Source organism: Lontra canadensis, unplaced genomic scaffold, assembly GCF_010015895.1.
Source record: "Lontra canadensis isolate GAN:19392208 unplaced genomic scaffold, GSC_riverotter_1.0 scaffold21, whole genome shotgun sequence".
In the NCBI taxonomy this organism is placed as follows: Eukaryota; Metazoa; Chordata; class Mammalia; order Carnivora; family Mustelidae; genus Lontra; species Lontra canadensis.
This window is the reverse complement of record NW_022631015.1, coordinates 4033417-4177595: the sequence shown is the minus strand read 5'-3', so window position 1 is coordinate 4177595 and position 144179 is coordinate 4033417. Positions and strand designations below refer to the sequence as shown.

The following is a 144179-nucleotide window of genomic DNA, read 5'->3' as shown; positions in this document are numbered from 1 at the left end:
TCTGTTCCATTGGATTATGTGTCAGTTTCTGTGCTACTACCATACTGTCTTGATGACTACAGCTTTGAAACATAGCTTGGAATCTGATGACTACAGCTTTGAAACATAGCTTGAAATCTGGAATCGTGTTGCCTCCAGTTTTGTTTTTCTTTTCCATGATGGCTTTGGCTATTCGGGGTCTTCTGTGGTTCCATACAAATTTTAGGATTGTTTGTTCTAGCTGTAAAATAATGCTCATGGTATTTTGATAGGGATTACACTACTGTTTAGATCGCTTTGGAGAGCATAGACATTTTAACAATGCTTGTTCTTCCAATCCATGAGCATGGAATGCTTTTTCATTTCTTTGTGTCCTCTTTCAATTTCTTTCACAAGTGTTGTATAGTTTTCAGAGTACAGATATTTTACTTCTGTAGTTAGATTTATTCCTAAGTATAGGAATAAATTCAAATGGGATTGATTCTTTGATTTCTTTTTCTGCTGCTTTGTTAATTGGTATATAGAAATGCAACAGATTTCTGCACATTGATTTTATATCCTGTGACTTTGCTGAATTCATGTATGAGTTCTAGCAATTTTTGGTGGAGTCTTTCCGGTTTCCATAGACTATCATGTCTTCTGCAAATAGTGAAAGTTTGACTTTTTCCTTGTGGGTTTGGATGCTGAGAAAAGTATTTTAGCTGTGAGAAACTATGTGAATACAAGAATTAAGGCCTTTAGAGGTAGGTAACAGTTTGAGTAGCAGAAGCTGTATCCAGAAAGACATGGAAACTAAAACAATGGTTCTCAATGGCAAGTGGGAGAAGAGGACTGTCAGTAAAATGAACTGGAAAGTTTTCTAAAATACAGATGCTACCTCTTCCAACCAAAGCACAACATAAGGAGATGGGTATGGATTTGATTCATTGATTCATTCATTCCCTGGTGATTCTAATATCCCCATCTCCATTCTTATGGGTGAAAGGTCAGTGGTTTTCAAAGTGTGGCCCCCATGCTTCAGCATCACCTGGTAACTTACTGGAAATACAAATGTGCATTGGCCATGTCCAGTGAACTGAGACAGAAACTCAGCAATCTGTGGTTTAACAAGACATCCGAGTGCCTCTAATGCATGGTAAATTCTGAGAACTCTGGGCAGGGGGCCAGTACTTTTTCACCCTGGACACACAGTAGAATCATTTGGGGAGATTTTAACAATTGTCCTGGTGAGGAATCTCAGCATGTATTTTTTTTTTTAAAGATTGTGTTTATTTATTTTAGAGAGAGAGAGAAAGCACAAGTGCATGCAAGTAGAGGAAAGGACAAAAGGAGAGAGAGAATCTAAAACGGGCCCCATGCCCAGCACAGAGTCTGACATGGGGCTCAATGTCACAACTGTGAGATCATGACCGGAGCTGGAATCCAGAGTTGGATTGCTTAACTCACTAAGCTGCTCAGAAGCCTCACTGCATCTATTTTTTTTAAAGTTTCCCATATCATATGCATACAGGATTGAGAACTCCTGAGAAAAATAGTTGAGCCAAATCTACAGTATGGGAAATAATCAAAGTAAATATAATGTCCCCATGTGAACTAAAAATAGGGACTAATTCTCAAACAAATACTTGTACATGAATGTACATAGAAGCACTATTCATAATAACCAAAAGGTGGAAACAGGTCAAATGTCTGTCAGGTGAGTGGATAAACAAACTGTGATATATACACATAATGGAATGTTATTTGGCCTTAAAAGGAAGGAAATATTGATACCTGCTGCAATGTGGATGAACCTTGAAAACATATGCTAAGTGAAGGAAATCACTCACAAAAGACCATATAATGTATGTCCACATTTGTATGAAATACTCAGAATATGTAAATCCATAGAGATCAAAAGCAGATTGGTAGCTGTGTAATGGAGTTTTCTTCCATGGTGATGAAATATTTAGGAACTAGATAGTGGTTTTGGTTACACAACACTGTGAATGCTCTAAATGCTACTGAACTGTACTCTTTAAAATGGTTAATTTTAGGGAGTGCCTGTCTCAGTTGGAAGAGCAGATGACTCTTGATCTCAGGGTTGTGAATTTGAGCACCACATTGGGTGTAGAGCTTACTAAGTAAATAAATAAAATCTTAATTAAAAAAAATTTAAGATTATATTTATTTATTTGTCAGAGACAGAGAGAGAGAGAGAGAGAGAGCGCACGAGCAGTGCGAGGAGCAAAGGGAGAGGGAGACACAGGCTCCCTGCTGAGCAAGGAGCCCAGCTCAGGACTCTGGGATCATGACCTGAGCTGAAGGCAGATGCTTAAGAGACTGAGCAACCCAGGTGTCCCTAAATTCTTTTTTTTTTAAATTTCATTTTTTATAAACATATTATTTTTTCCCCGAGGGGTACAGGTCTGTGAATCGCCAGGTTTACACACTTCACAGCACTCACCATAGCACATACACTCCCCAATGTCCATAACCCCACCCCCCTTCTCCCAACCCCCCTCCCCCCAGCAACCCTCAGTTTGTTTTGTGAGATTAAGAGTCACTTATGGTTTATCTCCCTCCCAATCCCATCTTGCTTCATTTACTCTTCTCCTACCCCATTAACCCCCCATATTGCATCTCCTCTCCCTCATATCAGGGAGATCATATGATAGTTGTCTTTCTCTGATTGACTTATTTCGCTAAGCATGATACCCTCTAGTTCCATCCACGTCGTCGCAAATGGCAAGATTTCATTTCTTTTGATGGCTGCATAGTATTCCATTGTGTATATATACCACATCTTCTTTATCCATTCGTCTGTTGATGGACATCTAGGTTCTTTCCATAGTTTGGCTATTGTAGACATTGCTGCTATAAACATTCGGGTGCACGTGCCCCTTCGGATCACTACATTTGTATCTTTAGGGTAAATACACGGCAGTGCAATTGCTGGGTCATAGGGTAGTTCTATTTTCATCATTTTGAGGAACCTCCATGCTGTTTTCCAGAGTGGTTGCACCAGCTTGCATTCCCACCAACAGTGTAGGAGGGTTCCCCTTTCTCCGCATTCTCGCCAGCATCTGTCATTTCCGGACTTGTTAATTTTAGCCATTCTGACTGGTGTGAGGTGGTATCTCATTGTGGTTTTGATTTGTATTTCCCTGATGCCGAGTGATGTGGAGCACTTTTTCATGTGTCTGTTGGCCATCTGGATGTCTTCTTTGCAGAAATATCTGTTCATGTCTTCTGCCCATTTCTTGATTGGATTATTTGTTCTTTGGGTGTTGAGTTTGCTAAGTTCTTTATAGATTCTGGACACTAGCCCTTTATCTGATATGTCATTTGCAAATATCTTCTCCCATTCTGTCAGTTGTCTTTTGGTTTTGTTAACTGTTTCCTTTGCTGTGCAAAAGCTTTTGATCTTGATAAAATCCCAATAGTTCATTTTTGCCCTTGCTTCCCTTGCCTTTGGCGATGTTCCTAGGAAGATGTTGCTGCGGCTGAGGTCGAAGAGGTTGCTGCCTGTGTTCTCCTCAAGGATGTTGATGGATTCCTTTCTCACATTGAGGTCCTTCATCCATTTTGAGTCTATTTTCGTGTGTGGTGTAAGGAAATGATCCAATTTCATTTTTCTGCATGTGGCTGTCCAATTTTCCCAACACCATTTATTGAAGAGGCTGTCTTTTTTCCATTGGACATTCTTTCCTGCTTTGTCGAAGATTAGTTGACCATAGAGTTGAGGGTCTATTTCTGGGCTCTCTATTCTGTTCCATTGATCTATGTGTCTGTTTTTGTGCCAGTACCATGCTGTCTTGATGATGACAGCTTTGTGGTAGAGCTTGAAGTCCGGAATTGTGATGCCACCAACTTTGGCTTTCTTTTTCAATATTCCTTTGGCTATTTGCGGTCTTTTCTGGTTCCATATAAATTTTAGGATTATTCGTTCCATTTCTTTGAAAAAAATGGATGGTACTTTGATAGGAATTGCATTAAATGTGTAGATTGCTTTAGGTAGCATAGACATTTTCACAATATTTATTCTTCCAATCCAGGAGCATGGAACATTTTTCCATTTCTTTGTGTCTTCCTCAATTTCTTTCATGAGTACTTTATAGTTTTCTGTGTATAGATTCTTAGTCTCTTTGGTTAGGTTTATTCCTAGGTATCTTATAGTTTTGGGTGCAATTGTAAATGGGATGGACTCCTTAATTTCTCTTTCTTCTGTCTTGTTGTTGGTGTAGAGAAATGCAACTGATTTCTGTGCATTGATTTTATATCCTGACACTTTACTGAATTCCTGTACCAGTTCTAGCAGTTTTGGAGTGGAGTCTTTTGGCTTTTCCACATATAGTATCATATCATCTGCGAAGAGTGATAGTTTGACTTCTTCTTTGCCGATTTGGATGCCTTTAATTTCTTTTTGTTCTCTGATTGCTGAGGCTAGGACTTCTAGTACTATGTTGAATAGCAGTGGTGATACCGGACATCCCTGCCGTGTTCCTGACCTTAGCGGAAAAGCTTTCAGTTTTTCTCCATTGAGAATGATATTTGCGATGGGTTTTTCATAGATGGCTTTGATAATATTGAGGTATGTGCCCTCTATCCGTACACTTGGAAGAGTTTTGATCAGGAAGGGATGCTGTACTTTGTCAAATGCTTTTTCAGCATCTATGGAGAGTATCATATGGTTCCTGTTCTTTCTTTTATTAATGTGTTGTATCACGTTGATTGATTTGCGGATGTTGAACCAACCTTGCAGCCCTGGAATAAATCCCACTTGGTCGTGGTGAATAATCCTTTTAATGTACTGTTGAATCCTATTGGCTAGTATTTTGGTGAGAATTTTTGCATCTGTGTTCATCAAGGATATTGGTCTGTAGTTCTCTTTTTTGATGGGATCCTTGTCTGGTTTGGGGATCAAGGTGATGCTGGCCTCATAAAATGAGTTTGGAAGTTTTCATTTCTATTTTTTGGAACAGTCTCAGGAGAATAGGAATTAGTTCTTCTTTAAATGTTTGGTAGAATTCCCCCGGGAAGCCATCTGGCCCTGGGCTTTTGTTTGTTTGGAGATTTTTGATGACTGTTTCAATCTCTTTACTGGTTATGGGTCTGTTCAGGCTTTCTATTTCTTCCTGGTTCAGTTGTGGTAGTTTATATGTCTCTAGGAATGCATCCATTTCTTCCAGATTGTCAAATTTGTTGGCATAGAGTTGCTCATAATATGTTCTTATGATTGTCTGTATTTCTTTGGTGTTAGTTGTGATCTCTCCTCTTTCATTCATGATTTTATTTATTTGGGTCCTTTCTCTTTTCTTTTGGATAAGTCTGGCCAGGGGTTTATCAATCTTATTAATTCTTTCAAAGAACCAGCTCCTAGTTTCATTGATTTGTTCTATTGTTTTTTTTGGTTTCTATTTCATTGATTTCTGCTCTGATCTTTATGATTTCTCTTCTCCTGCTGGGTTTAGGGTTTCTTTCTTGTTCTTTCTCCAGCTCCTTTAGGTGTAGGGCTAGGTTGTGTACTTGAGACCTTTCTTGTTTCTTGAGAAAGGCTTGTACTGCTATATATTTTCCTCTCAGGACTGCCTTTGTTGTGTCCCACAGACTTTGAACCGTTGTATTTTCATTATCATTTGTTTCCATGAATTTTTTCAATTCTTCTTTAATTTCCTGGTTGACCCATTCATTCTTTAGAAGGATGCTGTTTAGTCTCCATGTATTTGGGTTCTTTCCAAATTTCCTCTTGTGATTGAGTTCTAGCTTCAGAGCATTGTGGTCTGAAAATATGCAGGGATTGATCCCAATCTTTTGATACCGGTCGAGACCTGATTTAGTACCAAGGATGTGATCTATTCTGGAGAATGTTCCATGGGCACTAGAGAAGAATGTGTATTCTGTTGCTTTGGGATGAAATGTTCTGAATATATCTGTGATATCCATCTGGTCCAGTGTGTCATTTAAGGCCTTTATTTCCTTGTTGATCTTTTGCTTGGATGATCTGTCCATTTCAGTGAGGGGAGTGTTAAAGTCCCCTACTATTATTGTATTATTGTCGATGTGTTTCTTTGATTTTGTTATTAATTGCTTTATATAGTTGGCTGCTCCCATGTTAGGGGCATAGATATTTAAAATTGTTAGATCTTCTTGTTGGACAGATCCTTTGAGTATGATATAGTGTCCTTCTTCATCTCTTATTATAGTGTTTGGCTTAAAATCTAATTGATCTGATATAAGGATTGCCACTCCTGCTTTCTTCTGATGTCCATTAGCATGGTAAATTCTTTTCCACCCCCTCACTTTAAATCTGAAGGTGTCTTCGGGTTTAAAATGAGTTTCTTGTAGGCAACATATAGATGGGCTTTGTTTTTTGATCCATTCTGATACCCTGTGTCTTTTGATTGGGGCATTTAGCCCATTAACATTCAGGGTAACTATTGAGAGATATGAATTTAGTGCCATTGTTTTGCCTGTAAGGTGACTGTTATTGTATATTGTTTCTGTTCCTTTCTGATCTACTACTTTTAGGCTCTCTCTTTGCTTAGAGGACCTCTTTCAATATTTCCTGTAGAGCTGGTTTGGTGTTTGCAAATTCTTTCAGTTTTTGTTTTTCCTGGAAGCTTTTAATCTCTCCTTCTGTTTTCAATGATAGCCTAGCTGGATATAGTATTCTTGGCTGCATGTTTTTCTCGTTTAGTGCTCTGAATATATCATGCCAGCTCTTTCTGGCCTGCCAGGTCTCTGTGAATAAGTCTGCTGCCAATCTAATATTTTTACCATTGTACGTTACAGACTTCTTCTCCCGGGCTGCTTTCAGGATTTTCTCTTTGTCACTAAGACTTGTAAATTTGACTATTAGGTGATGGGGTGTGGACCTATTCTTATTGATTTTGAGGGGGGTTCTCTGAACCTCCTGGATTTTGATGCTTGTTCCCTTTTCCATATTGGGGAAATTCTCTCCAATAATTCTCTCCAATATACCTTCTGCTCCCCTCTCTCTTTCTTCTTCTTCTGGAATCCCAATTATTCTAATGTCGTTTCGTCTTATGGTGTCACTTATCTCTCGAATTCTGCCCTCATGGTCCAGTAGCTGTTTGTCCCTCTTTTGCTCAGCTTCTTTATTCTCTGTCATTTGGTCTTCTATATCGCTAATTCTTTCTTCTGCCTCATTTATCCTAGCAGTGAGAGCCTCCATTTTTGATTGCACCTCATTAATAGCTTTTTTGATTTCAAGTTGGTTAGATTTTAGTTCTTTTGTTTCTCCAGAAAGGGCTTTTATATCTCCCGAGAGGGTTTCTCTAATATCTTCCATGCCTTTTTTGAGCCCGGCTAGAACCTTGAGAATCATCATTCTGAATTCTAGATCTGACATATTACCAATGTCTGTATTGATTAGGTCCCTAGCCTTCGGTACTGCCTCTTGTTCTTTTTTTTTGTGGTGAATTTTTCCGCCTTGTCATTTTGTCCAGATAAGAGTATATGGAGGAACAAGTAAAATACTAAAAGGGTGGCAACAACCCCAGGAAAATATGCTTTAGCCAAATCAGAAGAGATCCCAAATCGTGAGGGGGGGTAAAGGGATAAAAAGAGGTTCAGAAAGATAAAAGAAAAAAGAAAAAAGAAAAAAGAAACAAATAAAAAAAGAAAACCAATAATGAAAAAATATGAAAAGGAAAAAAATATATATATATTAGATAAACTAGTTAAAAAACGTTAAAAATGAAAAGGGTAAAAGTTTAAAAATTTAGCAGAAGAAGAGAAAAAAAATTGAAAAAGAAAAAAAAATTAACTGCATGGCTAAAGAATCATGGGGAGAAAGCCATGAGTTCCGTGCTTTGCTTTCTCCTCCTCTGGAATTCCGCTGCTCTCCTTGGTATTGAAACTGCACTCCTTGGTAGGTGAACTTGGTCCCGGCTGGGTTTCTTGTTGATCTTCTGGGGGAGGGGCCTGTTGTAGTGATTCTCAACTGTCTTTGCCCCAGGCGGAGTTGCACCGCCCTTACCAGGGGCCGGGCTGAGTAATCCGCTCGGGTTTGCTTTCGGGAGCTTTTGTTCCCTGAGCGCTTTCCGTAGAGTTCCGGAGGACGGGAATGAAGATGGCGGCCTCCCAGTCTCCGGCCTGGAGGAGCCAAGAGCCCGGGGCCCCACTCCTCAGTGCGCCCTCAGAGAACAGCGCCCAATTACACCCATCACCCTGTCTCCGGCCTCGCTCCGAGCTGACTGAGCCTGAGACCGGTTCAAGGTAACCCCGAGCTGAGAGTCACTCCTCGGCTCTGTCTCTGTAGCCGTCTTCCCCATTCTAATACCTGTAAGCTCTGCGACACTCAGACACTCCCGATCCTTCTGTGACCCTGCGAGACCTGAGGCCACACTGACCCCGCGTGGGCTTCACCCCGGTTTAGCCTCTGGAGCAATGTCCCTCAGCGGAACAGACTTTTAAAAGTCCTGATTTTGTGCTCCGTTGCTCCGCCTCTTGCCGGGAGCCGGCCCCTCCCCCCACGGTCTATCTTCCTGTCGCTTTGGATTCACTTCTCCGCCAGTCCTACCTTTCAGAAAGTGGTTGATTTTCTATTTCTAGAATTGCTGTTCTTCTTCTCTTCGATCTCCCATTGGATTTGTAGGTGTTTGCAATCTTTAGATAAGCTATCTAGCTGATCTCCCGCAACCTGAAGTAGTCTCAGCCTGCTACTTCTCCGCCATCTTGACTCCTCCCCTAAATTCTTTTTTTAAAATGAAATGCTTAATGTATTTTGCAAATTTCACCTTCATAAAAAATGGGAAATAAAAAATATATAAAAGTCCTAAATATTTTTAAAAGTCCTAAATAAGAGTGAGAATGAGCTTACATGATTTTATTGTATGATTTTATTGCCAACATTGCACTGCAGTCCTGGGCTGTTGGTTTTCTCCACATGAACCTTTTCCCACTCCCTCATGTCAAGCAGAGAGACTGGCTTTGCCTCTCTTACATCAGATATAAGTTTTTGGTTTAAAGTCAAAGTTCTCTGTAAAAGTTCAAGGACTTTGCAATAGTCATTTCATGGGTTGATGAAGACAGAAAGTATTGAAGAGAAAGTTTGAGGGTGGCTGGAAGCAGGCAATAGATATCTTCTCCCAGGCTAAGTAGAAACAAGGGACTTTGGATCCAAGGGGACAGCCAGACCATATTCCCTGGCAGCCTCTGTGGGAAGATGGCAGACCTCCAAGGCACTGAAAGGTAGTACTACCTCTGCAATAACTACCAAGGACCTTGAACATCATGTAGGCTTGATCAATACAGCTGCCATCAGAAACCATGTTACCCTGTGGATCCAAGGATCCACCCCCATCTTCTCACTATCACATAATGGAGATGGAAGTAGTGTTGAAATTTTTGTATTAGACAGGATGGGAGCTTTGAATGGAATTTAGGTTGAATTTAAGTTGATATTTAAAGATTAAGGAATGTGACTCTTCTTAGAGCACACCCATGTAGACTGCATTAATAGAAACACCCTACAGGGAACAAGGTAGTGGAGCTAATAGTTCATCTGTATTTTGAGCTGTAGGACCACATCTGGAGTGTCATGGGTAGGGACATTGACAAAGGTAGCTAAAAATAGCCCTTGTAATGATTATTATTTGCCATGCACTAGGCACCTTGTTAAGCACTTATGCCATTCCTTCCACTGCTACTTTACATTACACTATCCTTAATGCCATCTTACAAATTTAGAGACCCATTTAATCAACATGGTAAGCGACAGAGCTAAGGGCTTAAGCCTTCTGTCTGATTGCAGAGGCAAAACTTGAGAGCAGCCAAAATCTGATGATACTCAGAAACTCCCAGTTGAGGAAATGACTGGAAAAGAAAGTTTTAGACAAAAGAAGCCATCATCAAATACCAGGAGGACCACTTGCCATATAAGTCAAAATCGAACCAATGATTGAAATTGGTAAGGAGGCAGATTTTGACTCTGGAAAATTGAATTCTCTACTCTCTTCACTAGATGAGAGTCCCAGGGCTCGTGATGAGCAGCAGCACTTGGGACTGCCTAAAAGGCAATCTGCTGTTTTTGTCACCAGTTCAGTGTTGAGTGCTGTAAAGTTTACACATGGTTTCTCTGTTACACGGCATAGTACTTCCACCTAAACCCCAAAACAAGGTCAGTAACACCCTTTTTCCACTCTCCCAAAGCCAACACCAGAGCCTCAGGTGTCTACAGGTTTTGAAAAAGGATATTTTTGGTTTGTGGGGGAGTTTTGGTTGTGTTTCTTAGTTTTATTTCGGCCAAACATGTCTGTTTTTTGTGTGTTTTTTTTTTTAAGGATAAATTGTGTGTGTGTGTGTGTGTGTGTGTGTGTGTGTGTTTACCCTTTAAATGTATATTTTCAATGTAGGCATTGATGTGTTTCCACAGTGAACATCTAATTCAGGCCTCATTCTCTCCCCACTTTCATCCTCCTCTTTTCTCTCTTTTCATACTCTTGTACGGGTCCTAATAAATGGTTGCTTTAAAAAAAAAAAAGTCTAAAAGAGCTTTCTAACATTCATATAGGCACTGGTCAGACATAGAAGAAGTAATCCTGCAGAAGCAGAGTGGGACCCTACTATAATGGCCCTTGGGGGCCAGGCTGAGGAAGAGAAGAGGTAACACTTAACAATGAACTGAGCCCTGTGGGGAGACAATTGATGCCCGTATGTAACCAAAATCCCCTTGATGTCAGTGCTGAGGAAGGGAATGATGTTCCATTCATCAGTGGGTGCCATCTTGGTCCTCTTCTTATCCACCAATTCCCCAGGGCAGGAGGAGGAGAGAAAAAGGAAATACAAGAAAGAAAAAAAGAGGGAGAGGAGGAAGATCAGAAGGAAAAAGGGAAAGGAAGATATTTGGTATCTAATAGACACTATTCCTATATTTCCAAGAGCAAAAAGCAATAATCATAAATTTTCAGTTCCAGGAATACACACACACACACACGCACGCACACATGGATACACACGCGTAGAAATACATATTATAGATACGTATATCTATACATATAACCAACTGGGTGATGAAGGAAAAGAAAAGTCAAGGAACAGTGACCATTCCATTATTATATTAAAGTAATACCTGGCTCACCCTTATAGATCATAAACTCATCTGGGTGGGCAATATGTCTACTTTACTGACCATGGAATTTGCAGGTCTACTCTAGCGCACACACAGAGTAAACTCTCAGGAATAAGTTGTTGAATTATTTTTTAAAGAAAAATAGTAGCTCCAAGCCAGAGCCGAGCATTTTTTGGCATTCTAAGGAATCACTGTTCCAGTAGGAGGACTGCAGAGAGCTTCTGTTTGCCCCACAGTCCTTGATCTCTGCCTCAGGAGGAGGAAGAGGTGATGGGCTCCTCTTTGTGTTGCAGAACTTGATTTACCTGTAGTCACTCTGAGGTCAGATGTTCTTTCTGGAATTTCATGCTCTGGTGTATTCATGTACTGGCATTGATCACAGAGATATGAAGTGAAGCTTCCTTTCTCTGTTGTTTAATTTGCCTATCTTTGTCTATGTTTCTAATCTGAAAGCCTACTGCCTTAATCCACACAGTCTGCTATAACAAAAATACCTTAGAGTGGGAGACTTCAACATTTATTTCTTACAGCACTGTAGGCTGGGACATCTAAGATCAAGGTGCTGGCAGATTCAGTGTCTAGTGAGAAGCTTCTTTCTGATTCCTAGGTAGCCATCTTCTCCCTGTGTCCTCACATGGGAATGAGAAAAGACTGAAGGAGCTCTCTGGAGTCTCTTCCATAAGGACACTAATCCCACTCATGAAGATGCTATTCTCATGAACTATCACCTCCTATAGGCTCCACCTTCAAATACCAATATATTAGAGGTTATGTGAATTATTATGTGAAAAATATGTGAAATATGAATTTGGAGAGGACACCATCGGTCTATAGCACCTACTGAGACGTTAAGAGCTAGACACATTATTTTCTCTTCAGAACCCAGATTACACATTTTCATCCAGATATGAAGTGCAATGATTACAGGGTTAGGTCTCAAATGTTAAGGGGCTTGAAAAAAAATGTATATAGTTTTGCGTGTGTATGTTTTATTTCAAAAATAAGTTGTCTAGCACATGGGCCCAAACCTATTGTGGTCATGTCATTTCTGATTTGTTAGTTCAAATATTAAAGATTATTTTACAAATGTCTACCTCTCTCCTCTTCTCTATCTGCCTCCCTGTCCTGCTCGTCACATACACACTTAGATGCTCACTTTGGTCAGCTGTTCCTGTTTTTTTTTTTTTTAATTTAATTAAGGAAATAAAGTCATTGGCTGAGTGTTCAATCTACCTAATGAGTTCCTGTTTCAGTCGTGGCTGGCTGTGTGTCTCTGCGCAAGGCCCCTCCTCCTCTTCTGGCTCTAAATTTCTTATCTAAAAAAGGACTAAGTGCCCACTTAGATTTCCACTATCACCGTGATGATTTAATGTTCTTACATGTATATGTACATGTACATACAATGACAAAGAACTTATTCAAGGTAAAGTAAATAAGCATTTTAGAAAGAGTGACTTAGAACAAAATTGTGCATTTGAGCTATCATTAATTCTTCTGAACAGGCTAACCAGTTCATGCTGGAAATATAATATCAAGAGTCGAAAGACCTGTGATAGGGCTCTGACTCTACCACATCTGATCCCTGATGCTTCTGGACTTTCCTACCTGATTCTTTATACCATGTGTCTATCTCTAGAAATCATCTTATGAGTGAAAAATAAAAAATGAAATGTCCTGAAACAATTTCCACTGTTCTAACGATAAATCTTATCTCAAATCTGGAGTTTCCATAGTTAAAAACATAATGAAGAAAATTCCTTCTGTCTCATTCACTGTGGCCCGTCATGCTAGACTTATGTGTAAATGCCACTGAGTACAAGTTTTCTCTTATGAAAGATTATGCTGTACATGTTGTCATGAGTCTCAGCTTGGATTAATTCTACTGAAAAGTACTAATGGAAGAGGTCCATCCTGACTAAGGAGGCTGGAGAGAAAGAATTCATCCTAAAGCAAATCTTAGTCCAGTAATAATGCCTCATTAGTCAGGTATAATGTTTTGTCTGTTGCTACATCTTTTTCCAGATCTTCTCATGGCAGAACTGAGCTAAAGGTGATTTCTGAGTGCTATGATTACTATATACAAGACTAATGCAAAGTTTTGTGTTTTACAGTAGAAAAATAAATATTTGGTGTATGTGAGAATACAAGTCATATAAACCAAATTAATTGAGGAAGAAGAATGTTATTAAGCAACATAGTATGGGGAATGCTAAGACCATATTAATTAAGACCAGTCTGGCCCACAAAATGGCCTAAATGTTAGTCTTTTCAGAGGTGCTGATAATTCTGGAACTTGGAATGACAGAGGGTCCCATCAAAATGAGGAGATATGTACCAAAGATGACATAAAAGAATCAAGAGGATAGATGATTTTGAGGAAAATTTGACATCCAAAAGTTACATGCAGGCAACTTGTAAGTCGGCTCCAACTCTCTGGAGCCCAACCTGACAGCACATGATGACTGACTGAGATGTGAACCAGTAACCCAGTGTGTAGCCACACCCAAGCTGACTCTAAGCCAAGGGAGGATAATGACCCAGCGAGACCCAAGAAACAACCCAAAGCCAGCAATGAAGACATGGGCTTGTTGGGGGAACTTATATACAGGGAGTCCAGGAGCAGCAGACTAGACAAAGCACCCATTGCTGGAATCTGCATGCAGTAAGTTTGTATAGTATAGCAACTAGTGCAGCAGCTATCTGTAGCTTTGCCCTTCCTTGGGTGGCCAACATTCCAAAGAGATCAAAGCCTTGACATCCTGCTTTACTAAGGAGATGGCCCAGGTTGGCCACCTCTGGAACCTCTGAACTGGAAAGCTGAACATTTCTACATATCTTGCTTGTGGGAAATGACAGGTAGAGGACAGGATCTATACACTCTCAAGATAATAATTATTAGGGGAATTTGGGGCAAATCAGCCTTTTGGCCCTTACCATACAGTCAGTCTTCCATACCTAGAAATATATTGTATGAAAACAAACTATGCAGTCACAAATATGTGGTTGTTTATAAAAATGAAAACCAAATCTCAGCCCAAAAGTCAAATAGTAGTTTCCTTATTAAATGACTGGTGATAGCACATCAATACAATAAAACATTATTTAGTAATTACAAATAAACAACAAAGGTTTCTTAAATAAATTACAGTTCAGTCATCCAATTAAAAAATGATTTGTGGGAAGATTTATAAGTCTTCTACTTTCAGGCAAGATGGAGTAGAGGAGACCAGATTTACTCTTTCATCTGAAATGACTAGAAAAAATGAACAAAATTCATGCAACAATGGTTTTCAGACAACGGTTTTCAATAGCACAAGCTAGTCATCCCAGAGAGAAGAGAAACAAATAAAATGATGCCTACAGTTACCTCCAACTTACTGCCTGGGAAATATTCCAGACTATGGCACAGAAAGGAGGACTTTGGTCAGAGCCCACTGATCTCTCTGAGTTAAGGAGACAGACAGATGAATCTAGGGAGGTCAAGACAGCTTAAGTTCACAGGACTGAGTATCAAAGGAGAAAGCTGAACAATGAGACAATTCCAGAGACATGCAGATGATCCTCCCCAGGTACATGATCATGAGAAAATTACCCAAGAGCAAGGAGTAAACTACCCAAAAGTATGAGAAGAAACAATCACTAGTGATACACGGGGTCAGGGAACAGTGTGTGACACGGGGTCAGGAACACTGTGTGCTCCCACTAGTCAGAGTGGAGAACATTATAATTCACAGAAAATAGGTCTGATACTCAGAAGGGTTTTGGCTTAATTGTGGGGAAAATCAATGCTAGACTAAACCCTGTTTTGATCATCCCCAACAAAGCCTGGAAACAACACCCAAAAGAAGCAAACTATTTATTTGATAATTTAACCATATTCCAGAACATAGCTCAAGAATATTTATGGAATATAAAAATATCTAGCACCCATTAAGATAAAATTCATGAGGTCTAGCAACCAATTAATAATTACCAGGCATGCAAAGAAGCAAGAAAACATAACTCATTATGAAGAAAAAAAGCAACTCATCCAAAGTGATCCAGAAAAGATACGTACAATGAACTTAGTAGCAAAGATACTAAAACAGTAATTATTACTGTATTCCATATGCTCATGGGACTAGAGAAAAGACTGAACATGGTAAGACCCAAATCAAACTTCTACAAATAAAAATACATGTCTGAGATAAAAGATTCACTGGATGGAACTAACAGCAATTTAGACACTGTAGAAGAAAAGATAAGTGAAATTGAAGGAAAAAATAATATAAACTAACAAAAATAAAACACATAGAGAGGAAAGAACCAGAAGAAACTGTACGGGGTACCAGTAGGTTATCGGACAACTTCAAGAGATTAATGTATATGAAATTGTGGTGCCCAAGGAGAAAAGAGAGGGTGACAGGAAAAATAAAATTCAAAGAAATACTTGAAGGCTTTAAAAAATATGTTGAAAACTATAAATCCATATATCCAAGAAGCTCAATAAACTTGAGCATAAGAAACATGAAGAAAATTATACCACAGTACATCATAGTCAGATTGCCTAATACCAGAGATAAGTCAATATGTTAAAAGTAGCTGAAAAGAAAGACACATTGTATACAGAAGAACAAAGAGGAAGATGTTGGCAGACTTCTCTCCAGAAACAATGTAAGCTAGAAGACAGTGAAATGATACCTTTAAGCTGCTGAAAGGAAAAAATTGCTATCAATCTATAACTTTTTTCTTTTCTTTCTTTTTTCTTAGAGAGAGAGAACATACACACAAGCAAGGGAGGGGGGGCAGAGGGATAAAGAGGGAGAGAGAATCCTAAGCAGCCTCCATGCGCAATACAGAGCCCAACTCAGGACTCAATCTTAACAACCCTAAGATCATGACCTGAGCTGAAATCTAGAGTCAGAGGCTCAACCAACTGAGACACCCAGGTACCCCTCATAATTCTCTCTCTTTTTTTTTTTAATAATTTATTTATTTGACAGAGAGTGAGAGAAGGAGAGAGAGCACAAGCAGGGGAGCAGCAGAGGGAGTGGGGAAAGCAGGCTCCCCGCTCAGCAGGGAGCCCGATGTGGGACTCGATTCCAGGACCCTGAGATCATGACCTGAGCCAAAGGCAGAGGGTTAACCCACTGAGCCACCCAGGTGCCCCACCCCCTCTATAATTCTTTACCCAACAAAAATATTTTTCAAAAATAGTGACCCAAAGTATACACAAGTATACTTTGTATATGGGCAGAAGTCCATACTAATTGTGTCTGTTTCCCATTGGTGTTTTAACAATTACCTTATATTTAGCAGTTAAAATGACAGAAATTCATTATCTTAAAGTTCTGGATGTTGGTAGTCTTTTTCTTTTTTTTAAGATTTTATTTATTTATTTGACAGAAAGAGATCACAAATAAGCAGAGAGAGAGAGGAAGGGAAGCAGGCTCCCTGCTGAGCAGAGAGCCCCATGCGAGGCTCAATCCAAGGACCCTGGGATCATGACCTAAGGCAGAGGTTTTAACCCACTGAGCCACCCAGTCGCCCCATGTTGGTAGTCTTTAAAAACACTCTCACTGAGCTTACATCAAGATGTTGGTAGTGCTGTGTTTCCTCTGGAGAACAGGGGAAAATCCTTGCCTTTGTCAGCTTCTAGAAGATGTCTGTACTACCCCAGTCATAGCTTCCATCATCTCTTTCTCTGACTCTAACCCTTCTGCCTCTCTCTTAAAGGGACTCTTATGATGACATTGGGCCCACCCAGATAATCCAGGATAATCTTTCATTTCAAGGTCCCCAAGTCACATCTGCAAAATCCCTTTTGCCATATAAGGTAACCTAGTTACAAGAGTTAGGGGTTAGGATGTGGACATTTTGGGGAGGCTGCTTTCAGCCTTCACACTGATAGGAATAAATAATGCATAAATTTTTAAGTTGGGGAGAATAGACAAATATGCCTTACTGAAGAATTCCAAACAATTTTAAGTAGATACTCCTTCTCCAGGCTGTGGACCATAACCTCCTATCTTTCTTTCTTTCTTTCTTTCCTTTCAGATTTTATTTATTTATTTGAGAGAGAGAGTGCATGTGAGCTAGCACACGAGCTGGGGGGCGGGGTGTGTGCAGAGGGAGAGGGAGAAATAGACTCCCTACTGAGCAGGAAATCTGACACAGGGCTTTATCTTATGACCCTGAGATCACGACCTGAGCCAACAGCAGACATGCTTAAACAACTGAGCCACCCAGGTGCCAAGATAATCTTCTGCTTTCTTGAATGTGGGCTGGACGTAGTGACTTGCTTCAAAGGATATAGTATGAAAAATGAAAAATAGTAACTTTACAGTCCCGAAATCTGGCAACAAAGACTAATTCGATAGCAACCAGCATTAACATCCCCAGTGAGAATTCATGACAGTAGAATGTACCCTTGATATGGTGTTAAGAAGGGAACTTCCTCTGTTGTATTCTTGGTCTTGTCATGAAGGAAAAAAAAAATTCAGGCAATTTCAAACTGTCACTGACCAGGAAAAACTAAGGATACATGAGGACTAAGTTCTAAGTAGTATCCAGGATGGGGTCCTGGAATAGGAAAAAACTGTTAGTTGGGGGGGAAAAAAAGTGAAATCTGGATAAAATCTCAAGTTTAGTTGTTAGTAATGCATGGACATTAGTTCCTTTGTTTGCCAAGCATACCATGACAATGTAAGATAGGAACATCAGGGGACACTGTAAGGGGTATAAAGGAGTTCTCTCTGCTATTTTTATAACTTTTCTGTAAATCTAAAATTATTCTAAAACTTAAAAATTCAAGTGAAACGAAGACTTTTCAAACGTACAAAAGCTGAGAATACATTGCCAGCAGATATGCACTACAAGAAGTGTTAAAGGACGTCTTTCAGCAAGGAGCAGCTTGATACCACAGGGACACCCCGGGCTACACAGAAGAACTAAAGTACCAGAAATGGTAAGTATGTAAGTAAATATCATTACTCTTTTCCTACTATTTGTATCTCTTTAAGAGGTAATTAAAAATAACAATGTATTGCTGAGTTTGTAGCACATGTAGAAGTAGAAGAGAGAACAACCATAGCACAAAAGTCAGAAGGGGGAAGAGAAATGGAAGGATACAGTTGCAAGGCTCTTTTTTTTTTTTAAAGATTTTATTTATTTAACAGAGAGAGAGCACAAGCAGGGGGAGCAATAGGCAGAGGGAGAGGGAGAAGCAGGCTCCCTGCAGCAGGGAGCGCAATATGGGGCTCTATCCCAGGACCCTGGGATCATGACTTGAGTTGAAGGCAGATGCTTACCCATCTGAGCCACCCAGATGCCCCCTTTAAAAAATATATATATATTTAAAAGAGAGAGTGGGGGGAGGGGCAGAGAGAGAGGGAAACAAGCAGACTCCCTGGCTGAGTGGGGAGCCCAGTGTGGTGCTTGATCCTAGGACCCTGAGATCATGATCTGAGCTGAAAAACCAATTGAGCTACCCAGGGGCCCCTAAAGTTATGGGTTTCTGATGTTATATGTGATGTGGTTCAATATCTATTGAATGTAGAGAATGATAAAAGCTAAAGATGTATACTATCAACTCTAAATCAGGCACTAAAATAACACAACAGAGAAGTTATAGCTGATAAAAGCCAATAAACCAATAAAAGGGAAAATGTAATAAAAGGTGAGATAAAATACAGCCATAACTCCAAAAAGAAGAAAAGAAAAAGAAGAAGAGGGTAAATAGATAATAACAGATGGAAAAAAATAGCTAGGTGAGATATTTATGCCCACACATATCAATAATCACTTTAAGCGGGAGATATTGGATTAAAGATGAATAATGTCCACCTGTACGCTGCTTTCAAGAAACTCACTAAGAGACACAAATAAGTTAGGAGTAAAAGGACAGAAAAAAGATATATTGTACTAACAGTAATCAAAAGAAAACTGGAGTGCGTATATTAACAACAGATGAGGTAGATTTCAGAGCAATGAATATCTTAGGAGATAAAGAGCATCATTGTGATTAAGAGAATATAATGATTAAGAGAATTTAAGAATCCTGAAATTTATGCATGTAAGCAGCAGCTGATAGAACTACAAAGATAAGTAGAAAAATTCCCAGCAATGGCAAGAGATGTCAATATCCTTCTCCCCGTAATGCTAGAACAAATAAACAGAAAATCAGGAAGGCCAGGGAAGACCCAAACAATACTATCAGCCAAATCAACATAACTGAATTCATTTATAGAACACTTCATTCAACAATTGTAAAATACACATTTGTTTTTTCAAGTGTACATATAATATTTGCCAGACAGTCCACATTCTGGGCCATAAAACAGGTCTTGACACATTCTAAAGGATTTAGGTCACACAAAGTACATAGTACATTCTTTGACCACAGTTAAACATCAACAGCAGAAAGATCTCTGAAAATAAAAATCCTCAAATATTTGGAAACTAAATAATATACCTTTATTCCCATTTTTAAAAGATAGCCATAATGGATAACTTGTACCTTATTTCAATCAGTATATTCCCCCAGAGTACCTGGGAAAGCAGCCATCATCAATAATCAATATTTTATTAATCACTGAGGAGCAACTAAAATCATGTTAAAAATGCATGAAGAGTATGCCTGAAAGGAGGTTCCTCACTGTGGAATGGAAAGGGGTTTTTTTCCTCTCAAGAGATTCTTTTCTCACTCAAACCCACATTTAGACCAATCACAAGCATCCCTGTTTGCAGTGGTGCAAAGTGGGGGCCTTTCTTGCCCTACCAAATTGTTCCCATGTCAAAAAGAAATATCATCAGAGTATATAGGGTGGTTCAGCTGTGAACAATTTTTATATAATTACAACAATGACTGACTAACCAAAAATGTGGTAAAACTCCATTGGGAGAATGGAGAAAAAAGAAAAGCAAATGAAGGGAGAGGAGAGAAAAGGGTAAAAACCTTCATTTTCTGCAATACAAATCAATTCGTAATTACTAAATGCAGATATCAAGAAATTTAAAAGTAAGAGTATTATATAGAAAGAAATTAATTAATGGCTCAAGGAATTAAAAGCAGTGCCTTTAAAGCTAGCCTCAGGTCTGATGAGAGATATTATCAGGAGACAGCTGGTCTGGGCTTTGCCATACTATTGACTTTCTAAATTTTGTGCATTACCTTAATAAAAAATATAAATATTTTAAGTAAAAGAAATAAACATTTTGAAAAAGGAAACTGCCCAGTCTTGGCTGATCTCAGCATTTTGTAGACCAGAACTTGGGAAAAGGTCTTCTTCAATAATGCTCTCCTGACTGGAAAGTTTTCACAGTGCCACAGGGATCAGCAATAGCTCTGCTCCCAGGAGTCATCTGGTCCTTGTCTCCACTGCAAACTATGCAAAGTGATATGGAGAACACCAATTTTGTCCACATCATATATTATACCTGGTCAATGCCTGAGAACTACTAAAGTCACCAATAGTTTCTGAGGTTTTAGAAGTATTCTGCAAGATTTCAGCAAGATATCATAGGAGGCCATTATTTGCAGAATCATTACCTAATACATATTCGTAGTAACACAAAATTACGTGTCAAAAAGAAAAAAAAAATTAAAATATTGGTTTGGCCTAGCAGTGAGGTTCACTTTCATGGCATCACTTGTTGGGTTTCAAGTCTGATCTTCCACATTCTTCTGAAGCACTTAAATTTCATCACCCTCCCTCAACTATACCTTGAGTTAGCGATGTTTGCCCATACAACTATGTAGACCACAGTCCAGGATTCCCAATTAGCCGTTCTCTTTTTAGGCTTCCAAACTTTGCTGTACATTAGAATCACCTGGGGAGTTTTAAATGATCCCAATGCCCAGATTTCACACCGTAGCAATTAAATAAGGATGTTGGAGTGTGGGAGCAAGGCATCAGTACATTTTAAAGATCCCAAGGTGATTCCAATGCATAGCAAAATTTGAGAACCATTGCAGTACCATTGGAGTCAATTTTGCAAATGTTAAATGGTGCCAACATACACACAAGCTGCTGTTCTCATTTTCCTTTGAGTGCTTGAGTTTAAGGAAACTTTCTTTTATATGTTATATATAGCTGGTAGAAGACATTCACAACTTCTTTTGGGATAGGTTGCATCACGCATGTTCTATTATGCATGTTGCATTATGCATGGAATTGATCTATTCCACAAAGGGTAGACCTTTATGGAGACCCAACATAATGATAAAGATTTACCCAGCATAAGACTGATGATTCATTGAGAAGTTTCAGAACACTGGGCATAGAGAGGAGACTTAAGCTTTCAGAGAGGTAATCAAGACAAAATAAACAGTACCATATGAAAAGGTCAGTTATCAGAATATCCTTACTTTCTTAATAGTAACACTGATAGCCAGAAGATAATTGAGATGTATACCATCTCAAAATTTACTTTCTATATACAATGTTCTGAAAGCCACTGGATGATATGCTTTACAAAAAAAAGTAAATAAATCAAGAAAGATAATGATGCATAACATAGGAAACAAGATTTCCAACACTAGACAGAGGCAAAGGGAGTATCTACCACAATGGTAAAGGAAGAATTTGGATGACATCTGGCATCAACAGAAGGTAATAGGTCGGGTCTAAAACAGGTAAAAAGTTTGAGAGACTCCTTTTGGAAGAAAAAAATTATAAACTACTTCATGCAGATGAATGTATCGAGAGGAGATTTAGACAAATGGTGAAGAATTTAGGGTTGAGTTAGTAATAAATAAATGGAAAACTTATCAAGTAAACAACCAGAACCTCATAATCTCTAGGAAAAACAAAAAGCTGTCCAGGACAGAAAAGTAATCACAGTTACTACATAGTCTGTCTCATAATAGCAAAAAGAGTCAGAATAATTATATTAATCTAATTAGAATTACAATATGACTATATTAGGATGAAGGGACAGGATAAGTTGGAGGGAGGGCAAGGCAGGGAGGAGGGAGTAAGATAAATCTTCATCTTTAAGAGTAGGAAGTCAATAGGCAAACATCTAAAACTCAAAAATTAAAAGACAAAAATAAGTGTACTATTTAGAAATATGGAAGGCATACCAAAATCAGCTAAAAGAGTTGAAAGTACCCGACATGGCAGGGGAGATATGTTGAAGATTCCTCTTTGCCTTCACAAATCTTATAATTTCAGTGGGCTCTTTAAATCTAATGAATGTGGGGTGCCTGAGTGGCTCAGTGGGTTAATCCATTGCCTTAAGCTCAGGTCATGATCTCAGGGTCCTGGGATTGAGCCCCGCATTGGGCTCTCAGCTAGGCAGGGAGACTGCTTCCACGTCTCTCTATCTGCCTGCCTCTCTGCCTACTTGTGATTTGTCTGTCAAATAAATAAATAAAATCTTTTAAGTAAATAAATAAATAAATGTATGAGTGTAAAACTTGAATAAAAACTTAGAATTTAAAAAGTTCTGAGGATTTATATTATTTGCCTGCTTTATAATGTTAAGGTGAACCTCACCTACCACTCCAAAGAAATGATCAGTATATGTACATTTCTCATGAATATTTGTGGAATAGATTCCTGTGGTGGGATCCTTGCTGCAAGGTTGACACCAGCAAGCTAGCAACTTCCAATGAGAAGCCAACCACGCATGGTTTGCTCTCATTTATATCTTTTACGAGGGTTCAGCTTGAATACAGTTTTTACATATATTAAAATTCCAGCGTGAAGCCTCAATAATTTAGCTAGTCTATGATTTTGAGGGTCTGTGCTGATTAGCTAACTTTCTACACTGCCATATATTGACTAATAGCCTATGTTATTAAGCCATACATAATAGAACTACAGCAATATAAAATATCTTAATCTCACAACATTATCAATTCTTTTATTAGATTTATTAGATATTTCCTATTACATGTTTTCTATTTAAAAACCTTGTTCAGTGGGGCACCTGGGTGGTTTAGTCAGTTAAGTGTCTGCCTTTGGTTCAGGTCATGATCTCAGGGTCCTGGGATGGAGTTCCGCTTCCGGCTCCTTGCTCAGAGGAGAGCCTGCTTCTCCCTCTCCCTCTGCTGCTCCCCCTGCTTGTGCTCTTTCTCTCCCTGTCAAATAAATAAAATCCTTAAAAAAATAAAATAAAAGACTTACTAAACATAAGCCATTAATACCCATTGGGGAATACTCTGGTGGCCAAATTTAAGAATTCACTAACAGGAAAGGGAAGGTGGAGGGGAGAGGAAGAAAGACGTGAAAGTCTGGACAACTTTAACAACAAGCCAGCCCATGCAACTTGTTCATGAAAATCATCAATTTCACATGAAATACTAGCCTTTGTTCTCCTTATAATTTACATCTGCTTATCCCCACTCTTGCTGTTACATTTATAAATCCTGTTTCCATTTTCAGCTTTCACATTTCCCCTATGTTCTGCTCAACCGTAATATTAAAGTCAGTCATATTTCAGTTAAAAATTTACCTCATTCAGCCTCACTCATTCTTCAGAACATTAAATTTTTTTCTCCCCAAATTAATCTCCCTAATTGTTATAATTTGCACACACACCCCTTCAAGAGGAAAAAACCATAATGGCCACTTTCTGTTGCCTGCATTGTGTACCTTTCTTTTTTACTACTTTTCTGGTTCACTGAGCTTCTCTCTCTAAATGTATAGGCTTTTTTCTTCTCAGTTAAAATCAGCAGGAGTATCAGCGATCTGTCCTAGCCTATGATGCAAAGTTATTTACTGAAAGTACACTGTTAACCAGAATTTATCTAATAAGAACAATTTCATAAAGGAGGTTATATAGATATTTACACACACACACACACACACACATGAATAAGAAATGAAGCATTCGAAATTTTCTCCCTAATTCAAGAAAAAAAAAAAAAGATGAATAAATGTTCCAACTAAATCATCAAACTTCTTTTTCTGTGCTAACTTATCACAAAGGGGATCCAAGACCCTGAATTTCACCACGAGTGTAGTTTTACATGGCTTTAGTTATACTCCAACAGACTATGAGAAAAATGAAAAATAGGAACTCAGTAAACAAAAGAGACCAAAGTCCCTATTCCTCACTGTGCTGAATGGTACCCTTAAATCCCGTGAAAAGGGTAGGCCAACTGTACATGTGAATGCATACATTATCTTTGGAAGATGTATCAAAGTCTTAACAATTTTACTAGGTCTTCATTCCATTACTCTACATAGATTGAGAATTACTGGCATTATATAAAAATAATTGCACTGAGCATTAAAACTAATTTAAAATGTAACATTAAGTTAAAATAGTCATCAAAGAGAGGATAGTAAATTGACCACAAAACACAAAACTATTCTTAAAAAATATTTTAATAATGAAAAATTAGTAATAAATATTGGATAGGTTGTACATAAATTTTATGTACTTTTCTGAAATTATGGTATATTTCAACCCCCCAAAAATGCCTTTTAAAAAACCTATACATCCAGACAGAAAGAGAAACCTGTATTTGCAGGCATTGAATATGTTTTAAAAGACTAGAAGTTGAAAAAGAAAGGATTAGAGAAATAAAAGCATGATAAAGGTGTTTCTATGCATGGAGATGACTTTAAAGTGTGGTTTTATTGTTGATTTTTATCAATCAAGAAATGCATGTTTAAGTAAAAATTTAACAAACAAAAATAAACATTTTTGTCGAAACCAGCATGCAAGATGAAAAGACAAAAAACAAAATACAGTGTGCATATAAAAGAGAAGGACAGGAGGAAGGGAGGGAGGGACTGAGGGAAGAGAGAACAAAGGAAAGGAGACAGGCCATGCTGAAACACACACACACACACACACACACACACACACGAAAACAACCACATGGAGATTAAAAGAACTCCCCTCTTGGGACAAAAAGGAATTTAAAATTACTATTTACAAACTACATTCAAAGCATATGGAATACGATCAAAACTGTACTCCAAAGGGAAGTCTTACACTTAATTTTTTTCAATTAGTTTAAAAGGAAGAAAATAAATAATAACTCAAAAAGGCAAGAAAAACAAAAGGAAAACACCAAGAGGATCTTCGAGAAAAGTAAAAGAAAAAAAAAAAAAAACACCAAAAAGGCCAAAGTTGAAGTTAATGAATGAGAAAGCAGAACGTTTGTAGAACTGACCAAAAAAATCTAAGTATGTCCTAGTTATTTGTGTTGTAAGAGGAAAATTTTAAAAAAGCTAAAATGAGGGGAAAATGTGAATAAAAATGTGAATAAAAATAAAAAATTTTTCTGTCACATATTTTTGTTTCTCTTTTCTTTTCTTTTCTTTACTTTCCCTTCTTTTCCTTTCCTTCCCTTCCCTTCCCTTTCCTCTTCCCTTCCTTCCTTCCATCCTTCCTTCCTTCTTTTTTTTTCTTTTCTTTCCTCTCCTTCCTTCCTTCCTTCCTTAAAAAGCCCTTTAAAAATGTAAAAAACCATGCTTAGCTCCAGGACACTACAAACACAGGCCTGCTGGAGTGGGCCAGTAGCAGCAGTTTGCCAACCCCTGGTTTGACCTATAAATTCAAGAGCGGTTGAATATTAAGAATATATTAGTTCTATACAAGGCCTCAGGAAAAAAGAGAATTCTTTCACTAATACCAAGAATATCTTCAATAAAATCCGTCATCCATTTCTGTTGAAAACTCTTCAGAAACTAGATCCAGAATGATAATTCATTAATGTGAGAAAGATTCCCTCTCCTAAACCAAAAGTCAACTTCATACATAAAACCCTCAAGTACAGCCTCTACAACCATTACCATTTTATAATATCTGGAAATGGCAGCAAATACAAAAAGGAAGATGAAATAGAAATAAGAATTATATTAGTAGGAGGGAAAAGAAAACATGTCATGATCTGTGGACAATACAAATATTGTCCACAGACATATATAAAATAATTTATATATAATATATAATTATAAAATAATTTTTATTTTATAAATATAATAATTGTATATATTGTATATAAATATACAACATAAAATAAACTAAAAGTTCATTTTAGAACTTTGTATTTATATTTTATATAATATATTTATATTTATATTTTAAATTTATATTTTTATTTTTTTATCTTTATATTTAACATATTAAATATCATATATTAGATATTTATCTAATATAGTAATGTATTTATATATAATAATATATATTAAATATAAATGTATGAAAAGATACATAAATATCTTTATATTTATATTGAATATAAATAAATATTATATATAAATATACAATATAAAATAAACTAAATGTTTATTTTAGAACTCTGTAGAGTTCTCTTCATTTTTGGAAGCTTCTCCCCTTTTCTGGAAACTGGCCCTGTGCCCTACCATCTTGTCCCTGTGGACATTTAAAGAATGCCCAGGTTAGTACAATGGGACTCCACCATCTGGCAACAGCTGACTGATGGAGGGAAACCCTTACCCTGAGCTGAGCTAAGCAAACTCCTTCCCCCAGTGTTTGGACCAGACCTTGCCTTTGTCTTTCTCTGAACACCTAAACTGTGGTATGTGAAACCCTGAAGTAGGTGGTAGCCATACTTGACTGAGAAGCAGGAAAGAACGGTCTACAGAGAGAAGAACCAAGAAGACACACGAACAGAAGTGAAGACAGAGTATTCTGGTCACCTTCAGTCCCCAGTTCCCAGGCATACCTGAGACTCTCTCCTGTTCTTGGATTCCAGGAAGCATTCTTAAATCCTTATAATACATTTTCCTTTTGTTTATGCTAATTCAAATGCTATTTCTGTTTCCTATTGCATCAGAAAATGTTTTAATTTGTAAACTAGAAAGTTTAAGTGACTCATTTGAAAAACATTTGAAAAATATCATTTCTTTTTTAAATTCTGAAATAATATCAGACTTATAAAAAGGCAGCAAGCACTATGCAAAAAAATTTTTTCCTAAGGCATTTGAGAATAGTCACAGTTATAACACCTCTGAATATGCTGGCAAATATTTCTTATAAACAAGGACATTCCCCAACATAAAAACAATATAACTGCAAAAACCTATCCTTCCCCATTACATAGACATTGACTTTGCTCTACCAACCTAATGGCTTTAGGATAGAATTTTTCAGCAACAGAAGAGTAAGAACTACTAAATATTTGTTAAACATCAGAAAGATATCTGGATACAAGACAAATTGGACTTTCTATTTGAGTTTTTATGGGTAAGGATGTGTGATTTATCATTACGGAATACAATTTTCAAGTATGAATTTCATAGAGATGGCTACCAGAAAAAAAAGTGATGTTGCATGTCAGAAACTTTCTGCTCGGGTGTTTTTCTCACTGAAATAGTTTTATAACATAATTTTTGATGCTTCAAATTTACATAAAAATTAAAACAAGCCACCCAGGTGGCTCAACTGGTTAAGTGTCTAACTCTGGATTTCAGCTCAGGTCATGACCTCTGGTTCTGAGATCAAGCCCTGCATCTGGCTCTGTACTCAGTGTGGAGTCTGCTTGAGATCCTCTCTCTCCCTCTATCTTTTCCCCTCCCCCAACTTGTGCACTCTCTCTCTAAATAAATAAATAAATAAACTCTTAAAAATATATATAAATATATATAAAAACAGGGGTCATTATGCATAAATATTGATGCCTTTCCTAAATACCAGAAACAACCAGAAAACAGCTCTAAGTCAGATCTGATTTTGAACTCCAACCATATTTTTCCAACTCCCTACTTACTATACTAATTTGTATTTCCTACAATCCTTTTATACTTACTACATTCAAAATTAAACTTTTGATATAAAATCCACCAAACATATTTTCCATTCTCTCAGAATGCTCTGACCCAGCCCTTTGTCTTCCTCAGCCCAGAAAAACTTGAAGCCAACCCTAACTCTTCCCCTTTCTTGACTTCCATCAGGAACATTTTACTCCCAAAATATACCCCTAAATCTGCTCTCTTTGCTCCATTCCACTATTCTACTAGCCAGGTGCCACCATCTCCATAAACACCAAATGATGGCCACATTGTCTCTCCACCTCTGTGGATAGAAATACCTCTCCAACCCATCCTCCATACCAGAGTGATTCTTGTAAAACAAGAAGTAAATCAGGGTGTTCTCATTCATTAAATAAATGAAGAAACAGGAAGATTTATGATTTTAAAAAATTGATCAAATGCTACCTTTTTTCCTAGAGAAAATACCTAAAACTCTTGTTTGGGGTGCTTTCTAGAATATCTGAAGGAAGGATTCAGGCTATTTTTGCCACCACACTACCCCTCACCAGACCAGAATGTCTACATGTCGACACCAAAATGCACTGGATTCCAGTCTGCTGCAACCCAAGGGGACTGACAGGTGCCAAGGAAAAATTTAGAGATGTGGTTTATCTGCATGCCATTTATTCATAAGAGGGAAACACAGTCTGTAGTCCGGCCAACAAAGGTCTTTAAAGACAAGATTTACAGGAGAGGGGGTGACACGACAGAGGACAACTGCCGTGGACAAGGTGACTCATGCTTTATGCTCTCCAGTTTCAATAATTAGTTAGAAAATAGTATTCAGCTTGAGTCATCTGTCCTTAAGCAAGTTGACCAGGAGATTTGAAAACAAATGTTAGTTGTCTCTGGGTTTTCCAAAAACTGTAGGCATTGCACTGTGCAGGGTAAGTGACAGACTGCCCGTGTCCTTCCTGAAGACTTCCATCTTGATTAGGTCGATCTCACCCATTCTCTCCACACAACTTCTCTGATAGGATGATGATTTTAAAAGTCACTTTAATATTTTGCAAAGAGCTGATTCAAAGGCTAACGGTTTTGCCCTCAGATTATATTTGCAGTAATAATGTTTTCTTCGAATTCAACCAAGACCATACCATCCTGGATTACACCCTACCCTCCCTCAGCTGGAAGTTTGGTTACCCCTTGACCTCCAGTGCACCTGGTTTTTGTGTGTGTGTGTGTGTGTGAAAGAGGGAACACAAGCAGGGGGAGGGGCAGAAGGAGGGGGAGAAGCAGGCTGCCTGCTGAGCCAGGAGCTGACCCTGGGTTCAGACCAGTCTGCTTAACTCTGATCTGCTCTTGGAGCTTATCAGAACCTGTCCTCGGTTCCAAGGGGATTCTCTGTCTCTTTCCCACTTTCTCCTTGACTGCTCCACAATGACAGCACAAATAACTGCCTGGACCTTAGATAGAAAACAGCTGAGGGGGCGCCTGGGTGACTCAGTGGGGTAAAGCCTCTGCTTTACCAGGGTCCTGGGATCGAGCCCCGCATCGGGCTCTCTGCTCAGCGGGGAGTCTGCTTTCCCCTCTCTCTCTCTCTCTGCCTGCCTCTCTGCCTACTTGTGATCTCTGTCAAATAAATAAATAAAATCTAGAAAAAATTAAACAAAAAAAAGAAAGAAACCCACCTGAGCTCAGAAGGAACCTTAAAACCAGAAAAACTGCTGAGATACAGGTGAGGTCTGAAGCAGCTCGTTCCCTGGCAAAGTCAATGTGAGGGACTCCCTGCCACAGCCCAATCCTGCAGCCCCTGAGACCAAAGTGAGCCACAGCTCTATGTCTTCACGGCAGATCTGGAAAGGAGATGTTACCTCTTTGGCCCATGCCTCCAAGACACGGGGCCTTCAGGGCTGCTTGCTAGTAGTTAAATCTGTGACTACCAAGTTAACTCTCCAAGTGGACTTACCTAGTTGTCTGAATCTCCCAGTAGATGGGAAGCTGCTGAGGGTAGATGTACTGTGTTATTCTCTTTGGTCTCTCTTAGACCCACCCACAAACGGGTGCTCAAGAACAGTGGTTGAATCTAATTACCTTAATTGCAATCTAACACCTCCATTTGGAAATCTAATATGCGTTTTTATAACAGTTGCATCACAGTATATTTTTATATAATCACTACAGTATCTTAAAACACCTGGGTGGCTCAGTCGTTAAGCGTCTGCCTTAGGCCCAGGTCATGATCCCAGGGTCAGTTCCTGGCTCAGCTGGCAGCCTGCTTCTCCCCCTCCTTCTGCCCCTCCCCCTGCTTGTGTTCCCTCTTTCACTGTCTGTCAAATAAATAAATGAAATCTTAAAAAAAAAAAAAGGCACATTATGTGAGACAAAACACTCTTCATTCCCACAGCACTCAACTCTTCCTGTCCTAGGCTTTAGTGTTATCTGACATGTACCACCACAGCAAGCCAAATGTCTAGAATTTACCCATAATTCTTATCTTTCTTTCATCTCCCGTATCCATCCATTCATCTTAAGGCCCTTTAGGCTCTCCATCCAAAACACATGTCAGATGGAACTACTTCTCTTCACCTTTTCTGCTCCATTTGGTTCAGGTTTTTCTCTTATCCAAACTATAACATTGACCCCCTAATTACTCTTTCCCTCCTCGATCCCTTTTCCAACACTACAGCTGGAATGGTCTTTATAAAACATCTTCCCACTTAAAAAGTTTTCCGATGACTTCTCTTGAATTTTAGGGTAAAATCCAAACTCTAAACATAACCCACAAGGTCCTAAATGCTCTGGTCATTTCCTACTCTTCCTTCTTAACTTCATCTGTTCTCCATCACTTGCCAGATTCACACCACATGAGTCTTTGCTCTGTTCCTTGAATTTCCCACGTTTCTTCCTGTCTCAGGGCCTTGTCACTTGTTTCCTCTGCTTGGAACATTCTTCCTCAGATATTCACATGTGTAGCTTCTTGCCAGGGTTTAAACACAAACCTGATCTCCTCTGAGAAGTCTTTTTTGGCAAACTCCTTCCTAGCACCTTTAAAAATCAGTACCTTGTTCGAGGCACCTGGCTAGGTCAGTCAGTTAAACATATGACTCTTGATCTCGGGGTTGTGAGTTTGAGCCCCGTGTTGGGCACAGAGATTATTTAAAAAAATAAAATAAAATCAGCACCCTGTTTTATTTCCTATACAATACCTGGAATTATTTTATTTTTCTGCCTGTTATCATTTGCTTCCCTCCACTAGAATATGAATTCTATGAAAGCAAGACTCTATCTGGTTTACCACCATCTCCATGGTGCCTAGGACAGGCCTGGTACATGATAATTCTTCAATAAGCATCTCTTGAAGGCATAAAGGAATAAACACCAATTTTCAATATTTGTGATTTATCAAAAAAAGTTAACCTATTTCTGTGGAAATCTTCAATAAAAAGGAATTAAATTATCCAGAATATCTGGAATATATCCAGAATATATGTTTTTAAATATGCTTGAGATCAGCAATTAGAAATTAATATGAATTTGGGACACCTGGGTGGCTCAGCCGGTTAAACATCTGCTCAGGTCATGATCCCAAGGTTCTGGAATTGAGCCCCACATTGGGTTCCCTGTTCAGCAGGGAGCCTGCTTCTCCCTCTCCCTCTGCCTGCTGCTCCCCCTGCTCATGCCCTCTCTCTCTCTAAATCAAATGAATAAATAGAACTTTTTCAAAAAAGTATTTAATACGGGGCGCCTGGGTGGTTCAGTCATTAAGCATCTGCCTTCCACTCAGGTCAAGATCCCAGGGTCCTGGGATTTGACCCGCATCAGGCTCCCTGCTTGGCGGGAAGCCTGCTTCTCCCTCTCTCACTCCCCCTCTTGTGTTCCCTCTCTCGCTGTGTCTTTCTCTGTCAAATAAAAAAACAAAATATATTTTTTAAGTATTTAATTTGAATTTAAAAATGTATAGTAGCCAGAGACAAGTTGATCCTGGCTTCTGAAAATTCATAAAGGTGAGTACAAACTGAGAAATCATTGCCTTGAAATCCATAATTAAACAAATTTAAAAGCTACAATTAAAAAGGTTTATCTTTGGTTTATCTGTCATTACTTTAAGAAGCAATTTATTGCCGTTAAATACCCAGCATCAGCAATAGAAAACAGCTATCTTAGTTACTGTTTTTCGTTAAAAATATATCCTTTTACTAAGTGAGTCCTTATTCCTTTGAATATATCACATAATAGAATTCCCTGAAAGATGCTTAACTTTAGAAGTCTCTACCTTCTATGGAGCTTTTAAAGAAGATTGTTTGTATTAAAGAAGATTGTTGTATATCCTACAACAGTGCATACTACTGATCTAAAAGCCTGCATTTGCCATGTAGTGTGGGCTTTGACTCCAACATGAAAGTAGATAAGTCTTCTGAAGAGAGACCATTTTTCCCCAGTTCCTAAGTATCCACATTCCTTCCTCATTCTGAAGGCCTTCCCTGGCCACGCCCACAGGGGCTACTCCACCTCCAACTCTTCTGAGTCTGCCTGTTCAAATCTTAACAGCTTACTGAGCCAACAAACACACTGGGTAAAGAAATATTTACTCAGTTTCATGGTATAACTGGAAAATGGAGCCACCAGAATGAGATTGGAATAAGCACGGTTGTGCAAGAATGGTTAGTGCCAGAGCAAAGAGACAAATACGGGTTTCAATTTCGCAAGCCAGTTGCTGCCTAAACCATGTGTTTATGGGGCTGCATAGGTCCACCTGATTTATCCTTTCTATTTCAAATAAAAGTGTGCCATGTGGATTAATATTGACCTTGATCTTCTTCTTAAGAGAAGAAAAACAAGATTCTTCAAGTCTCCTCACACCTGTAAAACAAGCAGGTATTCTCTCCTCTCAGACCAAACTTTTATTTTTTTCATTGAAAAAGATACGGAAATCACAGGATATCTGTGGTCAGGGACTGGCTCAAAGGGTTTTTACGGTCCCTTCATTCCCAAAAAAAATGCAGTGCTAGGAAAAATTCAGATATTGCCTGAACTGCTCCTTCAGTTGTCTGGATGGTGCTCCTTATTTAACTGAAGGTTGATGACCATGGGAGCCCCATGTTTTCCAGCTGAATGTCTTTACTCTGTTGGGACATCCTCCAAAGCAGGGAGTTACTCATAGTCTTTTGACTTGCTCTGGGGCATAACTTATGGGCTGGTGGTGACCATTATCATTACTCAGTTGGTTCGACCAAACCTCTCTTAACTCAATTGGTTCAACAAAGTATAGTTGCTTTCTAGTCTTATTTTTCTGTAGAAAATGGAAAGCTGACTCATATACTTTATAAACCAAGAGCTTTTTTTCCCCCAAAAATTTGTAGAAATTACCTATTCTCCTCACTTAATACAAATAGAACTTATAGAAAGAGAGTCACAAAATATTTAGAGATCCTTGGTTAAAAATAATCAACAACTGGGTATATACCCAAAAGAATTTAATGCAGAGTACACCTGTGTTCATAACAACATTATTCACAATAGCCAAAAGGTGGAAACAACCCAGGTGTCCACCAACAGAGGAATGAATAACCAAAATGTGGTGTACATACACGATGGACTGTTACTCAGCCTTAAAAAGGAAGGAAGCTCTGACACAGGCTACAACATGGGTGAGCCTTGAAGACATTATGCTGAGTGAATTAATCCTTTTGCAACAAGACAAACACTATATGATTCCACTATATGAGGTCCCTAGAGTAGTCAAAGTTAGAGATGAAAAGTAGAAGAGTGGTTGCCAGGGCAGGGGGAAGAAATGGGAAGTTATTCTTAATGGATATAGAGTTTCAGTTTTGCTGGATGAATAGGGTTTTGGAGATTGGATACACAATAATGTAAATGTACTTAACAATATTGAACTGTACACCCAAAATGGTTAAGATAAATTTTATGTTATATGTTTCACCATAATCTTAAAAAACAATCAATAGCAATTACAATCCATTAATTTCATCTGTTTCCTTTAAGAAAATAAAAATCTGCACATATTAGTGTCAGACGGTCTTAGACCCTTAAATGTATTTTCCCAAGAGTTTTCCTCACACCCTTCTAATCTGTAATCTCTTTCCATTCATATCAATTCATTTATTTAAATTCAATTTAGCATAGATTAAATTCATTGGAATAAATAATAAGGTATTTGATCTTTTTACATAATATTTGTATTTTCTGGCTTTTTAGAAAAGTATTGCTCAGCAGAAACTCTGTATGTTTTCACAATAATCATTTTCTTGCTTCTCTGATCACTGTGGGACTTAGCACCATGGATCAAAGTTCGAGCTTCCGGATCAGAAAGCTGCTTACCGACTCAGATTTGGGGCAAGCTAGTTAGACTCTCTGTGCTTCAAATTCTTTATCTGTAAAATAACAAGAATAATTGTACCTATCCCTAAGGTAATTTCAGATAATACATGTGGTACATTGTGGCTTATTAACATTGTTGAACTTCAGAGTTATTGAACTCTTCTTGATGTTGTTATTGTTGTGATAGCAGATGGGCCCCTGACATTCTTTCTCCCTGGTGTGTGACTTCCTGGATTGTTCTGCGGCAGACTCACTCTCCCTTCTCTGTATCAGCAGAGAGAGTAGAGATCCATCATTACCTAGCTTCTTCTCAACAAACTTGTCACCCCACAGGTAACCAGGGCTCAACATGAAAGCCTCAAACACACTCCAATGGTGTCCTCTGCTACTGCCAGATGCATAATAAATGTCTGCTAAAGGAAGGCTTGAAGAATGAGTGAATGAATGAATCAATCAATCAACTTTCCAGCCTTGCTAAATGCTGCCAATATCTTAATTAAGCAGGTGAGCATGACAGAAGAATGGCAGGTTATGTTAACGGGTGCTTGGTTTGAACTTGCTGTGATTGACAGTGACACTCTAAGACATGAATTCCACCTGGCCTGGGTACCTACGAAGTCTCTGTAAAATATAGAATTAGATTTATGAGGGTTGCCTGCAATTATAATTGGGCAGCAAATGTTGAGAAGTGTGGAATGCGCACTACATTTCTGGTGCATGAAATTCCACAGATATTTGGAATGAAGAGAGTTATTCAAGATAAAAATCACATTGTAATGAAGTATTACACTGACTGGCTTGGACCTGTGGATTTTCTATCAATGAATCCACTCACTTTAATTTAAGTCAAATTGTCCAGCATGATTGAAGACACTCTTGAGGGAAGAACTAACTGTCCTAATCTAATCATCAAAGATCTAATAGCCTAGCTGAGGGCCCAAAACATACTTTTGATGTGGCACCATCAAATACTGGACTGCCCAATGCAGGACTGAGCCATGAGGGTGGAGTTGCCCATCAGACAAGCAGGAGTGGCAAGGTGTCAGAGACTGAGAAAATCTAAGAGGTCAAATGCAAGAGACCAAACCCATAAGGCAGTGTGGAATAAAACCAACAGGAATCAATCATTTAAAACAATCACTGTAACATTCCTCAATGAGGTAAATGTGAACACTTCTAAAATGAGAATAAAGATAGGTGTTGTCAGTAGAGAAAGAGAAACTAGTCAAATGAGCCAAAAAGAAATTTGAGAATGAAAAAATAGAATGTCTGGGGCACCTGGGTGGCTCAGTCATTTGAGAGTCCAACTCTTGGTTTTGGTTCAGGTCATGATCTCAGGGTCCTGGGATAGAGCCCTGCATGGGGTTCTGCACTCATCAGGGAGTCTACCTTCCCTCTCCCGCTCCCCCATCCCCTGCTTATGTACTCTCTCTCAAATAAATAAATAAATCTTGGAAAAAAAGGAAAAAAAATAGAATGTCTGAAAGTAAAAAAACTTACTAGGTAGGCTCAATAACAATGGAAATGACAGAGAGAAGAATCAGAAAATTTGAAAATAGATCAACAGAAACAATCCAGGGACACCTGGGTAGCTCAGTTGGTTCAATGTCTGACTCTTGGTTTTGGCTAAAGTCATGATTTCATGGGTTGTGGGATCAAGCCCCAAGTTGGGCTTCATGTTCAGTGATGAGTTGACCTGAAGATTTTCTCTCTCTCCTCCTGCCCCCATTTGTGTGTGCCATCTCTCTCTCTCTCTCTCCCAAATAAATAAATAAACCTTTTTTTTTTTTTAAATAGAGATGATCAATTTTAAGAATAGACCAAAAAAAAGGATTAAAAAAAAAAGCAGTCACAGGGACCTATGGGATAATATCGATATCACTGGAGTCGTTACGAAGAGAGAGACATCGTGACAGACAACGTATCTGAAGAAATAATGACTAAAAACTCCTCAACTTTGGTAAAGACATAAATTTATAAATTCAAGAAGTTTAGTTAGCCCCAAACAAAAAACTCAAAGAACAACATGCTTATACACATCAAAGCCACGCTGAAAAACAAAGATAAAGAAAAGTCTTAAAAGCAGCCATAACAAAATGATGCATTACATAAAGAGGAACAACAACTCTAACACTACAGTCACTAGAGATCACTAAGGATTCCTCATCAGAAATTATAAAGGCAGTGGAGCAATATCTTGAAAGTGCCAAAAGAAATATCAACTCAAAATTCTATAATCTGTGAAAATGCCCTCCAAGAACGAAAGTAACATAAGGTTATTCTTGATGAAGAAAAACAGAGAATTCATTGCTAATATATCTGCTATCAGAGAAATTGCTAAAGGAATTAAGGCTGAAGGAAAATGTTCCCAGAGGGAAACTTGGAACTTCAGGAATAAAAGAAAAACAATAGAAGTGATAAATGTCTTTAAAAAGTGACATTTTTCTTTTTTAAGTTCCCTAAAGTATGTATAAAGTTTGAAAGCAAAAAATTAGCCTTGTCTGGGAAGGTGTAAATGTGATGCATCTAACAGCCATAAGATGAAGGGGGACAGATAAAGTGGCCTAAATGGTTATAAGTCCTATATTTTATCTGAAGCTATAAAATATGATCTCTACATAGACTGAAAACATGGTTATATATATTTTAATCTGTACAGCAACCACTGGAAAAAAACACAAACAGATATAGCCAAAAAAGCTAGCAAATAAATTAAAATGGAATACCAAAAAATATTCAAAGGAAGACAGGAAGAGGTGACAGAAGAATGATAAACACAGGAGACAAATAGAAAAATAACAAAATGGTAGGGTCAACCGTATTAGTTATCATATTAATTATAAATGATTTTAAATACACCATTAAAAAAAGATTGTCAGATTGGACTTAAATAAAAAACAACTATATTTAAAAAAAAAAAAACAAACCACCAACAACTATGTTCTACTTACAAGAAACCTAGTTTAACTATGATGATATACTTATACTAAAAGGATGAAAATAAACCAGAGACAGCAATCAAAAGAAAGCTGTATTGTTTATACTAATATCAAATTACTTCTTAGGGATAAAAAGGGACAATACATAATGATGGTCAAATAATCAAGGAGACATACAATCATCAATTTGTATGCAACTAACAACAAAACATGAAGCAAAAACTGATAGGACTAAGCGGACAAACAGATAAGTTCACAAATGTACTTTGTTACATCAACATTCCTTTCTTAGTAATCTACAGAACAAATAGACAGAAAATCAGTGTCCTTTAAAGAATATCTACCAGAAAACAGTAGAATACGCACTCTTTTCTAAGAACTGTGAAACATTCACCAAGATAGACTATATGTTGGGCCTTAAGACAAATTTATTTAAAATGAATTTAGAAAAATTGAATTCATACAAAGCATGAACTTGGACCATAATGGAATTAAACTCCACAGTATGTGTTCTTCATTGGCTCTCCGAGTGCCTGGGTTGAGTTTCAGCTGCCCACAGAAGTCATTTGCTTTATTAACTCACCCTTTATTGGTTGCTTTTGCTTTTCTGTCTCACTTCCCTAACCCCATACCAACGTTTTCTGGGATCATTTCCAAATTCACTCTTTCTGGAGGTCTGCTTCTGGAAGCCCAAGCTAACACAGCTGCATATACAGTCAACTCTCATTATTTGTGGAAGTGAGCATTTCTAAATTTACTGCAAACAATGAATTAGTGAATACTGAGCAGTATTGCTCCAAGGGAAAATACAGTTAGGTTCCTGTGAGCCTCTGGTCATGACATTTTCATCAACTAATCAATATATAACCTTGTTTTATACATGTTTCTGTTTAAAGACAACTTATTTTTTTAAGATGAGAACTTTTTTTTTAAAGATTTTGCTTATTTATTTGATGAGCAGAGATCACAAGTAGGCAGAGAGGCAGGCAGAGAGAGAGAGGAGGAAGCAGGCTCCCCGTGGAGCAGAGAGCCCGATGTGGGGCTCAATCCCAGGACTCTGGGATCATGACCTGAGCCGAAGGCAGAGGCTTTAATCCACTGAGCCACCCAGGTGCCCTTAAGACAACTTATTTAATATACACGGAAAATTTCTTCAAGATGGAATTCAAGTCAGCAGCACTATTACTCATGTTTCAATGAAGCTTATCTAGCACCAAATTCCCCAAAAGACACATCACAGTCTTCTTGCACTTAGATACGCTAGACAGCACTTCAACACACTACGCTTGGAGGCCATTTTAAACGGCAAATCAACATCACCACCACCAATAATACACACACACACACACACACACACACACACACGTGGAAAACATGACACTAAATAGACCATGAAAAGGACACTTGTTTACAGACACTTGTTTATATTATGAGACCTGGAAGAAGAAGGCAGAGCATCACCTTATTCCCCTCAGCTGGGAACATGCGTGTAGGGCAACTCCAATATTTTGGGGCTCTGCACAGATCTGTGAATAACTTGAAAGGCCCAGGAGTATTGATTTTGAGGTTACAGATAAATTTTAGCAAGTGAATTCTCAAGTACAGAGTCTGAGAATAATAAGGATTGACCGTGTTTTCTTAAAGCCTCAATTTGGTGGTTTATGGATAGAACTTTTAATTTACTCCTTTCTTACACAGAAAAGAGAGGCCAGATCAACATCTGCTAGTCTATAAGGATGTCACCTTTTTCCCCAACCAGGGATGCCTTTCTCTGACCTCTTTCTGAGCCCTGGAATCAACATAAATTATTTAACGTTGTGCTGAATACATCGCTGATGATTCTTTTTGTGACTCCCCTTGGTTCATTTTTTATTATAGCCATTGTTCTTGCTCTTTTCTATGCATCTGGACAGGTTGTAAGTTAAACTTTGGTGTGAACAAGAAAAGCTGGGAATTACTCCGGAAACAGCAGCCATTTCCTACATGCTAATATCTATCAGTCCCAATCATTCTCAGAGCAGAATTCCTGAGGGAGATTTCTTTGTGTGAGAAAAGGGGTTGAAAGGTAATCAGCACAAGACTGGTTTGATGTTTGTGCAACACGCACACATACGATGTGGGTAAAATAGATGTGGGTGAATGAACAAATTATTCAGGCATAGGGAACTCAGGCAGAGGTGTTACGGTAAGTCAAATGTTTACTTCTGAAATGTCTTTCTTCTCTAAATTGTAATAATTGAAAAAGACAAATAATGTGCAAAAGCATAGAAGATCCCAGAATACTATTTTTAACATCATTTTTATCATATCTTTTAATAACATAGAAGACTGTATAAGAGGATGATACAAAGCCTACACAGAAAAAAGGAGGATTAATTTGGTAACATAATAGTTACCATCAATATGAAAACATAATAGAGGTTTAATGGATCACAAGCAATGTCGCAGAACTCAAGCAAGAAATAGTTATGATATGGAGCACAGAATGTGGACTAATGATCTTTAATGACTAATTGAAGAAAATGTATTTCTGTGCCTCCCTCCTAACAGAAATTTAGAGATTTAAATAATACCATAGTTTCCTTGATCCCATATTTTCTAGTTTGTTTTAATGCAGGAACCTGGCAATAGTCAAATTTCCTCTCCTCACTGAAATAGTTCAAAGCACAAAAACATTGATATTAATTCCTTCTGACAACTTAATAAAAACACTGAAATTTACTCACAACTTATTATCAAAGGTGGAAAAACATGGCCTAGAGAGACATTTTCAATAACTCATCCATCATTCAACACGCAATTTACAGACTATGTTGTATCAAGCAACGTGTCAGAAAACAGGATCTGGGGTTTAATGTATGTGGAATTCTTCTTAGTGTGAGCCATTGGGTGACTAACGAGACAAATTACTAACCAGACACACAGGTGCTATGAGAAAGAGAAGTAGGGGCGTTATAGGCACTCAGAAGGACAGAATATACCCAGGGGAGGGTCAGAGGCAACTTTCCTGGATAGGATGGTGATATGAAGATTCAGAGAAACAGGGCATTCCAAGTTCATCTGCAATGGAAGTTTCAAGTGTGGGGTCGGTGGGAGATAAACTGGACTGGGAGGCCAGGTCCAAATCTTGAGGGCCTTTAGATCAGGCAAAGAAGTTTGAATTTTTTCAGAAGACCAAGGTGACCCACCACAAGACATGTAATTATGAGGGGAGGTTGGGGAGAATTACGAGTGTAGTGTCAGGTTTATCATTTAGGGAGACCAGGGAGGGTGCAGATTGGCAATGGGCTGCCGATGTGGTGCTGAAGTCAGCAAAACTGGTAAGTGGCTGTGATGGTAACTTTAGCAATGATAATCCAAATAATGGCAATCCAAACACATGAGGACCTGAGTTAAGACACAGATAGCGGTGAAAGGAAAGAAGTGAAGAAATATGGAAGAGTCACAGTCACTGGAGCTTGGTAACTGGAGAAGTGAGGTGTCAGTGGGACAGAGGGATTCTGGGATGTGTCCAGGTCCCTAACGTGCAGTTAATGGGACAATGGTACCAAAAATCATTCCTCATGACTGAATGTGACAGCCTTGTTGTATGTCATCACAGTACCTGATGTCCTCAAAATCAGAAATAAAAATAATAATTATGACTGACAGAAGACTCACAAACAGTAGATTGCACTCTGTGATCTCAAAAAAACAAACATGTTTAAGATAAAAATGCCCCATCACTGAGCACAACACTGGGCAGTGGACATCTTGGCTCCTAAATCTCATTATAGAAGGACATGGATGTCCTCCTGGGCACCTGTGACCTCCAGGGGAGCTAGGGGTTCTCTGTACACAGAACAGCACCAAATTCCCTTCTCAGCAGACTCCCTCACCTGCAATCAATGCTCTAAAATCAGATCTGATCAGATAGGACATTCCCCTTCCAAGGCCTTCTTCATAAGCACTAGGAGAACCTGATCATATAACACAGTGGAAATTAAAACTTTGGATGAAGTCTTGACGGGGCTCTGCATTTCTTACTCTTATCTAGAAACATTATACCCTGAGCCTAGAGTGGGAATATTTGATTGTACTAAGAACTAGATAACCACACATAGCAGTTATAACTTCAATGGCTTGCCCCTGTTCGGAACACAAATCCAGACAAGTTGGTGTGTATATAGTGATCTTCACGCTCAGATGGAGCATCTAAGCAATGGTTCCCTTTAGCTGAGAACTGTTCTCTTGACCCACGGGGCCATCGTCATCATGTTTAGATGGCATGGCCTGAACTTCTGGTAACAATTTAATAGACCAAAGGTGCCAAGATGAACTCTCTGTCAGGAATGTCCATCTCCTCAATCATCTCCCCTCACTCATTCACTGGCATTTAATGGTCTTTAGTAAATACAACCAGCAGAGATGCCAATAATTTGTCTAATAGAAAAAAAAATCACCCTAGGGTTTATGGTTTTATTGCTCTGTAGACATTAACGAATTTTGTATATAACCTTGCAATCTATTCCAGCATTCTTTTCTCATACAGACTATATAAACTTGCTTTTCAATTTTTTTTTTGAAATTTGAACTGTTGCTTTTTGAACTTTGAACTGTTGGTTCCCTAATGAATGAGTTAAGTGAACCTTGGACAAATGTTCCTTCTACTTTGCTTAAGTTACACTTTGGCAAAGATAGCTAATTTCCCAACTCCACTGTTCTGTGTGAAATGTAGCAGACGTAAGCATGAGAAGAGTTCACCTGTATTGTGAAATGTTTCCCAACCCAAATATGCTCAGCATTAAGGGACTTCTTAAAAATACTAATATTTCTTTGAGAGGTGTTTCATCTTCTGGAGTCCAGAGAATTGCCCAGTATTTCTACAATTTCTGACTAGTGTATTTCCATCACCTTTGAGGGTCACCTAACTCAGCCCAGGACAGGACCCAGGTCTTTAAGAGACAGCTCAACCTACCAGTCACTACCTTGTACTACCTTAAGTTTTAGAACAATTCTAAATTGTTCTACTCTGGCCTTCCATCTTGCCCCCACCTGCACTATTACCCAGATCTGCCTGATGAGGCACAAATAGTAAATGGGCCATCAGCATGAAATAATAAAATTACTAGGGACTTCAACTCTGAGCTCTGAGTTGAAACAGGGTTCTGACCACTTCCAAGTCTCTGGTCTGTGTGCAAGCCACCTAATTAATCTTTCTTGACCTCCGTTTCCAAAATAGCAAAATGGGACAACACCATTTTTCCTACAGGATTACGGAAAGAAATACAGTTAGCCTGGCCCATAAGTATTCCAGTGTCAGTTTCAAAATCTGACTGGCCCCAGGCCTACTTGGATATTGCACCCTGAGCACTGTAAATCACAAAAATTTAAACTGGGTAAATTTGAAGAGCTAACTGACTTTTTTAAATGACCCATGAATCAGGTAGCAAGTCATCTAACATGTTGGGTTGCAGAAAAGGAAATGTTTTTAAAGGGAGAAGCGGAAGGGAGGAAATTATTAGCAAAGAACTCATTGGTTTTTGGCAAGGTCACCCTTCTAAGAGAACAGAAGGGGTTTATCCATAAATTTCCTGTTGACTGGTTAAAGGTTTTCATGGGTGGGGTGGATGGATATGAAACCGAAGTTTGTTTAGGTATTAAGTCTTAGTTTGCTAACCCTGCAGCCTTACCATAAGGTACTCTATTTTGCACCTGTGGTTTTCTTTTCAGCCCAGTTTTAAAGCAGTGATTTTTCTTGTTCTTGAACTGGGGGCGGTGACAGCCAAAGACCCTTCCAACTGTTAAGGATTCTTTCCCAAAGAAAATACTTTCTTGAATGCTTTGTCCGAACTCGAAAATATCCACAGTTATTGACATGAAAAGACGGGTTTAAAACTACTGGGCAGACCATTTCTGATCCCCAGGTGCTCTACCGGCTCTGTAAACCTTTCATCTTCGGCAGCGGTAAATTAGGTGGGGTGTGTGCGCGCGCGTGTGTGTTTTAAACACACCTTTACTGTTTTCCCCCCTTAACGCACAACCCCTTCTTGGTGGCTGGGGGCTGAAGGGACGTCGAGGTGCGTAGGGAAGCGATCGCCCCAGAGCTGGCAGTTCCTGTGTCCCCAAGACACACCTTCGCTCTTCCGAACGCACCCCAAGCTATGTTTTTCCGGTTCCGGCCCCGGAGGGGGCGCGCGTCCACACAGCCCATCTTAATCCCCGCGACGCGACCCGCTTGGTCTCCCGCTCCTCCTACCCCTTCCTCTTCGCCTCCCCCTCCCTACCCCACCCTCTCCCTGTCCCACCCTCTCCCTGTCCCGTCTTCACCCCGGGCCCTGGAACCGCCCCCCCTGGCCCCGCCCCCTGCCCTGACCTATCGGGTCCCGCTCCACTCCCCGCCCCTTTGCCTCCGGACCATCCAGGTTTTAGATACCATCCCAGAATTCCGCCCACGCCCCACCTTTCCGGGTAGCCATGGCTGGGGTAACCGGTCGGCTGATTCGGTGCTGGTGTCGGAGAGCGGTCGGGGGGTAAGTGCTGAGTCAGGGATCTAGGGTCGCCCGTGGGATCCCGGCGAGCAGAGGCGGTCGCCGCGCGCGGGAGCTGCTCTGTCTCTTATCTTGTCCGGGTAGCCACAGGGTTATGCTTTTATGGTTTTTCCAGGGAGGGAGTGATGGCAGGTGTCCTTAAACGCGCCCCCTCTCTTCGGCTGGGCGCGAGATGGTCTCGGTGGACGCGCGGGGAGGCCTGAGCTGCCACTTCTCCCCAGGCGTTCGCGCTCAGCTCTCCACTCGGGCCGCACAGCCCTCCACCCGGGCTGCTGCTAGGTTGCCAACCTAATTCGCTAAAACGGGGTAGAACATCTCAGCACGCTTGGCTTTCCTGCTGAATGCTGTAGAAACGCAGGCCGTTCTCCGTGTGGGGTCAGACTGCTTCCTGGGGAACACTTCTGTAGTGTTAACCCGCGGGGAGCACAAACTATGTAAAAACTGAGGTGGTGGGATTATAAATGATTTTCTCGATTTTATGTATTAAACGGTAGTGCTTCGTAATTTTTTAAAGCTCACTTTCAAATAAGTGAGTTTGTGCGTATTTTGTGAGAGCTTGCACGTTTAGGCTTTGTGATAGACATTTTGTTCTTTCGTTTTCTATTTGGAGCTTAACATACATCACGTAGGATGCAGTGTTTTTCCCTTTTTGGAGAGAAACTAATTCAGTTATTTAATGTAAAAATTATTGAAGACTTTACTGAATTACTAATTTCAGTTAGAAATTGCAAAATTACTAATTTACTGAATTACTAGTATTTCAGAGTTTGAACCTAGGGGTTCTTTATGCTCTGAAAGTCGTATTATTGCAGAGGAAGTAATCCATTGGGTGTGGGCATTATTAAAACTGTATTATTTTAATCATCCTGGATCCCACTGACTTTAACTTTATATGCCAGGGTCTTCATTGGGAACATCAATTTTTTGCTTGTGGCCTCAATACTGTGCACCGAAATTTTCTCTTCCTCTGCCTACTAAACACTCTGCCTGGTTGTGCTCGCTGTTTCTGCTCTGCTCCTAGCTCGCTGGTTAACCTTCTCAGGGTGAGTCATTATGTGTTATCAGCGCAGCTTCACAGACTAGCTTCCACAGCAGTTAGATTTCCTCTAGATAAGTCCCCCAGCTACTAAGAAGTGGCTCTTTGTCTGGAATGCCAACTACAGCTCATCTGTCTTTTTGAACCCTTCTTGTATCTTTTTTTTTTTTAAATTTTATTTTTTATAAACATATATTTTTTTCCCCAGGGGTACAGGTCTGTGAATCGCCAGGTTTACACACTTCCCCGCAATCATCATAGCACATACCCTCCCCAATGTCCATAATAACCCCATCCCCCCCAACCCCCCTCCCCCCAGCAACCCTCTGTTTTGTGAGATTAAGAGTCACTTATGGTTTATCTCCCTCCCAATCCCATCTTGCTTCAGAACCCTTCTTGTATCTTAACCCAGTCTCTCCTCCTTCTGATGTGGGAAACAAAAGCAAAAGAAAAATTAAATTTCCTTACTACTTAACAGCCCATTGACGAGTCCTTGAAACAGACAAAGCGACATTCCTCTGGGAACTCAGTTGCCTTAGTGTTAATACTTTGCTAAGGGCAAAAAGCAATCTTAAGCCCAGCCCCCAGGCTCCTGTAAGTCCACATTAACATATAAAAATTCCTTTATCTCTACCCCAAGATACATCTTGACAATCATCCCCCAAGCTTATGACCCACAGATAAACATCTGAAGGGTCTCATGACTAAGGTTTCATTAGACAGTAATAAATGACCTTTTCCTAACAATAGTTGGTCCTTGGAGGTCCTGGAAACCTTGCTTCCAAAATTCGCTGGAGACTTGGGCTATCCCTAACCCCTTTCCAACTTGAAAGAGTGTGATGAAATACATTATATGTTTATGAAAAAAAAAAAAATCTAAAAAAGAAAGAAAGTGTGTGATGGGCCACTCCTCATGACCCTGGTGCAGCTCTTTCTGCCCCCGGTCCTGTCCCTGTGCTTTAATAAAATCACCATTTTTGCACCAAAGACGTCTCAAGAATTCTTTCTTGGCCGTTAGCTCAGAACCCCAGCATCTTTCCAACATCACTTCCACCTACAGGCTGGGACACACATTTTGCTGAACAGAAAGAATTGACCTGTTAATAATTTTATACTTTGGTAATCAGCGAGGGTGATGGGTCCGTAATCAAAGGAGCAAGGGCAGACAGGATTTCTGGCTGTTAGGACACAAAAGACCAAATTCTGTGCACTTGACCTCTCAGTCTCAGTCTCCTGCTCACTTACATCTTACAGTGCCTTTCATTTACTTTCTTGCCTGTGGCAGAATTTACATGGCCATTCTCCATCCCTTGGCTTTTATCAGTATCTAATTAGAATTGCTCTAATTGCTGTGCTGGATTGTAGCTTCCTTTTCCTTTAAGATTGCTACAGTTAGCTTCTGTATTTCTTTTTTTAGGGATCATTTTGAAAACCACTGTTGGGAAGGAAGAAATTTATTCTGCCCTTTGTCCTTCCAGCCGGATTAGGAATCAAATTGACAAGAGACAGATTAATGGGAGAAAATCAAATTTCGTTTCATACCCACATGGAATCCACATAAACGTGAAATTCCAAAGATGGGCTGCATGAGGCTTACATGACTTATATTTTGAAGCTTATATTCTGAGCTAAGGAGAAGGGTTAGGAGTCTGAGGATACAAAACAGAGGAAGACCATTAGCAGGAAGGTGAGAGGAGATCTTGAGAAAACAAAGATTGTCCCATTACACAGATAAGTTTCTTAGATAAAGAGGAATCTCTGTTCATGGGTCTCTTCATGGTACAGGCTCTTCTTTCCAATGTAAACTTGGGCAGTAGATGGGGAGTCAGAGAGCTTTTCCTGTTTCTGCTGGGCTTTGCTTGCTTTTAACTCAAAATATTGCTCATGCCCAAGGGGCCCATCTTGGGACGGCCTGCCCGTGGCCCTTACACCACTAACCATGACCCTTACACCACTAACTGTTTGCAGCCATCTTGTTGTACAGGGTCAGGTACAGGGAACGTATTTCAGGAGAAACAGAGCGTTTTGGTATGTACGGATTGGCAGCCATTAGAAATCAGTCTGCCTGTCTGCAGCTCCCTGAAGGTCCCGGCACTTCAGCTGCATGTGAGCAAAACAGCAATGGGAGCCAGTCAGGAGGATTTTGAGAATGCGATGAATCAGGTGAAACTGTTGAAGGAGGACCCAGGAAATGAAGTGAAGCTCAAACTCTATGGACTCTATAAGCAGGTAAATGCCTAATGTCTGACGTAACCAAGAGACATTTTGAACCCATGGCTACTCAGATAGATCTGCCATGTGTTCTACTGAAATGCAGCTTTCATATTATGAAGGTTTGTATTGCTTCCTTTCCTCTAAAATGTGTCTACATGGGAGTTTTTGTATACTTGTCTTTGCAGTACTGTTTACAGTAAAAAGGAACCCACCAGGATCACTCTGGAGTCAGAGAGACTTAAAGAAATAACCACTGAAGGTGTAGACCTTATTTGGCTTCTGACTAGAAAAAAATCAACTGAAACACTGTTTTGAGACCACTGGGGTAATTTGTGGACTGAGTATTAGGTGATACCTAGGAGTTATTATTAAAGACACCATGGTTATATAAGAAAATGTTGATGTTCTTGAGGAATGCACACTAACTATGTAGGGCTGAAATAGAATGGCACTTTGAGAGTCACTAAAATGCGAGAAAGGAAGGAAGGAGGAAGGAAGGAAAGAAAGAAACAAAGAAAGAGAGGAAGGAAAGAAAGAAAAGGATGGACAAAGCAATTATGGCCAGAAATTGATGGTTATTGAGTTAGGTTGAGTATTTGGAATGCGTTATAATACTCTTCTATATGTTTGAAAATTTGTATAACAAATATTTCAAACTAAAATTTTTAAGTTGTGTTGTCTAAGGACAACCTTGGGAAGTCCGCTGGTTTTGGGCTCCTGTGTGTGATCTGTGTTCCTCTTCCCATGATCGGTATGAGCCTCTCTTAGTGTCCTAGAATTTGACTTTGCTCAGAAAGAGGCCAGGACTTTGTGCTTAACTTCTGGGAAGTAATCCCTAAGCCTGGAAAGGTCAGGCCTGCTAAGGAGTGTCTCTGTTGGCCTGAGTCTCACAGTGTGATTTAGAGTGAGGGCTCCTAGCTACGTAGTCAGCCATGCCTACGCCATGGAGCCCCAAATGAAAACTCTGACCACCAGAGCTTAAGTGAATTTCCCTGGTGGGCAGTACTCCCTGTGTGTTACCACACATCTGTTGTGGGGGAAGTACTGTTTCCTGACTCCAGGCTGGGTGCAGGGAGGGGGACTTGCATACCGTGTTGCCTCTCCCTCTCCAGATATCTCTTTCTTGCAGGGTGACCCTTGCCTCTTTGTCTTTGGAAAATCTATGCCTCCTCCACTGCCTTTGTTTCTCAAAGCCTCTTTCTTTTTTCCTCTTTCAGCTAATGGTGGAATTTAAAGTTTTTACAGGTGGCTACGTAAATTCATCTCAAAACATTCAGTCCACCTACTCTCAAACAAGTAAAATTTAGTTGTTTTCTATGGTTCCTCTTTGCATAGCCTTCATTTAAGTTTCTATAGGGCCAGTGGCTCTGGCACTCTCCCATCCCTGCTACCCCAGGTTCAACTCTTCTCAGTTGGCAGAAATCCACCACTGAATTCGTGGAATTTTTTTGTGCCTTTGAGTGGGTTTCAGAATATATGGTAGGTTTCCAAATGTTTGTTGCCTGATTACGTTTGAAGATAGTTTGCTTGAATATTTTGACTGTGTGTGAAAAATGGGATCATTGATACAAAACTAACTATTGGGAGTTTTTAAAAAGTACTTTGCCAAACCCCTTGTCTGACTTTGTTTTCATATTCAGGCATTTATGACTTATTTTAGGGACCGGTAGCTGATGGCACATTTTGTCTCTCTGGTCTTTTTTCTGTTGTATATTTTTAGCAGCAGCATCAAAGACAGTGCAAGGGGGAAGTTAAGATGAATTTATGTATCTTCTAAAAGTGTTTGGGAGGGGAAGGCGCATTCATGCTAGTTGTACATTTTAAATCTTAAATATTTGACCCTCTAATGTGCATGGACATGTAACTGATAATTGCCCCTCTCCTTTTCCCAGGCCACTGAAGGACCTTGTAATACACCCAAACCAGGTGTGTTTGACTTGATCAATAAGGCCAAATGGGAGGCATGGAATGCTCTTGGCAATCTGCCCAAGGTACATTTACTTTCTACTTTGCTTTTATTTTACTTGCTATATTCCTGGAGGAAGATGGGTGCTTCTCATTATTAAACCATTGTAGGTAGAACCTGCGAGATCTGGTTGGATTCTGTTGAATCAGACCTCTCTTCTTTCTTCATTGCAAGGTGCTGTTTCTTAGCGCGGTTAAGTTTCTCACAGTGCTTACTTACCGACCGAGGATTGAGGTTATTTGTCGTCTTCTCCTCAGGAAACTGCTAGGCAGAGCTATGTGGATTTGGTGTCTGGTTTGAGTTCTTCGTCTGACTCCTCTAGCCAAGCGAAGCCTGAAGCAGACAGGAAACAAGCTGGATACGAAACAGTGGTGATGACCTCTGAAGACGGCATCACAAAGATCATGTTGAACCGGCCTGCCAAAAAGAATGCATTGACCGAACAGGTAATGTGACTTGCCCTGGGAGTATGTCCTACTTTTCTTTCCTCCCTCTGTCTGTTTCACTCAACAACTAGAATGTTTCAGCATCATTGCTATTGTTGTGATCTCTTGTTTGATTTGTGTAGGAAGATTAGTAATGGTGGCTACTTCTTCATACAACCGAGTTGGGCATTTGTTATTTAGAATTTGTTGGCTTTGGGTAGGTTCTTTGTGTCCAAAAAAGCCCTGCAACTCTCCTAATGATAGAAACACAAATAAATTAAATTAATAGAAATGAAACATACATTGATATAAGAGAGTAGGTGTAGAGGTTCTCTAAGGTTGACACAGACTGTCCCCAGACTTTGCTCCTTTCATTTAGACTTGTGACTACTATTCAAGTTGCATGGGCCTTTATTTATACAAGTAGAGGGAGAAAGGAAAGAAGACCTTCATTTTAAATATAGCATAACCCAACTCTGCTTCAGATGAGCTGCTCACAAGAGCTCCTTTGATCTTTGAGTCTTTCATCAAACTACAATGATAATAAAAATAACCACTTCTACCCCTTCCCCTTGAAAAATATGTAGGTAATTAATTGGATGCTTGGTGCTGAACTGCAAGTAAAATTTGCGTGGCTATAATCCTTTTCATTGGGTTTGTCATCTATATTATAGCAGAAGGAGTCTGCTCACTTAAAATAGTGTTAAGAATTCCATGAAGTTGGATATGTGCCATTGACTTGGTAAAACATTTGATCCTCAACTTCATTGCCATTGCCTCATTTCTGTGTGATCATGATGAAGATGGTGATGATGGTGGTGATGATGGTATTGATGGTGATAATGATGATGGTGTTGATGGTGAATGATGGGGATGATGGTGGTGATGAAGATGGTAGTGATGGTGATGGTGGTAATGATAGTGATGATGATGATGGTGATATGAATGATGGTAGTGGTGATAATGGTGATGGTCGTGATCATGGTGGTGGTGATGGTGATGATGGTGATGATAGTGATGATGGTGGTGATAATAATAGCAGCTGCTCTTTGCAGAGTGCCTAGTGTGTGTCAGCACTTTCCACACAGAGATTTCCTTAATTCCCACAAGGGTCCTTCTAATACTATTTAACAATAAAATAAGTAGGAATGTGCTCAAGTTCCCATAACTAATAAGCTGGAAAACCTAAATTAAAACCCTAATATATCCATGTCATAATTCTAGCTCTGGCCAGTTACCCAGTCATGCTGTGTCATCATAACCATAATAATAATAATGGAGTTATTTCCTCATTTCCTCCCTCAGTGAATACAACTTCACCTTTACTTGTCTATTATGTCAAGTCCGTATTTTCTTTTCACTATCTGTGTATCCATAAATACCAACCCTCTTCATCATTCTCTCCTACACCGATGTCTTATCTGAGGTAGAAATGACACCAGTGCATTAAAAACTGTAACAACAGCACCTCCCAAGATTTTCACAGACATTGCTAATTTAAAATATTGGACCCATTGTCTTCAGCTACCATTACATGTCTTGAAATCCCAGCCTTTAACACTTTCCAGACTGCCTGGGACATGCATGCTCTTTTTTGAGGTCAAAGCTGACAAACTGCTTCATGGAAATCTTCCCCTGGCCGCCTCCCATCCCACCCACGCTGGATATCAGTGCTTCCTCCAAGCTGTCTGCCATGATGTACTTTCCACCCAGTTTAGAGTTCCCCCTCTCTATTAATTCCAAAAGCTCAAGGACTAGGTCTTATCTGTTCACTTTTGGGGAAAGGTGGATATATCCCCCAGTGTCCACAAGAGCACATGGTATGTAACACACCAAGTAATTGTAAAAGGATTGAAAATCCTTTCAACTGTATTGGGCTGCCTTTTTAGTTATGTAAATACAACCAGCATCACAGTTGGCGCTTTGCAGAGGACAGGCTTACAGACTGACTTAGTGAATCCCACACGATGGTTGTCATTTTCAGAGTTCCTTTCTTTTTCTTGTCTCCCCCTTTCACAGATGTATCAAGAAATCATACTTGCACTTGAAGCCGCAAGCAAGGATGACTCTACCATAACTGTTTTAACAGGTAAGACATTTTCTTGAATTTCTTAATAATTAAATTTACTTTGGAGGATTTCTAACCAGATAGGAAACTGAGCAAATAGCTCTGAGGTCTTTTCCAGTACTGAGATTTTTTTTTTTTTAAGTTTTTATTTATTTATTTGACACAGAGAGATCACAAGTAGTTAGAGAGGCAGGCAGAGAGAGGGGGGGGAAGCAGGCTTCCTGCTGAGCAGAGAGCCTGATGCGGGGCTTCATCCCAGGACCCTGAGATCATGACCTGAGCCGAAGGCAGAGGCTTAACCCACTGAGCCACCCAGGCACCCTGAGATACTCTCTCCTTTTTAAAGTTGGTTTGTTTTTTTTTTTTAGTTTTTAATTTCTTCTAAGCATTCTTGCAACAAACCCAATAAAGTTAGGCCCTATGATTACTTATTTTATAGGTGAGAACACTGAAAACTTAAGTTTTAATAAATAGTGCCTTTATTATTGTTATTTTCTATATATTCTCCACTTTTGGTTTCTATTTCCTCTTTGATCCAAGCATTACATAATAATGTTAATTTCTTAGAGTTCCAGAAAGGCTTTTTTGTTGTTGTTGTTGTTGTTTATTTTGTTGGTTGGTTTTTGGTTTTCCATTTCTGTTATTGATTCCTGGTTTCACTTAATTATAATCAGATGATCAGTTTTACGAGATTTACTATCTCTCTATCTATCTATCTATTTATTTATTTATTTTGGAATGGAGGAGTAGGCAGGGGAGGGAGGGAAAGACCAAATCTTAAACAGGTCCCATACACAGTACAGAGCTTGACACTGGGCTCAATCTCATGACCCTGAGAACCGAGCTGAAATCAAGAGTTGGACACATCTGACTGAGCCACCCAGGTGCCCCACTAGATTTACTTTTTAAAAATCTATTAAGCGTGGGGCGCCTGGGTGGCTCAGGTTAAAGCCTCTGCCTTCGGCTCAGGTCATGATCTCAGGGTCCTGGGATGGAGCCCCGCATCAGGCTCTCTGCTCAGCAGGGAGCCTGCTTCCCCCTCTCTCTCTACCTGCCTCTCTGCCTACTTGTGATCTCTGTCTGTCAAATAAATAAATATAATCTTAAAAAAAAAATCTATTAAGTTTTGTGTATATAGCTCCATATTGAACTCTCTACCTTGAAGATAAAGAACTGGAAAATGGCCAACTTTTTATATCATCCAGGAACTATTCAAAAATAAGTTCATTCTTTGAAGATACAGAGTTAAAAATATATGTTAGACTGACCTTTTCAATTTATGTTAGATTCCCCATTTCTGGTTTTGTCTTCTAATTAATCTTAGACTGAAAAAAGTGAAGGCATTTATTGCTATTATGTTTCTTTCACTTTCTCCTTCATGTCAAAAAAATTGCTTTAAAGCAAGTTTTTATCTTATTGACACTAAAAGACTTGTGAATAGTTATCCTTTATTATAAAATGGTCATCTTTTGTCTCACTTAAGGCTTCCTGCCTTGAAATCAACCTCGTTGAATATTAATGCCTTGATACTATTTGCACTTGCCTGGCAAAATTTTACCCATCCGTTTAGCTTTCTGTCTTTCTGAATTACTTTTTTACAGTCTGCGTCTCATAGAACACATTGTTGGATTTTTTTCCCTCGTTGATCCAGTCTGAATTTAATTTTTTTTTTTTTTTTTTTTTTTTTTTTGGTAAAGGCCCCTTTACCTGTTTTGATTTATGTATATGACAGATCTGTTAGTTTTTAGTTCTGCATCTTACATATACTTATTACTTACGTTTCCTTTGACTGTTATTTTTTACTTCGTGATCTGGTTTGGACTTGGTGTTTGCTTTACTTCTCATGGTTTGAAAGGTTTTTTTCCTGCTTTTAGTAATTGCTGTTACAGCGTTGCATGGTACCCATCAATATCTCTAGCTCGTCTGACTCCCCTTGGACAGTGTCTCTTGGTTGCCCCTATGAGAGGCGAGGAAGGGAGCACGCATTTCCCAGTGCTCCTCAGACCTCTCTTCTAAGTATGTGTTCTGCTAAGTAGTGTTCCATTATCTTCTTGCATAGAATGTTGCCCTGGAGAAGTTTGAGGCTACCATTAATTTTGTTTTTATAAGATCTTTTTATTCCCCCTAGAAGACCAGGGGGTACTTTCCCATTCTTTATCACTTTTTCATAGAACATATGTATCCTGTGAAAACTCATTAGTAAGGCCTTGTTTTAAGTTTTCTTTGATAGTATCTCTGAATGTTTTTGTTTTAGTTGATCTGTTCTTTTTGAAAGAAATTCTAGTTATAGAAAAAATGTCTTGGTCTGCTGGGACTCTTATCTTTTATTGTCTCTGAATTCTTAACTCTTGTCTTCTGTTGCTTTGCTCACTATTCTCAATCCTGTACTCTGATCGCATTTTAGCAATGCCTGTCCTTTTTATGGCCTCTGATGCCATCATTCTTTAGTGGTTGTGATTTTCTATCTTTCTTCCTGAATGCTCCCAGGCATTTTTCTTTTCTTTCTCTCATCCGTCACTTCTGTTTTGAGTCCAAAGAAAAGTTCAGCTGTTAATTTTTTATATATATGTTGGAGACCAGCATAACAATGTGTTTGGAAAAAAAGCTTTATTACTCATAAAATTATTGAAAATATTATTAATGACACCATTTGTTCCTGATAGTAATGCAAGAAAAAGAACGAATTTATTAGATAAAAATACTGCCAATAACAAATATAGCTCTTTGTTTCTCAGTTCCCCAGATATAACTGAAGCCCTACTACAAAACAAATATGTCTTCTGAATTTTTCTTTTGAAACTTGCCCTTGAGCCCATTCTAGTGTGTCTCTACCTTTTGCTTAGATTCCCACTCTGACCTTTGTATCATTAAATCCAGGGCCATTTTTCAGCCTTCATCTGTCTTCTCCCCCTTCTTAAACCTCTGTCTTCCCTAGGCTTCCCTAGGTCTGCCCTCCAGTCTGCTGTCTCTGATCTGCTGTCTCTGATCTCCTTTGCAGGTTCATCCTCTATGTGGTCATCAGAAGGGAGGGTTCCTGAAAGCTTAGTTCTAGGCACTGTTCTCTTCTCACTTCTTGTTCTCCCTGGACCCTGCATCCATGCCCTCTCTCCAACAAAAATCCATACGCTGGTGCTTCCCCGCTTGGTATCTCTTGCGTCAAGACACTCCCCAGGGCTCCCATCCAGTATATCCAACTGGCATTTCTTCATAGGTGTTACCCCCCACGTCTTTTCTCTCTGGAGCTTTCTCAGTATTCCAAATCACAGTGGGTGGCTCCACATTTGCCCTGTTACATGGACCAGAATCCTAACATTCATGATTGACCTTGTCCCTCTCTCACCTCCTATGTCCAATCTAATCCTATTTCCTGTCATCAGTAGCCCATTGTTCTCTGTCCTCTGCACTAGTCCAAGCTACCATGGACTCTTACCTGAACTGAAACAGTCCCTATCTCATCTTTCTGATTGCCTTTTGTCCTCCTCTCTCCCTTGCCTTGTCCAGTCTCAGAGATCCAATAGAATCTTTTTCCAAATAAAAATCTTATTCCTCACCCAGTTAAAAATTGTTACCAAGACAATTCAGTGGAAAGAGAAAAATCTTTTGACAAATGATGCCAGAGCAACTAAATACCCATATGGGGGAAAATGAACTTCAACCCCATCTTACACCCTATACAAAATCTAATTTAAAAGTTATGTAAGCATAAAACCCAGAAACTTAAAGCTTCTAGAAGAAAACAATCTCTTTGTGACCTTGAGGTAGGCAGAGATTTCTTGGACAGGATGCAAAAAGCATTAGCTATAAAAGAAACTATTTACAACTTGGACTTCATCAGAATTTAAAATATTTGCTTATCAAAGATAATAGTAAGAAAATGAATATACAGGTACTACAGGCTGGGGTAGGGGACTGTTTGTTCTATATAAATTGGATTAAGGATTATTACCCAGAATATATAAAGAACTTGTTAGAAATTAACAGTTAACAACCAGATTTAAAAATGAGATAAAGGACTTGGACACCTCATAAAAGAAGATAACACAGATTGCCAATAAATACATGAAAAGGTGCTCAATATCATTAGCCTTCAGAGAAATGGAAATTAAAGTCAGTGAGATATTTCACCCAGTAGAATGACTAAAATCTAAAAGATAGACAAACATGAAATGTTGGTGATGATTCCGAGCAACTGGGACCTCTCCACATTTCTCAGATGAGATTGCTTCAGAAAACTGGCAGCTTTTTATGGAATAAAACCTCTGCCAGCTCATTGACATATCAGTCCACTCCTAAGCAATTAGTTCAGCTAAATTGAGCAGGTATTCACTGAATGATTTGTAATCTAGTTCACAGGAGCCAAAAACAACTCGTGTCCACCAGCAGACGAATGAACAAAGTCTTGACATATGGTGGACTACTACGCAGCAATATAAAGGAATGGAGAACTGATTCGAGAACATAGGTGAATCTTTAAGACACAGTTCAGCAAAGAGAACACAGACACAAGAGTCCATATAGAATTCCTCGTATAAAATTTCTAAAATAGGCAAAAGTATTCTACGGTGATTGAAGTCAGAAAGTGGTTGTGTCAGGGCAGGGTGGGGTGGGATGGCTGGAAAGGAGCTTAAGGGAACTTTCTGGGATGGTAGAAAGGTCTTATATCTTGTTTCAGATGGTGATCACGCAGGTATTTGCCATCATCAAAAATCTTTGAACTGAATGTTTAAAATTGGTGTTCTTGTCTGTAAATTATGCTTTAACACAAAACACCTTCAGTGGTGTCAAAAAGTCTTAATGGATCAGCAAAGCCCTGAATGGTCCATACTGCCTGTCCTCCTCCTACACCAGCTTCCCCTCTGGCTTTTTCTGCTCTGGCACAGTGGCCAGAATTAGCCCTTTTCACAGGATCTTTGCACATGCTGTTCCCTCTGCATGAATTCTTCCTACCCTTCTTCTTCTAGCTAACCTTGCCTGTCCTTCAGATCTCAGTTCAGTTTTTCCTTCCTTAGAAACACCCCTCTTTAAACCTTCAGGTTAAAACAGATCCTCTGTTAGACTCTGTCATATCATCATTGAGTACTTCTCCTTTGTATCAGAGTTGTATTATCTACATTTGTTTGTATGTTTCTAGATCAATGTCCAGCTTACTCACCTGTCTGTAAATTAGGACAAGAGCCATGTCTGGTTCACAAGTGTATTTGCAGTGCTTGCTATAGAGCCCGGCACATGGCAGATACTCAGTAATTACAGAATGAATGAATGGTGAATCTGTTGATTTCATTTACAGGAAACGGAGATTATTACTCTAGTGGAAATGACCTGACCAATTTCACTAATATTCCTCCTGATGGTGTAGAGGCGAAAGCTAAAAATAGTGCCATTTTACTGAGGTAAGAGTGACATTTGTCTGATCCCAGCAGACTTGTTCATATTCATCAAAGTGGCATTTAGTCCAGCAGAAGTTGATAAATGCCTCTTTGTGTCAGTGTCATTAATGCGACTTGGACAAGCGCATTTCTCCAGACCGCCTCTATCAGTTGTGGGCACTTATTCTATCACTTTAACTGCTGTTTCCCATTCATCCTGCTGCTCTACGTGAGGTTCAATTAGAAAGCATAAAAGTTAACTACAGTTGTAAAAAAAAGTTCTCTCATACTGAAGCAGGGAGATTTAGCAAATTCTCATCCAGCTAGAAAAATGCATGATTTCCATGTTTGCTGGTAATGGGACATGTGAAGTACTCTCAGCACAGAGGACATGAAGGCCTCTCTCTCCTTAACTCATGTATCCCTTCCGGGTTCCTGATTCCCATGAGCTATAATATTGCAACATATGCTCAGCCAGCCATCCCAATCTCCCAAGTCTGCAGCTGACCTACAGCCCTGACTGGCTGAGGTTGAACCAAGGTCAAGCATAGAGGACTCAGTCTATGAGTTTCCATCAAATGCCATCTACATGGGTGTCCAGGCTGGCCAGAGTTCATTTCAGACTCATGCTATCTTCCTTACTGTACTTCAGTCATGCTGTGTTGGGACATTGTTTATTATCATTACTGTGTTCAATTAGCCAGCATATAGTAAGTACATCATTAGTTTTTGATGTAGTGTTTAACAATTCATTAGTTGCATATAACACCTAGTGCTCATCGCCAAATGTGCCCTCCTTAGTACCCATCACCTGGTTACCTCAACCTCCCACCCCCTCCCTTCTGTTGTAACCCTCAGTTTGGTTCCCAGGGTCCAGAGTCTCTCATGGTTTGTCTCCCTCTCTGATTTCTTCCCATTCAGTTTTCCCTCCCTTCCCCTATGGTCCTCTGCTCTATTCTTTATGTTCTACATATGAGTGAAACCATATGATAATTGTTCTTCGTTGCTCGACTTATTTCACTTAGCATAATCTCCTCCAGCTCATTTAACTATGCTTTTGTATTTCCATTTCTGTAGGGATTTTGTAGGCTCTTTCATAGATTTTCCTAAGCCTCTGGTTGCCGTGGTCAACGGTCCAGCTGTGGGAATCTCCGTCACCGTTCTCGGGCTATTTGATCTTGTGTACGCGACCGACAGGGTGAGCGAGCTCCCAGCAACATAGAAAGTCATGGAGTAAAAATGAGGTCCTCTGAATTCTCTTTTATTGTTGGCTGTTAGTAAATGTATCGCACGATTTATAGTAGAATGGACTAAATTTTGCTTTTTCCCAAAGAATTACTCTTAGTTTAATTTGAAATTGTTTTATTTATTCTTCATTACTAACTTTGGTTTTCCTAAACACCAGTATTGTTGTGAACACTGTTCCAACTATTTTGGTTCTATATTCTAATCAGATTATGTAACAGTTCCTCAACTTTTGATTTTCCAATTAATTTAAAATAGGAGATTCCTGAAAGCTGGCTATTGGTGGGGTGGGGGGGGAAACAGTATTTTTGCATGTTCTGCAAGTGCATAGTTTGATACCTTTTTCCTTGTAAACAAATTCCAGAGTTTCGAATTTTAGAATATTAGAATTTTTTAATAAGAAGGGGTTTTAAAGGACTATCTACCCTCACTCCCTTTGCAGATAAATGAAAGCTCAAGTTACTTACCTAAACGGTTTAGTGTTGTGTTCACCATTGAATTGCATTGATTTTAGTTTCTGTTCTTACTATAGTATTAATGTATATCATAGTAGAAGATAAAATTTTGAAAAATCTGGAAAAGCACGAAGGGCTAAGTTAAAAATCACTTCTTAGCTTACCATTTAGACATAACCAGTCCCTGACTGCTGAACCCTAGGCTCTCTCCAATTCTGTCATTATAAACAAAGATGTGATGACCATGTATCTTAGAACTTTTACTGTAGAACTAATAATCGCTTTTAGGGTTATCGATTCTTAGAGTACTTTTTGCTTATGCAGTGGTACAGTTTCCTGCTCTACGACCTTATGGGAAACATTTGATTTTTACCACTGAAGAGATACCTAGTTTTGTCTGAAGGTGTTTTCTCTGATAGACATGACCATATTTTAAGATCTTTATCTCTTGAGTTCATCTTTTTTTTTTTTTTAACTGGTTTCAGTTTGATTGGATTGGGCATCTTGTCAGACCTAATTGTTTTTAATAATAATTGTCCCATGAAAATAACAAGTGAGATTCTAGGTGCCAGGCTGCCTAACCTTCATAGGTAGAAGCTTTTGCTGAAAGGCAGAAATCAATAGCCTGAGGTCACATCATGTATGTTAGAGGACTGATTGATCACCTGGTCTTGTCCAGGGGTGGGGTCAGGAGGTCCTGACCTGAACTTAAGGATCTCATTCTTCAGCACTTAGAAGGCAGATACATCATCCTATTTGAATATTCTCCAGATTCTCCCTCAGAATTTAAAATGACTGTCACATCCATCATCTTTTCAAGATATCTAGGACTTCGGTCCTATGATACAAAATGGAACTGAAATAGAAAGAAAACATATGTAGATATTTTCAGTGCTAAAACATTTGGCCCAGAGTAAAATATTTGACAAATAGTGACCACTGCTGACCAACTGAATTAAAAGAAGGTTCAATTTAAAATCAGAGATACAGAAGAACCAACCTGTGGAGAGGAATGTATTTTACAGGATTTACCATTATTGGCTTCTTAAACAAATACCATATTAAATGTGGGTTTAATACTCTTACAACCAGATTATTCTTTATTATGGGCAAGATGCAAGAGTTAACAATGCCCATTAGCTTCTTTGTTGGCAAATCATACATTTCCCCTATGAGGTAATAAAAGGGTAGAAATCATAAAAATACTATTTGAGTGCCCACCACATCCTGGGCCCTCTGTTGATGCACATGATGTGTACTCACTTACGCACACAGCACCCTATGAGATAGGTACTTCGTCTCCATTTTATAAAGGAGTCTACTGTGGCACGAAGAGGCTAAGAAGCTTCTAGAGTCACCAAGCAGTCAGATGCCAGAGCCTGACCCTTAATTACATTTACTGCTCTATTTCTGAAAAGAAGTTAAATGCTGCTTACTGTCAGTTCTGCACATACCTGTTTGTGGCCCTTTAGCTACAGTTGACGTTTTCTTTCACTTTCCTCTTACACTCCTTAGGCTGTGACTTCTCAGTACATCTTCTTGAATAAGCTTGCTTTTGGGGGGAGGGAGTGATAAGTGACATTAGTAACTTTTTATTTGATATTTTCATTTTTACTTATATGCTGTGTATATTATATATTTATGTTTTCTAACAATATTCATTAAGAAAGAGCACCATATCTGATTATGGATGTGAGGTCTAAATGTTCTGCATACATATTGTCAATTATAAATTGATTTCCTTTCATAAGTACTTCTCATTCATCAAGAAATACACAAAAATATTTCTTAAATAAAAAAAAGGAGCAGGGGGCATCTAGGTGGTGCAGTTGGTTGAGTTTCTGACTCTTGGTTTCAGCTTAGGTTATGATCTCCGGGATATGAGATCCATCCCTGTGTCAGGCTCCGCACTCACAGGGGGTCTGCTTGAGAGTCTCTCTCCCTCTGCGCCTCCCCCTCCCCAAATAGGTGAATAAATCTTTAAAAAAAGAAAAACAAGGGGCGCCTGGGTAGCTCAGTTAGCTAATTATCCAACTCTTGATCTCAGCTTAGGTCTTAATCTCAGGGTTACGAGTTCAGGCCCCTCACTGGGCTTCATGCTGGGCTTGCAATCTACTTTAAAACAAAAACAAAAACTCAAGATGACTCTATGGTCTAAATAACCAGCATTGAAATAGATTCTTGTGTTTAAAGCAGTTCAATAAAACCTCTCTGAGGTAAAATCAAGACAGATGACAGCTGAGGAAACAATTTTCCAGGTGATATTATCAAAGGTAATTTCTCTAATATATATATATGTATATATATATATTTTTTTTTTTGTACAGGGTTTTTTTTTTTTTTTTTTATTATTTTTAATTTTTTTTTTTTTTTTTTCCCTTTTTTTTTTTTTTTTTAATTTTATTTTTTATAAACATATTTTTTTTTCCCCAGGGGTACAGGTCTGTAAATCCCCAGGTTTACACACTTCACCGCACTCACCATAGCACATACCCTCCCCATTGTCCATAATAACCCCCCCCCCCCAACCCCCCTCCCCCCAGCAACCCTCAGTTTGTTTTGTGAGATTAAGAGTCACTTATGGTTTATCTCCCTCCCAATCCCATCTTGCTTCATTTACTCTTCTCCTATCCCCTTAACCCCCATGTTGCATCTCTTCTCCCTCATATCAGGGAGATCATATGATAGTTGTCTTTCTCCGATTGACTTATTTCGCTAAGCATGATACCCTCTAGTTCCATCCACGTCATCGCAAATGGCAAGATTTCATTTCTTTTGATGGCTGCATAGTATTCCATTGTGTATATATACCACATCTTCTTTATCCATTCGTCTGTTGATGGACATCTAGGTTCTTTCCATAGTTTGGCTATTGTAGACATTGCTGCTATAAACATTCGGGTGCATGTGCCCCTTCGGATCACTACGTTTGTATCTTTAGGGTAAATACCCAGCAGTGCAATTGCTGGGTCATAGGGTAGTTCTATTTTCAACATTTTGAGGATGTCCTTCAGCGGAACAGACTTTTAAAAGTCCTGATTTTGTGCTCCGTTGCTCCGCCGCTTGCCGGGAGCCGGCCCCTCCCCCCACGGTCTATCTTCTCGTCGCTTTGGATTCACTTCTCCGCCAGTCCTACCTTTCAGAAAGTGGTTGATTTTCTGTTTCTAGAATTGCTGTTCTTCTTCTCTTCGATCTCCCGTTGGATTTGTAGGTGTTTGCAATCTTCAGATAAGTCTCAGCCTGCTACTTCTCCGCCATCTTGACTCCTCCCCTCTCTAATATATTTTTTAAAAATACATTTTATGAAGTGATAGATCAACAACTTGATGTAAAAATGGGCAATGGAGAGGGATACATAGCTCACAAAAAATAAAGTATAAATGGCTCCTTAAAACATAGGAAAAAGACCCTATTAAGAACCTATTACAATCAGAATATGTAAAGAACCACAAGTCAGTAATAGAAAGACAACTTACTAACTTAAAAATAGTGGGCAAAGTATTATAAGGGTTACTTCACCAAAGAAGATAGAAAAAGAGCTAACAAGGGGCGCCTGGGTGGCTCAGTGGGTAAAGCCTCTGCCTTCGACTCAGGTCATGATCCCAGGATTCAGGGATCAAGCCCCGCATCAGGCTCTCTGCTCAGCAGGGAGCCTGCTTCCCTTCCTCTCTGCCTGCTGCTCTGCCTACTTGTGATCTCTTGTCTGTCAAATAAATAAATAAAATCTTTAAAAAAAAAAAAAAAGAAAGAGCTAATAAGCACATGAAAAGATGCTCACCATCATTAGTCATTACAGAAATGTAATTTAAAACCACAAGCCACTATTACACACCTACCAGGGCAGTTCAGGTTAAGACAACTGACAATAACAAGGTTTAGCCAGGATGTGGAGCAACTGGAATCATTCACTGCTGGGGGGAGTGTTACATGATACACCATGCTGGAAATTCTTTTGTTGGTCTTAGACCACAGTTTACCACACATCCCAGCAGTTCCACCCCTACGTATTTACCCAGGAGAACTGAAAACACGCTCATGCAGAGACCTGTGTACAAGTTTTTATTCATCATAGCCAAAATACTAGAAGTAACATCAGTGGCTTCAACTGGTGAGTGGATACAGGAACTGCGCTGTCCATACGATGGAATTCTACTCAGAAATGACAAGGAACGAGCCACCAGTACAGTAGCGTGGTGATTCTCAAAAAGTCATGCTAAGAACCAACGGCTACAGAATGCATGATTCCATTTATATTACATTCTAGAGAAGGCAAAACAAGGGACAGAAAACAGATGGCAGTGGTGGTTTGAGGGTGTCAGGCATGGATTGACTCCAGAGGACACAAGAAGCCCTTTGGGGAGATGGAGATAATTCTACATCTTGACATGGTGGTGGCTACGTCACCATGTACCTTCCTTAGAACTCACCAAGCTGCATATCTAAGAGTGAACTTTGTGTTCGATAATACCACAGCAACCCTAATTTAAACAAAACAAAAACAAAACTTCCTCAATTTAGTATCATGAGGATATATACAAATAGTGATTTTTTAAAATCACATAAAAAAAATTGTCTTTCTTTTCTTTTTTTCTCCAAATAGGCAACATTTCACACTCCTTTTAGTCACCTTGGCCAAACTCCAGAAGGTTGTTCCTCTTACACTTTTCCGAAGATAATGGGCACAGCCAAGGTAACTCTTGGAAACATTCAAAATAAGTTGTAATAAGTAACCTCTGAGGGCGCCTGGGTGGTTCGGTTGGTTAAGCATCTGACTCTTGATTTTGGCTTGGGTCATAATCTCAGGGTCCTGGGATCAAGTACCGTGTCAGGATCCGCACTCAGCAGGCACCTGCTTGAGGATTCTCTCTCTCCCTCTGCCCCAACCCCACTTAAACTCTCTCTCTCTCAAATAAATAAATCTTTTAAAAAAGTAACCTCTGTTCAAAAAGTAATTCTATACTCTTTTCTTTCCCTTGATAATCTAGACAGAAGAAAAGTGAGTTATTTGCTCCTCAACTCTAAAAGTTTCAAATCTAGAAGAGCTAGGCTATGGGAAATGTCTGATATGAGGGAAAATTAGAAACTCTCCCTGACTCCCAGAACTAGGATCTGCTTTTGCCCCTGGGTGCCCGGTGCCTCGTCCCTCACTGCTGTGTGGCATCAGTCGTTAGAGGACCAGGGCTGTGCCAGCTCGGGGTCACACTAAATATCTGTGTAGATGAGCAGCGTCCCCTGGAAGCCGTCCTCATGGGGGTTTACGCCTTCCAGAGCTGCTCCCAGTCATAGCAGCCTCCATGTCAGTATGTTTAGCTATGTGTTCAGGCTCCCAGAAGCATTCCATGGCTGTGCAGGTCTGTCCCCGAGTCTCTGGAAGCCCAGGTGCCAGGGTCTGTGCATGATGAGACTCAACAGCAAAGAGCCAAGGATAGGGAAGGCTTAGCCAATTCTTGAAGCTCTGAATGGGGTGGGGTTGGAATGGAACCTGTTTTCATTGACTGCCAGGTTTTCGCTGCAAATATATAGTTTTCTAAAGCTCATTATTCCATCACATGTCCTGAGTCCTTATGACAGATTTTAACTTTGAAAAGTTGGGCAGAGCCAACTCCAAGGCTTAGGGCATTTGACTATGAAATAATATTTTTCCGAAAGCACTCCTGGAAATACAGAGGATATCCTCTTGGTGACCTCTGTTTTGTTAGAAACTGAGTATTAGTCCTTCTTCCCTTTTCTTTGGTCAGGTGAACTAATCCGTAGTACCTGTGCAGGTAAAGAAAAGTGTCAGAGCTGGACCACTGCGTAGAAATTCCAAGGAAGGGAATTTTGAAAGTTTGGGTGTCTCAAGTTTGGTTGGCATTCACTGTGACCTGGATTTTCCTTTTTTTTTTTTTTTTAAGTTCTTTTTTCTTTTATAATTGTAGTGTATAAAGCGGAAAATTCTAGCTGTGTGGGTTAAAGGATTAGCATCTACTTCAGGTCCTTTCTGCCCTGGGCTCCCTGATCTTGCCTTCTCAGCACAGATACATACAGAAGCAAAAATACTTGCAAACCTTCCAGAGAGCCTGAGAGCCTGTGCTCTCAGCACAGTTTGTCAAGCATTGCCTATCAAGGTCTTCAGTTTCCCCCTTAACAAGAAATACTGGCAGCCTCGAAAGACTATAAAGGAACTGCCATCTGTCTCCTCAAAGTGGTTAGTTCAGAGGTTAGTTCTGAGGTTAACTGACCTGTGTTTCATTAAGTTAATGTCTTAATCTTGCTTTTGTTTCAGGCAGCAGAGATGCTCATTTTTGGGAAAAAGTTAACTGCTAGAGAAGCCTGTGCTCAAGGACTTGTTACTGAAGTTTTTCCTGATAGCACCTTTCAGAAAGAAGTTTGGACCAGGCTGAAAGCATATTCAAAGCTCCCCCAGAATGTTAGTGTTGTCTTTCGGTTTTTCGTTTTTTCTCCTAGTAGAAACCGTGGAAATAGTTTATTTGCCTTAAGGGAATAAGCATTTTAAAAAACAAGATATACCTTGGTTGGCTTTAAGCACATCTAAATTTGAGATTAAAAATAACCATAATAATGTTAGAAATGCTGATTTTTAAAAAAAACTTCTCAAGGAGGCATTTTAGTGTGATGATATGTATGAAGGCAGAGGGACAGTTCTTTCTGGGGAAAACTTCGAGGAGGATGATAAGTGGTATTTGCCGAGCACTTTTATTCTTGAATCCAGTTGCGAATCCATATCAGGTTGACTTTTAGGAGATTCTTCCTGTGTAGCACTTTGGTTTTTATATGTGATGACTCGTGACTGACTGCTCTTATATTCATTCTGCTGAAAATGTGGTCCTGGAATCAGAAGCTTTAGTGTCTCTCTCAGGCTTTTTAGAAATGTGTGATCCCAGGTCCTCTCCCACGTCTACCAAGACGGTTCACACACACATTACAGTTTGAGAAGCACTGTCCTATGTTACACATACATCTGAAGGCGGGACGGGATTCTGTGAACCATGGAGAAACAAAATTCAGCACTCTAGAATAAACCCCACTCCCTCTAGAATGCCCCTTAGCCTTACTGTTGGTTTTGTGTTTTCAGGCCATGCGTATTTCGAAACAGATCATCAGAAGTCAGGAGAAAGAAAAGCTGCACGCTATTAACGCCAAAGAAAGCAGCATCCTTCAGGAAAGATGGCTGTCAAGTGAATGCATGAATGCCATCATGAACTTCTTCTCCCAAAAAGCCAAGCTGTGATGCCTGTTACAGCAGTGTTATGCATTTCAAATGAAGGGATGTGCTGTCATTTCTGATTTTCAATACTTGACCTAATAAACTGTGCCTTTTCTCAGCGCTAACATATCATTTATGATTATCATAGTTCACTAGAGCCCTGATGACAAACCAGTTACGTACCACATGCTTTAAGAATTTATGTAAGATTTGGGTCATAGGGAGTCTTACATCTTTCGACATGAATCTGTGTTGCCAGGAGCACTGAAACATGGTGCCTGGGGTCCTGCTTTGAAAAGCATTCACAGCATTGCAAGCTGAAGTCATGTCTTTGAACACCACGATAGCGCTTTGCCGACCACAGAGGGTGACGGACGTAATTGGCCCAAACACCAACAGCCTCTGGATCACTGACTGAAGGTCTTCCGTGGGTTGCATGTTCTTCTTCAACCACCTAGCAAGGGAGCAAATGGAGCAGTAGTAGTATTAGAAAAGAAACACACAAAAAAGAAAAGAAATGACAATCTTAGTTCCATGTTTTTCCCCATAATTTAATAAAAAGGCAAGAAGGGAAGATGGGGCTATCACTGGAAATAAAAGCAGTGATCTGGATCAGCTATTATGTAATTATGTATGATATAGTTCTTGTCCAATGTGGTATATTATGAAAGACATACCTGCAAACTCCCTTAACCATCCTTGTAACTTCCTGTTTCGATTAGTGCCATATCTATTGAGAAGGACGAGGGCATAATTCCGGTGGCTGCCAAACTGGCATGAAATATTTTGCTCTCCTAAATACCCTCATTTCTCTACAGAAACCAAATAAACTACAGAAGCCATACATCTACAGCAAACCAGTGGTTGTCCAACAAAGAAAATATACATTGAAAATTGTAGGACACTGTGTGGTGTTCTTAGTTGCCCTTACCCCACCGCTACCCTGCATGGTGTGGTTGGAAGAAATGCACCTAAGTCCTAGCTCCCTGCCTTGGAATGGAATGAACAGAGTGAACTTTGTTTGCAACCTTCTGGGCTGTGTGTGGGCTGCCTGAGGGACTGGTTGCTGTCTTGCCTGACTCACAGTAAAGGAGGAAAAGGTTGGCGTAGTCTGGATGGGAGTCAAGAAACCACGAGAAGCAGTGGCATACAATGAAACATGAAAGGTACAAGCTGACTGCAGACCCTCCAATGCGGGGAGGGAGATCACAGAAAAGGAATCATATAGAGCACTTAAGGCCCTGACAAGAAGCTGCGGACTCTAGACATTGAAAGCAGCTGAGGAAAAATTAAAAACAAATAAAAACCCCAAAGCAAACAAACATACAGGCCTAGACAGGAAGCATGCCCAGAAAATACCTGAGAAGTCCTGGGCTAATCTGAAGACTCACAGGCCCACTCATGAGAGAAGGTCTACCCATCAGTGAAAGAGGAACTTGTTTTTGCAAAAATGCCCAGTTTTCAACAAAGGATTATAAGGTGTGCAAAGGTGTACAAAAACAACCCACAGAAGCAGGAAAAATTCTGGAAATATTCCCCCCCCCCAAAAAAAAAAGTGATCAGGTTTACCAGATAAGGACTTCAAAACAAATGTCGAATACCTCAAAAGAGCTAAAGGCAACCATGGACAAAGAACTAAAGGACATCGGGAAAGCAGCACGTAAAGAAAATACAAGTATCGACAAAGGAGGTGCACGTTATTATTTTTTTAAACCAAATCCTGGGCTGGAAATTATAATTACTGAATGGAAGAATTCACTAGAGGGGGTTCAACATCAAACTCAAACAAGTAGAAGAAAAATCAGCAAACTTAAAGAGAAGTCGTTTGAAATGATCAAGTTCGAGGAGCTAAAAGAAGAAAGAATGAAGAAAAGTGGATAGGGTCTAAAAGGCTTATGGGACAGACTCCACCAAGCCAACCAATGTACACACAATGGGAGTCCTAGGCAGAGAAGGAGTGAGGTGGGAAAGGAGGAGAGAAAGGGCCAGGGTGGTTATTTGAAAAAAAGATGGCCGAAAAAAAAAAAAAGAATGGCTAAATTTGAGGAAAGATGTGAATATACTAATCTAAGAAGTACAATGAACTTTAAGTAGGATCCACACAAAGAGACCTACAGTAAGACATGTTATAATCAAATCTGTCCAAGACAAAGAGTGGATCTTGAAAGCAGCAAGAGAAAAGCAACTCATCACATAAAGTGATCTTCAAAAAGATTATTAGATTTCTCACCAGAAACCTTACGGTTCAGAAGGCAGTTAGGATGACATATTTAAAATGGTGAGATAACCTACATCTTGCAAACTGTACATCTTCAGAGATAAGAAATTTAAGACATTCCTGCACAAAAACTGGGGATGTTCATTACCACTAGATCTGCCCCCACCAGAAATACTAAATGACGTCCAAGTTGAAATGAGAGGATAGTAACTCAAAGCCACATGAATATATAAAGTTCTCCAGTGAAGGTAAATACATGCACAAATATAAAAATAGTATTTTTATAATTTTGGTTTGCAAATCTACTTTTTCTATAGGATTTAGAAGACAAATGCATAAGATGTAATTTATTTATATCAATGGGTATGCAAAGTATAAAAGTACCATGTAACAAATAACATAATTCGAGGGGTGAAGCAGCAATTTAGTCCAGTTGGTAACAAAGATACATTGTTATAGATCGTTACAACTACATATAAGATACAGTTAATAATCTGTAATACAGATTGTTATAACTTTAGGATGTTATTATGTAATGCCCATGGTAACCGCCCCCCCCCAACAAATACCCATAGAAGACACACAGAAATGAAAAGAGAATCAAAATGTGTCAGTATAAGAAATTAACTAAACACAAGGGGAAGCAGTAATGCAGGGAATGAGGGAACTATGTAAAACATAACAGAAAACAACATGGCAAAAGTAAGTGCTTCCCTATGAATAATTAACTTCAAATGTAAATGGATTGAACTCTCCAAAAACCATAGACTGATAGAATGGATAATAAAACCAGTCAGGATTCAGTTAATATACTGCCTATAAGAGTCTCACTTTATTTATTTTTAAAAATTTTTTTAAAGATTTTATTTGATACAGAGATCACAAGTAGGCAAAGAGGCAGGCAGCGGGGGTGGGAGGGAGCAGGTTCAATCCCAGGACCCTGAGACCACGACCTGAGCTGAAGCAGAGGCTTAACCCATTGAGCAACCCAGGTGCCCTAAGTCTCACTTTAGATTTAGGGACATGCATGGTTTAGAAATGAAAGAATGAAAAAAATATTCCTTACAAATAGTAAGCAAAGGATAATAGGGATGGTTATACTAATATCAGACAAAGGAGTCTAAAAAACTTATAAATAAGAGATAAAGACATGATAGTAAAAGGGTTAATACAGCAAGAAGATATAACAATCATAAACATTTACATGTCAAATATTGGACCTCCAATATGGAATAATAATATATAACAATTGTATATATATAATTATATATACACACACACACACACAATGTGTGGCATGGCATAAGGACAGACCTATAAACAATGGACTAGAATAGAGAATCAGAATAAATCTTTGCATATGTGATCAAATGTTGGTTTATTTTTTTATTTTTTTTCACATGTTGTTTTTGATGATCAAATGATTTGACAAGGGTGCCAAGACCATTCAACAGGGAAAGGATGACATTTTCAGTAAATGGTGGGGGTTTTTTGTTTGGATAAAACAATGTTATATACAGACAATGGAATATTCAGCCTTTAGAAGGAAAACTTCTGACATAGGCTTCAATATGGATGAACGTTGAAAACATGCAAGTGAAATAAGCCAGACACAAAAGGACAAATGCTGTATGGTTTTACTTATTGAGGGGTCTAGATTAGGCAAATGCATAGAGACAAAAAGTAAAATAATGTTTGCCAGATGCTGGAGGGATGAGAGAATAGGGAGTGAGTGTTCAATGGGGACAGAGTTTCACTCTGGGAAGATGAAAAATTTCTGGAAATGGACAATGATGGTTTACACAACAATGTGCATGTACTTAATGCCACTGAACTGTACACATTTAAAAAATGGGGAAAATAGGAAATTTTATGTTGTGTATATTCTTCCGTGATAATAATATTTTTAAAAACAATACAATTCACCATATTAATAGTAAAGATAAATACTTTCAACTTGATGGATAGAGAGAAAGCATTTGTATCCATTATGATAAAAACTAAGCAAACCAGCCACAATCACGAACTTCTTCAAACTGATAAAAGTAATCTGCAAAAACCAACAGCCAACAAAATACTTAATTATTTTCCCCTAATGTGAAGAACAAGTAAAGATGCCTGCTTTTATGAGTCCTAACTTTTTTAAGGACAGCCAATGAATGTTCATAGGAGAAAAGGTGAATAAATATGTCATTTCTTATGTTCTAACAATTGAGCTATCTTTTCAGAAACCAAACAAACTAGGATGTAAATAAAATATATTAGTTCATGTCAAGACATTATGGCCTGAAATTGAGATGTATAAACTTCCCACAATTGTGAAATTGCTTTTTTCTCTTTTATAGGCCTCCAAAGTATGGTTAAATAATCTTAAGTCATCAGGAATCATCACTTAAAATAACTTATACCCTTAATCTAGATACAAATTTAGTTCTTTGTATTGTCCAAGGAGAAAATAACACTGTTCTAATTATTTTATAACGTATCTTTGCCTTCTTTGAAGGTGGATTTTTTTTTTAAAGATTTTATTTATTTATTTATTTGACCGAGAGAGAGCGATCACAAGTAGGCAGAGAGGGAGGAGGAAGCAGGCTCCCTGCTGAGCAGAGAGCCCGATGTGGGGCTTGATCCCAGGACCCTGAGATCATGACCTGAGCTGAAGGCAGAGGCTTAACCCGCTGAGCCACCCAGGTGCCCCTGAAGGTGGATTTTTAAGTCAAATTGTCAAGTTATGCCACTGAGGATACTGGGGTAAAAAAGTAGACAAGGAAATTATTTCCATAGAACAATGACCACAGTAGAAGTGTCTACTACAGGCAAATTCATGAGCTGGATGTCTCTGCCTGGGTCTGTCAACCTCAAAGCAGAGAGAACTCTGTCTTTATAGCAAATTATATATTTTTCCTGTCAGCCTAGCAACATGTTTTGAATACCCACTAAGTACTAACTAGAAATCCTTTATTAGGTATTGTACAGCAATACTAAAGAAACAAATATGGAGACATCATCTGTCTGGCATAATTAGGGAAGGAAGCAGACCAACAAAGATAATTTGCCAAGGAACCAAAGCTTATAACTTGCTTTTTTCTTTTTTTTTCTTTTTAGAGAGAGAGTGCATGTGCAGGAACCAGGGGGAGGCAGAGGGAGAGGGAGAGCGAGAATCCCAAGCAGACTCCACAGCCAGCACAGAGCCAGGCATGGGGCTCGTTCCCAGGGCCCCGAGACCATGAGCCCGGCCAGACTCAAGAGTCAGATGCTGAACGTTGGTTCAGCCACCCAGGTGCCCCAAAGCTTATAACTTCAAGTGTCAGAATCCAGGCAATTCCACATCCCCACTGTTACCACCTGGTCTGATGCTCACCACCCCTCGTCTGCTACCACCCTCGCTCCCCAACAGGCCAGGGAGGTTTCAGATCAGATCCCATTACCCCTCTCTTGAAGACCCTGAAATGGCTCCCATTTCTGTCCATGTAAAATCCGGCAGAGGACAGATCAAGCCAAGCTATTAAAACTATTGGATCCTGGGCCCTTGGTCATGCTGGGGATGAGCTGCTCCTTCCTGACTTCATGCAGCATAAAAGGGCCATAGCTCAGTGTGGGGTCCCTCTCCAAGAATCCCATTCCAGCCCTGCTAGATCTCTGCTCACCAACCTGCAATGCAATGGCTCTTGGGGGACACACACCCACTCTTGTGTCCCTGAGTTTTCTCTGATTGAGGACTCCTCCAGCACTTGGGTGTGTGAAAATGGGGCTTATGTGCTTTAACAGCCATACTTGTTCTCAAGCCTATCATGTATCTCAAAGACCACATTAAGTCATTTTTTTAGCTCAGGCATAAATAGAGTCTGTGGTCATCCTGCATATCTCTAAATATGTTGGCAGCAGACAAAAATTAGACACCTACCTGACAGCTATGGTTGACATTGGAGGCACCTCCAAGTTTTTATTCCACAAGTAGCATTTCTTCCACCCACGATTCGAGTTGTTGATGGATTTCCTTTTCCACAGGGGCATGCTACTTGGTTTCGGGGTCGCATTAATATCTTTTGGGAACTGGTGTCTTGCTAAGATCCTTTCTAAGCCAGAGAATTCAGAATTCTGACCTAGTAATAGAAGAAATATTTATGGTGATTCAGCATGCCTTTCCATGTTTGCATAGCAAGAGCAACATGGCACTCATTTGAGAGAGTATTTATGCTACTTCATAATTACTATTGAACTGCCATGCCTTCACTGCAAAAACATTACTGAGCTCCACTTAGACCCGAGCCTGGTCCTGGACATCTAATAGACTGCAGAGCAAATGAATGAGTGAATGAACATACAAACCAACGTGCTGGCACCAGCACGAATACTGACATCTATTTAAACAAGTTGTGCCTGATTCTCAAATTAATGACAATTGACTGCACAATTATTTCTATCTTCAGAGATGTTAACCACACTCCGCATTTACATCACATGCATGGCTTCATGTTGACCTCATTTGACCCTAACAAAATGCTCCTCTCATGGGACCAAGAGCTTGTGCCAGAATGTGATTCAATACCCTGCATCCTTCATCAAGACAGCCCTGCTACCAAAAGGAAGGGAAGGGAAAGGAGTCAGTAGAACTACACTATGAATTTAGTGACATAACTGACTTACACTGTAGTGTAAGCTTTTTCTTTGCCAACTGGTAATGATCAGAGGATCAACAGTCAGTGTTCAGGCTGCTTTGTGCATGGCTCTGCAATCCATCTGGGTGTATGAGAAACTAAGACACTGTCATCAACCTAATGCAGGAAGAGGAGTTGAGCCCCAGGGATTCAGGAAACACTGAATGCATTTTCAATGATAAAATTGCATATTAATTACAATAGAAATTATATCAGAACTCGTCCAGCCTCCCTTGTCTCTCAGACTGAACCACTGATGGTCTCTACTGGACAGGGTAATTGGCACAGACACCAACGAAACAAGAATTGAACCAAGGGGCCATAGCTCGGCAATCTGACTAAATGATGTCATGATTAGTAGATTGACCCTTAGAGGCCTGAAAATCCTTCCAAGTGAGTCAAAAACAGGGCTGGAATCTGAGGCTCCTGCCCAGTGGTCTCAGGCCTGGCCCAGACAGCTTCTACCTATTGTTCTTAGAAGCAGTGTATTACCTCAGGATCCCTCAGCGGGGCACGCAGAAGCTCTCCCAGGCACTGGAATCATAGGAAGAGCATATGTTCTGCTTTGGTTGTCAGAATTTCAAAGCTGAAGTTAATATTAAACTGAACTAATTAACCCAGTTCAGGTATTTGAAGCTCAAGAAATTATTGGAGGAGGTGGCTCAGTCAGAAGACCATGGTCTCCGGGTCGAAAGTTTGAGCCCTGTGTTGGGTGTAGAGATCACTTAAATAAATAAAACTTAATTTAAAAAGAAATTATTGGAAGTATAATAATATTGAATATCAATTTATAGGTGACATTTTAGGTATATTGGATTGTGAGCCACTTGGATGGTTTTGTATTTCTTATTTTAATGTGTGGAGGGCAATACATGTGAGATGGGCAGATGGATGACAGAAGAATGGGTGGAGGAATTAGTAATCACAAGACAAATCAGCATAGATCAGGTACACAAGTACCTGAGCCAAGTACACAAGCCAGTGTGTGTGTGTGCGCGTGTGTGTGTTTACCAGAGGCAGTAAAAATAGGTAACTTAGAACTTCAGGCTTTAAAATGATTTGTTGCTTTCACACATCATAATTGTCTTCTCCAGTCTACACACAGAAGTCATGGATTTGGTGGCCATCGGTGGCCGGCCAGACTGTGAACAGCACACACACACACACACACACACACACGCACACGCACACGCACACGCTGCTTCGAGAGCTGCCCCACTGGTCTCCTTCCCCAGCCCACTCACTCTTTTGGAAACCACTCTTTCTGCCTGCCTTGTCCTTCCTTGTATCCAGTTAAGCAGCCTCCTGAAGTATCTAGGATCGGGGGTGTGGAGAGCAGTGAATTAACCAAGAGAGTCATCTTCTTAAGCATTAAAAACAACATACAAAAGCCTTAAACTTCTGCCCACTTTCTAGTTTTTGATTTGGTGCCAGTCATTGAAACACTGGCTTGGACAGTCTTTAAAAAACATCATAGAACCAATACTAACATGATCTCAGGATAGCTCCTTACACTGCTGTGCTGGGACATGGGGTAGAGGAGGAAGAGGGTCACTCACAGAGGCTTGTGATGTTTGGGGGCCAGTTATCTGGGCACGGTAGACCTAAATACATATAGTATAATGGATACTCATTCCTCGTTTTATGTTTTTCGTATGATTTAACTTCCTATTATTTAAAATCCAGAAAAAAAAAAAAGGACCCCGTGTTTCTAACTATAAATTTTTAGTTCTTTCTTTTTTTTATTCTGATGGCTCTGGGTAATAAATACAGTCTAATGCAGGCAAAGCTCCCTGGCGGGTGCAGATGGGGCTGGCGTGAGAAGAAATAAAACCCATTTTAAGGCCAGGTGAAATTTCGACTAGACAGAGGCTTTAGACATGTAGCAGGGAGCCACTGGTATCCATTATTGAATTCATGATCTGACAGATGAAAGTGTGAGAAATGGGGTCATCTCTTGCAGATCAAGGCAATCACTGGAAATGGCATTCTGGAACTGAAACAGCCTTTGAGTGAAGAATTCAAGGTCTCAGAGGCTAATGTCCCCTCAATGACTGGATTCTGCCTCAGGCCAGGGTCCTTCAAGGCACAGACACAGGACTCTGAGGAAACATTTCTGCCTGAGAACGCCGTTCACCTCAGCTACGTCACTCACTTTCAGCTGACTTCCGACCACAGTGAGGAGTCCTGCAGCCCAACCCCTCTGAAACAAAGTGATCTCAGTGCTCATGAATGGCAGTTTTACCTGGCAGGAACACTCCCAGGGGCTAAAGGTGTATCAATACCTATCAGTGTCTCCATTGGCAGGCTAAGGGAACAAAACTGAAATCAACATATAACTGAAATATCACAAGAGAGTCAAAACCTGATTCTGCTACCTCACATAAACGCTGAATGCATATTCAATGGTAAAACTGCATTTTAATTGCAAAAGTACAGGATAAATTTCCATCGGAATAAAGTCAGACAACTTGAAGTAGTATACATAGTTAAAGGAAACATGTCATTCCTCTTTCTCCAGAGGTAGCCAAGGGCTGGAATACGTCTCCTTCCAGAACTCTTTCCTCTGCGTGTACACACATGTTTGTACGTACAGGTATACAGTCTTCCTTCGGTATAAATGGAATCAGTGTTTCTTATTTTGCAGCTTATTAATGTTCTACAATGTGTTTTGTAAATATTTAAACATCAGCTTCCTTTTTAATAGTATTGCTCAATACGGATGCATCCATTATTTTATCATTCTGCCATTGAATGACATGAAGCTATTTATAATCTGTCACCATGATAAACAATGCTTGAGCACACACACTCCTTCCTGCATCTGTGTGCACAGGTGCAAGAATTTCTCTAGGACACTAACTGGAAGGGGAACTGCTAAGTCAAAGGGCATAGGTATGTAATGGGAGGTTAAAATGTGAGTTTTTCTGTTGTCTCAGTTTTGTCCTAAGGCCACACAGTCTGAGGAAAATCTGGTAGATGGGAGTTTTTTACCTATGTACAGCATACCTATTTATAAAAAAAAAAAAAAAGCTAAACATGGGATGCCTGGGTGGCTCAGTCAGGTAAGTGCCTTCGGCTCAGATCATGATCCCAAGGTCCTAGGATTGAGTCACACATTGGGCTCCTTGCTTAGCTGGGAGCTGCTTCTCCCTCTGCCTGCTGCTCCCCCTGCTTGTGCTGTCTCTCTGACAAATAAATATAATCTTAAAAAAACAAACAAACAAACAAGAAAAAGCTAAACATTCTTTAAGGCATGTGAGGATTTCTTTAGGCTGAGTTGTTGTAATGTTGTGCACTGTAGCACCTCTCCTCCCCCTGGCAGATGAAGGTACTTTAAGAGAACGACCTGCGACCCACAACTCTACAGTCAACTAATCTTTGGCAAAGCAGGAAAGAATATCCAATGGAAAAGACAGTCTCTTCAACAAGTGGTGTTGGGAAAATTGGACAGCCACATGCAGAAGAATGAAACTGGACCACTCTTAACACCATACACAAAATAAATTCAAAATGGATGAAAGGCCTAACTGTGAGACAGGAACCCCTCAAAATCCTAGAGGTGAAAAAGAAGCAGCAACCTCTTTGACCTTGGCCATAGCAACTTTTTACTAGACATATCACTGGAAGCAAGGGAAATAAAAGCAAAAATGAACTATTGGGACTTCATCAAGATAAAAGGCTTTTGCACAGTGAAGGAAACAATCAATAAAACCAAAATGCAACCTATGGAATGAAAGAAGATATTTGCAAATGGTAAGTTGAATATAGGACTAGTAACCATAATCTATAAAGAATTCATAAAAATCACCACCCAAAAAACAAAAATCCAGTCAAGAAATGGGCAGAAGACATGAATAGACATTTCTCCAAAGTAGACACACAAATGGCCAACAGATACATGAAGTAAAGCTCCACATCACTTGGCATCAGAGAAATACAAATCAAAAGCACCATGAGATACCCCCTTATGCCAGTTAGAATGGCTAAAATTAACAAGACAGGGAACAACAAATGTTAGCGAGGCTGTGGAGAAAAGTTTAGTGGGAATGCAAACTGGTACAGCCACTCTGGAAAACAGTATGGCCTTTCCTCAAAAAGTTACAAATAGAACTACTCTACAAGTCAGCAGTTGCACTACTAGACAGTTACTCAGAGGATACAAAAGTGCTGATTTGAAGGGGCACCTGCACCCTAATGTCTACAGCAGCACTACCGACAGTGGATAAAGAAGGTGTGGCATACATATACAATGGAAAAAGAATGAAATCGTGCCATTTGCAACAATGTGGATGGATCTAGAGGGTATTATGCTAAACGAAATAAGTCTTTCAGAGAAAGACGAAAATCATACGATTTCACGCATATGTGGAATTTCAGAAACAAAACAGAAGAACATAGGGGAAGGGAAGGAAAAAATAGAATAAGATAAAAACAGAGAGGAAGGGGTGCCTGGGTGGCTCAGTTGGTTGACCATTGGACTCTTGATTTTAGCTCAGATCAGGATCTCAGGGTCTCCAGATTAAGCCTCGTGTCAAGCTCCCTACTCAGCACTGAGTCTGCTTGTCCCTGTTCCTCCCTCTTTGCCCCTCTGCTCACTTGCTTATTCTCAATCTCTCTCTATAGAATAAATAAATAAAATCTTCAAAAAAAAAAAGGGGGGGAGGCAAAACATAAGAGACCATAGTTAAGAAGGTTGCTAAAGGGGAGGTGGAGGGGGGTGGGCTAGATGGGGGATGGGCATTAAAGAAGACGCTTGCGTTGAGCACTGGGTGTTACATGTAAATGATGATTCACTAAATTCTACTCCCAAAACCAATCTTACAATATTTGTGACCTAACTTTAAATTTAAAAAATAATAATAAATAAGCAAACAAGTAAATAAGTAAAAGAACCTGTTGGGGAGCTGGGCTTTGTTCCCTAATGCCTGATGTGTTCATTTCCTAGGACTGCCATAATGAAGTGCCACAATCTGGATTGCTTAAAACCAAAGATGTATTCGCTCCCACTTCTGGAGCCCGTAAGTCCGAAACCAAGCCCTGTTCCCTCTGAAACCTCTAGGAGAGAATTCTTCCTTGCCTCTTCCTAGGTTTTAGTATTTGCTGCAATTCCTGGTGTTATCCTGACTTGCAGAAGCATCAGTCCAGTCTTTGCCTCTGTTGCCATAGGGCCATCTCCTCCCTCTGTATCTCTGTCCTCTTACAAGGAGAGTTGTGTTGGACTAGGAACTTAACCCACTTCCATCTGATCTCATCTTAATTACATCTGCACCTCTCTCAAGACCCTGTTTCCAAATAAATTCACACCCTGGGATATTGGGGGGTTAAGACTTCAACATATCATTTTGGGGGATGCAGTTCAACCCTAACACTTCAGAGTATAAGACAATTGGCTAGGAGCACAGCTGCCTGTGGCCACAGAGACAAAAGATCAGTGTTGGGAGCCGGTTGCATTTTCACCAGCTGGGTGAAGGTGTGAAGGACAAGGGGGTCAAGTTTTCTACATGTTATATGCAAACCCCCTCAAAATGGGTTAGTTTTGAGTCATCTTGAATAGGCTTTCAAGAGGGCTTCTGTCAACCGGTGAGGCAATCTCCACTGAAATATGTTGGGAGCACAGTCTACAGAAGCTGGGGCAGGGGTGGGGATGAGAGAAGGGAAATGTCAGCAGGAGGCTGAGTGAATGAGAGATCTCCAGCAAGGGAACCCACCAAACAGCCTGGAAAAAAGAAGCCAGCTTTGGAAAGCTGCCATCCCTAGAAGTTATGAATGACTGGTGACAATTTGATATTTCACAGTCAAGGAAGTTTTTTCAGTTCTTCCTACCCTCACCCTTGTTGACCCAATATCAGCCAGGGAGCAAGGAAGGAGCAATAGAGAAAAAGAAAAAAAAAAAACCACCACGTCACGGGATTGGGGAGCAGGGAAGTTTTTACTCTGGTCGAGGTGTTTGGAATTTGGACACTAGAATGGACTTTTTGTTATCTGAATGAACATGACCAGGAAAGCTGTAAGGTCTGCTCATAATTTCACCCAAAGGTGATGAGTGAAGAGCAAGAGAATGGGCCAAAGGGAGAAGTTGTGAGAAAAATGAAAATTATTTTCTACTTACTCTTTGCCAAGTTCAACTCATTTAATAAGTCAGTAACATACATTTTAAATTTTGACAAAGACTTTCAAATTATCTTCAAAAAATGTCTGAATCAATAAGCATGCTAATACTGATTGTGAGGGTATTAATTTCCCCACATGTTCATCACAATTGATCGTTCAAGATTTGAGCAGTATGATGGCCTAAAAAATACCACGTTGATTTTTTTCTACTTCCTCCATTACCAGAGTGTTTGAACATTTTTTGTGCTTATCGATAATTTGCATTTCATCTTGTGAATTGCCTATCTATGACATGTATCACTTCTAGTAGGTTCCTTATATTTTCCTTGATTATTTTTATGTAATTGTTAGTGTAATCTAGATGTTGGGGTCAATTCATAAAACTGTGTTTTCAGGGACCAAGGACTAACCAGAATACAAATGGACAAATTTGCCATCAAACCTTCCTACCCATGACTTGTGTCTTAATCACTGTGGCAGCTGCTCCTTTGCTTTCTAAAGTCCATGGGCACAAGTGGCTACCAGCTACCTTTGCCCTTCATTGAAACATGACAATTCAGGAGCCAAGCTCCACTCAATTCTGCAAATCAGTCCAGTTATCAACTGTCCTGACGGAATTCCAGCAGTGGTGGGCCACTCCAAACTCAAGAAACAGAAGGTCATTTGTAAGCCTCGTGGGGTGGGAGGAATATCCGGCTTCTCTCTGGAGAGGTACAAATGGAGGAAGAAGCAGCAGGAAAGAGAGCAAAGGCCTGACCTTCAACTTGAAGTTCTCTCACTCATCTCAAAATCACATCTATACCTTAAATTTTGTGGTTATTTCCCACTTAGTCCACTTTCCACCATTCCATAGGTAAGCTTTGCTGAGAAGAGTTACAGACTTAACCCCGATCATAGAAGACCAGTGAAAGAAAAGGAATGGGAAGGAGTGATGGTGGAGTCCATCACTGGGCAGGCTACACATGGGGCCAAGGGTCTCCAGGATGGACCACACCCACCTTGTAGAGAGTCAGTTCTTGGGGCACCTTGGTGGCTGTCGGTTGAGCATCCAACTTTTGATTTCAGCTCAGGTCATGATCTCAAGCTTGTGAGATCGAGTCCCCTGCGGGGCTTGGCGCTCTGCGGGGAGGGTGCTTGGGGTTCTCTTTTTCTCCCTCTGCCCCACCCCCTGCTCTGTCTCTCTTTCTCTTTCTCTCTCTCAAAACAAAACAATAACAAAACAGTTCTTGTGGCTAAAAGAAGCAGGAGTTTGTGCCAGTGTAAGGTGTGTGCTTGTTAAAAGAGCTCACAGCACCCTCTACCCACGTACAGTTTTGTTTGTCCTCTTCACTCTTGTAGGAATAAAGTTTCTCCATCAGATGGTTAGGCAGCAATCTGTGAAGGCTGGACAGAGTCTCGAAGGTGTGACACAGAACCTCGGGCTGCGCGTAGTTTTTCGGGGTCTTGGGTTTGTCTAGGAGAGGAAGTTTCAGTGGGAAGTGGTTGTTCTTGGCTGTCCCCATGATGACCCACTGAGTTTGAGACAAGAACAAACAGAAAATTGAAAAGGTGGGACCCCTTGTCGTTGTTCCTTCTCCACACTTTTCTCCATCTCTGAGGAGATGCTATGGAATCCCTTTTCTGGTCTCTGATCGCTTAGCGTTCTGAGAGTCACAATGGCCTGCACCTTGGCCTGGAACCCTGAGTGCTCCTCCTATCTTCAAACCAGAGGAAATCAGCCAGTCAAAAACACCTTGCCACGTCTTACAGGGATTTCAGGCAGAAACTCCGGTTTCCTGTCTGACCATGAGCAATACCTGAGGAAAACAGCGTGCTTTCCCGAAGGGATGAGGGGAGGCCAGGGTGCATGCCTCCAGTGCCGTTTCTCCAGCTGGGGCTCCGCCTGGGCCATGCTGCCTGGGTGTGCCTAATTACGACTCCACAGACAGACGGGCCCTGAGGGAGAGCGCTGACATCAACACAGTTCCCGGGCAGAACTGAGGAACGAGCTCCATCGTCCCAAACTGAGGAAATGTCCAGATTAACACAGGTAAGGAGCCCACCTGCCGCTTATTCTCTTCTCCAAACTGAACAGAGGAAACCAAATGCTCAATTCTAGCTTGACTGGCAGAAGCCATGCTTCACTGTGGACCCTGGACAGAAGTACTAAATCATCTTAAGCTCCCACACTCGATGGCACAGCCCAGAGCAAGACAGAAGGTGCCACGGGCTCCTCCCAGATTTGGGGCAAACATGCAAATACTAAGGGTGGTTCTAGCTACTACTTGATCTCAGCACGCTCCACCCAGGGGGCCGGGTTCACTGTCATTGCTCTGTCCCATGAACTGGCTGGGAATTGCAAAGTGATCAGAAACGGGGAAAGCCATGGGGGTCAGGCATGCAGAGGGCAAGAGCTGGGAGAGTTGGCCAGCTTTTTACCAAACGTAAAACCCCTTGGCCAAGACTGTAAAAACTCTAGGATTATATCGTAGGATATGTTAATGCCCAGAGCAGAAGATACCAACTTTCACTTCTTAACGTTCGGGTTCATTTTCCATTTGCAAACTTAAAAATTAAGACTTTTAAACATACACAAAAAGGTGTATTTTAAATATACTTAAAATATGTTATAGAATCAGAACCGCTTGAATGGAATGTGATTCTCATGATCTCATGGGTGTTTTTGGGAAGAGAAGGGAACGGGTGGAAGTGAGGAGGGGTAGAATATTTTGATAGATGGAGACTTCTTTCTTCGAAGCAAACTTGAGTGTATTACTCTAAGTATTTATAAACCGAAAAGAACAGACCATGTTTTAAGCCATTCAACAGGCCAAAGAAGTGATATATTAAAATTGATTCTTTATACTGCATGTAAATTTATATATATGTATTTATATATAAACTGATATATCAATATAAAGTAATTGATACACATATATAATGCTATTATACATAATGCTATATATAAATTTATATATCAATATAAATTAATCGATGAAAATGTATTTATATAATGCGATGTCAATACCATTGACTGTATTCCCTATACTGTACCCTTCATCCCCATCATATGTTCTTAATCATGGCTTTACATAGCAACTGATGGAGTGTTTCTAGCTATCTGGTTTAATGACTGAAATCAGAAGTAGGCCATAATTATGATATTTTATTTTTAAGTAAACTATCTGATGGACACATGTCTTTTGCAACGGATAAGACATCTCCTTCGGTTTTCTGTAATTGTGCCGCAGTGGAGAGAAGACTGTTCGGGACCCCAGTTCTCCCCTGCTGCTAACTAGTTCTGTAATTTTAACCCCAGCCAGCCAGGTCTCAGCCTACAGAAGGAATGTGCTCTGATGAAACAGACCCTTCTATTTTGTAACTTGTTTGGATTTTGGCTTATTTCCAATGCCATTCTTCCATGATCGATACATTTCCATTTCCACAGCCACAGTGGTACCATATAATTATTTTCTCAAAGAAAAGATGAGAGAGAATTCTCCTAAGCCAGTCCCTCCCTTTCTATGGCGACCGCGAGTTGCTAGGAAGGGCCAGCCGCGCCGCTCAGGTAGAGCAACAGTTGTGTTATTAACTAAATTGATCCCACAGCATATCACCTGCAGGACACGGGGTTGTTTTTCGAGTTAGGCTGATCTCTTATTCATGACTTTTAGGTAAACGGCAATTCCTTTTTTTGTTCCAAAGAGGGCTGTTGTGTCTCCTGAACACCTTCCCCTTCCCCTCTGCCACGGCGGATGTGACAAGATCAGCTGGCTTCCAGAAGGCAAAGTGTTCAGTAATGTCCAAAGGGAAAAGATCATCTCCAAGTTTCTTAAAGAAAGCGTTCTAAAGAGAGTGTTCCGATCAAAGCAGATGAGGTGGGAGGGTTCCAGCCGCCAGAAGGAGGACCCAGGCTACACCTTTCCTGGCACCAGAAAGTAAGTCCTGACCCTGAAACTTAAAGCTTCCAAGTGTATTGGTGATGTAAGGCTAAGAAAACACGACTGCAAAGCATAGACATGTCTGAAGGACAGAAGCCATAAAGCTATTCCAACAGCAGGCATCAAGTCCTGCAGAAAAATCTAAAATAGAGCTGGACATATACAATGGAGAATTTATTCGAAAGTCCTGGCTGCAAATTCTGCAGGGGTAGAATTTGCCTGTGGGTCTGTTTGTCTTTTGGAAAGATGTTCCTGGCAGCTCTATCACATTCATTCTATGAATAAATAGATTTTAAACAAGATTCGTTACACTTTTGCAACAAAATGGTGGTCTCCCAGACAAGGAAGCAAAGTGTTCAAGGTGAATTTTTAAGAGAGAAAAACAACACCTAACTAAAAAAATATTTTTATACGTATTTCCTATAAAGGAATTGTACACACCCAAGAAAGTTAGGACATTTCAGGTAAATGCTCACAGAAATGGAGTCCTCAGTCGGGGATAAATCTGATTGTCTATGAGTGAAAGAGAAAGCAGAAGCTGGAAACAGGGGAAGCACAGGACTGGTTACTTAACCACACACGAAATACAAGTCGCCCAGCATTGAACTGCAGTGATTCCCACTGCATAGCCTCATATGTACCTGAGAACAAAAATGCGTGTCATTAATCAGAAAATATGGTCTTGACTTCCTAAAAACATTTACATAATTACACCGAACAAGATTCCATGGCAGTAAATAGCCAGCCGTGACACTGACAATGCAGCAGGGGCAAATAAAGGGAGGTGAAGGCAAACATGCGGGTTACCTAAAAATACGAAAGGTTTTGAAAGAGGTGGACTGAAGAGGAAGGATTTCCCCACAGGATAATTAGAGGCTAAGTAGTGTCGTCACTGACATTTCTTTGCCTCACCCTGGGCTACAAAAAGGAATGTCTTATCAAAGTGCTTTCTGAAAGAGTCTTCTTTGGGCCCAAACTGTCACCTCTCTCAGAGTAGGGGAAACTGAGGTGAGCAGCAACGCATGCTTACCGACCAAGGGATGGGCCCAAGGCTTCCCTTCTTTCCACCAATTCAGACCACCTCCATATTCATGAATGTAAGAGCTTGTACAGTGCCACGAGACAGAACATCACCTCATCTTTCCTCACTGGGTTAGCTAAAGAGGTACAGTTTTAAAGTAAGGCAAGCCTTGATGCTACCTCTAAGAGCTGAATTCCCAGAGGGGTCTTAGGGAGGCCTCAAAGGAAGGTGTGTTCTGTTGGGCTAAGGACTGATGTTAGAGCTGCCCCCGATCTGGAGACCAGTCCACTGTCTAATGACTTCCTTCAAGGCTGGATGACAGCCAACCCAGACTCAAAGTCTCGGAGTGGGTATGATTCTTGTTGTCGTTGCCCTTATATTTCCCATGACCACAGTGTCTCACGCTTACTTTCCCTCTTTCTCAGCCATCTCTCCTCACCACCCTGACTGCGTGCTCTCCTGTAGGACTCTCTACAGGGACGAGGCTGTCACTATCGTTTTAAAATTTTATGATTTTTATGCTGACGTCAAAGCATTCAAAAAGTCTCCGGAGAAAGGAAGCAGAGTCGAATTGATAAAGGTTTTTAGGAATATGTTCTGTCAAGAAAAAAAAAGAGAGAGAGAGAGAGAGAGAGAGACTTAGAGGATGTATTTACGGATGACGAATCTCAGAGGGACTTTAAGGGATCAGTTCATGTTCTGAAACCAAAGGAAAATGCAGAAACCAACATAAAACAAGGACGGTGGGAGGTGTGGAAGTTAAATAAATGACATGCGTGCACGAATACAGATATGCACACATCGCTTTCATCTCCTGTCTGGAGAACAGAAAAAAAATCTTTTTCCCAGCTAGATTTATTTGTAGAATGTGTTAGCTGGGAGTACATGGACCCCAATATTTACCCAATTCAAGTAACTGTAATTTGGGAAAAACAGTATCTTGAAGGCTCAGGTTGCTCATTTGTAAAATAGGAATAACTAGTGGGACCAATTTCATTGTGTTGTTAAAAGTATAATATTGGTTAATCTACATAAAATGTTCAGCATTATGCCTGCCCCATGGTAACCAAATTTTATTTCTTGCAAATGTTATTTTTTGGAGTAATTAAATTAATTCCAACATTTATTGAGTACCTACTATATGCCAGGTACCAGGCCAGATAGAATAAGGCCAGGTCTTGCCTTTAAGGCGTTGGAAAAGATAGCGAGTGAGATATTGTAAATGAATAATTATAATGTAACTGTGAGAAGGGAATTGTAAGCAAATAAATCATAATAATGTGAATGAAGGGTCTTGGAAGAGGTAGCAATTTATTCTTCCCTGAGGGATTAGGGAAGATGATTTGTGAACTAGATTTATATGGATAGGACTTAACTAGGTGGGTAAAAGGAGGGAGGAGGGAAAAAAGAAGGAGCTATTATTGGGGGGGGTGTATGTCCTGGAGGAGATAGAGTGTTTAGAAAAAATGCAAAATATCTGAGGTGTTTGTATATATGTAGGCACTGGAAGTGATAAGCAGACACTAAAGCCTGGCTTATTCTTTGGGATTTAGGAGGGCATTAGAGCAGATCAGTGCTTTTTATCAGCAGAATGGAAAATAGTCTGGAGAAGAGAGCACCTAGGAGGGAGGTCTCCAAAGAGGCCTATGCTAATCTTATATTCATTCTCCTATATTTACTTAGCTCCTACTATGTGCCTAGCACAGTTTTTAAAAAAGACTTTATGTATTTGTCAGAGAGAGAACAAGTAGAGAGAGCTGCAGGCAGAGGGAAAAGCAGACTCCCCACTGAACAGGGAGTGAAATGCAGGACTCCATCCCAAGACCCTGGGATCATGACCTGAGCAGAAGGCAGACACTTAACTGACTGAGCCACCAGGCATCCCACGCCTAGCAAAGTTTTAAAGTGACGGGGTGTATCAATGAACTAGACAGGCAAGGCCTCTGCCATCATAGTTTTATACTCTATTGGGAAGATACAGGCAATAGAAAACCACAAATGATTAACAAGACTGTGAAGAGTACAGAGAAAAAATTAGAACAGTCTGTTACGAATTAGAGTCATGTGGATGGGAAGGTGTCTTTGAAGTTGGGTCAGAGCTGGCCTTACTAAAGGAAAACAGATGTGCAGAAGAAGGAGACGGACCCCTCTGGGTAGGAGGTAGAGGAGGGAGATCCAAGAGCTGACAAACCCTTGAAATTATGTTGGACATTTGGTTTTCTATGTGCATTTTTCTGGGAAGACTCTCAGAAGAGCATGGCATCGCTTCCCCCCAAATGTTAAGAACCAGTGCATTTAGATGCATAATGAAGCATTTTGGGGCTTGAATCCACAGTTGGGTGGGTGTTCAACCCAACAGAATGCAATAGTATCATCAGCAAAGGATTGCAAAAATGTTTTCCTCAAATGTCAGTGCCTCATTATAAAAAATATATCTGACATTCTTAGTAAACATTTTAGTAAACATTTCGTTTACTTACTTACACCCACATATCAATCATAAATATGTAAGTATTCACATATATATATATATATACTTACGTTATATACATATGTACAAAATAATGTGTATATATCCATATTATATTCGTGTATATATCCATAATATATCCATATATATGATATTCACATATATATCCATATATATCTATAATATATCCATTTATATATGTGTGTGAGTATATATATATATAAACATTCCTCCCTCTGCCACCCCACACACTTATTTCAGTGAACTGAAGTAAGAGATAGGCATTTCGAGGGCAAAATTGGCCTTGTATCATCTACATGTAAACCAGGTAGAAAAAAAAAATCAGCTTTTGTTCTTTCTGTTGTAAGACCAACGACTGATCGGGAACGACCAGCGGTGGGCTTGCTCTTAGCTGGGATACCTTCCTTCTTCCAACTTCATTATTTAAAAATCATATACTATAAGCCCAGACAGGACCGTACATTACCGGTGCAAATACATAGAGCGAGCTTGGTCTAACGCACTACACCCCGGAGCTGCTGGCTTTATTCGAACCGGCGCCAGGGACCCACCGGGCGCCACGCAGAGCTCTCAGGTCAGGGTCAGGTCAGGGCCTGAGAAGGCCTGGGAAGGCCTCGGCGGCCGTGACCTCCGCCCGTGCGCAGCCCGAGGGCGGCCCCTCCACGCGCGATGGCCGAGCGGGCCGGGCTGCCGCTGGGGAGGCGCGGAGGGGCGCAGGGGCCCGGGCTCCGGCTCGGCGCCCTCCCCCGGTGGCGCCGCCCGTGCCGCGGGCCTGGCGGCCTGGTGACCCCCGAATACCGGTGGCCCCGGTGGAACGCAGAGCCGTCGGGGGCGCCCGCGCTCCATGGTAGTTTCCGGGCGACCCGGCCGCGGGGGAGGCCCGCGGAGCCGCCGCCCTGGCCCAGGCTGGCCTCGCTGGGCCCGGCCCGGGTCCCGGCGGTCCGCAGGCCGTCCAGCGCCGAGGGGGCCGTGCTCCCGGCCGGCCGCCGCCCGCTGCCCTCCCTGTCCTCCCGCCGCAGGAAGGCCGAGTCCGAGGGGGCGCCCGTCAAGCCGTTCGCCCCGCACACGGAGGTGCCCGGGCCTCGGGGCGGCAGCGCCCTCGGAGACGACGCCGAGGACGACACGTGGGCCTGCGGCGCGGTGGGGTAAGAGGCCGGGTCCGGGGCGCGCCCGCGAGCCCCACCTGCTGCCCCCTGCTCCGCTCTCGCGGCCCGGCCTGGGGGAGGCGGGGGGTGGGTTGGTACGAGAGGGAGGGGTTGCTCGCCCGCGGGCTTTGGGCCGCCCACCTGCACCTCCCTGCCCTCCTGCCCCAAGGCTCCTTTCCTGATCACGAAGGCCCCGTGTCCTCGGGCCCCGCCTCCAGACGCCTGGCGCCCTCCTCCGTGGCACACACGTGGGTGTCCCCACGTAGCGCCACCTGTTCAGCCAACTCCCTCCTCTTCATTGTCGCATCCCAGGGCCTAGCATGGAGCAGGGGGAGCAATACTTACTGTATTCTCTGTTTCTTCAGGATACACCTTTCCCTCTAGGAGACAATAAATTGTAAACAATTCGCAAATACACTGATTACTGCGGTGCCTTTAATTTGTGATTCTTTCCGGATAGTCCTACCTTAACCCAGTGGTTGTTCTACCTGTTATCTGGTAGTTCTCGGATCCTTCTACCTTAAACAGTAGTGGGCTTACATGCCGCGGTAGTGGGGCTTGGAGAGTGGTGCTTGGCCCTGTGGGCCTCTTAGTGACCCCGATACCCACACGGGGTGCCTGTCCTGCCTGTAAGGTTAATCCTGCTTTCAAACGTAGCACCTGTTTTGAATAATTAAAAACAGAGTTCATGGCCCTGCTTTATAAGTTCCAGATAATTCATCATGTTCTTTATAATTTGTATTTTATCTTTCTGTCTGATAATGTCTCTGTTCTCACCTAAGACCTTAATTTCCTGATCTTCCATCAGTTAGATCTTACAATTTGCTTTTCTTGGTGCCTTTTTTCTTCTTCTTCTTTCTTTCTTTTTCTTTTCTCTCTCTCTTTTTTTTTTTTTTTTTTTGGACTGGCTTGCCCCTTGTTTCTGGCTGATTTCGTACTGTTAGCCCTCCTGCACCCTCATAGTCCCGTTCTGCACTTGAAGCATTGTTGGACCTCCTTTAGACTGGAACCAAAGCTCAAGGTTTTAAAACAAGCGTTGTGTACCTTACCCATAAATGTGCCTGTCCCACAACCTGTATAGGATTTTAAGGAAACAGAGGAGCAAAATGGGGAGAAGAAATGGTGAGAACAGTGGTACCAACCCGTGTGCAACCAACATCTCCCATGAGGTAAGGCTAATGGTGTTAACCTGAGCATTTGGGCCCTTCCCCTGCTCAAGACCTCACTCCCACTGAATCTGACTGCCTACATCCCTGCAGCTTTCTCTCTCTGTGAGCATTTTGCACTGAGTTGTCCTCTTGGCACTTTTTGGAATATCAAATGGGATTTTTTTTTCTTTCTTTTAATAAAGGAAAAATTAACCAGCTTCTCTCCGAATTTCAAAACGGTTCTTATTGCACTGGTTTTCCTGAAAGATGCTACCTTGCTTCCTCAGGCTGTGCTCACCTTTTTTTATTCTCTCATAGGTATTCTGTAAGAAATGTTGGTAAGGCAGGGGGGATGTCAGAAAGCGTTATCAATTCCCAACCTGTAAGAAGTTTGCAATCCAGCAGACCTCGTGTGTAGTTGATAGCCTCCCTTACCAGTTGACAGATTGGGTTATATTTATCTTATTATATGATCTGATAAAAACTGATTATATATCTGCAGTTTTTATCAGCTTCCCTTTCCTTGTCACTGTAAGGGTATTTCTGCCACATGTTATTTTGTACATTAGTGAACCAGAATCAGAGAGCTGAAAGAAGTCTAATAATCTGTCAGGATGCTTTTAAAAAAATAAATAATTGAGACTTACCTTCATCCTACTGAGTCAGACCTTACAGCAATTTTTTTCAAGTAGTATCATTTTTTAATGATGTATTTATTTTAGAGAGAGTGCAAGCGAGGTGAGGGGCAGAGAGAGAGCGAGAGCAAGAGAGAGAGAGAATGAATCTCAAGCAGACTCCCCGCTGCATGCAGAGCCCAACTTGGGTTTGATCCCATGACCCTGAGATCATGACCTGAGCTGAAATCAAGAGTAAGATGCTTAACCAACTGAGCCACCCAGGCACCCCTCAAGTATCATTTTTAAAATGCTCCCCAGATGATTTCCACAGAGACTAGACCTAATTACGTATCATCTTGGGGAACAGGGAATTAATCTCCAAAGATAATCTGCAGCCTACCTTCCAATGTTCAGCTACCTTTCCAGCAGGACATAATTTTCTTGTGGGTCAATTAAATCCTCATATTGTATTTAAGCTGATTCTCCTTGTTCCTGCTTTAGTTTGGGAGTGATACCTAACATTTTATTTGTGTGTTGCTGAATTTAATTTACAAAGGATTTTCTCCATTGAGTTAGAAAACAACTGAGTTTGTTCTTAAAAAATTACTTAAAAAAAAAATAAACTCCTCACCTCTTCACTTTCCCTATTCCGGGATAAATTGTCATAATCCTCTCCTGCACACACCCCACATTTTCCCCCCACAGCATTCAGCACAATGTCTGGAACATAAATACTGGTACATATTAGTACCATTCCCTATTCATTTTTTCGCTTGCTTTTGAATATTTCCTGAGTGTGTTTCAATGTCTGGAATCTAGAATGAGTAGCAGGCTGGTCAGTGTTGAGTACAATTTGAAGATTAGAGAATTTTCTTTGGTGGACGGAAAGGTTTTATACATCTAGTGTTCAGATACAGGAAATTGGGTGAATGTGCCATTGTGTACCAGGGACACACTGAACTAGGTATTTTATTATATTTTTAAAATATAAAATTTTTAAACTTTTAAAAATTTTAAATGAATTTTGAAAACCTGTGTGTCATTATTTTTAACAAAATGAGAATGAAACCATAAATTATTGTAAAAGCCTATCTCCTAATAGGTGTTATCAAGCTGATAATAATTTGAGAAGAGAACGCCGCATGCTTCTCAAAAATACTGGTAGTGTTCTTATATAAAGGAGAATGGGTCACAAAACTTTATGCCTTTCTCGTGTTTTAGCCACAGACATGAAAAATTATGTACTTGAGCTTTTAAAGTGTTCTTAATATTAAGTTTATCCTAAAACAAATATTGTTTTAGAACTTGTCTCATTGGAATTTGGATTCAGAAGTACCTGCTCCTGAAAATAAAAATCTCCCACCTGGAAAGGATAGTGCAGCAGGTGGTAAGAAATCCTAGATGTGTGTATTTATTAATACTGCAAATTTATGTTCATTCATATTTATAATATATGAATAACCACTCATATTAAAGGGGGTTTGTTTTTCATACAACCAGTTTTATGTAACTATTAATTGTCATCTTTTCCATATACATTCTTTCAGGCAAAATTAACAAGGTAAGGATAAATGTTTGGCTTTAAATAATTCACAAAACACTTTTGAAATTATATGTATGTTCATTAAAAAAATTTCTTGAAAAATTTCAATTTCATTTCTGTAGAGTTCTTCAAACAAGTCAAAGCCTTTTCTGTTCTACAGAAAAAGGGCGGCAAACTGGTCATTAAGTTAATATTTTATTATATATTTTTTCAATATAGTAATGTCAGAAATGGAAATTAACATTGTAGTGACTATAGTGTTTCGTAGTCATTGCCAAAAGAAAAGTAGTCTCAGCTCTTAAGATATGATGAGGCAGTTAAAATGATTAATGTTTTGTTTTGAAGTGATAAGGCAATTAATCTTTCATCTACTTTTTTTTGAGCAAAATATAAAACACTTAACGGTTAGTAAAATAAAGATAATCTTAATGATATTCGAGGCTCATTAGTTCACACTGTTGGTATTTGTAACAGATTATGCTGATTCCTGCTGAAGTCAGTAAAAACAAGTGATATCTGCATGTATAAAAAGGAGTATTATATGACCTTACTATATATTTCTTGGTTAGAACAAGAACTATACATTCTTAGAACAATAACAGGGAATAGAGATATATTGTGTTTAAAAGTCTTCTGCTGCTTTATAGAACCATTTGGAAATTCCAATAGAGCAACTGGTGCTAGACCTAAATTTGTCAGAACATGCTCCCAAAAGAACACAGGTGAGATTTATTCATCATACTCAAAGTATTTTTCTTTCAACACGTGCAGTTACTAAAATGTCCATGTTGTTCTGTTATCAGAATAGTAAACAAGGGATATTTCAGTTGTGGAGTTATCCTTTTAACGAAGGAAGTACCATGGAGAACAGGTGAGAGAATATTTATTTCCATAAGCCTCTAAATTAGTGAGATACATTTAAATACGAATAAGTTAACTAGTCCTCCGATAGACAAGGAGAAAAAACAACCGGAAGAAAAAGTATTGTGTGCCACTTGTGGGAAATTATGGAAACTCACCGTAAAATAGGAAGTGGCTGGCATATACCACAGAGATTGCCTGTATATGAAGAATTCAGAGGTCCCTGTGCCCTTATAATGAGAGCTCCCATGGATAGAGTTAGGGCTTCTCATCGAAGGGAAGAGGAACTGTAATAAAAAAATAATAGTCCACAGGGCAGGAATGATTTCTGTCCCTTGTATATCTTAATTCATTTAACTGTCGCAACAACCCTGTAAGGCACTGCTGTCAGCATCCCTATTTTACAGGTGAGGACACTGAGTCAGGGTGATGAGGTACATAACTTGCCCAAAGTCATACAATGAAGGAGTGGTAGAACCAGATTCATGCTCTTGTGTGCTACAGTATATTGCTTCTCACACCTTACCTGGGTTTGAATTCTTATTTTTTGGTTCTTTTTTTTTTTTTTTAAATTTTATTTTTTATAAACATATATTTTTTTTCCCCAGGGGTACAGGTCTGTGATTCGCCAGGTTTACACACTTCACCGCACTCACCATAGCACATACCCTCCCCAATGTCCATAACCCCACCCCCCCAACCCCCCTCCCCCCAGCAGCCCTCAGTTTTTTTTGTGAGATTAAGAGTCACTTATGGTTTATCTCCCTCCCAATCCCATCTTGCTTCATTTACTCTTCTCCTATACCCTTAACCCCCATGTTGCATCTCCTCCCCCTCATATCAGGGAGATCATATGATAGTTGTCTTTCTCCGATTGACTTATTTCGCTAAGCATGATACCCTCTAGTTCCATCCACGTCGTCACAAATGGCAAGATTTCATTTCTTTTGATGGCTGCATAGTATTCCATTGTGTATATATACCACATCTTCTTTATCCATTCGTCTGTTGATGGACATCTAGGTTCTTTCCATAGTTTGGTTATTGTGGACATTGCTGCTATAAACATTCGGGTGCATGTGCCCTTTCGGATTATTTTTTGGTTCTTAAACTTGAGTGGGTGTTGGAACTAGCTGGAGCGTGTCTCACAGACACAGGTCACTAACATGTGGCTATTCCGTTTATTGAACACAGGGTCACTTTAACATACAGTGTGTTGTTTAATGGAGAGCCCAAGTTCTGGATCAGAATTAGAATTAGTTCCTCAGTTTTGTCCCTGCTTTTGAGGAGCAGTCTCCCAGAGGACTTTCCTTCCGGGAGGCTCAGGACAAAACTTAGCGTCATGCTGAAATTCGAGGTGTGAATCCAAGAAGTGCTAAAGGGACCGCAGTGACTCATATCCTAAGGGAACGTCAGTGTGAGGGGCATAGGAAAGGCTACTTTGACTAGAACGAACTCTGCTGGGAACAGGGTTTCAAGGTCAGAGGTCAAATGAAACGAATTGAATGTTATCCTGCTAACACACAGCGAACGTAAACGGAGTCAGTGGAGGGCAGTGGCTAGGATTACCAGCATGGGGCACCGCCACTCGGGTTTAAATCCCACCTCCACCCCTTACCACACTGTGCCTCAGTTCCCTTCCCCATAAAAGAAAATAAAAGTGCTTATCTTGTGGGGTTGTTGTGAGGACTAAACAGAATCCGGTGTTTGTTAGGTATTTGTTATTAATCCTGGGGAAGCCTGAGTATGTTGTTGAGTTGGAAGTCCTGTATCAGTGAAATATTCCATTACCAAAATGTTTCTCCTCAGTATGCCATCAATAATAAAATACCTTTTATTTAGCATTTAACGTTTTTGCAAAGTATGTTCATGTAATTGTTTTGCTTCTCAGACCACCCCAAGTTTGGTACTATCATTACCTCTGGTGGCAAAGGGTTTCACACCTAGGTCCTCACCCCCAGATTCCATGCTCTTTTCACTAAACCACATGGATCCTGTCTCTTCTCAATTATAGATTTAAAGTGACTTTTCTGTTGCTTTACAAAGGCACGTGAGTTTAACTAATATTTACCTGAATCAATAATTTTTTAGTATTTTCTATAGAAATAAAAGTGTTTTTCAAAATAGCTCAAGAATACTTTGCTGTCTTTATTGTAAACTGGCATTAAAGAAAGCGAGAAGAGAGTGAGACTATATATGTCAATTAATGCTTCAGCTCTTCCAATGTCGGTATTTCTAATAAGCTTTAAAAAAAAGAACTTTAAACTCAATATTCTATGGCATCTCTCTTTCGCAGTTTCATTCTAATAAACTACCTAGAAGCATTACTCATAAAAGAGTACCATCTAATGAAAATTACTATGGGATAATTTTTTAATTGTGTAGTTAGTTTCTTTTTTCTCTCTTTCTCTCTCTTCCTCTCTTTCTCCCTCCTTTTCCTCCTCCCTCCCTCCCTCCCTCCCTCCCTTCCTCCCTCTCTCCCTTCCATTCTTCCTACCTTCATTCCTTTTTCTACTAAGGCATAATTTTTGGTAAACATTGTTTTGCTTCCTTTTATGTTAGCATAATTTTTTAAAACCACAGTGGCTAAAGTAGACTTTATTGAGTAACTTAATTACATTCTTTGAGTTTCCTTTCATCTAATCCCAGGTCCCTGAACGTTTCACTATAATTTCAGTTTGAGTTGGAGAGCCCCGTTTTCAGACATCATCACTGCATGTACAGTATATTCATAGGCAAATAGATATAATTACCATTTTTAACCTAGTGGGCATTCATACAAGCAGCTAGCCATTTGTGGGTAGAATGATCTAGTCACCTGGACATGTACAGAGGGTTGTCTAGTTAATATTCTGATCTATACTTTAAAAAATGTATGCAGTTTTATATAATTGAGCATATTTGGAAATGAATATATCTCTCTTACAGATAGATACATATAGGCCATTAGAAACCAAACATTACCCAGTCTTTGATGATTTTGCTTATTGATTATCATTTTAACAGCATTTTAATTCTAGTCAACAAACCATTCACTATTTAAATCATTTTTTAAAGGGATTTTAAGAAGTCTGCTGTGGAACCTGGCTTTAACGTAACCAATAACCCCATGAGGCTCTTCACACTGAACCACTCACTGACAACTGCTTCAGTTGATAAGCAAGTTGGTTCTTACCCTGGCCTACAGGTGCCATCGGGCCTCTGCTGGCCCTATGCTGATGGAGACTTTTTAAAGGACAGAAATGAGCCTTATATTAATTTATGTTCAGCTATGGAAAACAATAATGGTGAAACTTTATCTGCCCCAAATTGGAATTTGAAATACGGAAACAGCAGTATGGAGGAAAACTTAACAGATGAAAGTGATTTATCAGAAAGTGAAAAAGCAAATGATAGTTTGCTCAGCTATTTTAAAAAGATGGATCTGAACTTAAAGCCAGAAACAATAGAAAACGTTGAGGAATCTTTCACAGAGGAACCAAGTGAAGTATTTCCATATCCTGATTTTCTCCCTTCTCCTTTCAATAGTCTGGACTTGCACAAATTAGCCCTCTCAAAATCTGAAAATTGGAAAGCGACAGTGGAACCTCCAGAAAGCTCTATTGAACGTTTGATAACCCGTTTACTGGAAATGGAAAGATTACAACACACGACTATACAAAAAGAAAGGCCCAGACTACAAACTACCTTCTGTGCTCCAGCAGCTACTGAACGACCCTTTTCCTCCAAAGCTATCCCCAAAATGAGACAGCCAAAACTTTCGGAATCTTTGAGTCTTCAGACAACTTGTGTAGATAAAAGTCGCGAAAAAAGAAAAAGCAGTTCTGGGTCTTGCAAACTTGAACAAAATGCTTCAAAATGGAATTGGAGCAATGCTGGCAACATACACAAATGGACTTCTAGACCACCACCTCTAAAAAGTTCATCCACCACCAAACAGTTGATTGCAACTTGTGATGACATTAGGAATCTCAAAAGCTCCATTTTAAACCCATGCCAAGAACTCTCAGCCAAGCCCACTAGTTCCCAAACAACTCAATCGTTGGTTAAAATGGTCTCAACAAGATGTCTGCCACCAAGGTCTCCAATACCACTTTCGCCTATACCTCTGTCTTTTCCCGAAAATCAGAGAGAAGACAATAAGGCACCAAGGACCAAAAAGAAACCTTATCAGAAAAACATAGAATTGAACAAACCATTCTATATTCAGAAGTTAAACTGTTTATCGCCTTCCTTTGTAGGTAAGGACAAGTGTTCACCCATTGATCAAAAGTAACTTTTCTCTCCTATATCTCAATATGAGCAAATCTATTGCCAAGAAACTTGGCTAAAATATGGTTCATCATGCCGAGATACAGGTATTACACACGTGAAGAACTTGCTGTGCTGTGGAGTGGAACTTGTGAAAAGCTGAGGTGTCTATATATAAATCCAAGAGCTTCCATCCTGACATATTTGACAATCTTTTGCATGTCATGTTTCAAAGGAATGTTTGCCTTAGTAAACTATTCAAAAGATTATTCTTTTGTTGTGTTTCCCAGTAGAATTCCATCATCAGTAAATGCTGTAATCGACTGGTTGCTGGTGTATTTCATTTTCTATTATAGCTTTAAGAGTAAATTACCTCTTAGCGAATTTATTTTTTTAGTTCTTCCCACTCTGATACCTTTTTTTCCTCTCCTTTACTATCTCTAAAAATCTCCTTTGTCTATCATCTTGACCTATCTTTTGGTATTTGCTTGGCCATTAAAAGCTAAACTACTTGTGATTTTGTTGAATTAATATTCAAGGTCCTCTAGATCCTCCAGTGTATCTTAAAAAATGTTCCTTTCCCAGGTCTTCTGCCACATACATGAAAGCGAAATCCGTTATCTTGGGGCCAAATGATGTTGTAGGCATGAAACAAACCTTCTGGAATGTCAAAGGAAAAATGAGAAAAGGTTGATGTACACAGAGCAGCCGAAATGTCACGTTAATGGAACTTTTCCCAAAATTCTTTGTTCTTGCAAGTCTTAACTGCCCCACCCCCTGTTGAAACGCAAGCAGGGAAAGCAACTTAACTTGTTCAAAAGAAAAGTGTGTGGGTGTAGGGGAGACCATGCGACTGACACACCTTACTGCACCTAATCAGGGAAACAAAAAAAATTGAGTCTGGGGTTCTCTCACAGCCCCAAGGATGTGGAATCCAGGAGTGGGGCTGGGGGACCTGCACTGTAAACAAACATCCCAGGTGATTTTAATGCAGGTGGTTCTTGGATCACACTTCAAAAAACATCTTAAAGGAAAAAGTTGATGTAAAATGGATGTTTGGGGGTGGGTGTAGTGTGCTTTGGTTTCAGTGGATGTTTGGTGAATTCGAATGAGTTTGTTTTGTGAGGAAAGAAATAGTTTTATTAACTGAGACAGAGAAAGCTCTCAGGAGTGAGAGGGGTCCCATTAGGGTTGCCCTCAAATGAGTTTTTGGTAAACATTAAAAATAACACGATGAAAACTTCAAGCATTGCCCAAAGGAAAATGAGAAGTAAAAAGTTCTCCCTACTCCCAGCCCACTGCCAAGGCATGGTCAATATTGTGTATCATCTTTGCTGCACCGCACCCCCCCCCAAAAAAAAAGCAAGATGAAATATTCAAGATTGGGATAGGGGAGATGAACTAAAAGACACTTCAAATACATGTTGAAGAAAGCGACTGTGGTTTCACTTTCCTCTATTCTATTTTTAGTAAAAGAATAAGGTTCAAAGAATTTTCTTAGAAGCAGAGGTCAAAGAGAGTAGGTTTAGTTTTTAGATTAATTTCAAAGAACTTTCTAGAACTGTATCAATACGACAATAGAAAAATAAACTGTTCAGGATAACTTACCATAGAACAGTATTTTACCTAAATCCCATACAGTTGGTGTCATTATCCCAAGTGGTAGAACATCCCTTTCCCAGAACAGCATGTAAAAATGGACTCGTGCTTTCACACCAACCCAGCTTCCCCACTCAACCACCTTTCCTTTCATTCTTACAGTTCTAACTTGAGTCCCGAGGCTTAATTGGCAGCCTTCGTACCCATTCTCATTTTTACCTTCTTTACCCTGCTTGGATCTTATCCCTTCACTTTTAGGGTCATAATGATGTTAATTTTTATCTGTAAAAGCTTCTGGAAGGGGACATCCCTGTTCTGTTCACCACTCTATCCCAGTCATTGCCTGGTATGTAGATACCCTGGGTTAGGTAAAGGACTCTGCCCAGCCTCGAGGACAGTCATGTGAGAGCAGTCACAAGGGCCTTCTCCACAGCCAGGCTCTGCCACGTGACAGATCTGCACCTCAGGCAAGTTCCTTAACCTCAGTTCTTCACTTTCCTGATGTGTCAGGTAGGTAGCGGATCTTTTAGTGCATATAATCATGTGAGGATTGAATCAAGTGCCTGGCAAATTAAAAAGCAGATCAGAGGAAAGACAAATGACACAGGAGGGCAGACTGGATGAAATGGGCCGCCTCAGGACTAAATTAACTGTCACTGGAGTAACAACTCAGATTATTCACGTCCTGCTTCTTACATGACATGTGTCCACCATCAGGAATATGCTGTGGAGTGAAGACACAAGCCCTTGTTTCCAGGAAGACCAAGAGCTGGAGTGGACATGGGAGACAGGAAACAGGAGGTAGGGAGGAGTACTTCAGAGGTAGGGGTAATGGAAGATCACTGTGTCCGCAGTTCCAAGAACTAGATTTCTGCACTGAAGGATTGCTTTGGTGGGGTCGGAGGCTTTGATGTCTTAGAGACAGGCAGGGCAAATCTTACTGGAAACCGAGCTACTTTATTTAGGATGCCATTAGACCTAAAAAAGGAGCTAGTTACTGAAACACATCAGAGTTTCCTATTAGACCCAAATTGTTTTAAATTTAACGATGTAAAAAATGCATTAGCAGCAATGCTGATTTCAATTATAAGGCACAGGTACTTATTTTAATATGATTAGTAAAAATAGTGGAATTTTTTAAGCGGAGTCCCTAAAATGAGGTCAGAAAAGGCACATACACGAGAGTAGATGTAGCCATCCTAAATTCATCTTGTCAAATGATGGGAGTAAAACAGGCAATATTTGGCTAAGAGAAGAACTTACCATTGGGGGTTGGGAGTACTGTAGTTACCAACAAACTTGGAAGACTTAGCAATTTTTCAAACCTGTTGGAAGCCAACTTCCACCACTATTTTTGAAGAAACACTTGGCATCTTCTAACAGACACCTATAAATTAAAGTGATTCTTGTTTAGGAAACTTCAGTTGAATTTGGCTTTCTGGCTTGCTTAAAAATTCCCCATACTTTGGCTGTCCAGTACTGACACCTTTTCTTGGCTCCTTTTCGGATCTTACCTGAGGCAGATTCTTTTCTCATCAATGAAAGCACAGGGAGAAAAGTCTCTTCAAAGTTTGCCATAACCCCCCACCACCAGCCCCCACCAAACCCAATGCACCCTGCATACTACCTTCCCTAATAAAAAGCAGGATCTCATGATCCTTGTCAGTTGCTTTAGACAGAATATGTAGTTCTTCATCCTCTGCCAGCCCAAGCAGAACACTACAGCTGGGGCCTTTGCAAGGCGGCTGTCCAGAGCCACTGCCACTCTGGCCCATTTCTTAGAAAAACTAGGACTCGACCACTAGGTAGAGAAGATGGCACCTGCTAGATGGGAGTACCCAACACAGCCAGACACTCTGGCCCTGCCTCCTCCAGTCCTGCTTTATGTTGAAGATTCGACTCCCTGTCCCTCTTTTAGGTATTTTACAGTTTTTTGTTTTAAGCTGAGGACATTTCTTTAGAAGAAGATGAGAAGTGGATAGACTAAGGATATGGTCCACATTTGTCAGGCTTCCCCATGTACAATGAACCAACTGATTTAAATCATTACAGAAAAGGGAGTTACCTCCTTATGCTGTTTCTATTTGGCATGTGTTCTGCACTTAGCTGCTAGAAGTATTTTGATGTTTGTAAGGAAGATACTAAATTGGATGTTTCCATGCAGCAGGTTCTGCCAAGTGGTTTGGTAAACTTCTCTCTACACCGTTCTCCTTCACTGAGGTTCACAATGCATTATCAGATATCTACTGAGAAGTTTTAACATAAATATTTAAATTTAATCTGACAGTTGCTAATCATTTTTGGGCAGAGAATACCTTTCAAAGCACATCTATGAACACCAGTGAAATAGAATATCAGAAACCTTAAGAGAGGGAATGCTGTTTTAATTTAAAACTAAACGTAAAATAGCAAACCCCAGCAAAGGAAAAATCAGGAAACAGTATGGTAACAAGAGGCATATTTTATTAAGTTTTCCAATAATGGAAACATGGCTGCTAAAATGCAAGTTACAATTCACATGATACCACAGTAACTGGGATACATATTATTTTCAGAGACCAGCTTCCATATCTTGATCATTAAACGGAAAGATTCTTCAGAAGAACAGTCCCTTACCCTACATACAGAAGGAGAAAAAAAAAAATTAAAGATGCCATGATGATATCTATCAAGTAACTGGAAAACATTTTTAAAGTCAATTTAGTGTACATTATTGACATGTAAAAAAAACACAAATGAATTTGTAGTGAACATTTCCATAAGAAAGACATCCCATCTAGGAGGATGATAAAACTCATGTTGAATATATGCTTGAACTAGGGTATGAAAAGGAAAGAAACACTTTTTATGAAGCCCAATTTCCAATGATGTCATCATAATTAATGAAAGGAAATTACTTATTTGAGTATCCATTTCTTTCCTACCTCCAACATTTAAAAGGGCATTCTTTAACTATTTGGCTTAAATTTGAAGATATTTGATTCCCCTGTTTCATTCCAGAGATCTTATTTCTACGTAACCAGCTAGCATTACAAAATGATGACAAAGAACAAGTAGAGCATAGTAGGAGGCATGCAAATATCAAATAGATCTGAGAATATTACATTTCTCTGCCTCTACCACATACCACAAAACATACATTTTTTGTATTGTAGAAATGTCCTGAGTATGTGTTTTGGAGAAAAAAAAGGTGGTTACTATAATGAAAAAAAAAATTAGAGTATCTTAAAAAACTTATTTTGAAAGTAGTAGAGTGGAATGAGTTCTACATTGGGGAATAATAAGGATGCAACTAATAAGGACTAAGAGGTGAACAGGAATACTGGGAAGGTCTTTAAAATTTATGACAAGATACTCCCTTGCTTCAAAACCTCGATGCTCCCACCAGATGTCTGATACCTTTGAGAAGGTGGTCCATATAGAGAACGGGGACTATAGAATATCTGGTTTCTGGATCTCACTTACCCCCTGACTACAGAAAGAACTATGACCTTTTCAAGGATTATGTCCTAAGACTTTGCAACCCTGACGTCTGACAACCATGTGATATTTTGCTGTGAGGTCTAAAAAAACCCAAATGCTTTATCAGAGATTAACTTATTTAAAAACTATATAGCTACTTTGAAACATGAATGCAGGCTAAAGATAATTCACTAAATTATGACCACCATCTAATAGAGGTCTTACAAAGTTCCAAATCTCTGCCTCAGCAAAATTACTAATTCTAATAAAATCATGTATATGTATATGAAGAATGTTTGCAGGGTTCCTTTAGAGTAGACAAACCTAGGAATGCTAAATTTGGGAACAAAGATCTACTTCTCTCACTTAATTAGAAAAACTGACAGTGTTTCTAAATATTTTATCTATCTTAAGACCATGACTGAAGTACTTGCAGAAAGAGTTACTAAAAGAGAAAGTCAGGGAATAGAGTATTAAAGGAGTTGGGCAACAGCGTTCTTAACTTTCTATTCTTTTGCATCTGCCAAGAAGAAACCTAAAGCTAAAAACTACTTTTTGATGTATGTGATTGTGGTGGTTTCTATTTTTCTAATAACCCCTAGGAACCAATTTTGATGGCCATGTATTATGTGGAATCTCACCATTCAAGAGCCTTTCATAATATTACTACATTTGACCACTGTTTTTATTGGGAGGGAGGGAGGGAAGCAGAAATTATGATAAAACAAGCACTTTACAGATGAACACCACAATAGCACTACTACTCTAAGTGCCAAACATTAATGAAACCCAAATCATAATGCTGAAAACTAAAAAAATTAGACAAAAATTAAATGGAGAATTCCTTTTTTTCTTTCTTTCTTTTTTTTTTTTTTTAAATCTTTTATAGGACAGAAACCTTAGCTCATGTCTTCTGGCTGTCATCATCTTCCACTGAACTGCACCTAAAACACAAAGAACAAGTAACAAGCAACTTTGTTTTTTAAGGAATAGGTAATAGTTTTGAAGGCATAAGATGAACTGTTTCTAGTGGAAGTTAACTTACTTATTAAATAATTATATAAAATGAAGCCATGAAAATCACCAGAAGCATCAAAATGTCTACTACTTTTGAGTGAAAATAACTACAAAAGACTTGAATATGCAGCATATTATCACCAAAATAAAGTAAGTCATGGTGGGAAAATCACTACCCATTTTGGTAAGGTAGACAAGCTGCACCCGTGAGGCCTTATTTAAAAGGCTTCACTCTACCTGAAGATGGAAACCACCTTTTATTTATTTTTAGTAAGTCTAAACCATGAAGAGACGGGGTGTAGATTCAAAGTTGGCTTATTATATCATCTATCACCTTCCTGGCTGTAGTTCATGTCTTTAAATGGAGCAAAACCCACCAGAAGAATGCTGCTATTCTGATTTTCCATTCTTGAATGCACCAAAATGTGCATGCTTGTTGTAATTAGGTGCCTGGGTGAATAAAAAAATCCCATTTACAATTTAAAAATATTATTTAAACCCCCAAAATCTGGTTATTTTCCACAATGCTCAGGAAGACAAGCATTAATTTTACCACCCAAACAGAAAAGATGTACATACATTTCTGAAAATTCTCTCCTACCATGTTAAAAATACAAATTCCTTTGTGTTGCAAAACCAAGCTGATTTACATGATTTGGTTTTAAATTGTTGCTAAATGTTTATCTACACATGCTGTCAGAAATAACCTTGTTAAGAAGGTGAAGCTGGTGTCTCAGCAAATCAGACCCCTTGGAGAAGGCGGTGAGTGGCCTGTGCCCCGTTTTCCTTTTCTCTTTCCGCACCATCAAAAGGAAAAGTGAGAAAATAGCAGAAACATTAGTTAAATCCTGAATTACACCCCGTAACCTACAGGAATTATCTCACTACACTGAAAGCTGACAATATTTGTAGGATTTTTTTTTTTGATGAAATAGTTAGGATCCTGATTATTAATAAAACAATCAACTTGTGGCTAAGCTTACATCTTTAACAAAAAAATCGTTTAAAGACTTAAAGGAAGAAATGAAAGGTTGCTTTTTAACTATTTATGGTTTACCTGACTTACCAGCACTGAAGACAAAAACTTTTAAAAATGGCTACAAATGCCTTGTTCACAAAAGACTTTATTATCTAGTGATGCATACTGAGAACATACAGAAATCTGCATGGTCCACTTCACATGCAGGAGAACAATCTTCACTTTACAATAAGTGAGTGTCAACTGTTTTATGCAATAGACAACACTTTAAAGTCACATTCTTAAAGAAAAGCTTCATTTACAAAAGAAATAAAAGGTAAAGAAGCAATTACCGCTTTTAAAAAGCAGCTGCTTTGTTCAAGAGTGGAAGGTTTATGCCTGTATTGAAAGACAACATGATCACAAATAATGAAAACAATGAACAAATGAAAAACACTTTTACCATAAAGCAGTACACTTTCAAAATGACATACAAATAGTTAAAAATTTCATTATGTTGTCTAACTTTTAAATATGAGGACTTTCAGAATTAGGCCTCAACATGTGTCATTAGTAAAGGAAAATGATGCCTTGTCTCTACGTCACTACGAACTGTATCTAACAAAATGTATATAAAGTCTATAGCAAGTTGGTCTAAAAAACTGAAAGTCAGTAAGAAACAGTACACTGAAGGCGCTGTGTCCATCAAGCGCACACTCTTCCGATTTTAAATGCGATGAACAGAAAGGAAACTGTAACTACGCCACAGTTGCAATGCCAAAAATAACACAACATCAGCTATCACACATGCAGGGAATTCCGCCACAAAGCTAATATCCCTCATTGTCAACTGTTCCAATAAAATAACATCGTAAAACACCAGTGATGTTGATGGTTTAGCTTACCTTCAGTGTACTGAATGTTGTACACAACCTGCTTTAAAAGAGGAGACCATCCCTGCAGGCAGGCTCAAGAAGGAACAGACCCCTTTCGGCACTGACTACACCAAGGGCATGCTGCTGTGGCCTGCACACACACACCTAGGAAAACGTGAATATAAACAGCATTTATGCTGGCCATTTTATCTGAAGACCAATATGAAGCCAAGTTTGCTAAAAATAAATCAACCACCCAGTATTACTACTCATTTTATAACAGATGCTTTTGTCTTTTATGTGAACTGCAACCATGTACATTAGCACTGTAATTTTGTGCAGTCTTGGCAATTAAAACAGTTCTACAGTGAAATTTCACATAAGACACAAAACAGATTAACTAACATTTCTAAAAGAAATATCACCCTTGGTGTTAATTCAAATATATCATGCTTCCTCAAATTTGCTGGAGAAATATTTATAAGTTTATATACATTAATAAACTGCTGTGAAATTTCTTCAGTCTTTGTATTTAATTACTCAAACCCTTGGAGCTTCTTCATCTCATTTAAATTTTTTCCTGGATGAACGCATGCTGTAGGGCCTGGTTGATGCTTATTCGTTTAGCTGGGTCCAACATTAGGATCTGGTCCAACAAGTCCTTTAGCTGGTGTACTTTTTTTCGTTGGTCTTCAGGAAGTCGCTGGCACCCAATCAAGTCAGCCAACAGGTCCTTGGTTGGATTAATGGTGCTCATGACAGTAACTTTCTCCTAAAAATAATTTTTAAAGATGTGTATGTCTACTTTTAAAGAGTTACTGAGCAGATGTATCTTAAATCAGACTGATTGGTCGATCAGAAATTTTAATATATGTACATATATATATCATATATACATATATATAGATGATGATATATTTATCATCTGTTCATTTAAAACTTCATTTTGACAGACCGCGAGAAAGGGAACATAAGCAGGGGGAGTGGGAAAGGGAGAGAAGCAGGCTTCCTGCTGAGCAGGGTGCCCGACGTGGGGCTGGATCCAAAGACCAATGGGTCATGACCCAAGCCGAAGGCAGATGCTTAACAGCTGAACCACCCAGATGCCCCTATTCTCTATATCTTTGTAAGAACCAACTGAAAAAATTGAATGAAAAAAAAAAACCCCAACCACCCCCCCCAACCAGAAAAGAAAAAAACCAACCCCAAGTTAGCTATGAAGGTTTTTAAAAAACATACTGTAAGTTTGTAAGAAGATCAAACTGCCAACAGGAAGTCTATGAAAATCCCCAAAGTTACATAATTAATAATAATTATATGATTAATAGCAATAATAGTAATTAGTAATAACAACAGTAAACGCTTCCTGTTTCAACTCTCCTCTCCCTGCCCTGAAGTGGTGACAGACAGACATGGAACTGTGTGCCTGTTAAGTGCTCTGACAAAGTTAGGAACAGACAATATAATGGGGCAGAAAAGGGGAAAAGTCCCTACTTTAACCTAGAGGATTTGGAAAGGCTCATATAGAGCATGTATTTCCCCTGAGGCTTGAAGTTGGAGAAGTTATTTTTAGGGGATGAGGAGGGAGAGGAGGCAAGTAAGGTCAGGATGGTCTGTGAACAAAGGCAGAGAGAGACATGACATGGCATGCCCTTCAGCAGACTGCCAAGTGTGGAATGGGGGAGGTTACAGAGACCCTGAGGGGGAGGGCAAACTGCTCAAGACCGCAGAGTTCATCAGAGAGGAACCCAACAAAAGGATAAGGATTTTAAGCACCGAGAATAACATGATCAGATTTGTTTTCAAAAAGATCACTCTAGTAAGCAGTCCAGAAGGTGGATGGGAGGGCAGACAAAGAAAATGCTCCCAAGAACAGAGGAAGAGGGCCTAAATACGACCTATCATAAAAATAGATTCATTATACTAGACAAACATTTTTAATTCCCTTCCTCTTTCTCATAAGTTCATTGTGTTTTATTCAGGAATTGGCCACCCGCAAAAAAGAGATTATTTTTAGTGTTTTAAATATTCACAGCTCCTAGTACCACCCAGTATTCAGCTTGTTTACAAAAAGACAATCATTTAAGGTAGCACAGTTAAAAGGGACTTACCCTCTCTGTTACTTTATCAACTTCTATATACATGAAGTTGAGGTTTTGATCAAAATGTTGGTCTTTGAATACGCCTTTCCGAATCATCTGGCAATAAAGCAAAATAAAACTTGGGTTTTGAACTATTACGAAACAGTCTGGCCTACCAACAATTTAATACATAACAAGTCACAAATAAGACTTATTCAGTCTCTCTGGATTTCTCTTCTCATTTAAGGAATCTCTTAGATTCCTTGCTCTGGAGGGTTTAACATATTCGAAAAAGCTAATATAAATGCTGTGCCTGAAACTACTTAATAACCTGAAATTATATTTTCCCAGGCAATGACTTAAACCAATTATAATATCACATTATGCTTTCACTACTCAAAACTGAGACTCAAATATGAAATCATTTGTTCTTAGGAAAAATATAACACATTTGGGGCCTTTTCTCTTGGCAGCTTAAGAAACCTGATGACGTTTTACAAATTATGTCCCAAGAGCCCTGAAATGATACAGGTCAGACCTTATTAAAACAAATACCAACATAACTAATTTCTGTATAACTTATTCTAAACAAGTCCAACATGAGAGAATTTGGACTGTACCTAAAAAACATAATGGCTTCTGACTTATATGGGGCAAAATCTGTACTCGCTCAGAAATTCAGCAAATAAGCTAAAATTATCAAAGTTTAAGATACGGCCCTGAGACAGGTTTATAAATGCCTGAAATTTCTGCTTCATTTCTGAAACTAATTATTGTACCTGAAGCATTAAGGGTGAGTTTTATGTTAGAGAGAGGTCAATTTTAAGTGAGTTTTTCTTGGTACCTTTCCCAAATAACTTTCGATCTTTAATAAACTGATTGCCGTCAAGTTCCTTTTCCAATATTCACCCCATCATTCTCTGACAACTGAGCCCTTCTTCACATCTGAACTAACCTGACCTGCATCTTTTTTCATTCCACCTCTCAAGCATGTTTGGTGCTGTTACCAATAACGGTGTGCTCCCAAGGCTGCTTCTCTGCCCATCATTAAAGGATAATAAATGGAACAAGGGAAGAACAAAGATATGAAACAGTCATATATATACATGTATGGTGCTTAACAAATTTATGCTCATCAATCTCTCTTCCTCAACTACACTTCTACTCTAAACTGTAGGACCCTACCCTCCTGCTTAACAGAGTAAAGAAAAGCAAAGAGACATTAGAGGTGAACAGGAAAATGGAGTTCTCTTAATCACTTCTGATAGCTCTTGGATGATTAGAACCACTATTTTTAAATAGCAGAAATGAAAAAGAGCTAAGCAAGTACATTCACAGTAACCATACACCTGCCTTTCTGAAATGGTTTTATAGCCATTAGTGATGAGTAAAGTGTCAGCAATCCACTGGTCTACAGTAAACTCTTGCTAAGACCTTGAAAAACAACCAAAAACAGCTCATGTTAATGTCCTACCTTATTTGGCATCTTTCCTTTGAGATCCATGGCGAGCTTCAACATATGGTTATTGGTTTTGCCAGGAAATAAAATTTTTCCAGTGTAGAGTTCATATAAGGTACAACCTACAGACCACATATCTATACCATAATCATAGCTTTTACCTATAACTGAAAACAAAACTGAAGTTTAATACACAATGACAGAAACAATCAACCATTTTCGTTAATAGGGGGTTACCTTAGCTTGGCCTACATAACTGCAATCTTAATACCTCACTTTGGCATTAGCTTCATGTTTTTTCCCCACTAATTCTTAACAGACTCTTAAAAAATGAGGGAATGAGGAAGGAATTGAAAGGGCGGGGGGGCAGAAGGAAGTGAATATTTCTTTTCTCATTTCACCTTTGGTGGAGGTGCTAACCAGCCTCAACCAAGGCAACAGGAAGAGCAAAAAACAAAGGTCCCATACAATCCATAAATTTGATAATCAGACCTTGAGTAATCAAGAGCAGTCTTCTAAAGCCGAGGATTTTCCACAACTGTTTTGCTACTCTTGCCAGACATGATCAAGACTCCTGTCACAACTACCACCATTCCACCTGAGGAGGATGAACTTGCTACGGTTCCCTTCCTCATCAATGACCTCGTGCAGCTGCTGAAGTGCGATGGAAAACAGTACTTAGACATTAAATATGCTGTTTCCACTGTGTATGATGGCCCAGGTCAAAAAACATTTGAAGAAACTTACTGATTTCAGGAGCACGATAAAATCTACTGACAAGATAAGGTGTTATGTCATTATCCGCAACATGTGAAGCCGACCCAAAATCGCAGAGCTTTAAAATCGTTTTTGATTCATTAACCTGCAAAACATTTTATCATGGAAGTTTAATTCATGCCAGAAATAATTAATGCAAGTAATCAGATAAAAATAATTGGCTTTGAGAAGTTACTTCCAATACTGAAAACAAAGTTACCCATTTTAAAATTCCTTTTCTAATTATCTTATAATTCAATTTCCTAATTATAAAAAATTAAGAGCTATCAAATATTTGAATATAATTAGTAAAAGAACTTTTTTCAGTAACGAAATACGGGATAATACCAAGTACATTCAATTTTAACCAATGTTACTTTGAAAAGGGGGGTAGTAAGAGAAAAATCTCATTGAAGCAAAGCATCTTCTAAAAATCCCCAGAATACCTGAATAAAGTTGAGTTGCTATTTAAAGGAACATGAAGATAATTCATTAATAAGCAATCAGACTTAGATGAACTTTCAACTGACTGAAGTTAACTTTCAGTTGCCAGAAAATTATGATAGCAATGAAAGCAGAGGATGATTCAGATTAAATCTGGACAAAAACAGAATAAAAACATTCTTCATCCGTAGCTGCTAGACCATCCCAAATTTAGCAATCACTTCAAGTCTAAAAAAATATTAAATCCCTTAAATATAAAGGAGGTATTAGTCAAGAAAATGTTAAATACATTTGGCACAACTGATAAATATGAACTCTATATTAGTTTATTGGTTTCTTTTTTCCTTTGTAAATACTTCAACATACACAGTAACAGTGACATCTGCTGAGAAAGGCTGGAGTTGCTCCCATGGCTGCTGCCACTCATGAGTCAGAAGCATGTTCAGGATTAACAAGTGAAGATAATTCATATTCCAGAGTCCCTTCCCCCCTTCAAAAGAGACACACACAAATTCCGAGTTGGGACTTGAACTTGGCCTATCGTTCCCACCCCAAAGAAACATAACACTTTAAATAAATAGCCTTAGGCACTTTCTACTGGGATATCATAAAGTTTGGTCAGTGTTACAGATTGGCCCATTACAGATGATATCCACGGAATTAAGCTATTAATGGAAATGATTATTTCTCACTGCCATATCCATAACCATTCTCTTCTCCTGGCGGACCAGGAAAATTGGTATCTTCAAATGCAGAAGTACTTTTGAAGCTTTTTGAGGTATAAACTGCATTCAGCTACTTAAGGATGCAGTTTAAAACCCAGAGAAATCCTGGGACAATTTTAAAATTAGAACCTATCAGTAGGACTCTTGGGCTAGCTAAAATGCCTGTAACAATTGCTGGGTATGCACACTTCCACGCACTCCACCAGTTTGGCTAGACAACATCTATCCTCCCTGAGGAACATGGTACTCCTTACCACACTGATGGTTGATTCTGGGCTAAAAGCTTTGGATTTTCATTCACAAACAGCTCCCTCTAGTTTCTGATGTCTACTTTCCCCCTTTCTCAGGAAGGAGACAACATTCAGTGTCTGAAGCCCAGGTGTAAACCTATACTAGCATAGCATTAACTTAAGGAAAACAAAGTTTTAAAAACAAGAGCTCCTAAGATTCTAGCAAATGTCTTATTCTTTAACTTCTATGGTGGTTTACACAGATGTTCACCTTTAAATTTTACATACTGTATACATGCTTTGATATAGATGATATACTTCACAATTTAAAAGAGAAATAAAATTGAGGTAAAAATGAACTAAGAAGCTGACTAGACAAATCTACAATTCATTTGTAACATGAAGTCTACAATTCATTTATTTCACTGTAATTATTTAGCTCCTCTACACCCAAGTTATATTAGATGTGTAACAGACTGTGAAGTCAAATAAAATCTATCATTACAACAGCATGTTTCATAACTAACGTGGTCGTCTGGAAGGAAATATTTTAAGGTATTAAAAAAGAAGAAAAATCTGATTAAGAGCTAATTGATTAATTAATTAATAATTAATTGATGAGGTGTCCTTAATGAACTTTAATGGGATCATAATCTTTTAAAAGGGTAGAATATGGGGTACCTGGGTGGCTCAAGGCAGTTAAGCATCTGCCTTCGGCTCAGGTCATGATCTCAAGGTCCTGGGATCGAGCCCCGCATCGGGCTCCTTGCTCAGTGGAAGAGTCTGCTTCTCCCTCTCCTGCTGCCCCTCCCCGCCGTTTGTACTCTCTGTCTTAAAATAAATAAAATCTTAAAAAAAAAAAAAAAAAGTTTAGGGGCGCCAGGGTGGCTCAGAGGCTTAAATATCTGCCTTCGGCTCGGGTCATGATCTCAGGATGCTGGGATCGAGCCCCGCATCGGGCTCTCTGCTCGGCAGGGAGCCTGCTTCCTCCTCTCTCTCTGCCTGCCTCTCTGCCTCCTTGTGATCTGTCAAATGAATAAAAAAAACTTAAAAAAAAAAAAAAAAAAGGTGTAGAATGTTATCAGCAGACAAGCTAGGAATTCCCCAAGTTGTGAACATACCCCCAATTCTGAATACCTCAGAACAGGGTTAAAGAAATGGGGCCAGGGAAGGAAGTGGTATGTATGCATTGTGTGCATTCATCATTCCCCTATGAAAATGTATTATTTATAAATTTAAGAAATACGAACCCTGTGAAAGTTGCATATTACCACTCCAGAAATCTTTAGTTAAGAGGTGAAGAATGTGAAAGGAACACCTTTCAACTTAACACCTAATCACAACTGAGCTCTTCTGTCTTTGGGCCCTTCCTGGGTACCTATAAAAACACTACTCTATACAACTATTTAAGAGATAATTCCTTTAAATGTCTCTGTGAGACCACAAATCAGAGAACAAAGAACTGTGAACACTATTTCAAATCAGCAAGATGTGCATTTTTTGTATTTAGGTACCAGAGGAAGCCCATCATTACTGTATTAAGGCCCTCTTGGGATTTGTGTGTACTCTAAATCCATCAATCTAAAAGGATAAAACTGAGACAATAGCCTATTTCCTCTTTCTTTGTACTTTACTATAAAATTTCAGGGACTGATTTCTAAAAAAGTAAACACTGGCTAAGTCCTTTGTAATGGGTAATATGCTGAGTTATTCTTTTAAGACATCATTTCTAGAATAATACAGTGGTTATCAATCACATTATCGTAACCTATATGGATGTACAAGGCAGCCTGATTGTTTAACTTACCAGGATATTGTCTGGCTTGATATCTGCATGTAGGATATTGCATCTTTTAAGGAGTTTTAATGCCAAGAACAACTGCTGACTGTAGGATCTTACAGCTTTAATATGAAGACCAACATCCTTACCATATTTTTTTAACACCTCTCGTAAATTCATACTTTTAGGAGAGAAAAAAAAAAAAAACCCACAAAATTAGGGGTTAAAATGCAAAATGGAAATAAAAAAGGTAAAAACATGTTCAAGCATAAAGTAAAATCAAATTCAAAATATTAATTAAAATGAAAGTATCTGTTCATGAGCCCTCTCAGATGTTTAACAAATTATTCTACATTGAAATGAAAGCACATGAACCTGTGTGTATGTAAGACAATTTTCCAATAAAACTCAATTTTCAAAATAAATGGAAGGGGAGACATACAGTGGTAAAGTTCCGATTGATTTTAGAATGGGTTTACATTTCAAAGTCCAAAACTGAAGCCATACTTTTCAAGATCAAAACTGTATTTCTACTTCACTACTCCCATTTCTTTTTATTACATTGTAATCCTTCCTTGAAGTATTTAACTTTCAGAGAATCTCTTGTTGAGCGGAAGGCTACATGAGGTTAGCGTCTGACACACGGCATATGGTCAATTACTGTCTACATAAATGACTGTCACAGAACTAGTTCTTAATCAAAAGTAAACAACAAAACCAGAGCTAACTAGTAAAAATAAACACACAGAAATTGCTCATGCTGTTTATCTAAATTTTTAGTAATGTACAGGGTTGACAGTGTACCTTAGAGGCTCAAATACGAGACAGAGATGCTGTTTGTGATAAAAGTGTCTGAAAAGTCGCAAACAATGAAATTTGTCATCAGGATCAGCATCATTAAGTTTTTTCAGGAATTCTAGTTCTTTTAAGCCAGTTTTTTGCCTGAAAAGAAAAAGGGAATTAGTTCAAAACTGAATACAGAAGAAAACCAAATAACATTTACTAGTTCCAGTTTGATGTATCTATCATAGATGGTAAGTAGCTCGGATTTTTTAAGTACTAATAGTAAATCTGTTGAGGAATGACAATTTTGTAGGTCACTCACACAATATTTTATACTTAGTCAAATACTGTTCTCCTGGAGCTTATTTCCACAATAATTAACAGAAAGAAATACTGCAGGAATAAACCCACCTTGCCTGAAGGGTTTCAGTCTTATACATTTTTTTTTTTTTTTCTTTCCTTCCAGAGAGAGGGGAGGGGCAGAGGGAGAATCCTAAGCAGGTTCCACACCCAGCTTGGAGCCAGACATGGGGCTTGATCTCACAACCCTGAGGTCATGACCTGAGCTGAAATCCAGAGTCCGATGCTTTAATGACTAAGCCACGCAGGTGCCCCAAATCTTACCCATTTTTATTTCAAAGACATCTTGATGTAAATGCTATTTTAACAAAAATGGAACCACACTATATAAAAGTCTAAGAACAGATGTCTTACCAGATATTAGCATTTGGTTTTCCTCTAGAATTTTAGTTATCATTTGTCAAATAGGCCATATTTTTAAAAAGGCTGTAAAAATATTTTCTAAGCCTATGGTAGTGAAGATGTTAATATGTATCTATAACATAACAGTTCTTTTCAGTGTTTTAAAGCTGATGGCAAGTAGACTTTAACATCAGCTCAGTGTGTGGTACAGACTGTGCTTATTAAAACCTATGGGTTTGGCAATTACCTCTATTATACAAAAGAAAAAAAGGCAACAAATTCACTACCAGCCTTCTATCATTTTAAAACTGCAATATTTTTACAGATTGGAATATTTTACAGAGGAAAACCAAATACTACAGAACATTTTTAAAAATGTTCACTTGTGAATACCTGTGTTTTTAGGTTTTATTACATAGGTCTTCTGAACTTACATGAGCTCATTGTTTCTGATGATTTTTACAGCCACTTCTTGGTTGGCTCTTGCGTTATCTCTGGCTCGTACAACATTACTGAAGACACCCTGGCCAGTGTAGCCATACACATTGTAACGCTTATCTAGGACTTCACCTATGTTCACACCTAAAAAAGTAAATTAAAAAATGGGAATTTTGACCATAATAAATACTTAACAAAACTTGAGATATACATAATAAAGCACAAAGAAACATAGTGCAGTCACTTAAAAAAAAAAAAAAGTGTCAAATCTCTACTGTGTGCCTGGTTTCCTAGACACCACAGAGAATCAAAGATGAGCCGCCATCAGTCACTCTTTCATAATGTGGTTCAAGCTGCATGCCCACTTCCTATTAACTGCTGAGGATTTTAACATTGAGTAGGGAAGAAATGTGCTCACTGAAGTGTTTCCAACTGTAGTCCTGAATGACAAATACTGCATGACTGGCATCCCAAGTTCCTTGTGTGTCGTTTTTCTTGGTTTCAGATCAAGACGAGGAAGTGACGTTCCCCCTTCCTCCTGGAGGATTATCTCATGGCTGAAAACAACTTTGAATAGATTTAGGTTGCACATCAAGTCTTTACCTCACTTCTATGCATGAAGCTCCTGAGCTGCTTACTGGAATACAGCATGGATTCACGCAGCTATTAGATGTGCCGTCCATTTTAAGTGATGGCACTGTGATGTGACTTTCAGAGTTCTTCAACGTGTGACTGCATCAAGCAACATACTTCTAAAAAATGTTGTTAACAAACGTAAAATTAATCAGAACTGTGAACTTACGGTAATAGCCTTCTGCATCTGTCCAGTTATCCCTGAGGTTGGGATTCTCTTTGAAATCCTTTCCAATGCCAGCAGCCCGAAGACGAGCACTCTGAAATGAAGGAGGCAACAAAAGCTATTTACCTACTAATCAGGCAGACATTTAAAGCACTTCCTTTAAAACCAAGATGGGGAAAACCAGCTATAATTTAATAAAAACATTTTAGCCAAATTAACTCAACTCTTACCATCACCCACGTAAATGCAATGTAGCTGGAAACAAAATTAGCAAAGTCTCACATCACAATGATGCTCAGGAAAAAAATTAACAAAGTTATCTTCAAAAACTCTTTAGGAATATGACTAGGGGATTATAAATGAAAATAAAAACTCAAAAACCAGATCTGGTTTTCTACAGCTATTAACAGACAAAGGAGGACAAAAATTACAGATGGGCATTCAGTTAACAATATTCGACTCTCCTACCAATTTTCACATTTCTTTTACTGCCTCGTCCATGAACACCCCCTGATTTCTCTTCACATATATGCTGCACTAACAGTTCGTGTGGGAAATTAAAGAGTATCTGCACTTCTGAAGAGTATGATGCACCATCTTCCATGATACCCGGAAGACCCTTCCAGGTCCAAGCAAATGATGTGCATGGATACTTTCACTGGCTTAATCATTTCATTCTCTCTTAACCTAAGCTTCCTTTTGACGTTCCTGCTGCAAAGTACAGATATATTACTTAAGCCAATGACCAATGTCTTCAGGGTCCTGGACACAGACTGCTTAATCTTACTCTATTTTTAATTTCTCTATTTTACGTCCACTTTCCCTTGCTAAAGCTTCCCTATTTCTCACGTTCTCTTGAATTTATAATGAAAATGGTCTCATACTTTTAAAATATGTTTTTAAGACTTTTTCAAGAAAAGTCACTAATAGCTAAAAAAAAAACAAAATTTCTTAATCACTTCCTTGTAATAACATTCCCAACTCTTCAGTGAATGTACTAGGATCCAAATCCTAAGTTCTCAATCATCCAGAGTATCGAAGTCCAAAGGAGACTCTGTTCTAATACAGGCCTGGAAATTACTGACATCATCTTGTTTCAGCTAACTATGTACCACAACCCTCCTCCCAACCCCAGTTTGTAAAACGAAAAAAAGTTGTTTCAAAAAAATACACGTTTAAGTCATCTGGTGTTTAACTTTCCTGAAGCTCTTTGAATTGCTCTGCCATACTTGTTTTTAAAATCTTGACCTAATTTTAGACTTAAGAGAAATGTTGCAACACTAGTACAAAGAGTTTCCAGATACCCTTCACTCAGATTGTCCAAATATTAACATTTATTAATTTGCTTTATCCTTTTTTCTCTTTTTGTACAACACAAACATATACTTATTATACATATATGTATATATGTATGTTTTTCTTAAAATAAAGATTTATTTGACACAGAGAGAGAAGGAGAAAGCAAGCACAAGCAGGGGACCCAGCAGGCAAGGGAGAAGCAGGCTCCCCACTGAGCAAGGAGCCTGCTGTGGGGCTTGATTCCAGGACCCAGGGATCATTGACCTGAGCCAAAGGCAGCCGCTTAATCAACTAAGCCACCCAGGTGCCCCTATATATATTTTGTTTAAGAGTAATGTTTTTAAGATTTAAAATTACTTACATCAAAATAGGCGGCAAACATATCATCAGATTCTGTAAACATATCAGGTGCCAAGAGCTTTTTCTGAGATGAACCTTAATGGAAATTGACAGTAATAATTTGAAAAAAGAAGAGATACAAATTGAAACACAAATAAGTCATCAATGTAATATCACTAGCAATTCAAACTTGTACATGTTTTTCATTAATACACAACTTAAAGTCACTTTGTAACACTTAAGATGTATGAAGTTATGCATTTTTTACTAAAAAGATGCATTTCAGAAAGTTGAAAGGCTTAATGATAGTACTTTCTCCACTGTTTTTCTCCAGTATTTAAATTAATATGCTAATAACTAAATGATGATTATGTATTAAAATCAAAGTTCCTCTTAAAAAAATTCTATTTCCAAATTGCAACTTGAATCTCAAAAGGTTAATAACCCCACTACAGATCTAGATCTCTATGCATCCCCTAAAAAGTCCAATAACCCTGAGAAAAACTGGGCAAAATAAAAGAACTCCTTAAAAAAAGGAATGTAATGGCTTTAAGTATATGAACATACATCCAATCTCACTTACAGTAAGGGAAATGCAAATTAAAATTACAACAAAATACGCTTTCTCTTTTGAGATGGGCTAAAAAACCCAAAACGTAGGACAATATCCTGGTAACAAGGCCCTGATAAGCAAGTACTCAGACATTACTTGCAGGGGGCAAAAACTGTGCAAGCCTTACAGAGTAAGAAAACACAGCACAATTACACTCTTTTGACCCAGTAACCTCACTTCTAGGAAATCACTTCAAAGACACAGTGGTAAGCATTAAAAAAATTAGCGCAATGACACTATATTTAATGTTCCAATGAATAATCAACAACTGGATACAACCCAAACATCCACCATTAGAAGACACAGTTCAAATAAACCTTGGCACATTCATCACACTGGAATAGCACATAACTGTAAAAAGGAAGGAAGATCTTTTCATACCAGTAAGTGTGCATATTTCTGTGTGTGCTTGTGTAGGCGAAATATGCACACATGTGAAAGACATTTTAATAATCAAACAGAAGATACTAAAAATCAAAAGCAAATAAAGTTAACCTAAATCTATCAAATGTGTGGTATAAGCATACAGAAGTATTTCAAATGACTTTACACCTTAGAATGTACCCCAAGGATAAAAAGAATCATTAAATTTTCAATTTGCATTCACTACATTCAATATTGGTGATCATACTGATAACTATGTAAAAAAAAGGTTCAAAATAACCTACATAATCATGTTATTAAGGATCACATTTTTCACTATAAAAAAAATAAAAAATCAATGTTACAACCCCTATAATCTCAAGTTTGACATGGCAATTTTTCAGTATGAACCGCCCCTTTCCAAAAATGTATGTATGTCCTAGCTTTGTCCACTGAAAAATCCCATGAATAATGAACGCTCCTAAGTGCTTTGTGAAGTCTAAATGGCATTGGCTGTTAAATGGAAGCACGGTTTCCTTGGAGCAACAGCAGTTTCTGTTCTGGAACATGATAATGTGCAAGGGGATCCTGTGATACCTTCCAATGCAGTAGAAGGGGAGTTTGCAAACTACAGAGTGGGGCAAATCTGGAACCCTGCTCGTTTTCATATGGCCCATGTTTACATTTTTAAAGGTTTTTAGGGTAAAATAAGAGAACACTTTGTGACATGTGAAAATTATATCAAATTTTAAATTTTGGTGTTCACACAGTTTTCCTGGGAACACAGCCGCTTCTGCATTACAAGAGCAGAGGTTCAGCAGTTGGAACACACAAAAAAAACGCATAAATTACAAAAGCCTAAATACTACCTGACCTTAGTTGCTAACCAGTCCTAGAAAGAAACACATTAATAAATATATTAATACCAATATATCCTGTAGGGTTTGGATCAAAAAGACACTGGAAACCAACTTAAAAAGGCTTCTTGCCTCCCCATCTCAGTTGGAGAGAGAATTTAAGTACATGATACCAAATAATAAAAAGCTGACAAAAACAACCCCAATCTCACGGTCATCTCCAGAGGTTGTTAATGTACCAACTCTATTCTATGGTAAGTATTAGTCAATAAAAGAAAACAACCAAGCATTTATCCCGACTTTCCTGTACAAACTGTATTTCCTGGGTAACCAAAGAATGGAAATCTCTTCTTTTACGGAATTACAGCTAATAACTCAAAAAGAATTATGGAAAGTAAAGAATCACCACTTCGGAGTGTGCCCACGTGCCCTCAACCTCCATGAAAAACAGTGGATCTGAGGAATGATCAGCAACGGCTGCTCAAACTGCCAGGTGAACAGCTGAAGGGCAGCTTCATGTCGGACAGATGGGATTATTTTACCTCAACACACAATCGCAATCAAAACAGGACAAGCACACACCACATACGCCACCTGATGCAATGCAAGTACACACCATTACTTAGGCAATGTTCTTGCCCCCCAAAACTAACTTAAATCTACTCAGGTCTCTAACACTTCTATTAGTTTTCAAGAAACACAGAGGATAGAGGAAACAAGATAAATGAAACAAGAGCGTGGCAAAATGAGATTGGAAAGAAAAAGTTTATAGGACACATGCCCTCAGTATCATCACAAGAAAATGGAAAGCGGGGGAGGGAACGATGAGAATAACTATTAAAGACTGAGAGATTAAGAGATATGTGCATTTGGGGTGCCTGGGTGGCTCAGTGGGTTAAAGCCTCTGCATCTGGATCAGGTCATGATCCCAGGGTCCTGCGATCGAGCCCCCTATCGGGCTCTCTGCTAAGCAGGGAGCCTGCTTTCCCGCCCCCACCCTCTGCCTACTTGTGATCTCTGTCAATAAATAAATAAAATCTTAAAAGAGATATGTGGATCTTACTTGGATTTTGATTCAAACCAACCAACTGTAATTAGAAAGACTTAAAAATGACCAATTCTTTAGATATAATGTTTTTTATTTTTATTTTTTAAAGATTTTCTTTACTTAGAAAGCACGAGCAGGGGGAGGCAGAGAGGAAGAAAGAGAAGCTTCAAATAGACTCCATGCTGAGCATGGAGCCTGAAATGGGGCTCAGTCCCAGGACCCTGAGATGACTTGAGCCAAAATCAAGAGCTGGACAGTTAAGAGACTGAGCCACCCAGGTGCCCAAGTAATGCTTTTTTTTTCTTTTTTTTTTTTTTAAAAGTCCTTACCTATAAGAGATACACAATGAAGTATTTACAGATGAAATCAATCAAATCATGGCTGGGATTTGCTTTAAATTACTCTAGCAAGCAAAACAGAAGGAAATGACATTTTCTTTTCTTTTTTTTTTTTTTAAGTGTGCTCTACGGGGGTGCCTGGGTGGCTCAGTGGGTTAAGCCTCTGCCTTCGGCTCAGGTCATGATCTCAGGGTCCTGGGATCGAGCCACATCAGGCTCTCTGCTCAGCAGGGAGCCTGCTTCCTCCTCTCTCTCTCTCTCTCTCTCTGCCTACTGGTAATCTCTGTCAAATAAATGAATAAAAAAATCTTAAAAAAAAAAAAAAAGTATTTAAAGTGAGCTCTATGCCCAACACTGGGCTTGAACTCAAAAACCTGAGATCAAGTCACATGCTCTATTGACTGAACCAGCCAGGTGCCCCAAACAGAAGGTAATGAATACATGAGATTCACTATAATACCGTTTAGGCTACGCAAACTAACTGAAAACATTTATAAAGGACATTCACTGGGACACATTTAATACTGTATTACTCTAAGAGTTAGCCGGGGCAAAATTTCTAATCCCTTTCACTTTTACCCATCCCCAATCTCTTTCATTATTTACAGAACTAAAAATTCAGTGAAAAACATACCAAAACAAAAATCTAACTTACCATTATTCTGTTCAACGGTCATTAGGTTATGCTTGGCTTTTACTGAGGCCTCGAATGTATCAACATTTTCCCGTTCATACTCTTTCACATCAGCAGCTACCCTTTCCAGAATGTCATCTGGAGAAGGTGACCGTGTACAGGTACTACTCTGGGGGCTGCTTGGTTCAGATGGCACAGACATATTGCTATCTTCAGCAAGATATTTATATTTCTGTAACAACAATACAACATATTATTTTCATAAAATCGGATGCATATCTGCCAAGAAGTATTGCACTGAAAAGACAGTCAATGTTAAAAATTTTTAAAAGGTATTAATGTCTTGACTGAATCAGATCCACAATCCCTTACATTTATTTCCAAAATCCAAAAAATTCTGAAAAAGTTCTTCTATGTTTGGTGCACATTCATTAGGTGACAAAACCTCACCTGAACAGATGTGATACTATTTGTAGTCTTATTTTTATCTCCCCCAGTGTGAACAGGGTATGTCTCACTGTTGAAATACTAATGTGTTTGATAGTGGGGTGCTGTTCTAAACCCCACTGATGGGGCTAAGTAATATACACAGATGCACCGTATTACCTTTCTAAAATTCAAATAGTTCTGAGTTCTGAAGCACATCTGGCCCCAAGGGCTGGAGATAAGGGATTGTGGACCTGGGCAAGAACAAAAAAAGATTCAACCAAGTCTCTAGGGATATCAGTTTAGTAACAACAATTTCATCAGTGCCCCAGAAAAGTTTCTCCTGGAATTCCAGTTTTGCCTTACATCCTCTGGTGATTCAAGTTCTCCTTTGCTCTGACCCACCAGTGCCTGATTTATGATTTGCTATGTATGTGCAGGTAAGCTGGCACAAACTATTCTTTCCTTTTGCCTGTTGTCTTCCTTATAGCATCTAAACATTTTTCACTTTTTCCAGAATGTGTTCTCAACTTTATCACTCACCTTCCCATTATCAGAAGGTGTTACACTTCACAGGGACAGCCATCCACAAAAGATCTAGTGGCCATGGCTCTATCTCAGGATGCCTGAGACATAATGGACAATCTTCCAAGGCAGGTAATCTTATTATTAAATGACCACACAAAGACCTATGTACAATACCCTCTCCCCACCCCATTTTCTAAATCACTTACTTCTAAACTACATTTAAAATTATTTTTGAGATGTTCCATTTAAGCAATCACATTTACACAAGAATCTGTATACGTTTGTTTTTTTAGACATTAAAAGTGTTTTTCTCCCCTCCACAAAGAAATAAGTATAAGTACATAATTTTTTGCTACATGAAATTCCTCCAATTTATTCTATACTCATTTATGAGGGTTTTCTTAAAAAAAAAAAAAACAAAACTTCAAATTTTGTCTTAATAAAAGGCTTATATCTTAATCCTATATATAACAAAAAAGGACACCATTTAAACTTAAGAAACTATCTTTTCAAATCTCATAAAGATAATTTCACATATACACTCCTTTAAGACTTCCTCAATTGCTACTACCACTGATTCTTTATTAAAGAAAAACCCTTTTACTTGGAGAGTAATTATTTAAAAAGGATTACTCAACACTTTACTAATATCACATACCTGAACTATTGCCTGCCTCTGTATTCTTCTCTGTTCTATTAGGGCTTCTTCATCTTCTTCTTCTACATCAAAGTCTTCAAGGCTTAAAAAAAAAAACCAAAAAACACACATATATACACATAATTAATTCCAAGCATCCCTAATTAGAAAGTCATAACTGTTACATAGTATTAAAATAAAAACTAGAAAACATAGGTTATCCACAAGTTCCAGCAAAAGTTTTAAGCCATCTTACTCTCTTTATTCTCTTTATAAACTCTCTCAGTTGCCTGGTTTAGAATCCTGGCAAGTAATTTAACCCTCTGTATCTCGTTTTTTCTCCTCACTTGTTTCATGGCACCGAACTAGGGAACAAAAGAAAGATCCTTAAGTTCAAAAAAGTGACCCCTGGCTCTACCATGACCTTGCTATTACTAAAGTCATTTCACCTAGCCAGGCTCAGTTTTAACCCCTAACAGAACAAAAGTGAGACACATAAAACTAGTACCTTCTCTGAGTCATAGAAAGCTATAGATCCTTGGAAAGCTATGGATCCTTTTCCTATCAAAAATGCAGATGTAAATATTTGCATACAATCTGACAGAGAATGTGGCTCTACCTCCAGACACTGGCCCTGACTGGTCCCAATTTCCTCCCGAAGACGTCCAAATCTTTACAATCCCTCCCCACACAGCCTCTTTTATGATCTGCGAATGTTCACTAAAAACCAGTAAGCAAACTGTACTCAAAGGTATCAGGACCTATGTTCAAAATCCTTCACTTAACTTGCATATCACATAGCTCTGACTAGGCTTTCAGGACTTTAGTGCTACTGACATTTTGACAATTCTTCGTTACAGGAGAGGGTGCTACCCTGTGCACCGGCAGATGCTGAACAGTATCTCTGGTCTCTAGGCACAAGATGGCAACCAGAAATACCTTTAGATATTGCTGAAATGTCCTCAGAAAGGCAAATTACTCCCAGCTGAGGATCACTGCTCTAAATTATCTTATTTTTTGAGATGTTCCAACCAGACAACTAAATTCACATTAAAAAATTTTCTCACTAGACACTGAAATGTTTCTGTATTTTCCACACTGTAATAGGCATTCCTAACAACAGACAGCCTCAACTGCAAAGTAGGTTACCATTTTCACAAACTGAAAAGTTTAAAAATTACTATATCCCTCCACCCCCAACCACTGCAAAACTTCTAATCAAGGTTGGTAGGGCTACCTAACAGATCTGTTGTCTCTAGTAAAAAATGAAAAAGGGAAGGCTCATATATACTCCAGCCAAAATTGAAACCTCTAAATTCAGAAAACCATGATCTCTGCCACATTACCTATAAAATATGCACAAAAAAATAAACTTTTAGGGTGCTTGGATAGCTCAGTGGGTTAAGCCTCTGCCTTCGACTCAGGTCATGATCTCAGGGTCCTGGGATTGAGGCCTGCATCAGGCTCTCTGCTTAGCAGGAAGTCTGCTCCTCCCTGCCACCCGCCCCACCTGCCTGCCTGCCTACTTGTGATCTCTCTCTCTCTCTGTCAAATAAATAAGTAAAATTAAAAAAATAAACTTTTAAATTCAGGACCTAATTAATAGATTCACTTATAATATCCAGGTGGAAATTAAAAGATTTCCAGATCCAATAGTACTTGTCTAAATTGGAAAAAGGAAATTATGGGAAATTCCATTCTTACTTATCATCCGATGAAGATTCTTGTTCAACTTTCATTCCTTCAGAAAGACTTCCTTTAAATTTATCTTCCTTTACTTTGCTTCTGCTCCTACGTCTACGACCACCCCGTGATCGAGACCGCCTTCTCAAGCGTGACCGGCTCCTCCGACCTCTGTCCCTATTTTGGGGGGGAGGGAGGGAATTATACATACACACATTTTAAAGATCAATTAAAGGTAGAGAATCTATGGGTGTGTTGGGGGCAGTAGTATATACGAACTTATACTTTTCAAAAGCTCAGGTTTGCTGTGAACTTAAAACTACTCTAAAAATGCAATCTTTTAAAAAGAGATTAATTAAAAATTTAAAGTTAAGTAACATATCAGAAAGATCAGGGGTAATCAGCTTCACTGAAGATAACTAAAACACAGCTATTGTTCTTACTGGACTGTAAAGGGTCACGAAAGAACTTTGGGGGCAATGGAAATGTTCTTGATTATGATGATTACGTGTTTGTCAAAACTCACATAACTTTACACCAAAAAGGATGATTTTATGTGAATGTTTAAATAAAACCGAATTTAAAAAGAGATCACTGGTAATAAGGTATAGAAAAGATAAATGTGACAAAAATTCCAAATCTAATTAATATAGCCTTCAGATGTTTTTCTAAGTGCATAAAGGTCTTGCCTCATGTCTAACAAAAACTGGTATCATGGCTCAAGCATTAAAGGTGAAGTTTATGTTGGAAAGATGCTATGGAACTCCAAAGAGAAAAGGTTGCTAAGTCTACAAAGAATTGGCAAACTCCCAGTTAATGTCACATCTGACTACCAAGCTTTGTCACATTTCTCAAGAAACCTTACTAAAATAACATGAAAAGAACAACTGAAAAGAAAATCCTCAGGCAAAGAGAATGCGAAGATCTATGACAACAGAAATATCAACAAAATCTTGATGTGTGAACTGGATAGAATAGTAACAAATCAAATTTAAATATTAGTCCAATAGGACTAATAAAGTAAGAAAGAAACCAGTAAATGCATGCCACAAAACCCAAGAAAGCCTCAGGAATTGGAGACAACATATTCTGTTGGATGCAGTGTGAGGTAAAAACTAAAAGAACTGGTTGAAAGCCTTAGGAAAAGCTTGCCTCTGTACAGTCCCATTCCTTACTCAGCAGAAAATGCCAAACATTCTTCACGTTCTGGCATAATACTTAAAATTTTTTAGAGAGGTGTAGGTTGTTATAAAAACTGACCCAAGGTAGCAGGGAGGCACAGTACTGAACGTTAAATGATTAAGGGGAGGTCTACATTATGAAGAACCACAACTCTCCCAGCAGCCATGTCAATATTCTCCAGCAGATGAGAGAATTCTGGAAAACTGGTAGCCCAAAAGAATAGGGCTACAGTCAGATATGCTAAAGAGATTTAGTTACACTGAAGTGATACCCACGAATACACATATTCTACATTCTTAGAATGGAAGAAAGCTTCCATTCAGCTTTCACAGTGGCTAAGTTTTAAATGAGAATAGGCAACAAGAAGGATCTGGCTGTTTATGAGTAAAGTGCTCAAATGAAAAAGGTAAAGGAACAAAAGAAATAGGGAAGAAACAAAGCATAGGTATGAAAACTATTAAGAACAAAAATTCCATAAAATAAACTCATTATCACCTTTGACCCAAGAGATGTTACTTCTATAAAACATGAGTAAAATGGCATAAAAAAATTAAGCAGCCAGCAAGTCTTAGAAATAAAAAATAAATATACATGAACACAGGGGGGAAAAAAAAGAATCAATAGAAAGGTAAGAAGGGTGAATGGGAAAATCTCCTAGACTGAAAGTGGAACAAAAGGACAAACAGGAAAGAGGACTGTGTGTGGGGGGAAATCAATGGAACAATAAAGTAGGTCCAGTGAAGGAGGGGGGGTGCAAACGGGCAAGAAAGCAAACCAAAACCAAAACCAAAGAAATAAAATTTCCCAGAATAGGCAGCCATAATATCCTGGCTTTAAAGGGCCTATGTAGTGCCCAACAAAATTAATGGAAAGAAAAGAGCCATGCACCAAGGAACATTATAGTGGAATTCAAGAACACAGAACAGTTATTTATAAAGAGAGGGAGAGAAAAAACCAAGTCCTTTAAGAAATGCCCAAGCATCAGAATAGGACTTCTCACTAGCAGTATTGGAAACTAGAAATCAGTGGAGTAACAATTTCAAAATTCTTAAGAAAAAATTATTTCAACTTGCAATTCTACTCCTTGACAAATCAAATCAGCAATGGGGATTTAAAAAAGGGGGGGGAGGCTTCTGAGAAACAAAGGTCCCCCAAAATATCCTTTTCATAGAAAGCTACTGGAGATGCATTAACAAAGCAAGGAAGTAAAACCTGATGATGCTGGACACAGGAAAGGGAATCACAAAATAAGACAGAAAGGAATATCTGGAAGACAGAAAACGGAAAACAAATTCTACAGTAATTGTATAAGCAGGCCCATTAGTCAGCTTGGAGCCAGAAGGTCAGAAGCATTAGGAGTAAGGTCTTTCCTTGCCCCCTTCCCCTGAGTACTTGGCTCAACAATGAGCAATACGCACAAGAGCATAATGACTGTAACAGCAACATAGAAAAATGTTATACAATTAGGTAGAAGAGAAAGTGTGATGGGTGGAATTAAAAAAAAAAAAAGGAGATGCTGGGGTGCCTGGGTGGCTCAGTCTGTTAAGTGCCCAACTCGGAATCAGCTCAGGTGTTAATCTCAGGTGGGGTTTTGAGTTTAAAACCCCACACTGGGCTCCACAATGACCATGGAGTCCACTTAAAAAGAAAAAAGAAAAGAAACATACATAACTGCCCAAAGTAAGAAATCAATAGATAATATGGCAGTAACTTCAAAAATTTAAACATATACAACCTCCGACGAAGCACTTCTGCTTCAAGAAATCTAGTATACAAAAATACTCAGAGATTATGCAATGATGTATCCACCAACTGGAATATAAGCCTTTGGTGTGCTGTCTTTTTAAACTACATTAATGTATTAGTTCAATTAAAAACGTTAAAAAAATTGGCAAATCAAAGTCCACTTACGTCTGAGTTAAAATGTTTAAACACAGGACTGTCTGAGTGGCTTAGCTGGTTAAGGTTAAGTGGTGGACTTTTGTTTTGGCTCAGGTCCTGATCTCAGGGTTGTGAGATGGAGCCTGAGGCTGGCTCTGTACTCAGTGGGAAGTCTGTGGGAGATTCTTTCCCTCTGCCCTCCCACAACTTGCATGCTTTCCCTAAAATAGATACACCTTTAAAACAAATTTAATGCATATATTTTAAAATGATTCCTGCTTTACAAACCAACATTTTGATTAACCAACTCACTACGTTTGCTTCACAAAAAATGGTTTCTACTACTGTTGAGTTAAACAATTGTTTGCCCAAGAGTTTCACAATCATGTTAGATCTTAGATCATCTTAGATCATGTTCTAAGAGGACCAAATACAAGTTAATAGAAAAATGGAGAGCCGCAATTACATAAAGACTGGAAACTGGGCTACTTATTTATTACCTTATGATCCATCCTGCTTAAAACAAAACAAAACAAACCTGTAAGCATAGCTCATGTAGGATTTATCTTTCTCAAGAAGTAGGAAAAAAGTGTCTCCCTTTCAAAAGATTGTTTTTAATGAACCACTGATTTAAATTTGAAAAAAAGATAAAGGAAAATCAGTGTGTGTGAAATATCACAAGGTGGAAAAAAGGAAACCATATGGTACTGCAGCTACAATTTTTCACAGAGAAAAATGGTCTTTAAGAAAACCTACCGCATGAGCTAATATGAACCCACCAAATGAGCTAATATGAGAAGCATACAGAATTTAAAGAATTAAAAAGGTCAATATACGTAACATATCTCTACCTCCTCCGAGGGGACCTGCTTCTTCTCCTGGGTGACCTACTACGTCTGAGTGGGGAACGAGACCGTCTTCTAATGGGAGATCTACTTGCTCTTCTTCGGGTTGGAGACCACCTATTGATTGGGCTGGCATCTTTTGATCTTTCACGTCTACTGAGGATATCATCTCGAGGTCGTGTTCTTAAAGGGACCAAATACAGGTTAATAGAAAAATATATTAATGAATTTGTTTGGCACATAAAAGACATCTTAAGAAAGGCACACTAACCTGAAGACAGTGCACAGAGATTAATATGTTTTGCAACAAAACTTGAATTCAGAAAATCACAATGATATTTTGGTGTTATGGTATGCACTACAGTAAAAGGTCTACTTCCTCTGGTCTCACGATTTGAAAAATTATAAAGGTTATTCACCTTGTTAAGCCACGACTCTAATTCCAGACAAACACCTCAAATAAAACTTGTCTAAATTTTGACATTTTTGTAATAGAGTCTTATTTTTAATATATTACATGTAACAACATCTTACAATGACTCTTAACCTTAGAACAAAGAAAATGTAACTGAGGGTTTAGAGAAAGGGACAGTCACCTACTCAAGGAAATACATATTATATAACTTTCCTGGAAAGACATGTGACAATACTTTATAAAATGTAAATGTACATTACCTTAGACTTTGTGATTTCACTTCTATGAATCTATTCTATTAAAAACTTCACACATAAACAACAGACATCTTTGCAAATAATCCTGAAAAACTGGAACCAACCAAAATTTTCGTGTTTCAATAAGGAAATGATTAGAAGTGACCCCTGAATATGGGTTTGAATGGAGCAGGTCCACTCACATGCAGACTGTTTTTACAGTACAGTACTACAAATGTATTTAGTCTTCCTTAGGATTTTCTTATCTCTAACTTAATTATAACAATACAGTATACATAATACTAGAGCATACAAAATATGTGTTCAGTTATTGGTTAAGATTCCAGTGAGCAGTAAGCTATTAGTAATTAAATTTCCGGAGAGTCAAAAGTTATCTGCCCGTTTCTGTCTGTAAAGGACTGGTGACCATAACATGTTGTTCAAAGTGCAACTTTGTATATATATACTATGAAATACAGTGTTGCTATATAAAGAGCTAAAAGAGATCTTTACTGTCACAGAAAAGTTTCAGAAAAAAAAGCAGATCACATTTTAACATGTAGGACTCCATTTCTGTAAGAAAGAACATTCATAAAATTGTATGTGCATAAAAAAATAACTAGAAGGACATATTGTTATCACTTATAGTGGAGAGATGAAAAGGGAAAGACTTTACAGGCTTCTGCCTTATCTGAATTTCTCTTTAATTAGTACCTTTTCTGTAATTAAAAAAAAAAAACTGTTTCAAATATTCAACTATAGTCCTTAATAAACTGCTCAGAATTTCCTTTTCAAATTGAAGGCAAATTGAAAGAAACAAAGATTCAGAAACACTTTAGAGGACATAATCAGCAATACTAACTGTCTCAATTTAGAAAGCTAAAGGAAGAAGGGGGCCATTTAATTACAATGCCACTTAGAAGAATTAAGAGTATCTAAGATACAGCACTTTGTGCAAACAGTGTTCTTGAAATTTTTCAGAAAACGATTTAAACTTCAAGGTCAGCTTGTATTTATATTCACACACAATACATGGCCAGGAATTTTTATCTTTACGTAGTATAAGCAAACCTTCTTTTAAGCTAAACCTGGCTGATAATTTCACATGTCCAATTATTCAACATAAAGATACTAAAAAAATCAGTTTCTAAAGTAGTTCAGACTAGTCTAAATAATCCCCACCCACTCTGCTAAAATCCTTCTTGTGCCTTAAATACCTATTAGTTCTATGATGGCGAGGTAAACGGAATAATCTCCCAATCTATAAATTTTCTCACTTATAAACTGAATATGAGTCATTCCACTTTGTGAGGAGGGATAATCACAAGAATTTGAGGGGGAAAAAAACTGATAGGCTAAAAGTATTATATAAATTCCCCTTACTTCCCATAAATGGGACTACATAAATGGGTATACGTGATTTATCGGCCAAATTACTTGGATTTAAAGGAGCGACCGCAAACCTGATACTAAATTAAGAACTTGGGGAAAAAAAACTGATTGTATTTATAAATCTTTAAATCTTTTAGTCAAGCTACTCATTAAAAAAGTACAATTATTAATATAGTTAGTGGACAGGATCTTCTTAAAACCATAAAACTACCATAAGACTACCGTAAGACTACTTACAACCGTAAAACTACTGTAAGACTACTTAAAACCATAAGACTGATTATATTACCTTATTTTTTATTGTCCACAAGTTCTAGTTTCTCCTTTTTAAAATCTGGTGCATTGGTAAAAAGTATTAACATTTTGAAAACAAGTTACCTTGGAGAAGAAAGTCTTCTCCTTTCTGGTTCTCTTCGTTTTCTTTCCAAGGATCGGCTCTTGGCTCTTCTACCAGGAGACAGAGTTCGGGAAGGTGATTTGCTTTGTTTAGACCTTCTATCATTTACAAGTGGAGATCTACTTCTCCTTGACTTATCCCGCTGTTTTGGAGACAAACTTCTTCTTTTAGGACTTCGACCAGGTCTTCTACTGGGTGACCGATTTTCTTTCCCAGAAGAAGCATCTTTAGAGGGAGATTTAATTGGCTTCTTTTCTTTATCCGTGTCAGACCGTTTTGATTTTCGCTCTTTGGACCGTGATCTTCTGTCTTTGGATTTACCTCTTAAGTCAACTGGGGATCTGGATTTCTTGCCTCGATCACGACTTCTACTTTCATTTATAATTGGGGATTTTTTCCTGTCTTTTGACCTACTTTTATCCTCAATTTTAACTTTGTCATCAGCAGGAGATCTAGCCTTCCCAATTTTTTCTTGAGATCGCCTTCTAAGGGTAGGAGATTTTGATTTCCTTGCTTGATCTTGAGACTTACTTCTCTTGGATGGACTTTTGGACTTTTTCCTCTCCTTTGACTTGCTCCTAGTTGTCTTCTCTTTAACTATTTCAACACCTCCCTTACTTTTCTTTTTATCACTCCTATGTCTAGTCCGTTCTTTGGATCTGCTTTTACTTCGCTTTTTTGTACTATTTTTATTGTCCATTAGTTCAAGTTTCCCCTTTGTACTTGAAGATCTGGTACTAGACCTATTTCCATTTCTTGCTTTTTCATGTATCTCCCCCTCTTCTTCAGAGCCAGACTCATAACCTTGTAATATGAGCCCCATCCCAGATTGGACCTTTCCTTCCATTAACTCATTATCAAGTTCAGCTTTAATCAAGGCTCTCTGTTTTTCCAAGTCTTCCAGCAATGCTAAATCATCAAGTTTAGTTCTTTTTGCTGGAGAAAGACCTTCTTTGTCAGAAGCATCAATAGCTTCTTTTCTTTTGTGTTTCTTATGTTTATGCTTATGTTTATGTTTTTTATCCTTGTCTTCTTCTGAGGAATGTTTATGTTTCTTATGTTTACTTCTGTGTTTATGCTTCTTTTTTTTGTGACGACTGTGCTTATTTTGAGATTGGTCTTCTGATACTTCTCCATTTTCTTCATTTACACTCTTTTCGGAATTATCAGCATCTTCTATCCTATAAATGTATCAAACACATTTCAAAATTGTATCATTTATCAAGCATTTAGTCGCAACAATATAATAATAAAATACATCCCAATGTAATACATGAAGTTAGTCACTGAAATATTTTCGGAACAGCTTCAGACATTTTACTGCAAAGATATATGGCAAAAACTGACTTAGTGATTTAACTTAATGGCTGAACTCAAATAGACTACAAACAAGAGGGAGGTTAAAATAATCACACTTAATAAAAAGAAAATCCAAAACCAGTATAATAAAATGTTAATATTGATTTACAGTCACTCAGTAACTTGTTTTTAAACCATAATTTCCCACACAGACTTAAAATCAAATCTACGTGCCACCCCCCCAATCTCTTTCTCTACTTTAAATTGAGAAGTATACTTTTCTTTTTAAAATCTTTACAACCAGTATTCAGCTATATCCAAAACAGGCATTCTATCAATGTGCAGTGGTGGCTGATGCTGAGTATAACACACCTTCCAAAGGTTAAAATTTCAGAGTGATCTGACCAGGAGTTACGAAGCTCAGCCTGTAGTGGCCACTGAGCAGCCATGTGGTATTAGACTGAATCACATCAAAGGATCTCCTGTAGGTCAACAATAGTTCAATATCAGCCAAAGCTTACAGTTCAAATAATATTTATTCAATGGGCTATTTAATCTCTTTAAATTTCAAATGAAAGATTAGTTTCCCAAAGTATGCTCATATTGATTGGTGCCATGCAAAAATAATGTTAATAAAATTAATTACACCAAAGGGTAGCTTTTGTGTTTAAATGTTTAGACTATGCTGAGTTTATGATTCCAAATTATTTTGCTAAATCCTTGCAGTTCATTATTTAACCTTCTCCTTTAAAATCATTCCATACTAAAACATCACATCCCAGACTTTAAATCATCTGGATTCTGACAATCACAATATTTGGAGGAAGATATGGATTATTTTGTCTAAGTCCTTCAAGTTATGTACTCCTGTACTTCTAGTAAATTTATGATTTGTGCCAAAGTTAAGAACTAAGTTATTCAATTTTTTTTTTCTTTAAGAGAAGGAAAGGGAGGGGGAGGGAGGTGGGGGAGAGAGATAATGTTAAGCAGGTTCCACACCCAGCACAAAGTCAGATCTGGGGCTCAATTTCATGACCCCCACCCTTTTTTTAAAAGATTTTATTAATTTATTTGACAGAGAGAGAGATCACAAGTAGCACAGAGGCAGGCAGAGAGAGGGCCAACAGGTTCCCTGCCGAGCAGAGAGCCTGATGCAGGGCTCAATCCCAGGACCCTGAGATCATGACCTGAGCCAAAGGCAGAGGCTTAACCCACTGAGCCACCCAGGTGTCCCAATTTCATGACCTTTGATCATGATCTGAGCCGAAATCAAGAATCAAACCCTTAACTGATTGAGCCACCAAGGCACCCTGGAATTCAATTTCTTTTAATATTTTTTTAAATAATGTGTAAGACTAGTACCAGCCATCCTCAAGGAAATTATAGTCCAGTGGAAAAGAAAGTCACATGAAACACTGGAAGAATGCAGTGATAAAAGATGGAACAATGATCACCTAACATCACTCTGAAAAAGATCAAGGAGATCACAGAAAAACCCAAGTTATTTGTTAAGCAGAAACTCTGAAAGGACAGAAGAAATATTTATTGAGAAGGAACATGGATCAGAAAATAAAGGTTGAGTAATAACGTCCTAGAGAATGAGTAAGAAATTAACAAGAAAGGAAAAGAGTACTTTAGATTGGGGGGGGGGGGAGGTGACAAAAGGTACAGTTATAAATAGCAAACTATAAGCAGATCAGTGTTGCCAGGGCATCAAACTTTTGAAGAAACTGGTCTAATGGCTAAGATCTCAAATGTACCAATTCCAGGAGATAAAAAGATATTACAGGAGATTCTTCCTAGAATGGCTGAGATAGAGTCAGAGGCTCACTGGGGTCAGAGGCCCAGATCTACAGGGTTAGACTGCTAGACAGTGGTCTGTAAGGACACTGCCATTACAGCAGGAGTCAGAGGGGAGTCTGGTCCCCCAGCCAGGTCTCAGTCTTCAGTAAACTTGGAAGGCTTGGAGAGGGAGGTGACATACTAGAGGTATGCTTGAAAAGTTCTTAGTTGGTAACAATGAGGTGGTATGGAGAACATGAAGAACATACAACTACCACAGAGCAAGAACCTTAATTTTTGTCAGACTGCCAATCTCCATTTTGGTACTGTGAACTCTGAGTACTGAAGGGAGCTGCAGAGAAAGCTGGATCTTCTGGATGACAGGTTTTAGTATGGACTGACTTCTCTCTAATGGGGAATGAAGATGACAGAATAAATACAGCAAGGTTCTCTGGGATCATCAAATTTTCTCAAAGACTTAAAAAAAGAAAGTGTAATATCTTTACATGGGGGAGAAAAAAAACCCAGTATGGTTCTATTATGGTGAGGAGAGAGGGGAGATCACAGATTTAAGTAGAGATACAAAGATTTATTTTTTAAGGTTTATATTTGAGAGAGAGTGTGTAAAGAGGGGGGGAACAAGAGAATCCTTAAGCAGACTCCCTGCTGATTATGGGGCCCTCCATGGGGCTCGTTCCAAGACCCTGAGATCAAAACCTGAGCTGAAACCAAGAGTCAGATGCTTAACCAACCAAGCCACCCAGGTGCCCCACTACAAAGTCATTTCAACTTTGTTCCTTTTACAGGCTGTAACCTCATATAGGTAACCACATCCCTTCACTTGAAATCTCCCATCAAGCTAGAAAGTGATGGTGTATGTTTTTTTCCCCCCCCAAAATTCGACTTGTAGGGGGAAACATGTGAGAAAAACTGAATTAGGCTAATTTAAGATTTGGAGACAAGTATGGAGAACCTGCTTAAAGGCTGACAATAATTTTCAGGTATATAAAATCTCAGTCCCAAAGTACAAAATTCTAGTCGATAAGCTAAAACTCAAACTATCTAAAGACCCTTTAATGTGTCTTCAAGAACCAGTCTCCAGAGTGAGACTATCTGGGTTCAAATCCTGATTGCAATACTTACTAGCTGTGTGGCCTCAGGCAAATTTCAGTTATCTCTGCTCTGCAGGAACCTCATCTACAAAATGGAGAAAACAGTACCTACTCAAAGCAAGCTGTCAGGATTGCATTGTTGTTAACAGATGTTATTAAGCTCATGATGGTGCCTAGCACAGACCAAGTGCTTCAAAGGTGAGAGATTACTCTTACTGGATAAAAAGATTTACTTACTACGACACTGCAGAGCTGTCAGGGTTGACACTAAGAATATTATTTTCAGTAAAATGGTCAAAGAGCATGGACTGAGTCAAACCACCTTGTTCAAATGGTGTTTCCAACATGACACACCTAGTGTAACCTTAGGCAAGTCGTTCCTCCATGCCTCAGTTTTCTAATTGTACACTGGGGAAATAACAGTATTGATAAATCACAGGTTTGTTGCAGCAATAAGTTCATATATATAAAAGGCTACCACACAAATTACTGAAGAAATACTGTCTAAGTCTCCAGGACAGAGGAGACTAAGTTTCAAGGAAGTTAAATGGTCCTGCCTTTGGTCAAACACACATCAAGCTAGTGAGAAGGCTAGTATTACAAGTCAGTCAAGAGCTCTTCCATTTGATTGAAGATGCTTTTAAAATGTCAGATCATATCACTACTCTATGTGACAGTTGATTATTGCTTCCTATCACATTCAGAGTAAAAACCAAAACTGTTTACAAGGCCCCATACTATCTGCCCAACCTCCCCAACACACTGATCCTACTACTTTCCTCCCACACTCACTATGCTTTAGCCACATCGCTCCCCTTAAACAATAGTTAAAACCTATCTCAGGGCCTTGGTACTGGTCCTTGCCGTTTCTCCACCTAGAATGCTTTTCCCAGACATATACATTACTGGTTCCTTTCCCCAGCCTCAGATCTTTGCTTAAATTACTTTCTCAGTCAAGTTTTCCTCACCAATTCATTTTAATCATTACCCTCACCCTACCACAGACATATCCCCTTGCTCTTATTTTTTTTTTCTCTGAAGTAATTGCCACCACCTAATTCTTGTTTGCCTCTCTGTATTGTAACATATGCCCTGTGAGAGCAGAATTGTAATTTACTTATTAGTTCACTGTTCTATCCCTAAGGCCTAGTAAACTTCTGAACCTAGAGTAACCAGGTACTCAGTAAGTAATTTGTTGTGTCAATGAAATGATTTATATAGATAACACATAAAAGTTGTATTCATTAGACTACAGCTCGGCTTACACTGCCTATACTATGCTGATCTCTTGACAGGAAACATTTTGGTTTTGCTCAATTATATGTCCACTGCATACACCTATCCGGTGGATGCAGTACCTCAAAATGATTTAAATTTAATTACCTCCCTCCCCAAGAAAAATCTACTCTTTGAACCCTCTTCTAGTGCTTTCTACAATTTACAAGTGTTCCAGGACTTGCAAATCAAAATTCTTAAGAGTTTACCCAGATAGGAAGTAATTTCCTTCAAAAGAAAATCTAGCTCCTAAAGCTTCTGAGAATTTAGAAGCTATATTGTGATGTCCACTGTCACTTCAGAGTTATTTATCTGAGTGGCTCTAGTTTCTAATGTAACTTAATGAATGTTATCTAAAGAAATGATTCCATTACTGACAAAGACGCGAAAAGCACTTAGGGCCCATTAGTTTAACCTTAATAATTCTAGAGTTCTCCTATGCTAGGGTTCGTAGACCTTCACCCTCAAGTTGCTCTCTCAATGCAAATTCCATAGAAAATACCAGCTGAAGTCTGACTACATAAATTAGGAAAATGTGAACTCAGTGAATTGATGGCATATTACACCAAACAAGCTTGTGCTAAAGCAGCTAATTTAGGTTCAACATCAACAACTTTCTTCTAAAACTTTACAGAAAGGTACCCTGATAACAAAAGTCTTCTTGCATAGTTCATATCTGTAATAAACACAGGTATTTAAGTTCCATATACGCAAATTTACATTTTAGCATTTACGTTCTGCAATTTAACACTTTTGCAATTTACACATTTAGCAGGTCTATATTTAAACCAATATGGTCTATAACAAGTTTGTCATAAAACAGTACTTACTGAGAATTGAGTAATATCCTTCAAATCACATTATTTGGAAACGAAGCTGATTTGAAGTGCAGACTATATGCGAATATTAAAAGACTGGTTTTATCATTTATTGTTAAATGCAACGTGTAAGTTTCATCCTTCATTCAAGGGTCTCTGAGCATCTGGTACAATGAAACAACTTTAAAATAAAGACTGATTAGGAACCACTACTGTTATTTTAATTTCCTATTTCAAATTTTTAAAAAAGAATACTTTTAATGACATCTTATTTGGGAGGCATTCAATTTATGCTCTGGAAACAGAGAATGGTGAGCAAAGTGAATGCCATTACTTCTTTACAAAGAAAGTAATTAAGCCTGTTTCTCTGACAACTTCAACTACTTTAATATGGAATTAATGTAGATGTAAAAATAAGAATGGATTCAAAAAAACCAACTAGTCTTAAAATGAACTCCTCCACCCCCCCTTTTCCAAATCGGGTGTGGAAAATTAAGCTTCAAAGAATTAGAGCTGTCACATCAAAATAAAATGGACCTTTTCTGGGACACTGGAAGTCAATAAAAAGGATTTCAAACCTTAAAGGCTGTTTTTAAAAGGAGCCACCGTGTATAGTGGATGGCTAGACAATAGAATAAGTTAGGAGCAGGGCTCTAGAATTCGACTACCTGGATTTAAATCCTGGATCTGTCACTTAATGTGACCTTGGGCAAGTTAATTTCTCTGTGCTTTAGTTTAATCATTTGTAAAACAGCAACTACGTCCATAGGGTTGTTATAAGGATATTTTGTTCAGTGCTTTGAACAGTATTTGGTACTCGGTAAGTGCAAATAAGTGAATGCAGATAAAAATTTAAATGTTTAAAACCATCAAAGAGGCTGAGCTAAAGAGATGGACAAACATAAAAGCCACTAAAAGGCCTTGAACTACTTAAAATTTTTTTATTCCTTCCCAAATGTTCCACTTCGAACAGAGTTCATACAATTGCAAACTACTTGGTGTCCTCTAAAAGAACTGTTTAGACACTATATTCCAGCATTCACTATAAGGAGCACACACAGTACTTGCTTTCATACAAAATTTATTTTATTTGTTAAACATTTCCAACTAAGTGGGACACTTACAGACCAAATACTCCATTTATACCAAGAGTTCTGTGGGGGAGGCAAGGTGGAATTAAGGACTATTTATTTCAGGGGCACTCATACTGCAGAGGCATAAATAAATGCTAATTATTAAGTCTAGAATTTGAATATGCATATAAAATAGGACTCAAGCACTCCTCAAAATTAATCTGAACAGTCCCTGAAATCAAATAAATGGACGTAATACTATAGAACTTTGAAGAGGTTGCTAGAAAAAAACAGCTGCCTAACATCTGTACTGTATTGGCATAAATACTGGAACGTGCCACACTGTGGACTCAATGAGAAACAAAAAGGTGAAGTTTCATTAAAACTTTAGAATCCATCTGCTCTCTTCTAAGTCAATTTGTGAAGATAACAGAGCAATCTTCAAAAGCCCTTAATGAAAAACAGTATAATTCTCTGAGTAAAGCAAATGATTGAGGAGTCTAGAACAGAATGTATAGCAATGAAATGCTGGGGCGCCTGGTAGTAAAAATTTCTCCTCCCAGTCCCTAGCTGCTGGGAGTCTATATCTACCTCTTTCCTAAAATGGATTAAAAAAAATATCAGATAATGCTAATGCACAAAACGACCGCTCTATGAATTGTTTTAAAATCCACTCTGTTTTCGGTTCTTTGAGTTTTCCCAACATGAACAGAACAAAATACTACTTTTAAGCAACGATTAGACTTTGTAGCATATACAAGTTATGTTTTCACTTGGCCACATTGATTCTTACGTTAGCTTAATTACAGACATAAAGTGCTTGGGTTTGGAAGCAGCTACTACTTCTTCCTCTTGTACTCCCAAAGAAGCCCTACAAACTCAGGCCAAAAATGTCAGGCCTCAAAACCAAGAACTTGATCTTACTTTGCCTCAAGTTTGGAAGTTGGCAAATAAGCTGCCAATAGGCAAAGGAGAAAAAAAAAATTAACGAATGATGCTGGAGTAAAAGCACAGGGCAAGTACCCCGCTAGGGACAAACTATTATATAGCTCTAGGAGGGTCAAAGAGGGTGGCCCTAGCATCCCTTTTTCCTGTTTTCAAGTCCTTTAGGACACCAGCAGCGGGACGACGGCAGGACGTCTTAAGACTTGCAAAGTCTTGTGGATTGCCCCTCTCCCTCCACTGCTCCTCGGGTGCCCAACACCGATGCCACTGAGTGCTGCAGCCAGGGAGCTCCGCTCGGTCCCAGAGGAAGGAATACTAAGGCGCGACCGCACAGTCGCGGCAGCCGCCTCGCGCACGGGACCTGTAGAGGCCGCTCGCGCGTACGCCTCCCAGGGCAACGACGCGCGGCAGGCCGCGGCCGCCTTCGACCCAACAGCCGCGGCCTCCGGGAGAGCGAAGCTCGAAGGCCGTCGGCCCGCCCGCCCCCTACGCCTCCCGCCCAACAACGTATCGCGCGGGGAAAGGCAAAGTTTGGCTCTCGCCGTTAGGCCTTAACTTTCCCGCCCGCCCGTGCAGGTCTCCGCGGTTTCCCACTCGGCAGTCTCTCGGGCGCCGGCCTTCCGCACCGCTCGCGGAGACTACTTACTCTGGCTGTTCCCGCAGCGACAGAGTCTCCGCGGCGGCCATCTTGAACTTCCTGACTCCTCGGCGGCGGTGGCGGCGGCTTCCCGGACGGTAGAAGCTAGTGGAAGTGGAGGAAGAGGGAGAACAGCCCTCGCGCATGTGCTAACCGCGTAGGGAACCTCGGAACTCTGATTCCGCTCTAAGAATCCGGATATAGAAGTGCATCCGGGGACATGGCGCACGAGCGCCATGACGCAACTTCCGGGACGGGGGGTGGGCGTGAGGAGGTATAGGCGGCACCTGCTAAGGGTTTAGGGGTGAGTGATTTAGGCTTACCCGCTTGTCGGTCTTGGCACCCGACATTTGGTTCTGATAACTTGCTATATAAGGGAGGGAGGGAGTCGGATATCGGTATTTCGTGTGCGGTTTCGAGAGCAAGTTTCACTGAGGGGCCCACGAGTTGAGTTAATTCTCAAACGAGCGAGGGCAGACGAAATGATTTTGCTGCTGGGTTGCATGGGGACATAGTAAATTTTTTATTACTGGCTAGATAATCCAATCTGAAATGCCATTAAGGGAAAGTTTGTAGAAAGACATTTTGAGAATGCTGGGAGGTTAGGACTGTATCTAGAACGTAAATGTCTTTTAATATGGAATTATTATTAATACATTTACTTGAATCCTTTGCATTTCCTTTCAGCTTTTGCTTAATTTGGGGGTAGCAATTCGAGAGTCGTTAGGTTTGCTGGTTCAGTAGTATTTTTGATCCAAATCAATGTCATTTTTTTTCTATAATGAGTTCTACAGCAATCGATTAAATGAAACATTTTATGAGAAAATATTTACTAGCTCTTGGAGAGCTTTTAACACCAGGTTGATTTTTATATTCGTTCTCTTTCAAAAATATCTTTCTTTATACTCGAACCCAAAATCAGGGTGACGATCGCTTTTATTCTTGTAATCAACTGAGTTTGGTTTCACCATAGAAATTTGACCTCACAATATCTGGGCTTGTTATATATCTTGGTTTTCAGGAGGGAAGATTTACAAGATTTACAAATGTTTGTACAAAATGAGTCCCTCTTTGGCTTACACCTAAACGTGTTCAAAATGTTAGACGTTTTACTTTCGTGGACTCTATTAATATGGGACATTAATCCTTGGATAAGTACTGATTTTTGTGGATTCCCTCTCCTCCCTGCCTCCACTGTAGCATTTCTTTATATGGTCCTTAATTATATTGCTTTCTTTGGGAAGGATTTTTCTTTCTCCTTAACAATGAGACTCAGGTATAACTTGGAAGACATTTTTCATAGGAAAAAAGTTTTCAGAAATATGTTGAAGATGGTTTATATATTCAACCATATGTCTATTTATGTACTAATAGTGTGTAGGTTGGGATTTCAGAGTTCTAATTGTTTTCTGCCTCTAAATTCTTATCCCTATATATCTTTTCAAAAGTAGCATGAATTCAGTCTTATATTTATGGTTTATTATATTCTCTGCCCCAGCCCCCATGAAGGCAAGGCCATGTGACATTGTATCCAGATTGGCTCAGATTTTATTAAAATAACAAAAAATTATTTAAAAATAAATTTTAAAATTAAAATAGATGAACATAGTGTATGTATGTGCGAACCTACTTCAGATTTATTCTTGGAAGTAAGTGCAAATCTGTAAGAGGTCTCATCTTGGATATAAAGTAGAATATATCTCAAGGCAAAAGAAGCCTAGCGCACTGGCACCAGGAGGTAAGATAACTTATGATGACTTAGTTCCCAAGTGTGAAGCTAGGATATGAAATGAAATCTAATTCAGTCGTTCCCCTCTCTTACCCTGCTGCTTCCCACAGAAATGTCATTTGTTTAGCATCTACATGTTGAGCACCCCCCCCAAACACACACAGCTCTTTGATATTCAAATTTTTTTTTTTTTTTTTTTGAGTTAAAAGTAATGGAAAGAGCACTGGATGGGCATCCGGATATCTTGTTTTCCCTGGGTTCCAAGGCTATAGCGTCTTCCTTATTGCTGAATAGCTTATTACTGAGAGCTCATAGGCAAATCTCAATTTCCTCAACCACAGTATTATCTGCCTTGTCACCTCTGCTGTAAGATTCTTAAAAAAAATACTTTTTATTAATTATTTTTATTAACATTATAATGTATTACTTGCCCCAGGGGTACTGGTCTGTGAATCGTCAGGTTTACACATTGCACTCACCATCTAAAAAATTTCTTAATGTAAGTGTAACTGACATGCAATGTTTTATTAGTTTCAAATGTGTAACAGAGTGATCCGACAATGCTCACCAAGCTGTACGAGTGTAGCTAAGGGAAAACAGGTGGGGAGAATAGACGCTAAGCTGTTCAGGTTTGAAGCCACATTATGACTGGTTCAAACTCAGATTTGGACAAACCTTTCAAATTTTTAAAAAAGAGCATAGTAAAAACAAAAACAAAACACTTCAGAAAATGATGCTGGCAAATTTCCTTTAGAATTTTCTCGCCAATTCGCTTTCCCTTACACGGTTACTACCAGTTAGTAGGTTCCTACCGCACTAAGAGGGATTTGTCAAGAGTGCACCCAAAACAGTGTTGTAGTTTTGGAAGAATGGGGTTTAGGCAAGGCGGAGGTAAAATTAAGGCAAACAGCACTTATTACTTTAATAAGTAAGCAAACGTTTATTAAGAGACAATGTTAAGTCCAAATTTTCACTCTCCTGTTCTCCTCCCAGAGTTCGGGAACCGCCGCACCGGAAACGTGCAGACACAACCAGACCCAGCCCGCGCAGGAGGGACAGCGTAGCGGCCGAACTCACCGGCCGGAAGTCCCTGAAGAGGCGGGGTTCGGCAAGCACGCGCTTCCCGACCGTGGGCCCTCCGTCCGCGCGCCCAGGGAAGAGCGCGCGTGCGTGTGTGCGTGCGTGCGTGCGTGCGTCTGGCGAAAGGGGTGGGCGTGCCTGATGCTGGCAGTGGCCCGCGGTGGCCTGTACTCCGCGCACGGTATCCACGGCTCTATGGTGAGAGCTGGTTTTCTCGGATCAGTACATTTTCGTCGCGCCTGGAGAAACCACCCAACCTCTGCGGCGTTTCCTTCCTCGGGCCCTGAGCCTGCGCTCCTTTGCCCTCGTCAGCCTCGCCGCTCTCGGTACCTTTCTAGCCAGGGCGGTTTTCCGGAGCTACGGGGCCGATCCGACTGGTTGTGAGTAGGTCCGAGAGCCGCGGTTTAGGGCCCAGGGGACCCAGCACGCTTTGCTGACCCCCGCGCAGGCCGAACTCAAAAAAGCGGACGTTGACTGTGTTTTGCAGACAGGGAGCGTAAAACCCACAACGCTTGGATCCCCGCTACCAAACAGTACCACAAAGTGTTCTGCCCCAGAGACAAGGTTTTGGGAACAAGCATGTACTCTTGACTTTTTTTTTTTCTTACCATCTTTGGTTCCTTTTGAGTATTATTATTTTCGTTCAAGATACACACTCCAGGGGTAGTTTGAAAGTGCTTCTGAATTATGTTCCTCCCATGGAAAGAGATTATTACGGTTGGACCGCCTTAGCTGCACAGTCATCAATCCTGATAAGCTCTTAACTGGCTCGTCTTAGCGTAGGCTACCAACAAAATAAAAAGTGTATCATAAAATCCTTTGAAGAAAGCTCCTGCTCCGAGGAGAGTTCTCAGATGTCAGTTAAAAGAATGTAGATCCCCTTTTAGATAATACTTAAGGTTTTATCTAGTTTAGATCTAGACTCAGAATCCATAGCTGGGAAGACACTGGAGGCTGAATTTTTTATTATTATTATTACTAAACAAAAACTTTTACTTTTGTTTCATGAAATTTAGTTTTTTGTTTTGTTTTAAAAACAGTTCTGATACATTTATGAAAATCTGGAAAATACAAAAAGCAAAACAAAACAAAACCACCCAGAGTTCTATTGTTGAAACTGAACCAACATTAACATATTGGCTTATTTTGGCCAATTTCCATATGAAGATACTAAGTTTTCTTGTACTCATGAATAGAATGCTATAGTTCGCTTTTTCATGTAACACATCCATCTATTTTTACATAATTCTGGTTTCAGTAAACATTTTTATAACTAGGTGACGTTTCTTTTTACCTTTGTTGGTGGATGTGTATGTCATTTCAGTTTTGCGCTATTGTATATAACCATGACGAAGCGCTATTTAAGAACTGTATTTAGAAAATGACCATTCAAGGGGAGTTGACCTGGGCTTCACCACTCTGCCACTTCAAACAATTTATTTAACCTTTCTGAGCCTCATTTAACACATCAGTAACATGAGGATAATGGTTCTCATCACAAATGGTTTTTATGGGAATTAATTGAAACAATGAATGTGAAAGTACCTGGATCATATATTAGTAAACACTATTTCTACATGTAAAGTTTTTTCGACTTTTGTATTTTTAAATTTCTTTTGTTATGATTTTTTTTGGTAACATGCATGGTTTATTCCCATATTTGGTATATGGTTAAATACACATTGCATCTAAGGGTTTTTCTACATAGACTTTTTATATACTTTACTACATGAATTATTCATGAAAAGTAAGAAATTTTTTTTGCAATAAAAGTTATATTTGACTATAATTTATAAATAATTATTCACATTTTATGGTACGGCCTATTCTTTCTCACCTTTTATACATACATACATTGTTATTTTTAAGAATTGCGTTATAAACAAAGTGTTCAGTGTGAAGAAAGTGCAGTGATTAAGGAATAGGAAAAAAGCCGGAAGGGGAGGTAGTAGAATTTAGATTTCATTTCAAATGTATAGAATAAGTTTAGGGTTGAGAATGACCTGATTTAATTTATTTTGGAGGGTTCATTTGGCTGCTCTGTGGAGATAGACAGCAGGGCACCAGAAAAGGAAAGATGGAATCCAGTTAGGAGTGTAATTCAGTAATCCTCCTGAGTGATAGTGGTGGTTTCAAGTAGGGTGGAAATGGAAAAAGTGTCTGGATTCTGGGTATATTTTGGAAGCTATAGAATTCAGTGATTCTTTGGATGTGGGGCTCAAGAGACAGCGACTTAGAGGTGTGTGGCTTGAGCAATGGGATGGATGCAGTTACTGCTTACAGAGATAGAGACTGAAGGAGGAACAGATTTTAAGTGGGAAAGAAGGGTTCTGTTTTAGATCACACTTTGAAATCTTAGTGTCTTATTGGAAGTGAGGTCTTAAAAACCAATTATTGTTGAGTTGTTTCTCCTTTCACTTCTCTTATTAGGTGCATTCATGTTTACAAATCTTTTCCATTTGGATTGACAGTTTTATCATTACAAAATGTCCCTTTTGTGGTTGCTGCTGGCATGATAGATCACTGTTGTAGTGTCTCCTATTGACAGCACATAGTTGTATCTTACTTTTTTAATCTCGTCTTATGACCTCTGCCTCTTGATTAGAATGATTAATTCATTTGCATTCAATGTTATTGATAAAGTTGGATTATGTCTGCCATGTTACTTTCTTCCGTATATGTCTAATTTGTTTTTTGTTCCTCTATCCCTCTTTTACTGCTTTATTTTGCATCAGGTGAATATTTCCTAATTGAGCAGTTACTTTAATGATACTTGTTCACTTTGTCTCCTTTTTAAAAAAAAAAAGTTGAAGTACAATTAACATACTGACAACCACCAAAACTGGCAACCACCAGTTTTTCTCTGTATTTAAGGATCTATTTTTTTCTTTGTCTCTTTTTTAATTTGTTTTGTTTCTTAAATTTGCATATGAATGAAATCATACAGTATTTGTCTCTGACTAATTTCACTTAGCATTTTACTCTTTAGGTCCATTCATGTTGTTGCAAATGGCAAGATCTCATCCTTTTATATGGCTGAATAGTATTCCATTTTATGTATATGTATATATATATATATATATATATATATATCACAACCTCTTTCTCCATTCATCTATGGATGGACACTTGTATTGCTTCCATATCTTGGCTATTGTAAATAATGTGTAGGGGTGCATGTATCTTTTTTTTTTTTTTTTTAAGATGTATTTATTTTAGAAAGAGAGAGAAAAAAAAACATACGTGTGGGGGAGGAGGAGGGGGAGAAAGTATCACTCCGGTACCCTGCTGAATGTGCAGCCTGATGCTAGGCTTGATCTCACCACCCGTGAGATCATGACCTGAGCCCAAACCAAGGGTTGGATGCTTAACTGACTGAGCCACCCAGGTGCCTTTGCATATATCTTTTTAAATTAATGTTTTAATTTTCTTTGGGTAAATACTCAGTAGTGGAATTGCTGGATCATTCTGTTTGTAATTTTTAATCTTATGAGGAAGCTCCGTAATGTTTTCTACAGTGGCCACAACAATATGTATCCTCACCAGCAGTGTACAAAGGTTTCTTTTTCTCCACATCCTTGCCAACACTTATTATTTCTTGTCTTTTTGATTCTAGCCATTCTAACAGCCGTAAGGTGATATCTCATTGCAGTTTTGATTTGCATTTTCCTAGTGATTAGTAATGTTGAGTATCTTTTTATGTGTCTATTG

General features: G+C 39.2%; 4 protein-coding genes across 25 annotated transcripts; 2 read left to right on the top strand and 2 right to left on the bottom strand.

Annotated features, from left to right (window-relative positions):
* Window positions 1–43415: 43415 nt before the first annotated feature.
* ECI2 (enoyl-CoA delta isomerase 2) lies at window positions 43416–66999 on the top strand. 4 transcript variants are annotated; one of them, XM_032861489.1, is made up of 10 exons: window positions 43416–43510; window positions 46640–46793; window positions 48671–48769; window positions 49002–49190; window positions 51189–51258; window positions 56525–56627; window positions 57681–57801; window positions 62904–62993; window positions 64569–64712; window positions 65379–66999. In XM_032861489.1, the coding sequence occupies exons 1-10, from the start codon at window positions 43455–43457 to the stop codon at window positions 65532–65534; spliced, it is 1182 nt and encodes a 393-aa protein (XP_032717380.1). In that variant the 5' UTR covers window positions 43416–43454; the 3' UTR covers window positions 65535–66999. The 4 variants fall into 4 exon arrangements, with proteins under 4 accessions (XP_032717380.1, XP_032717379.1, XP_032717378.1 ...); XM_032861488.1 differs by having other exon boundaries at window positions 43460–43510; window positions 46533–46793; XM_032861487.1 differs by lacking the exon at window positions 43416–43510 and adding an exon at window positions 44473–44571.
* On the bottom strand, window positions 59138–80023 carry CUNH6orf201 (chromosome unknown C6orf201 homolog). 2 transcript variants are annotated; one of them, XM_032861492.1, is made up of 5 exons: window positions 79810–80023; window positions 71633–71831; window positions 65742–65964; window positions 59770–59855; window positions 59138–59159 (listed from the first exon to the last, which is right to left on the bottom strand). In XM_032861492.1, exons 1-4 carry the CDS (start codon window positions 80000–80002, stop codon window positions 59772–59774), a joined length of 699 nt encoding a protein of 232 aa, XP_032717383.1. In that variant the 5' UTR covers window positions 80003–80023; the 3' UTR covers window positions 59138–59159; window positions 59770–59771. The 2 variants fall into 2 exon arrangements, with proteins under 2 accessions (XP_032717383.1, XP_032717382.1); XM_032861491.1 differs by lacking the exons at window positions 59138–59159; window positions 59770–59855 and having other exon boundaries at window positions 65640–65964.
* A 155-nt stretch (window positions 80024–80178) lies between these two features.
* FAM217A (family with sequence similarity 217 member A) lies at window positions 80179–95947 on the top strand. Of its 2 annotated transcripts, XM_032861780.1 has the most exons (9): window positions 80179–80529; window positions 82185–82417; window positions 86952–87077; window positions 88159–88246; window positions 90145–90229; window positions 90390–90403; window positions 91033–91107; window positions 91189–91256; window positions 94304–95943. In XM_032861780.1, exons 1-9 carry the CDS (start codon window positions 80512–80514, stop codon window positions 95520–95522), a joined length of 1926 nt encoding a protein of 641 aa, XP_032717671.1. In that variant the 5' UTR covers window positions 80179–80511; the 3' UTR covers window positions 95523–95943. The 2 variants fall into 2 exon arrangements, with proteins under 2 accessions (XP_032717671.1, XP_032717672.1); XM_032861781.1 differs by lacking the exons at window positions 86952–87077; window positions 88159–88246; window positions 90390–90403 and having other exon boundaries at window positions 94304–95947.
* Window positions 95948–99537: 3590 nt separating this feature from the next.
* Window positions 99538–137837, bottom strand: PRPF4B (pre-mRNA processing factor 4B). Of its 17 annotated transcripts, none has more exons than XR_004383141.1 (18): window positions 137669–137837; window positions 128700–129899; window positions 126285–126461; window positions 122392–122547; window positions 120709–120790; window positions 119118–119328; window positions 115266–115339; window positions 113609–113699; window positions 112803–112950; window positions 111688–111825; window positions 110911–111064; window positions 107696–107810; window positions 106964–107115; window positions 105520–105606; window positions 102887–104180; window positions 102283–102368; window positions 101457–101502; window positions 99538–99713 (listed from the first exon to the last, which is right to left on the bottom strand). XR_004383141.1 is itself a non-coding variant. In XM_032861484.1 (16 exons), the coding sequence occupies exons 1-15, from the start codon at window positions 137803–137805 to the stop codon at window positions 105569–105571; spliced, it is 2955 nt and encodes a 984-aa protein (XP_032717375.1). In that variant the 5' UTR covers window positions 137806–137837; the 3' UTR covers window positions 104092–104180; window positions 105520–105568. The 17 variants fall into 17 exon arrangements, 3 of the variants coding, with proteins under 3 accessions (XP_032717373.1, XP_032717375.1, XP_032717376.1); XR_004383136.1 differs by adding an exon at window positions 101953–102025 and having other exon boundaries at window positions 99540–99713; window positions 102283–104180; XR_004383133.1 differs by having other exon boundaries at window positions 99540–99713; window positions 101953–104180.
* Between the last annotated feature and the right edge of the window lie 6342 nt (window positions 137838–144179).

Excerpts from the sequence above, each read along its gene's own strand:
- CUNH6orf201 (XM_032861491.1), bottom strand. The coding sequence starts at position 80,002 with ATGGGGACAGCCAAGAACAACCACTTCCCACTGAAACTTCCTCTCCTA. Across the intron at positions 71,832-79,809 it reads TGAAGAGGACAAACAAAACT|GTCAGAATTCTGAATTCTCT; the intron begins GTACGTGGGTAG and ends TTCTATTACTAG. Across the intron at positions 65,965-71,632 it reads ATGTCAACCATAGCTGTCAG|GTGGTTGAAGAAGAACATGC; the intron begins GTAGGTGTCTAA and ends CTCCCTTGCTAG.
- ECI2 (XM_032861486.1), top strand. The coding sequence starts at position 46,449 with ATGCCCAAGGGGCCCATCTTGGGACGGCCTGCCCGTGGCCCTTACACC. Across the intron at positions 48,770-49,001 it reads CTCTTGGCAATCTGCCCAAG|GAAACTGCTAGGCAGAGCTA; the intron begins GTACATTTACTT and ends TCTTCTCCTCAG. Across the intron at positions 64,713-65,378 it reads ATTCAAAGCTCCCCCAGAAT|GCCATGCGTATTTCGAAACA; the intron begins GTTAGTGTTGTC and ends TTGTGTTTTCAG.
- FAM217A (XM_032861780.1), top strand. Across the intron at positions 88,247-90,144 it reads CAACCAACATCTCCCATGAG|AACTTGTCTCATTGGAATTT; the intron begins GTAAGGCTAATG and ends ATATTGTTTTAG. Across the intron at positions 91,257-94,303 it reads GGAAGTACCATGGAGAACAG|GGATTTTAAGAAGTCTGCTG; the intron begins GTGAGAGAATAT and ends CATTTTTTAAAG.
- PRPF4B (XM_032861482.1), bottom strand. The coding sequence starts at position 137,805 with ATGCGCGAGGGCTGTTCTCCCTCTTCCTCCACTTCCACTAGCTTCTAC. Across the intron at positions 122,548-126,284 it reads AGCAGGTCCCCTCGGAGGAG|GGACAGAGGTCGGAGGAGCC; the intron begins GTAGAGATATGT and ends CCCCCAAAATAG. Across the intron at positions 119,329-120,708 it reads AGAGGCAGGCAATAGTTCAG|AAATATAAATATCTTGCTGA; the intron begins GTATGTGATATT and ends TTGTTGTTACAG.